Source organism: Lissotriton vulgaris, chromosome 12, assembly GCF_964263255.1.
Source record: "Lissotriton vulgaris chromosome 12, aLisVul1.2, whole genome shotgun sequence".
Taxonomy (NCBI): domain Eukaryota; kingdom Metazoa; phylum Chordata; class Amphibia; order Caudata; family Salamandridae; genus Lissotriton; species Lissotriton vulgaris.
In genome coordinates, this window is record NC_141700.1 from 72190070 (window position 1) to 72310764 (window position 120695).

The following is a 120695-nucleotide window of genomic DNA, read 5'->3' on the forward strand; positions in this document are numbered from 1 at the left end:
GTGACTGTTGAATGCGTGGACTGATGGCTGTTAGTGTGGGTGTATGCCTATTGAAAGCGTGCATTGATAGCTGTTGGTGTGTGTGCCTGGTGAAAGCGTACATGTTCTGTTTGTGTGACGTTTGTCTGCTGAATAATGGTGTTGTGGTTATGAGTGGTGCTGTGTCGTTGTAGAGTGATAGTTTGTTGATGGTGAATGATGCTGTTGTGGTGGTGGAGAGTGATGCTGGTGTGTTGCTGAGTGATGTTAGTGTGGTGCTGATTAATGCATTTGTGATGATGAGTGGTGCTGCGTTGTTGATGAGTGGTGCTGTGTTGGTGTTAACTTATTACCACCACAGCATAACTCAGGCCCACAACAGTAGCACTTCTGACAACAACAGCATCACTGAGCACCACCAATGCAACACGCAGCAACACCACATTATCACTCTGCCCCCCCACAGTACTATTGAGCAACCACACAGCATCACTCTTGTATAGTTATTCTCTTTTTAAAAATGTAACAGCAACAGCTATTGTTCTGTATGTTGTATTGGCACATTGAACATTGTTTGAAAAAAATATACCCACCCAGAACGAAAATGACCATGCTACTGGATATGTTAAAAATATTATATTTATTTTCAGTAAACACAAAACAATAATTATTTATTTTACTTTATAAAAAAATTGTAATTGTGAGGATTGTTACTTAATCACTTAAATCTTCCTCCGACTTTTCTTTAACAATTTTAGTAATTTTGCCATTGCAAAATATAACCTCACATGTTTGAGGCAAATAATGAATTAGTGCTTCACCAATGTCATCCACCTCTTCGTCCAACATAAACCATTGTATAAGTGTTTGATTTTGTACATCCATCGATTGGTAAATATCTGTGTTGGTTATTTTTGTTGTTAAGGTGCTCCAATCTCCGTTTGTGCTTTCCACGCCATATATTTCGACGTCAATATTATCTTGTGGTGGTGTTGTTACCTGTTGTAGTAAATAAAAACATAGTTATTTTTTTTTCCCCAAAAATGTTACAGTGTGTCTCAGAGAGAGTGTTGTACAGAGGCAGTTGTAGAGAGAGGCAGTTGTAGAGAGAGGCAGTTGTAGAGAGAGGCAGTTGGAGAGAGAGGCTGCTGTAGAGAGGCAGTTGTAGAGAGAGGCAGATGTAGAGAGAGGCTGCTGTAGAGAGAGGCTGCTGTAGAGAGAGGCTGCTGTAGAGAGAGGCTGCTGTACAGAGAGGCTGCTGTACAGAGAGGCTGCTGTAGAGAGAGGCAGTTGTAGAGAGTGGCAGTTGTAGAGAGAGGCAGTTGTAGAGAGAGGCAGTTGTAGAGAGAGGCAGTTGTAGAGAGAGGCAGTTGTAGAGAGAGGCAGTTGTAGAGAGAGGCAGTTGTAGAGAGAGGCATTTGTAGAGAGAGGCAGTTGTAGAGAGAGGCAGTTGTAGAGAGAGGCAGTTGTAGAGAGAGGCAGTTGTAGAGAGAGTCAGTTGTAGAGAGAGTCAGTTGTAGAGAGAGGCAGTTGTAGAGAGAGGCAGTTGTAGAGAGAGGCAGTTGTAGAGAGAGCGTGTTGTTGAGAGAGCGTGTTGTAGAGAGAGCGTGTTGTAGAGAGAGCGTGTTGTAGAGAGAGCGTGTTGTAGAGAGAGCGTGTTGTAGAGAGAGGGTGTTGTAGAGAGAGCGTGTTGTAGAGAGAGGGTGTTGTAGAGAGAGGGTGTTGTAGAGAGAGCGTGTTGTAGAGAGAGCGTGTTGTAGAGAGAGCGTGTTGTAGAGAGAGCGTGTTGTAGAGAGAGGGTGTTGTAGAGAGAGGGTGTTGTAGAGAGAGGGTGTTGTAGAGAGAGGGTGTTATAGAGAGAGGGTGTTGATGAGAGAGCGTGTTGTAGAGAGAGTGTGTTGTAGAGATAGGCTCTTTTTAGAGAGAGGCTATTTTAGAGAGAGGCGGGAGAGGCTGTTTTAGAGAGAGAGTGGAGAGAGTGTTGTAGAGAGAGCGTGAGTGTGTGTGTGTGTGTGTGTTGAAGTGATAGAGTAAGGGGTGCGTGAGAGAGCGTGTGTTCCTTACTTTTAATTTGCTGTGCCTTGTCGTGTTCAATATTTTCTGTCCATTAAATTCATGTACTGTGACATGAGTTAACATGACATATTCTCCAATGTTTATTGAGAATAGAGTAGCCTCTCTCCATAATGTGACTTTTATGTCATCAGTGGCATCTTTTAATGTAATAGATTTTATTGCCGTATTTTGTCCATTAATGAGTACAAGTTTACTTTCCTCTTCCTAAAAAGAAATAATAGTGTTAAAAATGTAAAAGCACTGAAGTAATACATAATAATTGTCCAAGCATTGAAGACATAATTATTAAGGGCTATTGCTCTTTTCCAATGTACGGTGTTGTTCCCAACTATGTTAAAAAAACTGGAACTCTGATGTCTCAGTTTGGCGCTCTTCTTTAAACACCTATCAACGTTACTTTTATAAATGCAGTGTAGCTTTAGCTCACCTATTTACACATTGTTAATTGTTCTTATTTGGCTGCTGTACAGATCATTTATGATGGATAGAACCCCTCATAAACATACCACCATATGTAATGTGTTACAGAGACCACACACAGAACTGCAGCCACTCTAAATTAAAGAACATCTAAGCATCAAATAGTACACATACACACAAAGACACACACACTGATAAAGGGAAAATAAATATTGTCAATGGCATAGACAACACCACAGACACAAACGGACAACTCAAGCAGCGAGACCAACAGTATAAATCACCACAACTTACTTCTGAAATGGTCCCACACACTGTCATAAGACTTCTCAAAGATGCCCGCTTTATTTCTTTTATTGGCGAAGCAGATGGTGCAGGAGGCTGCAAAATGTTTTCCGCTTCTTGAATTAGCGCTTGAGTTATAGTCATTGCTGGAAATTTTGTTACTTTTGTTTGCTTAGTAATCAGAATTGTGTTGTTTTTAATTATAAAATTGCGTATAAGTAGTCCACAAGTTTTTTGAGTCTGCTGATATAAACTTTCCTGGTAGCACGTAGCTTTAATTGTTCCAGTTTTGTCTGCCAGAGCCAAATGAAAAAGTACTTTATTTTCTTGTTTTGCGTTTTTGTAATTTGTTTTACTTGAGCACTTGATCACATTAACTCTTATGGGTTTTTCATACGGCTTGTTGTCATTTGTGGTAATGTTAGCGATTTCTTCAATAGTCAACATCTGAAATAGAAATATAGGTTACAACAAATGTTAAATACAAATCCATAGTGCTTTATGATCACTGTAATAGCATTCTAATATACCATAACTTTGAAGTATGTAATTGGTATATATATGATCCAAGATAGATTGGTAGTCTGTTGTGTAAGTATCTATAAGTTGTGTACATTGCAACTTACTCTCAAAGAACCCAATGAGTTTGTTAGTTTGTGAATTGCTTTGATAGACATCCACATTGAAATCTCCCATAATGATGAATTTGTGTGCTGGGTAAAAATTAGTGATTCTGGTAATAATTTCTAAAAGATCTGTAATAAGTTTATGTGGTGGTTTGTAGACTATAATAATAAGGTAATCTGTGTACTGAATCTGTAATGTAAAATGTAAAATGTCTATCCCTTGGTGTGTTTCATAAATAGGTAATATCCTAAGCTCTTTCTTGTAGTAGAGTATCATCCCATGGTTAGTGTTGTATGTATGAAATTTATCAAATATCATGTGATCATATTGTTCTACATTAAAATCATTTGCAGTTGAGTTCCTTGTTGTGTTGATCTCAGTTAAGCAAATAATGTCTGCTTGCATTATGTTACTATCAGCTATCATTGATGTGAAATGCTTCTGAAGTGATCGTATATTGTGTGTTATAATATTGAAATGTGTTTTGTATGTATCTAATTGTGGGATAGTGATTTCAAGTTGCATTTCGGTCCTTAATCTTTCCATTTCCTCATTTACTTTAGGGTGTATTAGAATTTTAGTTTCATCAAAATTCTTCACGTATATGTTCTGTATACATTTAGCTCTGCTTATAGCAACATAATGTAAATGATGAATTTTGCTGTTATTAAAGTGTATATAAAGTGGTTCTATATTGTCCCCTTGTGTGCGATGTATAGTACGTGCTGATGCTTGTCGTAAAGGAAATTGTTTGCGTATAACAGTAATAAATTTCTTAGTGTATTGAAAATGTCTAGCTATAGCATGTATTGGTGTCCATGACTTTTCTATTTGTGAATGATATAAATGCTTATATTCTTGCCTTGCTTTTTGCCCAACACTAATATTGTCAAATGATACCCAGACTAGAAATGGAGTATTGTTAATAATGTCAACAAATTGGACTATACCAGTTGCGCCATTTGTTAAACCATCATTTACATCCACATTGCAAGTTAAATCATAACGGAGCTGTAAAGCAATGTGTAATGTATGTGCAAGTACCATAGTTTTTGTTGGATCCTTAGGCAATTGCTTTAGTATAGTTTTTTTGACATTTTCTGAAACATCTGAACTCACGGTATCGTTAGCTACTGTTATATACACTGGATAAACCTTGCTATGTTTATCCAAAACAATTCTGTTAATTTCATTAACTTCAACATTTGTAGACATAATGTATGGGATTGTTTCTAAGAGACTCTCATCAGGTGGCATTTGTCTTTGCTTAATTATTAGAATATCTTCTTTAGTATGCTTCCCTTCTCTTAATCTGTTTAGTAGTTCTGCAAATTGTAGATCTTCTTTTTGACGCATAATCTTCGTTAATTCAAAGAGTTTAAAATGTTCTTTCCATAAGTTAATACTTAAAGGGCCATACAAATTATTAGAATCCTGAAAAATGTATCTGTCACAAACAGGTTTCAATTGGTAGAAGTCACCAATAGCTATAATAGAAAGTCCTCCAAATGGTTCATTTGACGACTTTATTTCTTGTAGTCTGTTATGTATAAAATTAAACATTTTTTGACCCACCATCGAAATTTCATCTATAATCAGAACTTTAACATGCATCATTTGCATTTGAAGTGAAGTTCTATTTTCATGACTTAGTGGTTTATAATCAAAACTTTGTGAGACTGGAATTTTGAAAGTACTATGCAATGTTTGCCCTTGAATATTATGTGCTGCTTTGCCTGTTGGAGCAGTAAGTAAGACATGTATATTATCAGGATTTTCACCTGCCTTTGTATTATAGTAGCGTAGTAATGTTTGATGTAGTGCAGTTATTAGAAAGCTTTTACCAACACCAGCCCCTCCAGTGCAGAAAGTATAGCATGGAGTACTTTTCGTTTTTAACAAATTCAAGTGATGGTAAACAAAATTGAGTTGTTGAGCAGTTAAGTTGTGCATTATCTGTTGGTATTTATCATCAGGTAGAATGGAGTTAGTTAAGCTTGTTTCTTCAGTTATTGTTCTAATTCCTAAATCTAATGACAAATCATATAGATGTTGATTTTCTTTATTATTCCCTTCATCACATACATTTTCTGTTGGTATTAATTGAGGTGATAGAGATAGGGGATATAATATTTTCATTCCACTCTTCATTCGTAATGTTTCTAACTTCACCGTGATTATGGTTATATATTTTAACTTGTGAATCAACAACCTTTTTTTACTTGTAGATACCTTTCAAAGTAAGTGTCCTTGTTAGCGATAATTTTATGTTCTTCTCTCCATGGATAGTGCAACATTAATAGTTCTCTATAATATTCTTCTGGCTCTTTGTCTTTGTTAAATCTGCAAAAGCGTATAATTTTTCTCCGTTTGCGCTTACTTAAAGCATACTTGCTATTTATATTCTGCATACCTACATCCTCCTCAGTACATTCTATTTCAATTTCTTCCTCATCTGAGCTGTAAAAGTTTCTTTCAGCAAGTAAATCTTCCGAGTCATTTATTTCTCTGGTATATTTTTTTTTGCTGGAGTAATTAAAATTTGAGGCATAATCAGCTAAAGTACACATTTCTAATGTTTTGGGTCTCTTGCAGTACTTAGCAATAATATTTTCACATTGAATGTCAGTCGAATTTTCTGGCAATGAATTAATAGTTTCCATATCGCGCATTAAATAAGTTCTTTTTTCTGGAGGGCTAGTATTAATAAATACAAATGCCCGTGAACTTTTCCGTAATGGTATCTGAAGAATGAGATATGCTGCTTCTTGAGCACTAATTTCTGTGCAATTGAGGAATTTGTTCCCTATGTGTTTAAGTTGTTCTTTGACATTACTATTGTTTTTCACTTCTTTAGCAGCTTGTGCAATAAGTTTGCTAATTCCTCTTTGCGATTTGCTGATACATGAAATAATATAGACTGCACAAGCATAAGCATCTAGTACAAACTGCAAGTCTATGTTTGCTCGCCAAGCTTTTAAAATCGTACTATTGTAGTTATTAATGAAGCATTCATCTGGTGTTCTTTTTAAAAAAATTGTTGGCTTTTCTAAACTAGTTTGTATCGAAGTGATATATTCTTTATTATCCATCTTAATAACACCTAAGAAATCATCAAAAGAAAGTGTGCTAAAAGTTGCATTATTCATAGCTTCATGGATACGTTTTAGATTATCTTTCCATTGCCTATCTGTGCCTTCAAGTGTCAATGGCTCTAATATGAGAGTTTTTGACATAGGATATTTTGGGTATTGATATTTACATGTTCTTTTTTGTTTCCGGCGGCAATTTTTAGTGTGCCCATGCCTTTGTAAATTTATTAAAGGCTGTAAAACAGTGTCATGTGACTTATTACATTGAATATATTGCTCAATAAAAACATTGACATCTTCTAATGGCGACACACCATAGAGGGGTGCATTTTTTACCCATAGTAATGCATGTATATGTGGAGAACCTCTCTGTTGGAATTCTACTCTGTAAAAGTAGTCAACTATTTCCCCAATTGGATTTGTCCCGTTCATCAAAACACAATTAAACAATTTCCTCACTTGATAGTCAAACTGTCTAGCACATGTAATAGGATCTTCTTGTATTAATCGACATTTTGTTTCCCAAGACATGTTATTGAATTCCTCTTCTGTGCATTCATTTAAGTTTTTAACTCTCAATAATATATTTATTAAATGGTGCCATTTTGTTTCAGCAGCAGATAAAGTCAAGAAAAAAGTTGGTATTCCAAGTTGTCTTATCATAGCAAAAAGATCTCTTTTACAACTTTCCCAATAAGGAGGTGAACTGCGTATAGTTTTCAAAACTTTATAACCTTCATTAAACTGGAACAAATTTTCAATATTATATTTTATATCTTTAGCAGTAATATTCTTACCATCTGTATATTTTTTCCGTATCGAAATATTAATTTTCCCTTGAATTTGCTTAATATGTAATTTTTTAAGTTTAAAGAAAACATTAGTCATACTTTTAGCTACTCTTCTATCATGACTTCTTAATTCCCATTGGCAAATAGTACTATAATGTACCGGTATATGTCTTTCCTTATTGTTTGGCCTTCGTTCTCCACAATAAATTGTAGGGAAAGCCAAAAATTCTGAATCTTTATCCTCATATAAACCTCTTGGTGTATTATATTCAGCTGGAGCTAAACTTAAAACATTTACCCTATTAGAGGTAATTGTTTCATTTGTTAACATAGTATCTAAATTTCCAGCTTCCATGTTCTCAGATGTATCTGAAGAATAGCTTGTGTCCGAATTATCATTTACATTGTTGATTTCTGGAGGTATATACTGCCATTCGGGGTTAATTGTCACACCATATTCATTAAACATGACACTATTGGTTGCTAGCCATGTAGCTGCCTTTTTAACGGTGTTTGGGCGAATATTTTCATAATGCGTGTGCGATCTATACATTAGTTTCCTTTTTAATTTTACTGGGATGGTCATGGCATCATTCATTTGCCTTGGTAAAATTGTAACTGTTGTCATTACATCTGCAGGTAAATTAACAACAGCACCTGATAATGATTTTTGAAATCCGCGTGGTAAACTACGAATTTGTAAAAAAGGTATCCTAGGAGAAACTAATCTTTCTTCTAAATCGTATAATTCTAATTCAATTGGTACATTTGGAAATGACATGCCATTTAGGACTGAACATGGTGGTATTTTATCTTTTCTGATGTAAGCATAGCAAGTCATACAAATTAAATTTGTTTTCTTGCTACTAATGTTACACCTTTTAAACATTTCTGTTTCACAAACAGTGCGAGTATTTTTAATTGTTTGTTTATGCCACAACTGGTTGCAAATAGTACAAACATACTCTGGTCCATGCAATATTTCACGATGGAATTTATTAATAATTAAATGGATTTGTTTATTACCTTTGCGTTTTTCTCCCACCGTTAACATTACATTTGGTGGGTTTTTTTCAACACCTTTATTTCCAAGATTGTCAATGGCTCCTTGTGCATCACTTTTTTTTTTTTTTTTCAGACTATGTTCTGAAAGGCTAAAGTAATCGAAGTTGATTTGACAGTGTTTATTTGTCTCCAGAATAGAAGTACTTGTTTGTGGCAAATGAGTTTCCTTACTAGTATTGCTATTAGTCACCTTACTTTGAGTTGCTAAAGCGTCCATAGAAAGTAAACTCGCTTTATTTGCTTTTCTTTTTCGTCCCAGAGGTAAACTTACAGTTGGTCTGTTTTGTTCAAGTACTTTATTTCCAACATTGTCAAGGGTTCCTAGTGCAACAGTAGTATTTTCACTATTTTTTGCACTATGTTCAGAAAGTCTCAAGTTAGCTTTGTTTATTAGAGACTGTTTGTTTGTCCCCATAATAGAAATACTTGTTCCTGCCAAATGAATTTTCTTACTCGTATTTCTAATACTGCAATTACTTACAGTACCTAAAGCCTCCGAAGAAAGCAAACTCCCTTCAAAAATCGAATTGTCAATCACTTGAGTAGTATGTACAAAGATTTTAGTAACTGGAGTTAAATGACTATTTTTCTTGTGCACTCGAAGTGCTCTTTGGAATGTTTGCTTCAAGATTTCTTTTACATCTATTGGTGTTAATTCAAATGGTATGCAATCCTGCGAAGAATTTCTAAATTTTTTGGCTAGATTCATTACATATTCCAAAAGTGCTTCAAAATTTGGAAATTCTAGAGTTACACAGGTTCCATTTGAATGAGGCATGCCTTCATTGTCCCTGCTATGTGAATCAAATACATAGTATGTTTGCCTATTTCTAAAAATAGAAATGACATATACACTCATACAAAGTAGTACCCCACAGTACTTAGAAATCCCTAAAGGCAATGCACTGGTAATATCTGGATAGTTTTCATCAAAACGTTTAAGGACATTACCATAGAAAGGGTTGCGTAGGGTAAGTGAATAAAACCTATTATTGTGCTCTATATATTTTGGCAAATCATCAGGATGCATAAGTGTTTCTTTGTTAAAAGAATGCATTTGTAGATATAAAGCATCTCCAAGGTCCATGATATAATGTAGATCGTTGGAGTTCCATGTATTAACTGGTTTGCATACATTGTGCAAAACAGCAAAAGTACTATTTGGTAAGCATTGCTTCCCTGTAGATGTACTATTAAATCTTGTATTGCCTTGATGGTAACTGGCTTTTAAACATCTATGCATGTTTTTTTTAACTCCCTTTACTTTATTCCTCTAAAGTCTATTCACTGAAGTAAGTCAAATTACTTATGTAATAACTATTTATAGTTGTTTCCAACCAAGAATATTATTTACCTTGATTTGTGGGTGATTGTACCTCAATGGATGAATCTTAAATAAGAGTAATATGAATTGTCAGAATATTATTTACATGAAATGACACGTCAAATCCCAAACAAAAACAGGAAATGCAATAGTAGTTTGGAAAGTTTGTATACTTTTGTGTCAGAGTGTGACAGAGGGCATGATAATAGATTGTGTGTGTGTGTGCCTGCTTTTAGTTTTATGAGCAACTTTGTAGTGTGAAAGTGTGTGATGTGTAGAGTGTATGCTTGTTGCCCTGCATACTGAGTACAGTTTGTGAAGTAGAGAAAGAATGAATGAAGTGAGATACACATTTCTATTTTTGGTATGAAATGAGTGATAGAAAATACGGAGAAGTAGGAAGAAAAATATTTGAAGCATGAAAGTGAGTGAGCCAGTTAAAGTAATGCAAATGCTACTTACCAGTATGCATCTGTTCTTGGCATGTAGGGCTGCTGACATTCATATCTGTGCATAGATCGCCACCTAGTGTTGGGTCCGGATGATTGCACATTGTTGTCCAGGAAGAGACTTCGAAGTATCACGAGATAGGTGGCTCCTCCCCTGGACTACAGTGCGCATTGGCATCGCCTCCATCCCCAGATTGTTTTTAGCCATTGGCAGAGATGGAGTGAAGAATGTGAGTGATGACCATGCTATGAGCATATGTATATATATGAATGAATACTGCAGCTGCTACAGGCGCCGGGGAGGAGGGTGGGCGATATGAATGTCAGCAGCCCTACATGCCAAGAACAGATGCATACTGGTAAGTAGCATTTGCAGTTCGAGGCATGTGGGCTGCTGAAATCATATCTGTGCATAGAATACATAGCAGTCCCTCCATTAACGGCGGCCGCCCGTGCCAGCTGCAGCGGTCTGAAAAAGTGTTTTTAGAACAGCTTGACCAACAGCTGCCTGCTGTTTGGAATGCACGTCTACACAGTAGTGCTTAGTGAAAGTATGTGTGGTAGACCATGTGGCTGCTCTACAGATATCTTCTAAGGGAATGTTACCTAGGAAAGCCATAGAGGCCCCCAACTTCCTGGTGGAGTGGGCCCTCGGTGGGATAGTGAGGGTGCGCTTAGCTTTAGCGTAACAGATCTGAATGCACTTTACTATCCACCTAGCAATCCCTGCTTTTGAGATAGCGTTTCCCTTGTGGTGTGTGGCAAAAGCAACAAAAAGCTGCTTGGTTTTGCGAAAATCTTTTGTCCTGTCTACATAATACATCAAGGCCCTCTTAACATCAAGGGTGTGGAGCATGCGCTCCGCCAGCGTCTCCGGGTTTTGGAAAAACACCGGCAATTCAATTGTCTGGTTTAAGTGGAATTGGGATACCACTTTGGGTAGGAATTTAGGGTTAGTGCGGAGCACCACCCTGTTAGCATGTACCTGGAAGAAAGGTTCTTGGATGGTGAGCGCCTGCAGCTCGCTAACCCTCCGTAGCGATGTGATTGCTACTAAGAACGCAACCTTCCAAGTCAGAAACTGAAGCTCACAAGAGTGCAGTGGCTCAAAGGGAGGACCCATCAGCCTCGTAAGAACCACATTTAGGTTCCATTCTGGAGCTGGTGGGGTCCTTGGTGGAATGACCCTTTTGAGTCCTTCCAGAAAGGCCTTGATAGCAGGGACCTTGAAGAGTGACAGGTGTTGCCTATTCTGGAGGTATGCTGCCATAGCAGACAGGTAAATGCGGATGGAAGAGTATGCCAGATTGCATTGATACAGGTGGAAAAGATAGCAAATGATGTTTTGAATGGAAGCATCTAGAGGGTCAATATTGTGGTTAGCACAGTAGATGACAAACCTCTTCCATTTAGCCGCATAACAAGCTCTGGTAGTGGGCTTCCTTGCCTCCTGAATGATGTTCATGCAATCGGGAGGAAGATTGAGGTAGCCAAACTCTAGGACTTCAGGAGCCAGATCGCCAGGTTGAGCTGTTGCGGATCTGGGTGCTGAATGTCGCCATGGCTCTGCGTCAGAAGGCTGGGAGTGAGATGAAGCCTTTGATGCGGCACCACGGACAGTTCTAGAAACGTGGTGTACCATGGTTGGCGAGCCCACGTTGGAGCAACCAGGATGAGAGTCATCGAGTGCTGCCTGAGCTTGCGTGCCACCAGCGGTATCAGAGGTGCTGGGGGAAAAGCGTACGCAAATCTGCCTGACCAGTTCATCCACATCGCATTGCCCTGTGACTGTGGGTGTGGGAATCTGGCGGCGAAGCTTTGGCATTTTGCGTTCTCCCTTGTTGCGAACAGGTCTATCTCTGGATGACCCCACCTTTGGAAGTACGGTTGGAGTACTGATGGATGTATCTCCCACTCGTGCATCTGATGGCTGTGCCTGCTGAGCAGATCCGCCATTTGATTGTCCTTGCCCGGGAGATGCTCTGCCATGAGGAAGATGTTCCTCTGAATGGCCCACTTCCACATGCTCTGAGCCAGATGAGACAGCTGTGGAGAGTGTGTGCCTCCCTGCTTCTGAATGTAGTACATGGCCGTCATGTTGTCCGTCCGGATCAACACGACTCTGTTGCACAGATGTACTTTGAACGCCTTCAAGGCCATGAAGATTGCCATCAGTTCCAACACATTGATGTGCATCTTCCTTTGCTGTAGTGTCCATAGTCCCTGCACTGTGTACTGGAGTACATGCGCTCCCCATCCCTGGAGAGAGGCGTCCGTCGTCAGGATAATCTGTGGGACAGGCTCTTGGAATGGTCGGCCCTTGCAAAGGTTGTGTGGATTCCACCAATGCAGAGAGTTGTATGCCCGACCGCTCACCAACACTAGGTCTGTCAGTTGCCCATGAGCCTGAGTCCACTGACGTGCAAGGCACTCCTGAAGCGGACGCATATGTAGTCTCGCGTGCGGGACAATGGAGATGCAGGAGGCCATCATGCCTATCAACTGCATGAACACCTTCGCTGGAAGCGAGTGTTGGGGTCTGAATCGTTGGATCAGCGCCTGGATACTGGCGATTCTCACTGAATTTGGCTGCGCGGTGGCTGCCAGAGTGTTGATCGTCGCGCCCAGGTACTGTCGCACGTGGGCGGGCTGGAGATGGGACTTTGAGTAGTTCAGAGAGAATCCCAGATCGTGCAGGAGATGAATGGTGCGTGACACGTGGTCGACGCACTGCTGTTCTGTCCTCGCTTGAATGAGCCAGTCGTCCAGGTAGGGAAAGACGTGGACGTGCTGGCGACGGAGATGCGCTGCCACAGTCGCTAGGCACTTGGTAAACACTCTCGGTGCCGTGGTGACCCCGAACGGCAGAACCTTGAACTGGTAATGCTGGTCTAAGATCGTGAATCTGAGATACTTCCTGTGGGAAGGATGCAGGGGGATATGAAAATAGGCATCTTTCAGATCCAGCGTAGCCAGGAAGTCCCCCTGTTGAAGCAGGGGAAGCACCTGCTGCAACGTGAGCATATGGAAGTGCTCCGAGAGGATGTACCAGTTCAGGGGCCTGAGGTCCAGGATCGGCCTGAGGGACCCGTCCTTCTTGGGAATCAGAAAATACAGGGAGTAAACCCCTGTTCCCCGCTCTTGCAATGGAACGAGCTCTATTGCCCCTTTTTGCAGCATGACAAGAACTTCTTGCTGCAACAAGGTCAAGTGCTCGCCTGACATAGGACGGCTCCTTGGGGGTATGTCCGGTGGAATGGACGTAAGCTCTAGACAGTACCCGTACTGGATAATAGACCTCACCCACCTGTCCGTGGTGATGGATTTCCACGCCGGCAGGAACTGCTGGAGTCTCCCCCCGACCGGTGTTGCATGGTCGGGGGGCAGTGACAAGACGTCACTGTTTGTTGGTGGTGGTGGACCTGGAACTATTGTTTCCACGTCCCCTGCCCTTGACATTATTGCCTCTGTAACCACCTCGACCCTTGTTGTTATACGAGGCTTGGGTGTTACTTTTGTAATATTGGGTTGACTGGGACGCCTGTCCCCTTGAGGTGCCTCTGGAGTTTGAGCGGCGAAAGGAACCACTCCGAAACTGCTGACTTTGTAGAGCCCCCATAGACTTGGCAGTTTCCGTATCTTTTTTCATTTTCTCCAGTGTGGCATCCACCTCAGGGCCAAACAGGTGGTCAGGATTCACTGTTTGATTGAGGATCGTAGTTTGGATGTCGGGTTTGAACCCCGAAATTCTAAGCCAGGCATGGCGTCGAAGCAGCACACTGGTATTGATAGCCCTGGAGGCTGTGTCTGCCACATCCAGTGCACATTTGATGGATGCATTCGTAATGAGTTTACCCTCCTGAATGAGCATCTCCCCCGCCTCCTTGTATTGGTCAGGCAAGTGTTGCAGTATGGCCTCTAATGTGTCATAATGGGCCCTATCATAACGTGCAAGTAATGCTTGGGTGTTAGATATTCTCCAGATATTAGCTGCCTGTGCAGCAATTCGTTTGCCTGAGGCCTCAAAGATCTTGGACTCTTTGTCCGGGGGAGGAGCGTCACCAATAGTTTGAGAGTTCGCCCTCTTCCGAGCGTTGGAAACAACCAAGGAGTCCAATGGCAAGTGTCCCTTGATATATGTAGGATCCGTGGGCGCTGCCTTATATTTCCTGTCGATGCGAGGGTTGACCACACGCGCTCGGGTGGGCTCCTTGAAAACCTCCGTTGCATGTTTCAGCACCCCCTTAAGCATCGGTAGCGTTTTGACAGACTTTTCGGCTACCGAGAAGGTGTCGAACAAGAAGTCCACATCCACGGGGTCCGAGTGCAGCTCGACGTCCTGGTTAGCAGCAGCTCTCTCTATCAGAGCATTGAAGGCCGCCGAGTCCTCAGACGGGGACGTCTTGGCCGCGAAAAGTTGAGTGTCCTGAACCGACTGTGGGTCCTCCGTGTCGCCTCCGGCGGACCACGGTACTTGCTCCTCCTCCGGATCCGAGTACGCCGGATAGTTGTACTCGTCACCTTCCTCGTCCGCATCGGCTGCAGCGGAATGCGTCGGCGAGTGCCCTAGGGTTTGCGGGGACACAGGTTCCACCAAAGCCGGAGAGTCCTCGGAGTCCCTTTTGTTTTTGAGAGGAATCTTAAAGGGTTCCAACGTCGGCTCCGTCGTGATCTTCCGTTTGAGGAGCGACAGCTTTCCGGTGTTGGCGTCGATAATTACCGCACGACGTTCCTCTTCCGCAAGCGGCTGGAGACGCAGCTTCGACACCGCCAAGGCAGCCTTCGGCGTTAACACCTCCCTCGAGGGTCCGCCCTGTTTCGGTGTGAAGGCCTTCGGCGCCGACTTGGGCGGCAGGGTGAAACGGATAGGCGTTTGCTCCCTCGCAGGCTTAGGCGTCGGCTTAGGCGCACTGGTGTCCTGTGCGGGAACCACACTGGCCTTTCGAATCCGCTGCAAGGATTCCGCTACCTTCTTTGTCCAGGCCGGTGAGGGCTGGGCCGGTTCGAGCGACCCCTCATCTTCGAGAGCCTGTGCTCCGGCAGGCACCGTCTTCGGGGCCGACGCCGCCTGCCTAAGCGCGTCGTCGCCCTGACGCTTCTTCGAAGCAGTCTTCGGGTCCGCGACCCCTTTCGGCGCCGACGCAGCCGCGTCGGAGGACTTCGCCTTCGGCGCCGACCCCGAGGGCTTCGGGTCGGCCATTTTGGCGTGGCTCTTCAAGTCGGCCATTTTGGTTTTCTTGGAAGTTGACACCTCCAGAACCTTCTTCACCTGCGCCACTTTCACTTTCGGTTTCGCATCCGAGGATGCGTGACCAGTTGGCTTCACTTTCGTTTTCTTCGACGTAAGTGATGGTTCATAAGTGTCCGTGACCGGGCCCGGAGGCGGGGACGTAGGACTCATAGTTAGATCTTGGGTAAGGCCCGAAGGCGATCCCTCGACCTGGGCCGTATGAAGGGGAACAACCCCTGAGTCAGGTTGGGGATGCTCTTCCTCCGAGCTATCTCCCATCGTGGTAAAAGTTTGTTCGTCGTCCCCTACCTCGTCGGTGACTTCGTCAAAGTTCTCCTCACCCGCGTCGTAGGCCTCTCCCTCGGATGCGGGATTAGAGTCCGAACCTTGCACGTCGTCTTCTCCCTCGACATATTCTTGGAAAATGTCGTCAGGCGGGGGCGCCGTGGCCGATAACCTAGCCTGGAGCCTATTGGCCCGACGAATCTTTAAAGTCTTCTTGCTTCTGAATTTCGAACACGCCATGCAGGTGTCCTCGCGGTGATCCGGCGACAAGCAGGTATTGCACACCGGGTGCACGTCGAGGTGCGAGTATTTAGAGTGACACAACGGGCACTTCTTAAACGGAGTTCGCTCCATAGCAAGAGTGTAGTACAGGCCCGACCGCGCCGAAAGCACGTGGAAGGGCAGCAAGAGATCGGAGCTGAGAGTCAGAAAGAAACCCGTACGCAACTATACCGACGCCCAGCCTAAAGACCTTTTGGTCTCGAGTAGAAGTTGAACAACTATCGGTTCCGACAGAGGGAACCGAAACACATCCGAACCCAATGGCGGAAAAAAACAATCTGGGGATGGAGGCGATGCCCATGCGCACTGTAGTCCAGGGGAGGAGACACCTATCTCGTGATACTTCGAAGACTCTTCCAGGACAACAATGTGCAATCATCCGGACCCAACACTAGGTGGCGATCTATGCACAGATATGAATTCAGCAGCCCACATGCCTCGAACTTGGTATTTTTTTTTGTAATGTATTATTATGAACACATCATTCTGACAAAGGAAAGTTGTGAGGTAGGATAGTAAGCGGCAAAGTGTGTGCGCTTTGGCATGCGAGAGAAATGCTTAATGTGAAAGTCAAATTGCTAACTCAGTTTCCCTATAAAATTGTCACTATGAGCATCCTCCACCCCCCAAAAGTAAAGAGTGACAGTATTTAACGTTGTTAGTCCGAATCCCTGAGTAGCATAATGCATGCTAAAAGTGGGAGTCAACTGTTGTAAGAAAGTAGATGAAAGCATCTGCTATTTTAAATAACAATTAGCATGAGGCTTGTTATAGTTGGAAAATAGCACGAAAAAAACAGTAATGTTAATGTAATAAACGTTCCTGATAAGTAGCAAAGTGTTGTAAGCTTTGTGTGCCAAAGGATGGAGCAGTGGAGTAGCAACGAAATGTTGTGCAGGGAGGGGACAATATGTATAATTAGTGTGAGCTACATATGCAGAGGTAGGAGCTGACTTTGATTGAGATTCTGTGCATTTATGGGACCTGTGCTGTGTTTGAGTAACATATTGTTCGAATTAGTGTCCCCTGTGTGTTACCATAAGGAGGGCTCATCATAGTTGGAACGGTAGGCTGTGCAGGCATGGCCTTATTATTTGTACAAAGCATTGGCACTTTAGTATTGAATTAGCAGGTCAAATAGTTCAAGAGATGTGGCAAAGTGGTGTGAGATGCCCATGCCCGAACAAAATGCGTGAGCAGCAGAGTTGGATCACGAGTGTGCATGCATTTGACTGTGTGTTGATATGTAGTGTAAATTTGTAGTGATGTGTGGCCAATTTGTGTATGTAGTGTTTTTGTTAGTAATGTTCATGCAACTGTGCTTTATAGATGTGGCAAAGTAGTTCGATCTGTGTGTGCCTTAGGAGGGACCAGCGGAATAGGCTCAAGATGTTGTTAAAAAATTTGTTGGAACGAAGGGTGTGCTGGATAATAATAGGTATAGCTGTAGGAATTATAGTATAAAAAGCCGTGTGTTCAAAAGAATTTTTTTAGCTCTAAAAATTCTTAATGTAAATGTTGTGAATTGGTGCAAACTGTATTTTTAACTTAAAAAAAGGATGGAATAGCGTAGTATGAAAGATGGGCTGGGCATGTAATGTACAAATGTGCTTAAAATCCCCGTTTGCCATGTTTGTTGTGTAAATTAGCACGACCCAACGTTAGAATGTCCAAATACCAATTGACAGTTGAAAGTGTATTTTTCCAAGAGAGTCTGTGGGCTGCTTGTGCGTGTTGACGTGCGTAACTAAAAGTCGAAGGTGTGTTTGAAGAACGTGGCGATGAATGAGAGCAAAGCTATGGTGTGCGTGTTTCCGTGCGAAAGACTGTGAGTGTGGGGGTGGGTTTGGGATAGAGAATTTGTGTGTTGCTTGTGTTTTAGTGTTTATTTACGCTACTGAAACACATAAAAATGCAGATAAGTGAATGAGACAGAAGGTAAGGCAGGGTGGATGGCTATGCTTGCAAGATGCACGTCTAAATGTTGTCAACGTGTGCGTGTTTCCGTGCGTGTATGGAAAAGAGAGAGTCTGTAAGCTGTTTGTGCATGTTACCGGGCATGCGTGTAATAAGATAAGGAAGAGGCACTCACGTGTGCGTGTTGGCGTGCGTGTGAATTTTTGTGGGGGGGGGGTGTTGGGAGAGAGAATTTGTGGGTTTGTTGTGTTTTTGGGCGTATTTACGCAAGTGAAACGCAGAAACATGTCGATGAGTGAATGAGACAAAAGGTAAGGCAGGGTGGTTGGGTATGCTTGCAAGATGGACGTGTAAACGTTGTGAAAGTATGCGTGTTTCCGTGGATGAATGGAAAAGAGATAGAGTCTGAGGGCTGTGTGTTACTGTCGTGCGTGTGGACGTGCCTGATTGGGATAGGATAAGCAAGAGCCACGACCAGAAAGATAATTTTGGTGGACTGTTTGTGCATGTTGCCTTGCGTGCTGAATGGAACTGAGAGATGATTAGGTGTAATAGTTCCAGCAATTGAAAGACAGGGTGGTATGCTTAAAAGTAGGAAAAAAGTGCACGTCTGAATATGAAAGGCAGAAAAGTGGAGATGAATTAATGAGACACAAGGCAGGGGGGGTTTGCTTGGAATAAGCACGTCTAAATGTGTTCAAAGTGTGCGTGTTCCTGTGCCTGAATGCAAAAGAGAAAGTCTGTGGTCTGTTTGTGCGTGTTGGCGGTCGTGATTGGGATAGGATAAGAAAGATACACGAACAGAGATGTTTTTTTCGTGTATGTGTCCCAGCTAGTGAAAAACTGGAAATTTATTTGATTGTATGCATTCATGATGCCGGTGTGACTGCACCTGCTGCACGAACGGAAATCGTGCCTCTGAAAGAGTGTGTGCAAGGGAGAGGGGAGAGGCATGGTGAGCTGTGCTTGGTGTTTACTGAGAAGGACCCTGTAGGGCGTTGTAGGTGACAGGGCAAGTCACCACAATAAATATATTGAAAAGAAATGAGCGCCCATTATTTCCTGTTAAAAGAAAGACAAACATGTATCTGAAACGTGCTGGAGGGAGAGGTGGGGATAGGAAGCGACAGTAGCAGGGGGAGTTTGCTTGCAAGATGCACGTTTGAATGTGGTCAACGTGTGCGTGTTTGAGTGCGTGAATGGAAAAGAGAGAAAGTCTGTGGGCTGTTAGTGCGTGTTGGTGTGCGTGATTGGGATATGATAACGAACAGACACGAACATCGTCCAAATGTTTGAAAAATGCCAGTTAATATTAACCCAAAATTTGCATGCTAACCCCCTTTTGAAGATATTGCGAACTTGTGTGAGATAAGTTTCCTAAATGAGTGACCAGCAGAGTAGTAAAAAAAGTGTGTGCAAGCGTGTGTCGCGTAGGTGTTATGTCATGTTGAGCACACAGACAGCTAGAGGGAGTCTATAGTGCCATTGTTAAATACCATTTGTTGACAAAGTGTTTACGGAAGACAGTTAATTCTATGACAACATTAACATCCACATGTACTTACCTAAATTAATATGTTTTTTCCAGATCACAAGTGGTACAGAATGAATTGAAAACAGTCTGTGTTGTATCTGTAAAAGAAAAGTATAATTTACTAACATGTATTACCTCCGTCTTTGATGCTCAGTAGAGTACGATTGATCGATTTTGGGTGAAGTAAATAAAAAAAATGAGTTGATTAACATTATTGTGGATCGGGCAATGCAGTTATAGGAACAACATGATCTCGAGTGACAGAAGGAAATCGGAAAATTCATGTTGAGTGTGCTGTTAAAGGGACCGAAAATAGTGAACGATGACAAAAGATATGTTTAGAAAGTGGAGAGATAGAGGGGAGAATGTGTAGAGGTAGCAAGCTTGAAGCCCGCAGACGTTTTGCTGTGGCACCCTACCCACCTTACAGAGGTGAAAATAAAGACGAAAATAAAAGTTGTGGTGGATGGATGCAAAAGAGTCTAGAGTGTTTTTGTTATTTTACTGCGTATTTGCGCGAGTAAAAGCCTGAAAGGTGCAAATGAATGAATGAATGAGACAGAAGTGAAGACAGGGGGCGATAAGGTAAGGCAGGGTGGGTATGCTTGCAAAATGCACGTCTAAATGTTGTGAACGTGTGCGTTTTTCCGTGGATGAATGGAAATGAGATGTAGTCTAAGGGCTGTTAGTGACTGTCGTGCGTGTGGACGTGATTGATTGGCATAGGATAAGCAAGAGACACGAACATGGTGCAAATGATGTCAAAATGGCATTTTATATGAACCGTTAATTGTAATGAAGGCCACAAACGTTTTGCTGTGGCCCCCTCCCCACCTTACAGAGGTGAAAATAAAGAAGAAAATAAAAGTTGTCGTGCATGGATGTGAACGAGTGTAGAGTGTTAGTTCTTTTACTGCGTATTTGCGCGAGTAAAAGCCTGAAAGGTGCAAATGAATGAATGAGACAGAAGTGAAGATAGGGGGCGATAAGGTAAGGCAGGCTGGGTATGCTTGCAAGATGCACGTCTAAATGTTGTCAACGTGTGCGTTTTTCCGTGGATGAATGGAAAAGAGATGTAGTCTAAGGGCTGTTATTGACTGTCGTGCGTGAGGACGTGATTGATTGGCATAGGATAAGCAAGAGACACGAACATGGTCCAAATGATTTAAAAATGGCAGTTAATATGAACCATTAATTTTACTGCTAAACACATTTGTAAGATATTGCGAAGTGGTGTGAGATACGTGTCCTAAATGAGTGAGCAGCGGAGTAGTAAAAAAAGTGTGTGCAATCGTGTGACGCTTAGGTGGTATGTCATGTTGAGCATACAGACAGCTAGAGGGAGTCTATAGTGGCCTTTAAAAATACCATTATTTCACTAAGCGTTTCCGTAAGACAGATAATTCTATGACAACAGTAACATGCAGATGTACTCACCTAAATTATTGTTTGTTCAAGATCACAAGTGGTACAGAATGATTAGCAAACAGTCTGTGTTGTATCTGTAAAATAAAAAGTATAATTTAGTCACATGTATTACCTCCGTCTTTAATGCTCATTAGAGTACGATTGATCGTTTTTGGGTGAGGTCAATGAAACAAATTTGTTGGTTAATATTATTGTGGATCTGGCAATGTAGTTATAGGAACCATAAGAAGGAGGGTAAGATCGAATAATAAAGTATTCATGAGCTGAAGTGAGCGAAGTAAAGCAGAAAATGAATGTTAAGAGTGTGCTGTTAAAGGGACCGAAAAGAGTGAACGATGAAAATATATCTGTTTAGAAAGTGGAGAGATACAGGGGAGAATGTGTAGAGGTAGAAAGCTTGAAGATGAGAGGAGAAAGAGATAAGGAAATGTAGAGACGAACAAGTAATTGAAACTTGTAAGGAAAAGTCAAGTGTAGTACGAAAAAAAGTACAAATGCACTTACATTCAAAAGTAGTCGCGTAGTGTCTTTGAATCTGTAGTCTTCGTTGCAAATACAGCGTCGTTCCGTCGGTCACTGTTGTCTTTCTGGACACGAAAAAGGCTATGGCTCACAATGAGCCTTTCGTGATCTTAAATAGGCCGAAGTGGAGAAGTTTCCCGGTAAGGTGTTTGGAAGTGGACAAAGGATGAAAGGTACATCCCCTTCCCTTGGCCCCAGGAGATGTCTCCAGAGATAATGTGTGTAACTCCCAAGTGTGAAAATTTGAATGTGTATGTAGATGTAGGTTCGATTGTGGCGCCACTAGCGACTTTCGTGTCTCCTTGACGCACCACTTGTTAATGTACGTGTCTTCCCGCACGCAGCAAGGAAGAAGCATTCAGAAAAAAGTAACGTAAATCCGACTAAAGCTTATATTTATCCATATTTTTTTTAAATAAACAAAGTATAAAGCAATGAAGGGTGTAAAAGGTACGTGGGTATAAAGATAATGTAAAAATATCGCGGCGTTGGAGTCCTAAATGTGACGTTAAGAATTCGAGCTCATTATTTCACAATAAATGGTAGTGAAGTAAAAGAGCACTTGCCACACTAAGATGTCAAAGATATTGTAACTGTCTAATCTATCCATCAGTTGTGTGTGATACAAAAGGATGTATAGTGTTTGTGTGTATGCATGGGCTAAGCATATACTGAGGGCTAGTGTTCTGTGTAGATTGTTAGGAACTGCTCAAAAAGTTGCAGACTGAGGCCTGTGTGCACTGACAGTGAGGGCTGTGTGGACTGAATGATGGTTGTGTGCACTGTGAGTTATGTCTGTGTGCAGATAGTGTCTGCAGTAGGAACGGATAGCGTACTGTATGCAGTGTGTTTGAAGGATGTGTGCATTGTTAGTGAGGCCTGTGTGCAGTGTGAGTGACGCCTGTGTGCAGGTGGATTTAGAGTTGATAAAAGTATCAGAATGAGTTCTGTGTGCACTGACAGTGAGGTCTGTGTGGACTGAGTGATGGTTGTGTGCACTGTACGTTATGTCTGTGTGCAGATATTGTTTGCAGTACGCACTGATAGCGTACTGTATGCAGTGTGTTTGAAGGATGTGTGCATTGTTAGTGAGGCCTGTCTGGAGTGTGAGTGACGCTTGTGTGCAGGTTGATTTACAGTTGTGTGCACTGAGTGAGTGCTGGGTGCACTGTAAGTTGTGTCTGTGTGCAGTAAGTATGTGCAGTACGCACTGATAGCGTACTGTATGCAGTGTGTTTGAAGTCTGTGTAAAGTCTTAGTGAGGGCTGTGTGCAGTTTGAGTGAGGCCTGTGTGCAGTGTGAGTAAGTGCTGTGAGCAGTGACTGAGAGGTGCTTGCACTGAGTAACGCACTTGCTTACAGTTTTCTTTTGATGGAAATGCGTTAGTGATATGTTTAGAATTAGTGTGCCCTGTGTGTTTGCAAAAGGAGTGAGCTGCGGAGTCTGAAAGCTAGTGTGTGCAGGCATGGCCTTATTATATGTACAAAGCATAGGCACTTTAGTTTCGTATTTGCAGGTCAAATCCTTCAAGAGATGTGGCAAAGTGGTATGAGCTCCCTGTGCCTAATGAGTGAGTAGCCGAATAGGATCACGATTGTGTACATGCATGTCACTAATGTGTGTTGATAAGTAGTGTACATTTAGTGTGATGTGTGGGCAAGTTGTGTCTTGTTTGTCAAACATTGTCAATTCCGATGACACAGACTTTTATATATGTGTCGCAGTGTTGTGATCTGTGCGTGCATTAGGAGGGAGCAGCAGAATTGGCTCAATATACTGTGTGGATAAAAGGTAGTGACGAAGGGTGTGCTATTTAAGAGCACGTACAGCTGTAGTTAGTATATAGTATTGAAGATGCATGTTATAAATAATGTGTTTGTCGTCAAATGTGTCACTTATTTAAAGTGTTGTGAGTTCTATGTAAAAAGAAAGGATGGAAGAGCGTAGTAGGAAGGATGGCCTATGGAGTCATGGGACAAATGTGTCAAAAATGCAGTGTAATATTTTCTGAAAATTTTCACTCCAAATAATTATCAAGATGTGGCGAAGTGGTGTGATCTGCCTGTGCAAACTGAGTGAGCAGCAGTGTTGTTTTTCGAGGGTGTGCATTTATGTGACGAATGTGTGTTGTGAATGAGACTGAAGTTAAGACAAGGTGGGATAAGGTAAGTAAGGGTGGATATGCTTGCAAGATGCACGTGTAAATGTTGTGAACGTGTGCGTGTTTCCGTGTATGAATGGGAAAGACATAGAGTCTGAGGGCTGTGTGTTAGTTACTGTGGAGCGTGTGGACGGGCCTGATTGGGATAGAAGAAGCAAGAGGCACGACCAGAAAGTTGATTTTGGTGGACTGTTTGTGCATGTTGCCTTGCGTGCTGAATGGAAGTGAGAGATGATTTGGTGTAATTGTTTCAGCAATTGAAAGTCAGGGTGTTATGCTTAAAAGGAACAAAATAACTGCACGCCTGAATAAGAAATGGAGAAAGGTGTAGATGAATGAATGAGACAAAAGGCAGGGGGGTTTGCTTGCAAGATGCACGTTTAAATGTGGTCAACGTGTACGTATTTCCGTGCGTCAATGGAAAAGAGAGAAAGTCTGTGAGCTAGTTGTTGTGCATGTTTGCGTGCGTGATTGGGATAGGATAACAAAGAGAGACGAACCGAGAGGTTTCTTTTTTCGTGTATGTGTTCCAGCAATTGAAAGACAGGGAAATTATTGGATTTTCTGGATTTATGAGGCCGGTTCCAATGCCCATGCTGCACGAAAGGAAAGCGTGACTGTGAGATGGTCGGTTTGTTGTGGGTGAATGGCCGAAGCAGGCCCTTAGGGATGTTGCTATGCATGTTTTGTGTGTAACTTTGCACTATGAAACGTAAGTATAAAAAAAACAACAATAAGACCATTGTACGTGCATGTCATCGAATGTGTAAAAGAACGTGCCGCTTGACACATTGTTTCTAAAGTTGCTTCCCTTGCTGTATGGTTTGGCGGAAAAAAACCGCGCCTTTCGGTCTCTTTACTTAACATTTGCATTTCCCCGCGGATGGCCGACAACAGATTACAATCTTTACGACTCTGATGAAAGCAATTCAGTCTCCTGGGGTGGTTAGGCCCCAGACGTTTGACTCTGGCCCCCTCCCCACCTTACAGAGGGGAAAAGAAAGAAGAAAAAAAGTTGTTGTGCATGAAAGTGAAAGAGTCTAGACTGTTTGTTCTTTTAGTGCGTATTTGCGCGAGTAAAAGGCCGAAAGGTGCAGATGAATGAATAACACTGAAGTTAAGACAGGGAGGGATAAGCTAAGGCAGGGTGTGTATGCTTGCAAGATGCACGTGTAAATGTTGTGAACGTGTGCATGTTTCCGTGGATTAATGGAAAAGAGATAGAGTGTGATGGCTGTGTGTTACTGTCGTGCGTGTAGACGGGCCTGATTGGGATAGAATAAGCAAGAGCCACGACCCGAAAGCTGATTTTGGTGGACTGTTTGTGCATGTTGCCTTGCGTGCTGAATGCAACAGAGAGATGTTTTGATGTTATTGTTTCAGCAATTGAAAGACAGGGTGTTATGCTTAAAATGAAAAAAAAGTGCACGTCTGAATAGGAAAGGCAGAAAGGTGTAGATGAATGAATGAGACAGAAGGAAGGGGGTGTTTGTTTGCAAGAAGCACGTGTAAATGTGGTCAACGTGTACGTGTTTCTGTGCGTGAATGGAAAAGAGAAAGTCTGTTGTCTGTTTGTGCATGTTGGCGGCCGTGATTGGGATAGGATAACAAAGAGACACGAACAGAGATGTTTTTTTCGTGTATGTGTCCCAGCCATTGAGATAGTGTAAAATAATTTGATAGTATGGATTGCTGAGTCCGGTGTCACTGCACCTGCTGCACGAACGGAAAGCGTGTCTCTGAAAGAGTGTGTGCAAGGGAGAGGGGAGAGGCATGGTGAGTTGTGCTTGGTGTTTACTCAGAAGGAACCTGTAGGGCGTTGTAGGTGACAGGCCAAGTCACCACAAGATCTATATTCAAAAGAAATGCGCGTCCAACATTATTTACTGTGAAAATAAAGACAAAGATGTGTCAGAAATGTGCTGGAGGTAGAGGTTTTGTTCGGAAGAGACAGTAGCAGGGGGATTTTGTTTACAAGATCCACGTGTAAATGTCGATGCTACAGACTTTTATATATGTGTCGGCGTGTTGTGATCTGTGCGTGCATTAGGAGGGAGCAGCAGAATTGGATCAATATACTGTGTAGATAAAAGGTAGTGACGAAGGGTGTGCTATTTAAGAACACATACAGCTGTAGTTAGTATATAGTATTGAAGACGTGTGTCGTTCTTTTGAGTGAGTGCTGGGTGCACTGTAAGTTCTGTCTGTGTGCAGTAAGTGTGTGCAGTACGCACTGATAGCGTACTGTATGCAGTGTGTTTTCTGAAGTCTGTGTAAAGTCTTAGTGAGGGCTGTGTGCACTTTGAGTGAGGCCTGTGTGCAGTGTGAGTAAGTGCTGTGATCAGTGACTGAGAGGTGCTTGCACTGAGTAACGCACTTGCTTACAGTTTTCTTTTGATGGAAATGCGTTAGTGATATGTTTAGAATTAGTGTGCCCTGTGTGTTTGCAAAAGGAGTGAGCTGCGTAGTCTGAAAGCTAGTGTGTGCAGGCATGACCTTATTATATGTACAAAGCATAGGCACTTTCGTTTCGTATTTGCAGGTCAAATCCTTCAAGAGATGTGGCAAAGTGGTATGAGCTCCCTGTGCCTAATGAGTGAGTAGGCCAATAGGATGACGATTGTGTAGATGCATGTCACTAATGTGTGTTGATAAGTAGTGTACATTTAGTGTGATGTGTGGCCAAGTTGTGTATTGTTTGTCAAACATTGTCAATTCCGATGACACAGACTTTTATATATGTGTCGCAGTGTTGTGATCTGTGCGTGCATTAGGAGGGAGCAGCAGAATTGGCTCAATATACTGTGTGGATAAAAGGTAGTGACGAAGGGTGTGCTATTTAAGAGCACGTACAGCTGTAGTTGGTATATAGTATTGAAGATGCATGTTATAAATAATTTGTTTGTCGTCAAGTGCCTCACTTACTTAAAGTGTTGTGAGTTCTATGTAAAACGAAAGGATGGAATAGCGTAGTAGGAAGGATGGCCTATGGAGTCATGGGACAAATGTGTCTAAAATGCCATGTAATATTTTTTGTTAATTTTCACGCAAAATATTTTTCAAGATGTGGCGAAGTGGTGTGATCTGCCTGTGCAAACTGAGTGAGCAGCAGTGTTGTTTTTCGAGGGTGTGCATTTATGTGACGAATGTGTGTTGTGAATGAGACTGAAGTTAAGACAGGGTGGAATAAGGTAAGGAAAGGTGGGTATGCTTGCAAGATGCACGTGTAAATGTTGTGAACGTGAAACTTTGCACTATGAAACGTAAGTATAAAAACGAAAATAATGAACAACAATAAGACCATTGTACGTGCATGTCATCGACAGTGTAAAAGAACGTGCCGCTTGTTTCTAAAGTTGCTTCCCTTGCTTTATGGTTTGGAGGAAAAAAAAGGCGCCTTTCGGTCTCTTTAGTTAACATTTGCATTTCCCCGCGGATGGCCGACAACAGATTACAATCTTTACGACTCTGATGAAAGCAATTCAGTCTCCTGGGGTGGTTAGGCCCCAAACGTTTGACTCTGGCCCCCTCCCCACCTTACAGAGGGGAAAAGAAAGGTCGTGCACGAAAGTGAAAGAGTCTAGCCTGTTTGTTCTTTTAGTGCGTATTTGCGCGAGTAAAAGGCCGAAAGGTGCAGATGAATGAATAAAACTGAAGTTAAGACAGTGGGGGATAAGCTAAGGCAGGGTGGGTATGCTTGCAAGATGCACGTGTAAATGTTGTGAACGGGTGCATGTTTCCGTGGATGAATAGAAAAGAGATAGAGTGTGAGGGCTGTGTGTTACTGTCGTGCGTGTGGACGGGCCTGATTAAGATAGAATAAGCAAGAGCCACGACCAGAAAGCTGATTTTGGGGGACTGTTTGTGCATGTTGCCTTGCGTGCTGAATGGAACAGAGAGATGTTTTGGTGTTATTGTTTCAGCAATTGAAAGACAGGGTGTTATGCTTAAAATGAAAATAAAAAACAGGGTGTTATGCTTAAAATGAAAATAAAGTACACGTCTGAATAAGAAAGGCAGAAACGTGTAGATGAATGAATGACACACAAGGAAGGGGGTGTTTGTTTGCAAGAAGCACGTGTAAATGTGGTCAACGTGTACGTGTTTCTGTGCGTGAATGGAAAAGAGAAAGTCTGTTGTCTGTTTGTGCATGTTGGCGGCCGTGATAACAAAGAGACACGAACAGAGATGTTTTTCGTGTATGTGTCCCATCCATTGAAATCGTGGAAATTAATTTGATAGTATGGATTGCTGAGGCCGGTGTCACTGCACCTGCTGCACGAACGGAAAGCGTGTCTCTGAAAGAGTTTGGGCAAGGGACAGAGGAGAGCAGTGACGAAGGGTGTGCTATTTAAGAACACATACAGCTGTAGTTAGTATATAGTATTGAAGACGCATGTTATAAATATTTATTTATTGTCGGAAAATAGGTCACTTAAAACTTTGAAAGTGTTGTGAGTTCTATGTAAAAAGAAAGGATGGAAGAGCGTAGTAGGAAGGATAGGCTATGGAGTCTTTGGACAAATGTAAATTATTTGATTTTATGTATTTTCTGCGTCCGGTTCCACTGCACGTGCTGCACGAACGGAAAGCGTGTCTATGAAACAGTGTGTGCAAGGGAGATTGAAGACGCATGGGGAGAGGGTACACCGAGCAAGAGGAAGGGAAGGCAAAGAAAGGAAGGTGGGTGAAGAAAGGTGGAGAAAAGAGCGCTGGGACGTGGAAAGGCAAGGAGGGGGGTATGGCAGAGATGTAAACAAACTACATGCGCGGCCGCCATTTTATTTTCCTGGGAGGTGCTGGTGTGGCAGGAGTGCTGATACGGCAAGGCTGTGTTGGCAGGGAGAAAGAGAGGAGGTGCTGATGTGGGAGGGGGAAGTCGCGGAGAGAGAGGGGAGGTGCTGTTGTGGGAGGGGGGAGTTGCCGGTGTGGGAGACACAAGGAAGGGGGTGTTTGTTTGCAAGAAGCACGTGTAAATGTGGTCAACGTGTATGTGTTTCTGTGCGTGAATGGAAAAGAGAAAGTCTGTTGTCTGTTTGTGCATGTTGGCGGCCGTGATAACAAAGAGACACGAACAGAGATGTTTTTCGTGTATGTGTCCCATCCATTGAAATCGTGGAAATTAATTTGATAGTATGGATTGCTGAGGCCGGTGTCACTGCACCTGCTGCACGAACGGGAAGCGTGTCTCTGAAAGAGTTTGGGCAAGGGACAGGGGAGAGCAGTGTCAGAGATGTAAACAAACTACATGCGCGGCCGCCATTTTATTTTCCTGGGAGGTGCTGGTGTGGCAGGAGTGCTGATACGGCAAGGCTGTGTTGGCGGGGAGAAAGAGAGGAGGTGCTGATGTGGGAGGGGGAAGTCGCGGAGAGAGAGGGGAGGTGCTGTTGTGGGAGGGGGGAGTTGCCGGTGTGGGAGGAGTGCTGCTAGGGCAAGGCTGTGTTTGCGGAGAGAGAGAGAGGGGAGGTGCTGGTGTGGGAGGGGGAAGTTGCTGGTGTGGGAGGAGTGCTGCTAGGGCAAGGCTGTGTTTGCGGGGGAGAGAGAGGGGAGGTGCTGGTGTGGGAGGGGGAAGTTGCTGGTGTGGGAGGAGTGCTGCTAGGGCAAGGCTGTGTTTGCGGGGAGAGAGAGGGGAGGTGCTGGTGTGGGAGGGGAGAGTTGCTGGTGTGGGAGGAGTGCTGCTAGGGGAGGAGAAGCCCTGGACGTGAATGCTCGTGCATGTTTGATCACGTGATTCACATGAACTGCAAGAAAACCGCGGCTGAAAGCCCTTTGGTTTGAAGAGAAAATAGCCGACTTGAATTCTCCCCATTTCCCATTCCTGCGGAATGGTAAAGGCGAGACCTAAAAAACACAAATTCCATAAAACCAGGAGCCCTAATCATATTGCATCTTAATGTTTGGAGTTTGCTTTGTAGGACTGTAACAGTTTAAAGGAACATTACTGCTGCTATGAATGTATTGGGCCTGTATTGGGTTGCTATAGTTTAAGACCAGGAATGCTCACCCAAAGGTGAGCCGTCAGAGTAGCCCAAATTACACCTTTGTCTTAGTTGATACATGGTCAGATTATGCCTAGGTTGCAATCCTTAAAGTGTTGCTGCGTTTTTCAGATAAAAATACTTTCCATTTCTGGAAGGGCATTACCCGGTCCTTAAGAAGTCCTGGTCTAAAATCCCCTACACTCTTTTAATTTTTTTTAAATTCTTTCTCTGTTTGGTTTACGACTATCTACAAACAGTTTGCACAGGTCTAAACAACAGTTGAGTGTTTTCTTGTATATGTTTTTAAGTTTGTAGTTCAAATGAGAGCTTTTTATATTCTTCCCAATTATCTCTGCAACACCCACCAAGGAATCCTAATTGTTATGTGGTTGTGATCTGTAGGTAACATTCAGAGCTTTGCAGCAGGAAGATTAACCATTTAACTGTGTTATGACAATTCAAACCTGCGCCCAACAGATTACACACACATCTCTGTAATAAGTGCATTAAATCCACATGAAATAGGCTGGTTTACCAGTACAAAACTCAGAGACTGTGAGTACTCATACATCCATACAAGTACATCAAACTCCTAATCTATTTTCAATGTGGTTTAATTTGGAATAATGAAGTAAGCCAGAATCATTATAAGATTGAAGTAGAGGGTGTTACGTGCAACAGCACAGCAAGCTACCAAAAAACGAGTACCCAAGTCTAACACATAGTTTATCCAAATTCCCACTCTTCATCATAGCTCATTAACATTGAGGTGATTGACTGCATTACAGATCTCTTTATTAGTTCACAAACCACCAAACTAAGCCCCTCACCAGGGAGGGAGGGGATAAATATATCTTCCTCTCCTTGAGTCAGGTCCTGCATTTGTTCTGTTCTCGCCACCAGCCTGGCAGACTTTTCGCTTCCAGAATTTTGGCAAGCGTGTTTAATTTTGTTTGGAAATAATATAGGTTGCTCTGAGCAGCATGTACGACCCACATCGAGAAACACCGGTGGATGCTAATACTGCTGTTGTGTGGCCTCACTAAAATGATTGAAATGAGGGAGAGAAGGCTTTCTTGGTATATTATATGAGCAACTATTATAACCAGAGATGTTTGCTTACATACATAGACATGGGACACTGCATTAGAAGGTTCACTGGTAGGCTCTGACTTCATTTGACCTCATCCGAGCTCCATTTTATTGGCTTTGTAGGTTTAACCTTGGGTCACAGCCAATTCCATTCTATATAACTTTCACAGGGATGCTTAGCTGACTGGCACGGCAGCTCACTCTAACAATCATGGAAAATCTGGCAGTGGGTATAGTGATTTGGTTGCTGCTACAGAAACAGAAGCTCAAGAGGAAAACACAGAGGGCCTGATTCACAAAGGGCCTCTGCACTTCGATATGAGAATTCTCATGGTGGAGATTCCGTCCCGAGTGCGGAGGCTTCCCCACGACTGCGTGCCCGCCGCCAAGAGTGCCGAGGACCTTTGTGAATCAGGCCCCAAAACTCTTGTCCTTGTGCTAATCCTAAACTGGTATTTTCCCAAGCATCTTCTACTCTACAGCTTCAGACTCCTGTTTCTCCTGGATCTGTAGCAGATATGGCTCCCAGGTTCCAGCTCATGCAGAGTGTCACTGTGAATGTTATACAGCCATACTTCCATTTCATAAAAGTCTAACCACCTTTTTAGGTCCAGCCTGGGCAGCGTATGCACTGCTCTGCAAGACATGCTGTATCCAGTCTAGCGGCTTACAGCAAGCCCAGCGCTTCGGGTTGCTTGGCCTGCCTTTGATCTGGTTCGTCAGTAGAGTCCATCTGTTCTGCCTTTGTGTACTTGGTTCCCTCCCACAGGACATCACCGATTGTTTCTTTTGGTTGGCCATTTGTTTTATTGTAGCAGCGCAGCCTCCGTGGCCATCTCTGGCCATCTGTTTTACTTTAGCAATGCTGCCTCCGCGAGCCGCGCTTCAGGTTCCATAGGTGTCAGTATTTCACTTTATTTATCCAAAGACGCATTCATGAAAACTGATGCTTGACGCAAACAAAAATCTCCTGAGAATAGTGTCTAGAACAGAACCAGCTGGGCTTGTGGAGCGCGAGCGCGGTGCTGTGCATACATTAAATCCATGGGCTGGGGTCGATTGGTCATTGCAAGGCTATAGATAGAAAGCTTGCCAACATTATGTGCTTCTACTCTAGGACTTCAAAACCAAGGAATGGCAAGGAGTAATTAACATTCATTATATTTATGTATTATAATTCAGACAGTGACAACAATTGTAAATTTGCAGAAAGAAAGTGAGCTCCCACCAAAGAGTCATCTTAACACTTAATGTAGAAAAAAATTGAGATAATCGCTTTAATGTAGTAACTTCAGTTGTCGCAGGCATGTTTCTCCCTACTATATAAACCATTGATTTGCTGGCATCTAGAGTTCTATCTAGCTAAAACACCGGAAAATAAACCAAGGGTTTTCAGATCCGGTCATATCGCGCTTTCTGTGGTACAGTCAGCAACTATTTTCCGTAGCTTTAACAGAAGTTTAACTTGCTCCAGTTCTCTGAAGACATGTTTTCCTTATTTTAATTTCTTTTATTTTTATAAATGAACATTGGTTAAAATACACTGGTAAGCATCTTTACAGCATATGTCCTGCCTTAAGGTGTACACTTTAAAAAGTTGCCACTGATCGGCTTGCCACTTTCAAGTTTTGGCACCAATGTTCGATCAGCACTCCTCCTTCGTTGGACGAACTGCTTATGATATGTGTACACTGCAGAATTTACTGTTCCAAAGATGGAGCAGTGAAGCACTCTGTTTATGACTACCTCGAATTCTACTTGTAAAGGGCACAGTGGGACTCACGCTTGAGGCATTTTGCTTTTATGTGAAATGTAAAAGTGCTTAATTTGTAAAAAAAAAAAAAAAAATCCTACATGGCTAAATACTTATAGCTATACGTATTTCTGCTTCTCTAGTCTCATCAGTAATTCCTCATTCTAAGTCCTTTAGACAGTGCTGCAGCTGCTTCTCCGGTCCCAGTGGTGTTTCCTCATTTTAAGTTCTCTAGGCAGTGCTGCAGCTATTTCTCTGTTCGTACATCCACTACACTCCAAACCAAAACACATGGATAAAAGACATTGTCATTTACAACTCAAATATCTCTAACCCTAACAAATGCGAGACCTATTGCATTGCAAATGCTTGTTCTAATATTTCAGTTGGGGCAAAAGGGGACTTAAGCATTGCCCAAAACACTAGTCTATTGGTTTTTACAAACCATAATCGTGCCATATGTAGACTGAGTAACTCCACCTCACACCTTCTTGAGGGAACCCAGTCATATGGGTAGATTTTAGAGGGGTATTACACAAAGATATCTTTGTTGATGTATCTTGGGCCGCCCCTTACACACCTTCATGATGTATTACTGGTTGAGAGAGTGATGGGTTCTACAGAACTGCTCAGCTCCGTTACTACTTAGTGCTAAAATGTGTTATTCAGACTTATTTATTGCCTTCTGAATGAACAAAGATGTGAAACAATCAATACGTTACAGTGTCAGTCACCTCCGGATCATTTGCTTGTCCAACTCTATATGAGAGGACAAGAAAGAGGAACGATGAGCTAATATTCCTAATACCTACAAGTAACATTAATTCCAGGAAGACATTTCGCCCCTTCTCCACCATCTGTCATTTTTTAAAAACATATTTTATTGGGGTTTCAAATAATACTTTTGATATCCATCATATTACATTTATAAATCATTTTCAACAATTAGTTACATTGTATTGATCCTTTTTGCAACTGATATAGGGCTATGGAGATTTTACAAGGTAATGGAACTAATGCACAAGTTACTTCTTGTGTAACGATATATGTAAGAGACATTAGTAAGTGATAGATTCCTTAACTTAGAAGATCCCCAGGCGTCAGACTGGATCTGGAAAGTTTTTTGTCAGCATTATCCCTGCGCGTCGGTAGGTGGCGTCGTGCAGCTCCGCGTTCGTCGCTGGCATTGTAAGCGCCAAGATGATGTCACGGAGACTACTTAGGCGCCACCCATGCGTGCTGACGTCAGTTCTGTACACAAGTTTCTGTGCAGGAACGCAGAGCCATGCAAGAGACTGCCCACTGGTGCCATGAAACTAGGGCTCTGAAAGGGATGACCTTAACGCTAGAAATCAGTTCGCAGAACGGGGAGGATGGGTGGGGTGGTAAGGAATCTATCACTAACTAATGTCTCTTACAGATATATTGTTATACAAGTAGTAACTTGTGCATCTGAAAGGGACACGTTAGTTATCTGAGAATAGATACCCCAGCAAAACCAACCCCGGTGGTGGGTCTGCAAGGGAACGCTGTGTCCCAAGGAAGTAGTGGCTGCCGTTGCCCTGGTGGAATGGGCACGCAGCCCCAAAGGAGGTTCCTTTTTAGCCAACGAGTAACATGCTTTGATGCACAGACAGGGGTGTAACAAACGCCCCCGCAGACCCCGCAGTGCGGGGGGGCCTCACTCTCTACAGTTAATGAAGGGGGCCCCCAGGGGGCCCGCCCCCCTCAGCTCTTCTGAGGGCTGTGAGAGAGGCCTGCGCTGAAGCAAGCCTCTCTCCCTCTGTTTCTGAAGCAGGTGCAGCCTGCTCCGTTCCCCTCACCCCCTCCCTCTGACTAAAGAGAAACACAGTATCAACATTGTTTCTCTTCAGTCAGAGCCGGAGGCAGGCCCGACAAGGACGGGCCCCAGAGACAGCAGTCCACTGCTCCTCTGAGGCAGCACAGAGCCCGGCCCCCCACTCTCTCCTCTCGATAAGCAAAGCCCACCCCACAAGAGAAGAGACAGGGACACGGAGGGGGTGGGGGCCCCACCCCACAAGAGAAGAGAAGAGACAAGGACAAGGATTGGGTGGGGGCCCGGCCCACCCCACAATAGAAGAGAAGAGACAGGGACAAGATGGGGTGGGTGCCCCATCCCACAAGAGAAGAGACAGGGACAGGCCCCCACCGAGAAGAGACAGGGACAAGGATTGGGTGGGGGCCCCACCCCACAAGAGAAGAGAAGAGACAGGGACAAGGATGGGGTGGGGGCCCCATCCCACAAGAGAAGAGACAGAGACAGGCCCCCACCGAGAAGAGACAGGGACAAGGATTGGGTGGGGGACCCACCCCACAAGAGAAGAGAAGAGACAGGGACAAGGATCGGGTGGGTGCCCCATCCCACAAGAGAAGAGACAGGGACAGGCCCCACCCGAGAAGAGACAGGGACAAGGATTGGGTGGGGGCCCCATCCCACAAGAGAAGAGAAGAGACAGGGACAAGGATGGGTGGGGGCCCCATCCCACAAGAGAAGAGACAGGGACAGGCCCCACCCGAGAAGAGACAGGGACAGGGATGGGCTAGGGGCCCCATCGCACAAGAGAAGAGAAGAGACAGGGACAAGGATGGGGTGGGGTGGGGGCCCCAGAGACAGCACTCTCCACTTCCCCTCTGAGGCAGCTCAGAGCCCGGCCCCAACGCTCTCCCCTCCATAAGCAAAGCCCACCCCACAAGAGAAGAGAAGAGACAGGGACAAGGATGGGGTGGGGGCCTCAGAGAGCAAGAGCAGGAGACAGCACAGAGCAGTGCTCGGGACCCTGACAAGGGTGGGAGTGGGGGCCCCCAGAGAGAGCATTCTCCGTGGCAAAGCTCACATGAGAAGGGACGAGGCAGCAAAATGGTGCCCTCAGGTAAGCCCTCTTGTTAGAACACACCATGGGCATCCGCAGGAGGGGAGGAGGGGGGCCGAGAAGGGTGCAAGGTAGAGGGGGAAAAGGGTGCAAGGCAGAGGGGGAGGGGGATGCAAGGTAGAGAAGGGTGCAAGGCGGAGGGGAGAAGGGTATAAGGCAGAGGGGAGAAGGGTGCAAGGCAGAGGGGAGAAGGGTGCAAGGTGGAGGGGAGAAGGGTGCAAGGTAGAGGGGTGAAGTGTGCAAGGCAGAGAAGAGAAGGGTGCAAGGCAAAGAGGAGAAGGGTGCAAGGAAGAGAGGAGAAGGGTGCAAGGTAGAGAAGGGTGCAAGGCGGAGGGGGAGAAGGGTGCAGGGTAGAGGGGAGAAGGGTGCAAGGCAGAGAAGAGAAGGGTGCAAGGCGGAGGGGAGAAGGGTGCAAGGTGGAGGGGAGAAGGGTGCAAGGCAGAGGGGAGAAGGGTGCAAGGCAGAGAGGAGAAGGGTGCAAGGAAGAGAGGAGAAGGGTGCAAGATAGAGAAGGGTGCAAGGCGGAGGGGGAGAAGGGTGCAAGGTGGAGGGGGAGAAGGGTGCAAGGCAGAGGGGAGAAGGGTGCAAGGCAGAGGGGAGAAGGGTGCAAGGCAGAGGGGAGAAGGGTGCAAGGCAGAGGGGAGAAGGGTGCAAGGCAGAGAGGAGAAGGGTGCAAGGAAGAGATGAGAAGGGTGCAAGGTAGAGAAGGGTGCAAGGCGGAGGGGGAGAAGAGTGCATGGCAGAGGGGAGAAGGGTGCAAGGCAGAGGGGAGAAGGGTGCAAGGAAGAGAGGAGAAGGGTGCAAGGTAGAGAAGGGTGCAAGGCAGAGGGTGAGACGGGTGCAAGGCAGAGGGGAGACGGGTGCAAGGCAGAGGGGAGAAGGGTGCAAGGCAGAGGGGAGAAGGGTGCAAGGCAAAGGGGAGAAGGGTGCAAGGCAAAGGGGAGAAGGGTGCAAGGCAAAGGGGAGAAGGGTGCAAGACAGAGGGGAGAAGGGTGCAAGGCAGAGAGGAGAAGGGTGCAAGGCGGAGGGGGAGAAGGGTGCAAGGCAGAGAGGAAAAGGATGCAAGGTAGAGAAGGGTGCAAGGCGGAGGGGGAGAAGGGTGCAAGGTGGAGGGGGAGAAGGGTGCAAGGCAGAGGGAGAATGGTTCAAGGTAGAAAAGGGTTCAAGGTGGAGGTGGACTAGGGTACAAGGGGAGGGGGAGAAGGATACAAGGGGGAGGGGGAAAAGGTGCAAGAGGGAGGGCAAGAAGGGTGCAAGGCAGAGGAGAGAAGGGTGCAAGGGGGATGGTGATGAAGTTAAAAATGTGCCCCCCCTGGAAACATTTCTGCGGACACCCATGGAATGCACACTATTTTGTGAGGGAGAGTGGGAGAGAGTGGAGAGAGAGAGAGTGGAGAGAAACAGTGGAGAGAAACAGTGGAGAGAGAGTAGACAGTGGAGAGAGAGTGGAGATAGACAGTGGAGAGAAAGAGAGTGGAGAGAGAATGGAGAGAGCATGGAGAGACACTGGAGAGAGTGGAGAAAGAGAATGGAGAGAGAGAGAGAGTGGAGAGAGAGAGAGAGAGAGTGGAGAGAGAGAGAGAGAGTGGAGAGAGAGAGTGGAGAGAGAGAGAGTGGAGAGAAAGATAGAGTGGAGAGAGAGTGGAGAGAGAGTGGAGAGAGAGACAGTGGAGAGAGACAGTGGAGAGAGACAGTGGAGGGAGCGAGTGGAGGGAGCGAGTGGAGGGAGCGAGTGGAGGGAGCGAGTGGAGAGAGCGAGTGGAGAGAGCGAGTGGAGAGAGAGAGAGAGGGGAGAGAGAGAGTGGAGAGAGATAGAGTGGAGAGTGGAGAGAGATAGAGTGGAGAGTGGAGAGAGAGAGAGAGAGTGGAGAGAGAGAGAGAGTGGAGAGAGAGAGAGAGAGAGAGTGGAGAGAGAGAGTGTGGAGAGAGAGAGAGAGAGTGTGGAGAGAGAGAGTGTGGAGAGAGAGAGAGAGAGAGAGAGAGAGAGAGAGAGTGGAGAGAGAGACAGAGAGTGGAGAGAGAGTGGAGAGAGAGTGGAGAGTAGAGAGAGACAGTGGAGAGAGAGAGACAGTGGAGAGAGAGACAGTGGAGGGAGACAGCAGAGAGAGAGTGGGTGGAGAGAGAGTGAGTGGAGAGAGAGTGAGTGGAGAGAGAGTGAGTGGAGAGAGAGTGAGTGGAGAGAGAGTGAGTGGAGAGAGTGAGTGGAGAGAGTGAGTCGAGAGAGTGAGTGGAGAGAGTGAGTGGAGAGTGAGTGGAGAGTGAGTGGAGAGAGAGAGTGGAGAGAGAGAGTGGAGAGAGAGTGGAGAGAGAGTGGAGAGAAAGTAGAGAGAGAGAAGGGGGAGAGGGTGGAGAGAGAGGGAGTAGAGGGAGACAGTGGAAGGAGACAGTGGAGGGAGACAGTGGAGGGAGACAGTGGAGGGAGACAGTGGAGAGAGAGATAGTGAGAGAGTGGAGAGAGAAAGTGGAGAGAGAGACAGAGGAGAGACCGTGGAGAGAGAGACAGTAGAGATAGAGTGGACAGAGTTGAGAGAGAGAATGGAGAGAGAGTAGAGACTGACTGACTGAAAAACTGACTAAGAGAGAGAGTGACTGACTGACAGAGAGAGACTGATTGAGAGTGAGACTGACTGACTGACAGAGACTGACTAAGGTAGAGAGAAACTGACTGAGAAAGAGAGACTGAGAGAGAGAGGCAGAGACTGGCTGACAGAGAGATAGACTGATTGACTGTCAGAGAGACTGACGGAGAGAGACTGACTTGGAGAGAGATTGACTGAGAGAGAGACTGACTGAGAGAGAGACTGACTGGGGTAAAGAGAGAATGACTGACTGAGAGAGACTGACTGACTGGGAGAGAGAGAGACTGACTGGGAGATAGAGAGACTGGCTGACAGAGAGAGATTGACTGACAGAGAGGGAGACTGACTGACAAAGACTGACAGAGAGAGAAAGAGACTGAGAGACTGACAGAGAAAGAGAGACTGACTAACAGAGAGAGAGAGACTGACTGACAGAGAGAGAGAGAGACTGACTGACAGAGAGAGAGACTGACTAAGAGAGAGAAACTGACAGACTGAGAGAGACTGATTGAGAGAGACTGACTGACAGAGAGAGACTGACTGACAGAGAGAGAGACTGAGACTGACAGAGAGAGAGAGACTGACTGACAGAGAGAGAGACTGACTAAGAGAGACTGACAGAGAGAGAGACTGACTAAGAGAGACTGACTGAGAGAGACTGACTGAGAGAGACTGACTAAGAGAGACTGACAGAGAGAGACTGACTGACAGACAGATAGAGAGCGAGAGACTGACTGACTGACTGAGAGAGACTGACTGAGAGAGACTGAATGACAGAGAGTGATAGACTGACTGACAGAGAGAGAGACTGACTGACAGAGAGGGACTGACTGACAGACTGACAGAGAGAGACAGAGAGAGAGAGAGAGAGAGAGAGAGACTGACTGACTGAGAGTGACTGACTAAGAGAGACTGAATGACAGAGAGAGATAGACTGACTGACTGAAAGAGAGATACTGACTGACAGAGAGAGAGAGACTGTGATGGAATTGGGGTCAAAGTGTGTATGAAGCTATGCAATGCCTCTTAAGATTGCTATTGTCTAATAAAAATAAAAATGTATTATCAAAATGTGCTCTTTGTAGTTATATCTGCTTTTGAAATACTGCATTGTCGCTTTGTCCAATGTTTTAAAACGGAAACGGGAAGGAGCAGTGAATGCACTTTTGTCAAAACTAAACGATGAGTGGGCCCGATGTTGTATATCATGACAGGAGTCTGCATCAGGAAACCCACCTAAAATTGGGCAAACTTCCCCGGCCTACTGATGGCAGGGACCCTGTAATGAATGGACCACCACCTATGATAGCCTGCTGGCAGACTAAGCCCAACCTTTAACTCCACCATCCAGTGTTACTATTAACGGCTGCATTGGTGACAGTGGTGTAACAATAGCCCCGCATCCCCTGCAGTATGGCGGGTCACTGGCCTGAGAGCTCTAGACAGGCATGGAGGATGGGAGGGGGGCCCCCTCCATGTAGTTTGCAGGGGGGCCCCCTCATGTTTCGTTACGCCACTGTGCACAGAACGACCCACAGAGAGATGGTTCTTTTGTGCACGGCGCCCACGTAGCCAACAAAGAGCTGGTCATCCACCCGGAACTGTTGTGTGCACTTCAGATAGAACGAGAGCGCACGTTTTTGGTCCAGGCGGTGGAGCCTCTCTTCCTCCTTAGAAGGATGCGGAGGCGGAAAAAAGGTGGGCAAAGTGAAGGTCTGCCCGATGTGGAAATGCGTGACAACCTTGGGCAGGAAAGGACAACGGGTCCTTAAAACCACCTTGTCCAGATGAACAGAAAAGAAAGGAGGTTTAGAAGAAAGAGCCTGGAGCTCACTCACTCTTCTGGCAGAGGTGATAGCTATCAGGAAAGCTGTCTTGAGAGTGAGAAGACGTAAGAGACAGTTATGAAGGGGCTCAAAGGGAGCGCACATCAGATAGGTCAGGACAAGATTTAAGTCCCATTGAGGCCTTCTGAAAGGAACGGGAGGAAACGTGTGTGTAAGGCTTTTGAGGAAGCGATTAACAACTGGGGACTTAAAAAGAGAAGGCTGATCTGGAAGCTGTAGAAAAGCGGAGATGGCCGAAAAATAACCTTTGATAGTGCCCAGAGCAGAGCCCTGCTAGGCCGGCCAAAGAGAGAAGGAACAGAACAACCTCGGAAAGAGGGGCAGAAAGGGGATTCACAGCCTTTGCTGTGCACCATGCCACAAATTTGTTCCACGTTTTAGTGGAGGGACGCCTGGCTGCCAGAATGACATCACAGACTTTGGGAGGAAGATCGAAAGCTGTGAACTATCACCGCTCAATCTCCACGAATGGAGGTGGAAGCTGGACAGGTTCAGATGGAGGACCGTCCCCTGCTGCTGCGACAGAAGATCCTCCCGAAGAGGCAGTTAAATTGGGGGATCGATCGCCATGCTGAGTAGCTCGGGATACCAGTATCTTCGTGCCCAATCCGGAGCCACAAGGATGACTTGGGCCCGGTTGCGCAGAATCTTCTTTAGCACTCTGGGCAGAAGTGGTATAGGCGGAAAGGCGTACAACAGACCGCAGCTCCACTCGCAACTAAAAGCGTCGCAGAGCGAGTGGCGCCGTGGATATTCTAACACGCAGAGCTGATGGCATTGCGCGTTCTCTTCGGTGGCGAATAGTTCTAACCCAGGCTCTCCCCACTGCAGAAAGAGACCTTGCGCCACGTCAGAGTTCAGACGCCATTCATGATCCATCAAGCACAGGCGGCTGAGTTTGTCCGCCCTGTCGTTCAGAGAACCTTCCAGGTGTTGAACCACCAAGGTAATGCTTTGATGTTCCAGCCATGTCCAGAGGCGCAGAGCCTCCTGACATAAGGTCCACGACCCCACCACGCCCTGTTAGTTGCAATACCACATGGCAGTGGTATTGTCCATGAACACCTGCACCACACTTCCCCGGACAGATAGAAGGAATGCCTTCAGTGCAAGTCGGATCGCCCGAAGCTCTAAAAGATTGATATGGAGCCGGGACACTGCTGGAGACCAGAGGCCTCTGATCTCCGCCTCTCCCAAGTGACCGCCCCATCCCAGGAGGGATGCATCCGTCACCACTGTGTGCTCCGGTTGGGTAAGGGAGAGGGATCTGCCATTGACCCAATCGCGATTTGTGAGCCACCACTGCAATTGCCGTGCAGTGCCCTCCGAGATCTGGACGTGATAGGACGGGTTGCCCTGATGCTGCACCCACTGAAACTTCAGGTCCCACTGCAGAGCCTGCATATGCCATCTGGCATGTTGCACTAGCAGGATGCAGGAGGCTATCAGGCCCAGGAGCCGGAGGGTCATCCTTACTGAAACCCGGGATAGAGGCTGAAAGATTGGAATAATAGCCTGAATATCCTGGACTCGTTGCTCGGGAGGATAAACCCGAAACCGCGTCGAATCCAGAACCGCTTCGATGAAGGGGATCTTCTGAGAGGGACTCAGGTGTGACTTCGGCACATTGATGGAGAACCCCAGCAAATGCAGGAGGTCGGACGTAGTCTGGAGGTGGGAGACGACTGCCTGGGGCGAGCCCGCCTTCAACAACCAGTCATCGAGATAGGGGAAGACTGAAACCCCTGATCTGCGCAGATGAGCTGCGACCACCGCCATCACTTGAGTGAACACCCTAGGGGCACTGGTAAGGCCGAAGGGGAGCACGGCAAACTGAAAATACTCCTGGCCTACCGTGTACAGCAGGTAGCGCCAGTGGACCGGCAGGACGGGGATATGAAAATATGCGTCCTGCAAGTCCAACGCTACCATCCAGTCTCCAGGGTCGAGGGCAGCCAAGACCTGAGCCAGAGTCAACATCTTGAACTTCTCCTTCAGGAGGAAGCGATTGACGTTCCTGAGGTCCAAGATGGGGTGCAGGCTCCCTTTCTCCTTCTTAGGGACCAGAAAGTAGTGGGAATAATAACAACGTCCTACTTCTGGCCCAGGAACGCACTCAATGGCCCCCTTGGCCTAGAGGTAAGCATGGGCGAATTTTGCGAATCTCGCGTTCGCGAATTTTGCGGATTTGCGAACTCGCAATCCGCAAAATTCGCGAATTCCCGCGAATTTGCGGATTTTTTTTTTTTGTGTTCGCCCGTGTTTCTGCCAGTTCGCGAGGGTGTTTACAATTTCGCAATTTGCGAACTTACCTGTCGGGTCGCAAGTTTTGCGAACTTGTTGTTTCTACGTGTCCAGCCTGTTTGGGACACTCTTCTTCATCACTGCCACTCTCTGTCACCACTGCCACTCTCTGACTACTCATGCCACCCTCTGGCCCACCCATGCCACCCTCTGTTTCATCACCACACCCTCTGGTTGTCCAGTGTACATTATTTTCGGCAAAGCAAAGCACACCTTCCCTGCCTCAAGTGACCTGAATTAATTTGGGGCTGATTAATGTGTCACAGAATATTTTTTTAGCTGGCACCTGCTTCCTTAGTGCGCCCGGATTAGTGATCTTTTGCACTTGCTAAGTGCTTTCATTGTTGCAAAATTAGTTACAACACCTGCCCTGCCCCAACTGACAATAATGAATTAGGGGCTGATTAATGGATTTTAACTTCCAGCCTGGCTCCTGCTTGTCTCCCTTAGCTGTAATTCAGGACCTTTGTGGCATATGTGTAACTATTCTGAGGTTCAGAGCAGGGTCACATAATAGTTGCAACTGGCAACTGAACTCTGGAGGGGCCCCTCAGGAAGCACTACAGGAAATGGCTACTAATGATGAGCCTGAACTTTTGAACCTGGTAAGTAGTTTCAGTTTTGCTAAGATCGTATTTCTGCAATTTAGCACTTATTCGCGGGGCGCAAAGTTGTACTGGGAAGCCGCGAACTCACGCGAACAGTGCGAGCAGTGCGAGCAAAATCCGCTGCTCGCGGATTTGCGGATTTTGCGGGAGATTCGCGAATCTCGCGGATTGCGAATTTCCCGAAAATCCGCAAAATCCGCGAGCGAAACGGATTTTCCGCCCATGCTTACCTAGAGGTCAATGACTTCCTGTTGGAGAAGCGCAAAGTGATCCCTCAACATGCGGTGGAGCTGAGGTGGCATGGCTGGCCGGGCAGACTTGACGGGGAGGGAGTAGCCCCTTTGGACAATTTGCAGCACCCACCTGTCCAAAGTGATAGAACGCCAGTGGGAGAGGTGATGTTGAATTCTGCCACCCACCGGCGTGGGGTGCACCCCAGAGCTCGGACTAGGAAGGCTTTGAGGCGGATGCTGCGGGAGTGGAGGTGGACTGACCCGCACGCTGGCACCCTGTACCGCCATGTAGGCCACCACGCTCGCGTCCGCTCTGAGGTTGGTTCTGCGGAGGCTTCTGACTGAACGAACGTGTAGGGGTGCCCCTTCCACGGCCACAAAAGGAACGAAAGGCAGATATGGCCGGGCGCGTGGTAGAGAAACCCAAGGACTTGGCCGTAGCCCAAGAGTCCTTAAAACGCTCCAGCGCACAGTCTGCCTTATCCCCAAATAGGCGAGTACCATCAAAAGGCATGTCCATGAGGGAACTCTGAACATCCCCTGAAAACCCCGTGGACCGCAGCCAGGTGTGGCGATGTAGGGCCACTTTCGTAGAGATCACCCTACCCAAAGAGTCTGCGGTGTCCAGCCCACACCGGATGGCGAATTTTGCGGCGTATTTCCCTTCTGCAACTGCTTGGGAAAGTAAAGCCCAAACCTCCTCCGCACACTGGAGCAGTATCTGCGCTGCTGTGTCCCACTCAGCGTGCGAGTAGCGGCCCAAGAGGCATATGGTTTTGACTGACCGCAGCCCCAAGCTGGCAGAGGAAAACAATTTCTTGCCAAACTGCTCCAGCTTCTTGATTACTTATCTGGCGGGACGGTAGGGAATGCGCTTTGGGAAGTGGAGGCCTGGATGGCCAGGCTCTCCAGAGTTGGAGGGTTTGTTAAAAAGGCAGGGTCACCCGATGCTGGGCGATGATGCCTGGCCACGTTCTTATCCACAAGAACCCCTGTGGCTGGTCTAGACCAGGTGCCCATCAAAACATCCGTTAAGGCCTCATTGAACGGAAGCAGAGGCTCCATAGAACTTGCCGCCGGCTGAAGAACTTCAGTGAGGAGGTTGGTTTTGAGAGTGACAGTAGGCAGATCAAGGTCAAGGGCCTCAGCTGCTCGACGGAGCACCACTCCTCCATGACAGCAGCAGGAGACAGAAAACCGGGCTCAGAGGGATGTCAAGGCCACCTGCATCCTCCAATTCCTTCGCCCACTCCTGTTCAGACTCGCACTGCCATGCAAGAGGGTCCTCAGACCCTTCCCAGTTGTCCCCCTCCTCCACCGTCCGAGGCACAGGCTTCTGCGGTGGGGGAGTGACAGGGGATTTCAAATGGCCCAATGGCACCGGAAACGGCGCCGGTCAGCGCCAAGTCCCAATTAGGGTCCCAATCCAAAATTGTCCGGAAACCCGGGCAAGGGCAGAAGTGGGACAAACGGGACCCATTGCGGCGCCGGGAACGGAGCCGCGGGAGACGCTGTGGCTGGAGCCGCCGGCGGAGGACCCTGCGCGGCCGGAGCCACGGGTGGAGGAGCCACCGGCGGCGGAGCCAGCGGCAAGCAAGGGCCCTCAACTGGGACCGCATGGCCCGAAGGCGCGCCTGCGGGATCCCGAGGCCTGAAAAGGCAGTCCATGGCGGCAAGAAATTCTTGCACCTGGGCCGGAGTTGCCGACGGATCCGGATAAGGTGGGTAGGCCACGGGACTCTCAGGCTCCAATGGAGCTGTGGTAGAAGTACCCCTGGCCCCCTCGTCCGCGGGACACGGATAGAGCAAACGCTTCTTCGACATTTTCTTATGACGTCTCTTACCCGATTCCGAGTGGGAAGACTTCAACCCCAAGGAGCGTTGATGATGGCTCCGCAGTCGGTCCCTCGAGCGACCCCTGGACCTCGAACGGCACGGAGACGACTGCCGGGCCTCCAGCAGCTTTCGGGACAACTCCTGCAAAGCATTCGGAGCAATGGCCAGACAGTCGGAACGTGATCGGGAGTCATGGTTGCGCTCCAGACAGTAGAGACGGATGCCATGGGGGTCGGCCATTGACATCGTACGGTGAAAGGCCCCGCAGGATTTAAACCCAGGCATCCCTACGCGGCACCAGGAGTCAAAGACTCAAAAGAAGTAGAGACAAAAGTCTCAAAAAGTTAGTCAAAAAGTGACTAGGGTACGTGCTCTAACCAGATCTGCGCTTGCTGGCACGGAAAAAGTCTCTGTGACGTAATCTCTGTGCTTACGAGGCCAGCGACGGACACTGAGCCGTACGACGCCACCTACTGACTCGCTGGGGTACTGCTGATGAAAAACATTCCGGATCCAGTTTGACGCCTGGGGATAGTCTAAGGTAAGGAAGCTATCACTAACGTGTCTCTTTCAGATACACATCCCCTTATCTACCAGAACGCCGACCTCTCCTCTTCCCTCCCCCCCAGCAGATCTCCAGCAGTCGTCCTGTATCAATAAGAGTAGTGAGCCTTAAGATTGAATACAAGCCTCGTGTTTTGCTCTCCCGCTCCCTCCCACTCAGCAGTTCCCCCTCCGCCATCTTCTAATCAGAATCCCCCTCTCTAAATCCCCGTTTCCTCCTCCCTCCCTGCACACGACTCGGGCGTACCTCGTGGGGGTACTCCTATCAGAGTTGTCTCCCCCAATGCTAATTCAGGGTCCTTCAGGCTATTGACCAGGGCTTCCCAGGCCCAAGCTCGCTCCAATTTCCCAATCCTTGTTTTGGCATTTGAAGGAGTACCCTCCCCTCACAGGCCACACATTTCTCTAGCTCAGCCCTCCAAGTGAGACTTTTTGCCCCCCCCAGGGATTCTCAAATGTCATGTAATCTCCCGCTTTGCCAGAGCCTGTTCTTGAAATCCACTAGTGGCCCAGTTCTTAGCATTGTGTGAGAACAGCCCCAATAAACAGTGAGCAGGAGTGGGTGGGATTGGGCGGTCTACAACCCTCAAATGGTGGTTGCTACTGCTTCCCAAAAGGTCTGTAGCCCAGGGCATGTCCATAGCATATGTAGTCGCTCCGCACCCACCTCTCCTCCAACTCCTGTCTTGTGCCATCCTTTGCCTAAATGGATGTTACTTCTTGGGTGGCGGTACAGGATAACATGTACAGAAGGTGTGGTGCTTACCCCCTTTCTTGCTGTGAGGGATTCAGTTTGCTGGTGTGTGAAATTATAAAGATTGGGTTATGAGGTAGATTAGCTCACTGTTAAACGACTTGCTGAGGAGAGAGGACTCATTGGAATGAATATTACCAGGAAGGAACCACAGCAGTGCTATCACTCAAAATACATGAGGGGCCCACCATTTTCTCTTTTGATCTTCAGCGCACACTTGTGCACCAAGATGGATGCGAGACATTGTGCTGCTGACTCAATATCTTGTGTCACCACTGGATGTGGGTTTAAGGCTTTCCCACCTCCCCAAATTGTGAGATCTGATCCAGGCTATCACTTATTCTTAATGTCCAAAAGTTGTCTTATGTGCCAAATCACATTTTTATTCACTTATTATTGTATTATTTATTATTCATATATGTGTGTGTGTGTGAGAGAGAGAGATTCTTACAATATATTCATTATATACATTATATATTATATAATCTATCTATACTACTATTATAAAGAGAGAGCTGAAACATTTGAGGCAGGTAAGCTCAAGATGTACAGCACCAATCACAACACCCAATACAGCATTGTAAAGGGGAGTTGCAGCAGATGGACATAGGCTATACAGTAGCCCAACATGTACTTTGTAAGGGAAAAAAACATTGTGGGGCAAAGTAGTCCGTAGGAGTGGCACCAGCTCAGAGGTGGGCGTGTGAAAAGCCATTATACAGCGTGCGAATAGCGTTGTGGGCGTGTGCGGTCTGATACTCACGCCTGCAGCATCGGCATCAGGATAGCGTTCTATCATATTGGGGCGTCGGCGGGAACGGACACTGACGCGGTGTGTGGCGTGTAAGTGCCCCGTGTGTTTGGGTGCGTCTAGCGTCGGCGGGAGCGGACACTGACATGGTGTGTGCCGTGTAAGTGCCCGGACAACGTCGGGAAGGGCTGCTAGTACGTATATATTAGTGTAATACGTTTATTTGTTTTAGAGTATAATATGTTATTATTTATCCATACTAATATAATAAAGAGAGAGCCCAAACCTTTGAGGCGGGTAATCTCCGGAACCACAGCACCAATCACAACACCCTATACAGCGTTGGAAAGGGCAGTTGTAGCAGAAGGACATAGGATATGCAGACGCCCACCATATACATTTAAAAGGTAAAAGAACGGTGCCATCCAAGTAGTCCCTTGTGGGCGTGTCTGCGTTGTGCTGTGGGCGTGTGCTGGGGGCGTGATAAACGCTGGGGGCGTGTGGTACGTTCCGCCCTTCATGCCATGTCTCATATCGTGTGCTAATCCCACCTTGCTCCCTTTAAATACCCCTGCACCCCATAATCATAACCCACCCTTACTCCTTAAAATACCCCAACACCCTTAAACACTAACCCATCTTAACCCTATAAATATACCCTGTACCCCAAAACCCTAAACTATCCCTAAACCCTAAAAATACCCACGTACCCCAAAACCCAAACCCAAACCTAGCCCTGGACCCTATAAATACCCTGCACCTCAAAACCCAAACCTACCCCTGAACCCTAAAAATACCCCTGTACCCCAAACCTAGCCCTGAACCCTAAAAATACCACTGTACCCCAAAACCCAAACCTAGCTCTGACCCCTAAAATACCCCTGTACCCCAAAACCTATCCCTGAACCCTAAAAATACCCCTGAACCCCAAAACCCAAACCTAGCCCTGAACCCTAAAAATACCCCTGTACCCCAAACCTATCCCTGAACTCTTAAAATACCCCTGTACCCCAAAACCCAAACCTACCCCTGAACTCTAAAAATACCCCTATACCCCAAAACCCAAACCTAGCCCTGAACCCTAAAAATACCCCTGTACCCCAAAACCAATACCTATCCCTAAACCCTAAAACTACCCCTGTATCCCATAACCCAAAACTATATCTGATCCCTTAAAATACCCAAACACCCTAAAACATATACCTCAGTACCCCAAAACATATACCCCTATACCCATACTTACCTTATCCAAACATTAAAAAAAACATGCTTTTACCATTCATGCATTTACAACAAATTTCGTTTTAAATGTATGTGTGGTAAAAGCATATAAAATGTAATGCCATACGTTATAATGGCATTGCGGAGTCATGGTACTTTCGTAATGAAAGTATGCGGAGTGATGGTATGCGGAAAGAAAGTTGCGGAATAATGGTTTACCCTCCCCCGGTAAGTACATTGGTGGCACGGCAGCCCACATCTCCAGCAACATACTCATATTTTTTCACCACCCATTTGAAAAATGCACAGGTCTCTCTCATTGATGGCCAGCACCGACATACTCTTTTAGACACCCCTCCCGCCACAAGTTCTAGAATTGCAAACTTTAGAGCTGGGGAGCTACGTTCGAATCTCGGCATCAGCTCAACATCCTGTGATTCCAGGGAAATCGCTTTGTCTCCCCGTGCCTACCACAAAGGAATGTGTTCTTCTGTAATGTAAATTGTGCTCATGCCATGTTGTCTAGTTCGCGCTCTATAATATTGCAAGGAAAAATAAAGTAGGGAAACTCGAGTTCACACACTACTGAACGGGCACTCTTAAGTGCATCAACAATGCACTGTTAATCGGAGCGTTTCACAGGCCTGTCACAGATAAGAAATGCTATCAAAACGAAATCCTACAAAACAATATACTACTGACCGGCAGCAATTCATACCCGGACAACGTCGGGACGGGCTGCTAGTTTATTATAATATATTATTTGAAACTGATAACCAATAGACGTTTTAGATGTTACATAAACATGAAATCACCTCACATTTACATTGCACTGAAATGAGTCCTGGGCACGTTTGAATTTCTTGCATTGTTCTGGCCTCTTTTGCAACTGTTGGGACTCAACGTCCAGGCCCTGATTCTAGGACACCCCTAGGTGGCGGTAGAGACCATGTAATAAATCCGAGCTGCCCTGTGCGCCAGCCAATAATAACAACTCTTACATATTGGTTTAAGCAGGAAAACACATCTACTGTAATGCGCAGTAGGAGGCATTAGTTCCTCCAATCCACGCTCTGCTGCTTCGCCTAAAAGTATTTAACTAGAATCAACCCACAAGCTAAAGCCGTGGGATGGGGGGGTTGTTACTGAAACGCTGCCTCGAGGCATAATTACAAATTCAGTTATATTGTATTATTATTGCAATTATATAGTGCCTAGTAACCCCGACGAAAAGCTTTATGGGGTAGCATGCTACTCTGCACCCAAAAGTTTGGGATTAATTCATATGTTATTAATTATTGTTGTCCATTTCTTGGTTATTGGGTTAGTTTTGTGCTCTTACGAACCTGAAGCTTTCCCTCTAGTTCCTGGAAGTGGAGTAAATTAATAGGTTTTGGGTGTAGTTTATTGCGTCAGTTCATAAAAGTGGAATAAAATGGGGTGAGCAAATAGGGTGGAGGAGGTTAGATATTGTGAGGTTGAAAGGAGAGGTTAAACCAGAGAAATTGCAATTAATGGAAGCGGGTGAGTAGCCAGGCTGGAAAGGGTTAGACATTGCAGGAATGGTTACTCAGAAGGAGAGTTCATGAGTGTCAGAGAGGTACAGGTAGTTTTGCTGAAGTATAGGTGAGAACCAGCAGGCGGCTACGTGATGGAGTAGGGTACACCTGGAGGCAATAAGGCAGGCAGAGGGTGGAGTGTAAAGAGAGTATCGTTCACGTAGAAAGCTAGGAGAGAGAACGACCCCTAGCTATAAATCGGGCAAATTTTCATTCAGGGTTTAAAAAAAACCAAAAACAGCTAGGATACAATCTGGTGAGGTATAGAGAGTAGAAAAGAAAGATTGTAGGGTGAATGCCTGTGGGCAGGTGATGTAAGTTGTTGCGTCTTTGGTTTTCCCATTTGGCTGTTGATGTGTCTGGATAGCTGACTCATTAGTTTTGTCTGGTGAGATTATGAGAAGTGGACAATCCCTAGGGTTTGGATCAATTATGCTGCTATGTGTTTGTCTGAGACAGATCACGTTATGTTGCACAGGTTTTTTTAGAGCACGTAATTAGGCAATTACTGAATGTCATGGCTTGCGACAGTGTGTCTTGTTTTTAAATTGAGCAAACACACAGCAGTGATTAAAAATTGATGGTTGTGCCAGTGATTGTTTAGCTCGTTTTTATTTTGTAAAAGCAAAAAGAGTGGGAATTTTTTGCTTTGTTAGTAGGGGGTCAGGACTGGTGGGCACATGAATGCTTTTCGTGGTGCGTGTTTTAGCTTTTCACACTTTTAATTCATTTGTGCACGTTTTTTTCACACTATTTCTTTATGGTTGTGGAGGCTGCCAATGATGAAAATCGGAGCACACTGATGAGAACCTATCAGTAGCTCCCAAAATGGTGTTTCCGTGAGGTGCCTCCACTACCCTCACACATTTTTTGTTTATCATAATGTGCAAAAATCGATGAGTACTGAATACTGGGGTCAGACACATGAGAATTTTTAAATTAGGGATAGGAGCACCCAGTGTGTACAGCATTGAATAACTTGGCCTCATCTAATTCTAGCCATGTACATTTTGCATGCCTCTGATTCTGACCATGTGCGTTTTAGCCACATCTGACCACAGCTGCTTTGGACACCTCTGATATTTGGCAAAGTACATGTTTCATGTACTCTATAATTTGAATGTCATGCTCCTCAAATGGATGGAGTTCTGTGATGAGTTAGGAAACGTGTTCATGGACTTGTTGGTGTCCTTTTGGAGATTGTAGTGAAGATGCTGCGAGTTATCTTTCTCCTTGCTGTCTAGTGCTCTAAGTATTGACTGTTTGTTTTCAACTGAAGATGTTACTTAAATAGACCAGTAAGAAGTCCCTCCTCAACTTAAAGTGTATATGAAAAATAAATATTGTCTACGCCTCTTCAGCACTGTCCCTACAGACTTCTCTGTACATACATCCACCATGCCCAAGAGGGAAACTGTGCTTTCTCTTTGCCTCAGAACAATGTTACTACTTTAGTTGCGATTGTTTGCCCTGATTTTGGATTTGATTTAAACATGTATCTACTAACCCTTTCATTTCTGAAGTTAACCTGATTTAGTTCTTTGTTGAAGCAAGAACCTAAATCCTGATGTTGAGTTCCTGGGTCCAGTAATTCCCTATTGAGATTGTCCCAACTTAAAAAGATTGACAGAGATCAGCCATTTCTTATCTACTGGCCCCAGACGTTTCTTATACCAAGGAGATGTTGTTGTGGATAACCTCGGTTTATTGTCCCAAGTCTCTTTGCAGAGACTTGAAGACTAGTTGAGTTTCTAACATATATCCACTCCGTCCTTGTGCACAATGCTCTGTGACCTCTGGCTGCAAGATCTCTGGCAGCCATGTTAATTGAACATCTATCTCCTTGAATTTAACTGCTATGCATATGTCATATCTCTAGCACCTTCTGTTTTTATTTAGTTTGTGTGTCTTAGACGTAACAGACCTACAGTCCCTGTCTGTATCTAAGATCCTATTCTTAATGGGAGTTCTAGCACTGTTTGTCCTCTGAAGTTCTTGAGTGTTGTTTTACTCTGTCATATTATACCTCCAGTTTGTAACCCGTCCCGCCTCGTAGAGTAAGCCATGACTGCTTGCCCTCGCTACCCCAAGTGAGTCGAGTGCTTAAAAGTAGAAACCTTACTTATCAAAATACAGTGAACCTGGGGCACCAGTGATAAATGACAGTGAGATCGCGATCAGTGCATTGACATAGCTCACCGAAAGTGGGGATTTGTCAATGGATTTAAGATTTAAACCATCATGTCGCTTCAACTAAAGCTCTTCGGGTAAATGTTTGTGTTTTTTCTTTTTATTGGTGGGTATTTACTGACTTTATGAGACAACCATAAACACCCCCTAATGCACGTTTTTAGTGATTATTTGTGATATGTGTTTATATATGCATTCTATTTGTCGTTTTTAAAAACAAAATGACATTGGATGACATTTATGCACACATACATTTACATAATGTATTTAGCAAGTACTGCCTATGGATAAAAATGTATATCTATAAAGTAGGTCAAAATATGTTACAAAAGATTACTTATAACGTAGATATGCCAACAGGTATTTCTCATTCTTTTCAGCCTTTGGCCATCAAGGCTTCACAAAGAAAAATATTAGAACACATCAAGGTTTGGTTAATTCTGGTTTGCGTGCCTCATAAATGGGTACTGGGTCCCATTCAATACTTGCCACACCTTTAATAGATGGCTAGAAGTTTTCACAATAAGTTAAGTCAAACAATCAATGTATCTAGATTATGCTGCTGTCTGCAAACACACCGAAGACATTAGCATCTCCTAGCAAGGTAGCAGCAGGCAGGGCTGCCGATCTCTTGTGAGGGGTGGCATTTATTATATTTTGGCAGAATCCATGCATTCCAGAGGATAAGCAGTTAAGTGCCACCATGTGTTGTCTTTCATCCTCTTTTTTTGGTGTGCTAGAGTTCTTATAGCATCCCGCTATGCATGACAGCCAACTAAATAACCATTGGAGGCATGATGTGTTTCTATGTGATAACCAGTGTTGAAGCACATTTGTTTTGATGTGTGTCCTATATAAATGTACACTAACTCACTAACTTCCCCCTAGACCGGTTGGATATTCTGGCCTTCCTCCAACCCTCTTAAGGATTTAGCCCTTAAAGTGAACCATGATTTGTGTCACTTGTAATGCAATTGACCTCTTGATGAACTCAGTCAGAAACAATTGGATTGCTGCAAGATCCCATTTCTTGGATATACAGCCAATATTTGTTAAGCAAATTTCTGGTTATAAACTGGATGACCCAGAACCTCCTCGTTATATAGTGCCCTGCATCCAACCATTTTGACTAATGAAATGAAGATTTGCCATTTAGGCCTTTGATATCACACATTGTCCTTGACAACGGATTGCGGTCATCATCTACTGAAAATTAAGAAAGGAATCGACCTCCTGGAACTAGTCGCACCCTGTGCCACGATTGATGTACAGACTCAGAAAAACAAATATATGCCTCATCCGAAGCATGTATACGCAGACCATGTCATCCTTGGAAGGAAGCCTGTATCTATTGGTACGTGCAACCGCCAAATAAAGCCACCAAGCCTGGCCCGCTTACCATTCTGTATTGAGAGGTTTTGGACCACCTACTTCCTAACACCACATAGCTGCCAAATTTCCTACCTGCATGTGTGATACTTTGGTGTTTTAAGTGTGTCAATGTGTTACTTGTGTGTAACTCGTGTGACACACTGAGTGACATTTTATTGCATAGTAGCGCAATGCGCAGTTCACCAGCCCTCTTTTTCTTTTACATTCAAAGACCTTTTTGTTGTTGTTTTGTAAATAATAAATATTTCCAAACTGCAAGTACTAGACTGCAAAAGAAAAAAATTATTGCATCAACTACTAACACCTGACCTGGGATAATGAACTGATCAAGGTGAAATCTAGCAAGTCGTCCATTGTTTGGTCGCTGCCTACGTTCTTGTTTGTGCCTTAGACGGTTAGTTCTTTGGAACAGGGGATAATGTGCTGTAATCAAACGCGCAACTTGATGTTATGTACTCCATCCTCACAAGGAGGAGCTCAACTTACCCTGTGAAAAGTGTGAGTATGTCAACCAGTGCTGTTTTGTCTTACTGTATTCTGAGCTTTAGTGTGTTTTATTCTGTTGAAAATGCTTAGCCACAAGTGCGTCTGTTTGGAAAAAAACTCCTGCGCGGGCACCGTAGCAAGGGTTGTCACCAAACAAATATGATGTCAACGTTTTCCATTTCAAAGTAACTAACACCATTCTTGCATGAAGCAAAAACCTTTATAAACAAGAACTAATTTCGCTTTTTCTATAGTACCCTGTAAGTTGAGAATGTTATGCCGCCTAATACCTGCAGAGTTTTGTTCTTTGAGGCTCTGCCTTTAAATATCAGCTGACCTGTAACAAAACTGCACATGAACAACAAGAATGGCCAAAGCCAATGGATGGTAAAGAATGCAAGCACAGGGATACACAAATGCGTTTGTGGTGGTTGTAGTGACAATGGTATTAAGGTGGTAGGGTGGTAATAACTCACACTCTACTCCAGCCATAAGCCTAAAAAAAACACAGCAGTTAAAAAAAGAATTATTTCCTGTATGCAGTACAGGTGTGAGATAAAACATTGAATGTGTGATAACTGTGGCGTTTTTCAGACGTACGTTAGTCCCTCGTGGATTGAAATGCAAGCACTCTATAGGAGGTGGAATGATACACTTAGAAGAGGCTAGCTTGAGATGAGAGAGCAAACCGACTCTGGGAAGAGCCAAAGCCCACAATACGTCTATTCCAAATAGTTTCTCATTTTCTTGAGCAAGCCAAACTGAACAGATTAAGAGTACAGTAACAGAAAGTGCAGTTTAAGAACATTCGTTTGCAGATGTGTTCTTTCCTTGGTCTGGCAGATTCATTCCTTCAGTGCTCTATAAAGATTACTTAAATCTCCCCGAGACCTTTAGCTATAAACATATTGAAAGTATGTGCCTAAATCACTGCTCTGTATGGTTGCCAGGAACAGTACAGATTGTGTTAGTGTCACATGGTCTGTGTGACGCCTGGCAGGCCTGCAACGGAGTTCATGTGTAGGATAAATCTAAATTGTAGCTGTATGTGGGTCCTGAAACTGCCTGATCTCCTTGGACATCTGCATCTAACCACCACATCTTCTTTCAAATTGCTTTTGGTTAGGCATGTTCTTTAAAAGAAGACATTTAATAATAGACTTAACCTCACCACCAATGCAAACTGCAAGTGATATCAAGGCCTGGCTACTAAAAGCTGCAAGGAGGGTGGCTGTCCAGCATTCCCTGCCCTTTCTTCTGTCCACCATGGCAGCTCACCTTACAGGGTACATACATCAGACACACAGGACAATCATGCCCAGTATACATTTACAGTATGTATACGAGTATACATAGACCCAGGGCTCACTGGGACCAGGACTGTCCCCTTTTTCAAGTTCATCCCTGAGGACCAGCAATATAGGTAGATTTACCCGTGTTTTATTTCGTGCTGTTACCATATGTAGGGATGGGTGTGCCCAGCTCGCAGACTGACATCACACCAGGCTTCCAGAATTGATACAGCAACTTCTAAAAAAAAAATCTGTTAAGGAGAGAGAATAAAACGTATAAAATGACCTGTTTAGATCTTTGCTACACAGAGATCGCTTTGTGGAGCTAGGAAGGACTTGTTAGAAGATATAACCTCTGTTATGCTGAAGAGTGATGAATCTACCACTGCAAAGGTAAAGCCTGTCTACAGTTTATTTGAAGTGCAAGGGTTCCATAACATCCCCTGCCATCCCCAGTCAACATGGGGGTTCCCCAAGGGTCCTCCCTAGCTCCCTAGCTCCCATTCTCTTCATTTTTTTCCTTGAACCCTTAGCTAATGTTCTAAAATCCTTGAACATTCGCTTCCACATATATGCAGATGACACCCAACTCTATCTAAAAATCTCCTCCCCGGATGTCATCACTTCACTCAACTCCACCCTACTGACTACCCAAAACTGGTTAACGGAGAACCACCTCCTGTTAAATACATCCAAAACAGAATTCCACCTCATTTTTCCCCCGAAACACACTCCTAAAATAGACCTCTGTATGAACCAACTCACCGCTTTTAACTGCTCCCCCCGCATAATTGAATCTCTAGGAATCACCCTGGACAAGCATCTGAATATGAAGACCCATATTAGCAACGTGTGCAAGGGTGCTAACCACGTGTTGAGAACACTCCGGAATCTCAAACCCTTCCTACCTCAATCTGACTTCAAGCAAGTGGTCTAAGCGCTCGTTCTACGGAAGTTGGACTATGGCAGTGCTACATTATGTGGCCTCCCCAAATTCACTCTGGCCCCCCTAAAGGCTTCACTGAACGCGGCGGCCAGATTGATCACGAACACCAAGCAAAATACCCACTTCTCCCCGGTCATAAAATCTCTAAACTGGCAGCCCTTTGAAGCTAGAATTCAACTGAAGATTGCCTGACTATCCCACAAAGCCCTCCACTTCAAAACCCCCAACTACCTTGCGCAAAAACTAGTACTATCAGGAGGGGCTAGACCGTCTAGGAGTGCTAACTCCCTCCTCTACCTCAGATCTTCCGCAAAAAGAGAACATGATAGCCTTCTCTGGCGCTGCACCAAAAATTTGGAACTCTTCCACCCGAAATTCGTTGAATCTCCTCCAAGGTTGCCTTCAAAGTGGAAGCAAAAAGATTCCTCATGAATAAGTTCTTACCTTAAAACCATGGACCCCAATCGCTCTGTAAATAATACAGCATTGGCTAATAATTCTGTTTGTTACAATTGTATTCGCCCCCTTACATCATTATGTTTCATCACTCCCTTGATGTCATCTCATCATTGACTAGCCCACTCTGCGTTAATCCTGAATTAGATAGGATCTGTCATGTTTGCACCATATGTTTCTATGCATATTGTTTCACCATTTTAGTCTTGTTGTGATCTTTTTCCTTCCTCTCCCTCTAACTGTAAAGCGCTCTGATATCCTTCGGGATCAAGTTTGCGCTATATAAAACTTTATAAATGAAAATGAAATTAGAAAAACGATATGGTTTGGGATATGCTCGTGATGTTTGTCCCGGTTTAGAGCAGGTCCCGAGATTGTGATGATATGTGTTTGTTTGAGACAGATCCACGTTATGTTGCGCAGGTTTTTTTAGAGCACGTAATTTGGAGTGTAGGGGTCTTGGTTGCAGCAGTTACTGTCCAAGCAGATTCTATCAGCATGAATTGTTTTGGAGCCTTTCGTGTAGCCTGCGTTGTGTTCGGTCATTTGTGCATTGTAGGTAGTTATCCACACTCGAGTGTTTGAAGGATTTGCGTGTGAATAGGTCTTCAGACCTTCTGCTAAGCCCACATGTGTGGAAGGCTTGGAGATGTTCAGTATGGTCCCTACGTCTCCAATTGGTCCACACATGCTTGGGTGTAATGCATGTGTGTATGCTGAGGATGGTCTGTGGGGGAGAGTTCCACGGTTGTGGTGGGGCAACAGAGTGAGTCAGTGCTGTGGTGACAGAGACTACCTTTCATCTGATGTGTGTGTGTGTGTATTATAGGTGGGCATGCCAGAGAATTTATGGAAAGAGCTTTGACAGGGGTCATCGTTAGGATTGGCTCACTCCAGCACCAAGGAAACTATAGTTGCGGGCTTAACTACCCTGTTCAGCGCTTTCCCATGCCCAGTTAAAAGAGGTTTAACACGCCATGTGCGCCATATTTGGGTGGCCTGACCCTGCTGGCGCGCCTTCGGGCCCTGCAGGCTCAACAGCCTAGCATTGCGGTCGGTAAACACTGCATGCCCCTTGGGCATTTACTCCCATTCGTTATGGGAGACGGTTGAACATGTGCTGCCACAAGTCCGGGAGGAGCCCAGGGCTGTACTATCCCAAGCTGTTGCAGACGGGAGAGATGCAGCAAAGTTTACCATCCGCTATGGCCTTGACACAACAGACTCACTGGGCAGAGTTATTTCCTCAATAGTGGCCTTTAGGTGCCATGTCAGGCTGAGATCGTCTGGCTTCTCTGGGGATGTCCAAGCTAACCTTATGGAGATGCTCTTTGATGGCCTTTGTCTCTTCGCAGATAGAACGGACGCAATGGCTCTAGAGTCGCAGGCTACTGCCAAGTACTTGGGCCTTTCTGTATCATCCCATGCAGCATCCGCCTTTCGCTCCTTTCGTGGCTACGGAAGGGGCTTCCAGCCGAGCCAGCTCTATCCTTGCCAGAAGACCACACAAGTTCAACAACCACTGCACGTTCATGGGCGCGGCTCCCCCGACCTCGGGTCAGGTCCGGCCACAAACCCCCACCCTCCGCCGCCTCCAAGCCCTCCTAGTTCGACCCTCCCAGAACATGGGTGTCCAGTTAGTGGCAGGATACGCCATCACCTCCACCACTGGTGGGACATTACCTCAGACAGGTAGGGAAAGCTGTGCCTTGTTTCAGAGCGCGCGTTAGTGCTAGCGTGTGACTAGGTGTGCAGCACTATTACTATTTTAAATATTCCGCTTTTGCTATTTTTGTTATATTTTTAGTTCTTAACCCCTGTTTTTAAAACGCATCATCGCGCCCACATACTTGCATTTTAAATTGTGCCCCCACCGCTTGTAGAGCGGTTTACATCGTTTACATCGTCTACTTCACTGTCACTCGAGGCGCCTTGCCGCCATCTTGGGGGTGTTTGGGATTTGGATCGTGCCACTTGCCTGAGCGCTCTAGTGCTCAGTTTGGACACCAGGTGAGCCTGTACTTAAGGCGAGCACCTTGAGTTGCCCGACCTTAGGGAAAGCTGTGCCTTGTTTCAGAGCGCGCGTTAGTGCTAGCGTGTGACTAGGTGTGCAGCGCTATTACTATTTTAAATATTCCGCTTTTGCTATTTTTGTTATATTTTTAGTTCTTAACCCCTGTTTTTAAAACGCATCATCGCGCCCACATACTTGCATTTTAAATTGTGCCCCCACCGCTTGTAGAGCGGTTTACATCGTTTACATCGTCTACTTCACTGTCACTCGAGGCGCCTTGCCGCCATCTTGGGGGTGTTTGGGACTTGGATCGTGCCACTTGCCTGAGCGCTCTAGTGTTCAGTTTGGACACCAGGTGAGCCTGTACTTAAGGCGAGCACCTTGAGTTGCCCGACCTTAGGGAAAACTGTGCCTTGTTTCAGAGCGCGCGTTAGTGCTAGCGTGTGACTAGGTGTGCAGCGCTATTACTATTTTAAATATTCCGCTTTTGCTATTTTTGTTATATTTTTAGTTCTTAACCCCTGTTTTTAAAACGCATCATCGCGCCCACATACTTGCATTTTAAATTGTGCCCCCACCGCTTGTAGAGCGGTTTACATCGTTTACATCGTCTACTTCACTGTCACTCTAGGCGCCTTGCCGCCATCTTGGGGGTGTTTGGGACTTGGATCGTGCCACTTGACTGAGCGCTCTAGTGCTCAGTTTGGACACCAGGTGAGCCTGTACTTAAGGCGAGCACCTTGAGTTGTCCGACCTTAGGGAAAGCTGTGCCTTGTTTCAGAGCGCGCGTTAGTGCTAGCGTGTGACTAGGTGTGCAGCGCTATTACTATTTTAAATATTCTGCTTTTGCTATTTTTGTTATATTTTTAGTTCTTAACCCCTGTTTTTAAAACGCATCCTCGCGCCCACATACTTGCATTTTAAATTGTGCCCCCACCGCTTGTAGAGCGGTTTACATCGTTTACATCGTCTACTTCACTGTCACTCGAGGCGCCTTGCCGCCATCTTGGGGGTGTTTGGGACTTGGATCGTGCCACTTGCCTGAGCGCTCTAGTGCTCAGTTTGGACACCAGGTGAGCCTGTACTTAATGCTCACACCCCCCCGCGCAGCGGTGATGCGCAGCGGGAGCGCCTGACTTGCGCCTGAGTCAAGCCAGAGTCTGCCCGTCTGCGCCCGTCAGCGCTAAGGAGGCGTGAGAGGCGGGAGACTCTGAGCAATTTATCCACTGCCTGTTTGTGTTTCCCCGATCCAGGTATGTCACGTGACTTTTTACTATCATTTCAAAGGCCTCAAGTACATTGTAATTGCTCCATAGTCCCTCAAAGCTGGCATGGCCCTGTCAGCTGTGCCCACTGTCATAAGACTTTAAGCCCGGAACCGTCAATAGAGACACCCACTGACGTTATTTTAGTTCGGGCGGTCTAATTAATGCACGCTCCTTAGCGAAAAATGCCCAGAACATTTATGATCTTATTACTGAATCACAGTTGGACTGTCTCTTGGTCACCGAGACGTGGCTAAAGCCGTGGTGTAATCCCGCCTTAGCTATAGCCCTGCCTCATGACTTCCTCATCCAGCGCTTGGACAGACATGAACAACGGGGAGGGGGTCTCGCAATTATCTACCGAAATACCTTTAAATGTTCTATTGAAGAACTGACGGAAATAAAAGAGGCAGAAGCACTAGCATTCTCCTTGGCAATCCATGATTCCTTTGTCTTCTCTGGGGTTCTTATTTATGGCCCCTGGCCCTCCCAATAAATTCGTGGACTCTGTAGGTGACGTCATGAGTGATCTAACACTCAGGTTCTCTAATTTTTCTGTACTGGGTGATCTCAACCTGCATCTTGAGTCCCCAAATGACCCTGGGGTTAGCTGTTTCCTGGACACAATTGAAGTGTTGGGCCTTACTCTTGTGAACCGGGAACCCACCCACCAGGCAGGACATCTATTAGATTGTATCTGTTCCAATTTTCCCGGCCTGACAGCTAAACCCCCTTGTCCCCAGGTATGGACAGATCATTTTTTAATTCCTTTCAATATAACTGGGATTTCGAAACCCACTATAAACCCCTCAAAGTGTAGTGATAAACTTTACACTAAAACCATTCCGGACTGGAAGTCACTAGCCAGCAGACCTGACATTGTTGAGAAACTTAAGAATAGTATACCAGCCCTAGTCGATTGTACCTCCACAGACAATCAGACCTTCTGTGACTGGATTGCTGGAGCGGGCACGCTGCTAAAATCATCCAGAAAAGAGAATCTCAAACCTAGGAAGGCCAAAAAGAATGCCCCCTGGTTTTCAACAAACCTTAAGCTTGAACTAGGCGAAGTGAAAATACTTGAACGGAGGTGGCGTCGTAACTACGACACCACCGCACGCAACATCTACATAGCAGCGAGACGGAAGTACCATGCTGGAATAAAATCAGCAAAAAAAACACACTATCTACAGGCCATATCCACGGCAGGCCAGGAACAAAAAGCAATCTTTAAGATTGTTAAGGATTTTATGAATCCTTTAGCTCTATCGCAAGAGATTCCTCCATCGCAAGACCTCTGTAATGCGATATCTGATTATTTTGATAACAAAATCCTGGCCATCACAAAGACCTTTCCATCGGGAGCCACTGTAACGATGGATGTTGAAGAGATAGTGAAGACGACATCTTCCCCCTGCTTTGATGATTTCACCCCAGTATCCCTGGAGGAAACTGCCAAAGCGATCTTAGCCAGCAAATCGGGTTCCCCTTTTGATTCCTGTCCCCCCCGGTGCTGCATCTTCTAATAGAGATGGTTAATCCAATGATTAACAAAATCATCAATTCCTCTCTAGCAACGGCAAGTATCCCTAACGATTGGAAATTGGCAGCTGTTAAGCCACTCCAAAAAAAGGCCCTTGCCGATCCTACCACCCTTTCCACCCTACGCCCGATCTCCTTGTTACCCATTCTATTCAAGCTGACTGAAAAGTTTGTCAACAGTCAACTGACTAACTTTTTGGAGAAGAATAACGTTCTCCATCCCAATCAGTCAGGATTTCGGTCAGAACACTCTACCGAATCAGCCCTATTATACACTGCAGAAACCTTAAGGGCAGCAATGGATCAAGGAAAGAAGGCCGTCCTTATCCTACTTGACCTGTCGGCAGCCTTTGATACCGTCTCCCATAACATCCTAGTAGACCGGTTGGCTGCCGCAGGGGTAGGAGGACAGGTGTTGGCCTGGTTCAGGAACTTCCTGACCGAAAGACGCCAAATAACAGTGCTAGGCCCATTTCAATCTGAGGCTAAAAACGTCAGCTTGGGGGTGCTACATGGCTCTAGTTTGAGCCCTGTTCTTTTCAACCTATATATGGCACCACTGATGAATCTGATCGCGTCATTCAGGATCAGTTCTATTTCATACGCTGACGACACCCAACTGATATTGGTGTTGGATAGGGAGCGGCCAGGTGCAGAGGAAGATTTTAAGGACTGCCTTGCAGCAACTTTTAAATGGATGACCGACAACCATTTAAAGTGCAACGCCGGAAAAACCGAAATTCTACCTATAGGGAATCACAATTTCTTTTCCCCTACGGCATGCTGGCCATCGGATGCTGAAGTGCCCCCCAATACAATTGCATCCGCCCGCAATTTGGGCATCAAATTTGACAACCACTTATCCTTTAAACCCCAGGCTGTAGCAGTAGCAGGCATGTGCTTTCAAATTATAAAAGCACTTAGGAAGTTCTTTGATCTTCTCCCACTATCGGCGAGGAAAACAGTCGCAGTGGCTTTAATAAGTTCTAGGCTGGACTATTGTAATGGACTATATGTCGGAGCTAATAAAACCGTTCTCCACAAATTACAGATGGTCCAAAATGCGGCAGCCCGCCTTGTACTGCGTCTGCCCCGTAAGTCGTCAGCCTCAGCAGCCTTAAACACTCTCCATTGGCTGCCAATAGGTAAAAGAATTTTGTTTAAACTTCTTTTAATCACTTTTAGGGCTTTTCACCAACGAGGCCCAACCTATTTACGAAACGGGTTTAAAAGATACCATCCAGCGCGTTGTCTGAGATCTGCAAGCCAGAACTTACTTACTCCACCTCATTTCAAGCTGGCCACAAAGGGTGGCAAATCCCTCTTTGTACTGGGAACTAAAGCCTGGAACAAACTTCCTCTCTCCTTGCGGTCTTTTTCCCAAGAAGCCCCCTTCAGGAAGGCATTAAAAACTTGGATCTTCTCTTTGCCTGATGCCACTTGCAGGACCCTAGTGTAATGTGTGTGCAGAAATCAGGACATCCTTTTCCCTTCCAACTCCTCCATCTGAGTTGTGTGAGCGCCAAGATACTCCTTGGAGTGGAAGTTGCGCGGTAGAAAAGTCCCTTACATTTACATTTACATTTACATTCTACAGATAGTCAGAAGGGGCTAGTCCCTTCCCTTTGAGACTACTCCCTCCATGCCTCCTACATACGATCGACTGACAGAGGAACACCTTACTTTACTTCGAGAGGAAGTCACCACTCTCTTCGCTAAGGGAGCAATAGAGAGGGTTCCGGTGCCAGTAGTAGGCTGTGGTTCCTATTACTGCTACTTTCTGGTACCCAAAAAGGCCTTCCTCCTATCCTCGACCTCAGAGCCCTCAACTACATCCTCAAAAAAGAGAAGTTCAAGATGCTCACTCTTGCTCAGGTTCTGTCTGCCCTGAAGCCGGAAGACTGGATGGTAGCGTCGGACTTGCAGGGTAATTACTTCCATATTTTTGTCCTGCCTGCCCATCATCGCTCCTGCAGTTTATGGCGGGCCACAAACACCTTTTAGCTTGCTGTGTTCCCCTTCAGCCTTACCAGTGTCCCTCAGCGGTTCAACTAGGTGATGGCGGTGGTCGCAGTTTATCTGCAGAGATCAGGGATTCCAGGCGTCCCACACCTTTATGACTCACTGTTGAACGTAGGCTTGTCCCAGGCAGTCGTCCTCCACCTCCAGGCTATGGCGAACCTCCTGCATTCGCTGGGGTTCACAATCAACATGCCAAAGTCACATCTGACTCCTTACCAGACGCTCCCTTTCATCGGAGCTGTTCTGGACACTGCGCAGTTTCTGGCCTAGCCTCCCGAACAGCGAGTCCAGGATATTCATACTACGATACTGACTGACTCGGAGGCTGCTGGTCCTTCTGGCCTCCTGAATCCTGCTAGATAATCATGCCAAATGGCACATGCACGCTCTGCAGTGGGACCTGAAGTTTCAATGGGTGCAGCATTGGGGACATCTCACCAACCTGGTCCAGATTTTGGAGGGAACGGCACAAGATCTGCAGTGGTGGCTGACTAACCGCAAATAGGTCACAGGCAGACCCCTCTCCCTTACCCATACAGATCTCACAGTGGTGATAGATGCGTCACTCCTAGGCTGGAGCGACCATCTGGTGCTTCATGCAATCCAATTGGCACTAAAAGCCTTCTTACTATCTCTCAAGGGAAGGCTGGTTCAGGTGTTCACGGACAACACCACCGCCATGTAGCACTGCAACAAACAAGGCAGGGTGGGATCGTGGACCCCCTGTCAGGAGTCTTTGCATTTCTGGACTTGGCTGGAATAACAGGGCATATCCCTGGTGGCAGTCGCGGCCACTCCAGCCCCTGCATGACTTGGGGGCTGGAGGGGGAGGTTTAATTTAAAAAAATACATAAAAAGTTAACTTACCTTCGCCAGCCGCATCATCTCTGCTCCTCTCCTGAAAGCCAATCACAACCCTGAATGTCAGCAGTGGGCAAGCCACTCTTCGCCTGCCCTAGAGCAGACCCACCCACCCGTCTGCCCCCAATCAAACCCTTCTGCTTTCTCGCAGTGCGAGAAGCAGAAACATAAAACCGCATTTGTAATACCATTTTATGTTTCTGCTTCTCGCACTGCGAGAAAGCAGTGGGGTAACGCTCCTCCGCCCACATGGAGGAGCCGCGCCTGCCTGGTGGTTCAACACTTGGCCGGTTCCCTGAATGCTGGAGCGGACAAACTCTGCCGTCAGTGGTTAGCAGATCATGAGTGGCATCTCCATCTGGAGGTGGTGAAAGGACTCTTTCAGCAGTGGGGAGAGCCTTGGTTAGATCTGTTCGCCTCCGCCGAGAACGCCCAATGTCAGCAATTTTGCGCCTTGGAGTTTCCAAGGCGGCTCTTGCTCAACAACACTTTTCGTCTCAAGTGGAGCTCAGGACTCCATTCCGCCTTTCCGCCCATACTACTCCTGTCCAGAGTGCTCAAGAAGATCAGGAGCGACCGGGCATATGCTAACTTCCATATGTGACCAGGAGGATGCAGGAAGCATGCATACGTAGTGGGCATAAGACAACCAGGAATGGTACTCTAGTTCCTTTCTGAAATATCAGAATCATCACCTAAATATCCCAGGACATCAAGTAGCAAATAGGCAAGTCTCAGTACTGGCACCTCAGTTTTGAATAAGCTGTAGATTTTTTCTTAGGGAGTGTTCATTGGTTCTAACAGAAACAGTGGTCAGGAGCAGACCCTGTGTAAGCCTCCAGTGACTGTTTAACAAGACTACCTAAGTTACACCTATTGAAGCAAGGAACACAGGATGCCGGCTAAACTAAACAAAAAAATACACAAATATGGAAGCAACAAAATAACTGAGGTTTAGAATATAAAAGCAGTTCCTTGTGCCATATATGGAAAGGTATGAGAAACAGATCTCAGGTGGTGTGACAGTTAAATTATGAGAATGAATAAGGTTGCAGTTTATTTTGTGCGGTAGAGAAGATCTATGTTCAGGGCCCATTAGCAAAGTGAAAACGGTTCATGGCCCCTTTGTCCTTCGACTTCATTTGAAGCCAACGGACCATACAGTTTTTGGTTGATTTCTACAATTTGACATGACATGGTACTGAGTGCTTATTCTTAAATGAAATGGCTGCTTTTTTTCAGTATTACTAAAATCAAGACACGTGCCAAACCTGCAGCTATGGGAGACAGGAGTGTGACAGCAATGCAGGCTAGACAATGGCAGTAGCTATACCTGGCAGAGCAAGGACAGAAAATGATGTTGACAGGCAGTCTTTCTTATTCTGCATCTACAGCAGACTCTGTAGAATTCAAATGGGTTCCTTTCCTGCAATGCTGATTGTCAAGTCATCTGACGCCAATGAGGCCTCTGTGCTATAGAATGCATTAAATAAATTAATTTGGTAAACACTGCATTGCAGGACTACCAAATAGGTTTTCAGCCCTGCCACATATCTTTGTATCGGTACCTTTACACCTGTTCACAGGAGATGTGGATATCAGCCTGTTATTCTCTCGGTGTAGTTTTACATCTTTTAGAATGAAAGATTAGAGTATACAGATTCAAAACTTAAAGGGTAAAGATTTTCAAGGAGAACTACCGTTGGTAAAAAAATAACCTTTATTACACCTATCATTTCCGATTTACATGACAAGTCTACTTTCAAAGGACATAGTTGGCCATTTTATGGCCCCAGCCGTAGGATATGCACGTAATGTCCTACATTCTTCTTATTACAAGCATGTACTCTTATACATCTTTATCGTTTGAAGTCTTTGCTAAGGCTCTGAGTCCTTGATGCCCGTGATATGGAAACAATCTTTGTTGCATTATTGTGTGGTAGATCTACTTATTTTCACTGTGCAGACCCGAGTGTTGCAGCTCTGCTAGATGTCAAAGTCTTGCTGGTGTTGGCCGTGTCCACTTTCCTGGTAACTTTGCTACTTGCATCCCATCTTAAAGTTCTGGTTTCCACAGTACAAATCTATTGGAGCCGGTTCCTTAGTATGGAAGGAGAAAAGGAGATGGTAAACATGTGATTCTCATTCAAAATAAACATCTCCACTGTCATCACTCCTCGTATTAATAAGACACTTACCTGTAACATACTTGCTAACATTCTGTGACCAAAAAAGGTAGGATTTTTTATGTTTTCAAAACCACTAATTAGCATTATTATGACATCACTTAAAAATGATCACTCACCCTGTGGCCTGGTGAGCATTGTAAAGCCCATGAACTGGTGAGAAGTCTTACTAGGATATCATTTTGTGACTAGTAGATTATAACAGTACTTTACAGAAAGCACATTAACCCTCTAAACAATTTTATACTGATTTGTTTGTATGGCTAGTGTATTACACAACAACATTCCTACTCGAAGTACTCAGCTATCTTACTATTTAAATCTTAAGATCCAAAGAGGTTGGTGTGAAGGGCACAACTCTCAGTTGGATCTCTTCCTTCTTACATAATAGTGATCCATACGCCTCATTTTCCATCAAAATCATCCATTTAAAAAGCTGTGGCAGCTCAAGGTGCTACCATCTCACCTCTCATTCTAATGTCCGCATTAAATCATAATCAGAAATAATCAACAGTTTTTACTTCACTTTGCTATAATTATGCCGACAATAAAAAAATAATTCTCAAATTGGAAAACCCCAAATGAATTTGAAACTCTCAACTTCTTGGTCATTAAACAGAGGCTGACAAACCTGGCCAGAAGAGCTAGGACCACCATCATAAAAATCCAAGGAGGCACGTTATCCTGTAATCACCATGGACCCCAAACTGCCCATGAATGCTCAAGTGAACATACTATCCAGATCAAACTTTCTTAACATGAAAATATTGCAATACATCTTTCCACACCTAGGACTCCCTCATGGGATTCAAGGAACAATATCTCCCATCCTATCTAAACTAGACTATGATAATATCCTATACTGTCGCTCATGCCTATCAACTATGAGAAGATTACAGAGCATTCACAACTCTGCTTAAAAGGATCAAACCTGTATCTCCTCTGCTGTGAAGGCCCTGGTTACCAGGTGTCAGATCTACTTTTAAGCTGCTTTGTACGACCCACAAGACATTAAATGGTAATGGCCCAGTCTTTATCCGAAAGGACATCACCAAATACATCCAACCCAGAAACCTGCAGTCTAGACCTTGTTCACAATACAAACGTACAAGGAAAACACATATTAGCAACACATCTTCCTCTGTACAAGCAGCCAAACTTGTTACCAGCAAAAATGAGGGCTACTGAGAACCATATGACATTCAGAAGGCTAGTTAACATCTGGCTCCTTCCTACGTGATCATAAGGCTCACCAACTAACTACTTGGGAAATTGCAAGAACAAGATAAGAAAGGCGTAACCTTGTAGCTTAGATAGCCCAGAAGATGCAATTCAAGTTGTAGAAGACCAAATCAATCTCAGAGGAATACATCAACCCAAATACCTAGACTGCCATGGACCCAGTTTTATGGAAAGAACACACAGAGTTCCCTCTATAGAAATGCATGTGTTTGTTTGTGTAGTCATTGCATGGGTCTACTCGTGCCATAAATGTATACTTATGCTTTATGTATATATGTATGTCTTGCTTCTATAAGTGTAGGAACCCCTACCACTTCACAAGGGCTATCTCCGCATTTGCAGGGTTCCAAGAGAATTGCCCATCCCCATATCTGTCTTGATAGTTTTAAGAGCATAGTCGAACAACGCTTCACCGTCAAACGTCATATCCAGGATTTTGCTCTGGATCGCTGATCTGAAAGATGTTACCTTCAGCCACCCTTGTCGTCTAAGTACAGCTGCTCCCGCTAGTTGTCTAAATCCAGTTGAGGAAATGTCAATTGCACAATCAGTTATCTCCACAGAAGCCCCCCTCTCTCTACTGGAGACTTTTAATAGCTTCAGATTTAGTACCTCTGGTAAGAGGTCGAGGTATTAAGCAAAATCAGACAACAGTTGTCTCTCATATCATCCTAAAATTGCAAGAGAGTTGGCCGCTCCTACAGTGGTGGCTATCATGGTGGAAAAGCATTTGCCAATGTCATCTTGCCAATGCCATCCCTATCTGGTGGTGTTGCAATAGGTATTGACTGATTCTTTGAGCATTGCTGGGTCGCTTGCATAATGACGTAATCCGGCTTGGGATGACCAACTAAACATGCTGGTGAATCATCGGGTGTTTTGTACTTTTTATCCAGTCTAGGCAGTACAGCTGACACAGTGGCACCAGAACAAACTTTCAAAATGCCACAATGAGCATCGCTGACTGGATGAGGACCAACTGCCTGAAGCGCAACACGTAAAAGATGGAAGTGCTGATCTTCAAGAAGAACACCTCACTGTGGGATAGCAGCTGGTGGCCCCCAGAACTCAGTCCCACACCTGCACCCCACTGACCACACCCGCAACCTCGGCATCATCCTGGACAGCAAGCTCACCATGAAACGCCAGGTCAATGCATTCTCCGCCGCCTGCTTCCAAACCCTCTGCAAGCTTCGAAAAATCTTTAGGTGCATCCCCATCAACACTAGAAAAACGATTATTCAAGCCCTCGTCACCAGCTGGCTGGACTACAGAAATACACTCTAAGCCAGCACCACCACCAAAGTCTTCAAAAGACTCCAGACTATACAGAATACAGCAGCCAGACTCATCCTCAACCTCCCCGAACGGACACGCATCACCCCCCACCTCAGTAACCTCTACTGGTTTCCCGTCAGTAAGAGATGCTAATTTAAGAAGCTGACTCACGCCTACAAAGCCTTCCACAACGAGGGTCCAGCTTACATCAACCACTGCCTGAACTTCCACCACCCCACCAGACAACTGTACTCCACCTCCCTCGCACACGTTCCCCACATCTGTCAAAGCCGCAGTCGGGGTCGGTGCTTCTCTTACCTTGCCGTTGAGTCCTGGTACAACCTCCCCCCCCCACCTGATAATATCACCTTCAATCGATTTAGGAAAAGGGGGGTGGTGATGGACAGAGTTTCTGAATGATGCAGAATACTCTTACCCAGTCAAGAGATCAGGGCTTGATCCATCACCGTTTTTTAGCTCACTGCACCATCCCAGCTCAGAACCTGGCTACATGCAAATTAGTCTGTTCCTGTCCCAGTGCATGATGGGAACAGGGCAAACCAAACTACCAAGCCAATTCTTATACTGGGAAGGAAACAAGCTTCCGGGGACCGGTTTCTGGCATTTCAGCCGTCGTCGGCCCGGCTTGCTTGAATCCTGATGGTGCAATGAGCAAGGGACTCACGTCTGAGTATACCCTCCCACACTTAGTGTGGACAAAATCGATTTAGGAAAAGGGGGGTGGTGATGGACAGAGTTTCTGAATGATGCAGAATACTCTTACCCAGTCAAGAGATCAGGGCTTGATCCATCACCGTTTTTTAGCTCACTGCACCATCCCAGCTCAGAACCTGGCTACATGCAAATTAGTCTGTTCCTGTCCCAGTGCATGATGGGAACAGGGCAAACCAAACTACCAAGCCAATTCTTATACTGGGAAGGAAACAAGCTTCCGGGGACCGGTTTCTGGCATTTCAGCCGTCGTCGGCCCGGCTTGCTTGAATCCTGATGGTGCAATGAGCAAGGGACTCACGTCCGAGTATACCCTCCCACACTTAGTGTGGACAAAATCGATTTAGGAAAAGGGGGGTGGTGATGGACAGAGTTTCTGAATGATGCAGAATACTCTTACCCAGTCAAGAGATCAGGGCTTGATCCATCACCGTTTTTTAGCTCACTGCACCATCCCAGCTCAGAACCTGGCTACATGCAAATTAGTCTGTTCCTGTCCCAGTGCATGATGGGAACAGGGCAAACCAAACTACCAAGCCAATTCTTATACTGGGAAGGAAACAAGCTTCCGGGGACCGGTTTCTGGCATTTCAGCCGTCGTCGGCCCGGCTTGCTTGAATCCTGATGGTGCAATGAGCAAGGGACTCACGTCTGAGTATACCCTCCCACACTTAGTGTGGACAAAATCGATTTAGGAAAAGGGGGGTGGTGATGGACAGAGTTTCTGAATGATGCAGAATACTCTTACCCAGTCAAGAGATCAGGGCTTGATCCATCACCGTTTTTTAGCTCACTGCACCATCCCAGCTCAGAACCTGGCTACATGCAAATTAGTCTGTTCCTTTCCCAGTGCATGATGGGAACAGGGCAAACCAAACTACCAAGCCAATTCTTATACTGGGAAGGAAACAAGCTTCCGGGGACCGGTTTCTGGCATTTCAGCCGTCGTCGGACCGGCTTGCTTGAATCCTGATGGTGCAATGAGCAAGGGACTCACGTCTGAGTATACCCTCCCACACTTAGTGTGGACAAAATCGATTTAGGAAAAGGGGGGTGGTGATGGACAGAGTTTCTGAATGATGCAGAATACTCTTACCCAGTCAAGAGATCAGGGCTTGATCCATCACCGTTTTTTAGCTCACTGCACCATCCCAGCTCAGAACCTGGCTACATGCAAATTAGTCTATTCCTGTCCCAGTGCATGATGGGAACAGGGCAAACCAAACTACCAAGCCAATTCTTATACTGGGAAGGAAACAAGCTTCCGGGGACCGGTTTCTGGCATTTCAGCCGTCGTCGGCCCGGCTTGCTTGAATCCTGATGGTGCAATGAGCAAGGGACTCACGTCTGAGTATACCCTCCCACACTTAGTGTGGACAAAATCGATTTAGGAAAAGGGGGGTGGTGATGGACAGAGTTTCTGAATGATGCAGAATACTCTTACCCAGTCAAGAGATCAGGGCTTGATCCATCACCGTTTTTTAGCTCACTGCACCATCCCAGCTGAGAACCTGGCTACATGCAAATTAGTCTGTTCCTGTCCCAGTGCATGATGGGAACAGGGCAAACCAAACTACCAAGCCAATTCTTATACTGGGAAGGAAACAAGCTTCCGGGGACCGGTTTCTGGCATTTCAGCCGTCGTCGGCCCGGCTTGCTTGAATCCTGATGGTGCAATGAGCAAGGGACTCACGTCTGAGTATACCCTCCCACACTCAGACATGAGGGTATACTCAGACGTGAGTCCCTAGCTCATTGCACCATCAGGATTCAAGCAAGCCGGGCCGATGACGGCTGAAATGCCAGAAACCGGTCCCCGGTATCTTGTCTCCTTCCCAGTATAAGAATTGGCTTGGTAGTTTGGTTTGCCCTGTTCCCATCATGCACTGGGACAGGAACAGACTAATTTGCATATAGCCAGGTTCTGAGCTGGGATGGTGCAGTGAGCTAAAAAACGGTGATGGATCAAGCCCTGATCTCTTGACTGGGTAGGAGTATTCTGCATCATTCAGAAACTCTGTCCATCACCTTTTCCAAAATTAATATCACCTTCAATCACAGACTTCACAAAGGGACTCAATACATGGCTCTTCAAATAGAGACCTGCAAGACCTCAGTACCTGCCTACCCCCAGAGGCCATTAACCGCGCTATATAAATTAGGCTTGATTGATTGATTTCTCATTGTCTTGATGGATAAGTTACTTACCTGTAATCCTAGTTCTCTTCCAGGGGTATCCTCATCAAAGTCATAAGCACTGAATATTCCCACCCATGTGCGGGACCCCGGAAACAATATAAAAAATATATATGTAAAAAACACATATATCTCATACCAAATAAATGTAAATACATATATCATTTTTCTCACACAAAAGAAGCTCTAAAACCAAGGCTAGACAATGTAAACACTTGTATATGTACAGCAATTAGAAAAGGAAACAAAAAATACATTAGGTCAAATAGTCCTTGAACTTTGTGTTGTATTGAGTAAAAACACTCATAAGTCTTGTAAATTGCTCATAAAAGACATTGTCAGCCATAAGCTGCATTGAAAAGTGAATAACACAGAAACTGAAAGCATTTTCAGTTAAAAACTGGCACAGTGCCTTTAAGGCAGCCATGACCCCAGGCTTCCCATCATGCCTCAGGGGTGACAGTTAGGTCAGTTGTTCTTTGCATAACCCTGAAGTCAGGGCTAAACCACAAGTCTGAAACGTGCATCTCTCAATTACCTGAGGAGGCAGGTAGGTGTGATTATGACTTTGATGAGGATACCCCTGGATGAGAACTAGGATTACAGGTAAGTAACGTATCCTTCTCTTCCAGGGGATCCTCATAAATAGTCATAAGCACTGAATAGAATAGCAAGCCCATCAACCACCTGCAGGTAAATGAGAAGTACATGACCCAACTTAAAAAGACCGATCATAACAGCCCAAATTAGCTGTTAAACAGATTCCTCAAGGAGGCCTGGCCTACTTGGGTATCCGTTCTCGTGTCAGAATCAAGACAGTAATGTCTGGTAAATGTATGGACGGACCTCCAGGTCGCCGCCTTACAAATCTCAGACATGGGCACATTATTGAGGAAAGCCGCAGTCGCAGCTCTTCCTCTGGTGGAATGCGCTCTGGGAGAAACCCCCAGGGGCTTCTGCGCCAGCTGGTAAGCAAGTTTAATACATGAAACGATCCATCTTGAGATAGAACGCTTTGAGGCAGCATGACCTGTTCTGATCGATCCAAAGTTAACAAAGAGATGATCAGAGTGACAAATAATCTTAGACCTATCTAGATAGAACTTTAAAACTCTTTTCAGGTCTAAAGAATGCAGAGCCCTCTAAGCTGGTGTAGAGGGATTGGGAAAGAAAGTGGGCAGAGAAATGGTCTGATTTACATGAAAATCTGACACCACTTTAGGCAGAAAAGATGGATGCGTCCGTAGTACCACTCTATTCAAATGGAACACCGTATAGGGTTCAGAGGAACAGAGAGCTTGAATCTCGCTCACTCTGCGAGCTGACGTGATTGCTACCAAAAAAGCTGCTTTCCACGAAAGACGTTGTAAAGTAGCTTTATGAATGGGTTCAAAAGGTGGACCCATTAACTTCGATAGCACCAGGTTCAACTCTAATGGAGGAGAAGGAGGACGCACTGGAGGGTACACTTTTTTCAACCCTTGTAGGAAGTCTTTGACAGATGGTAAAAAAGATGTTTGGGAAGGTGACCGCCTATAAGCTGTTATAGCAGCTAAGTGCACTTTGATGGAATTAAACTTTAAACCTGCTTTAGCCAGATATAACAAATAAGGAAGAACTGCTTCTTCCTGACATTGAACATGATTATGATCATTCTGTATACACCACATATAGAATCGCTTCCACTTGCATGCATAAGAATGCCTTGTGGAGGGCCGCCTTGCCTCTTTTAGGATGAACATGCAGTCCTCTGGCAGCCCTAGATGTCCGTACTGTATGACCTCAGGAGCCATGCTGCCAAGTTCAGTGACGGAAGGTTGGGGTGGTGAATCCTCCCGTTCATCTTGGACAACAGGTCCGGCCTGCATGGTAGCCTCTTGTGCGGAGTCACTGACAGGTGAAGCAGGTCCATGTACCACCATTGCCTCGGCCAGTTCGGGGTGATGAGGATCATTGTTGTGCACAAGTGTGTTAACTTGCTCACCACTTTCGGGATCAGCGGAAGGGGTGGAAAAGCGTACACAAATTCCCCTGATCAGTCGATCAAAAGAGCATTCCCTCTCGTCCCTGGCCGGTAGAACCTGGAGGCGAAGTCTTGGCATTTTGTGTTTTGGTCGTCCACGAACAGGTCTATGGTGGGACGACCCCAGGATTGGAAAATTTCCTCTACCACTGCGTCGTGTAGTACCCAATCCTCCTTGTCGTCGAAATGACGGCTTAGAGCATCTGCGCTCACATTCTGCTCTCCTGGTAGGTGGACTGCTGTGATGGCAGCTTGCTAGCCAGAAGCCAATGCCAGATTCGTTGTGCTTCCAGCGACAGAGTTTGTGAGCGTGTTCCCCCCTGCTTGTTCAAATAGTACATTGTGGTGGTGTTGTCCGTCTGCACTAGAACTGAAGCTTCGTGAATCTTGGGAAGGAACGCCTTGAGCGCTAGGTGGACTGCTCTCAACTCTAGCATGTTGATGTGGTAGGTACTTTCCTTTTGCGACCACAGACCTTGCACCTGTAGTTGACCCATGTGCGCTCCCCAACCTAAAAGGAATGGAATGGAATGGAATGAGGATTTATAAAGCGCGATGGCTACCCGAAGGCGCCCCAGCGCTGTAGACAGACTGAGGGGTTGTGCTATAGGGATGGGAGTGCGGGAGGCAGAGGAGCAGGTTAAGTGTGGGATTTATTAAAGAGCCAAGTTTTTAAGAGTTTTCGAAAGGTAAGCAGGTTGGGTTCTGACCTAATTGCAAGGGGAAGAGAGTTCCAGATCCTGGCCAGGTTGTAGGCAAGCGAGCGGCCTCCACATCTGGCTCTTCTGATGCGTGGTACGGAGGTTAGGTAGGAGGTCGCGGATATGAGGGCCCGGGAAGGACGGTAGGCTTCCACCAAGCGGTGATTTATGGCGGGGCCTGTTCCCCAGTAGGAGCAGTGCGCGACGCACATGCTCTTGAATTCTATTCTGGCTTTCACAGGGAGCCAGTGAAGGTCCTTCAATCTGGCTATGACTGGGGATCGGCGAGGAAGGTTCAAGAGGATTCTTGCCACGCAGTTTTGGATGACTTGTAGTTTGGACAGTGTGGAGCGCCTAGATATAGGGCATTACCGCAGTCGAGGCGCGACAGGATTAGTCCTTGGACCATGATCTGTCTAGAGTGAAACGGGAGAAGGGGAAGAATCTTGCGGAGCAATCTCATCAGTCCAAAGCAGATAGCGGCTAGTTTGGTGACTTGGTAGTTGAAGGTGAGATTGTGATCGAGCCAGATCCCAAGGCTCTTAATTTGATCCTTAGGTTGTGGGGGGCTACCTAGACAGAGGGGCCAGATGGTGTCGATGGATTTCGAGATGTTATTTCCAAGGAGCATTACCTCTGTTTTGTCCCCGTTAAGTTTTAGATGGGAGGCCGACATCCAGGACGCAACAGCTTTCAAGCAATTGTGTAAGCTGTGGTTAGGGTTGAGAGGAGGGTCCAGAGCTACCACCAGCTGAGTGTCGTCCGCGTAGGTGACAATTTTCACCCCAAAAGGGCGGACGACATCAGCTAGGGGGCTAAGGTAAACATTAAAAAGGGTAGGACTCAGGGAGGAGCCCTGAGGCACTCCACAATTAAGAGGTTTACTAGAGGAGGTAAACTCCTTTTCGAATACCTGGAAGGATCTGTCTGTAAGGAATGATTCCATCCAGGTGAGTGCTATGCCTGACACTCCAATCATACTAAGGCGATGAAGTAAGATGCTGTGATTTACGGTGTCGAAGGCGGCACTCAGGTCAAGTAGGACGATGGCCGTAGAACCGCCACCGTCCAAGATCCTTCTTGCCTCCTCCGTCACTGCAATAAGGGCAGTCTCAGTTCCGTGACGGGGCCTAAAACCAGTCTGGGTGGGGTCCAGTGTGTTATTGGATTCTAGAAAGTCTGTCAGGACTGAGTTGACATGTTTTTCCAGAATTTTACTGAGCCAAGGTAGAAGGGATATAAGTCGGTAGTTAGAGGGGTTGGATTGGTCGAGGGTAGGTTTCTTTAATAGCGCTTTGACCATGGCTCTCTTCCATAAGGGTGGGACAATGCCAGTGTCAAGGGAGGAATTGAGCAGGTCTTGAATGGTGGGTGATATCTGGCTGGTTATTTGGGTGAGAGCCCTAGGAGGAGCTGGGTCAGTCGGGGATCCAGATTTGACCATTTTCATGAACTTTTCCAGATTGGTTTTGTCCAGAGCTGGAAAGTTGTTGAGAACACTGAATGGGGCTACCATAGGGTCAGTGTTGGTGGGGTCTCTGGGCGTGGTAGCTGTGTGAGGGAAGGAGGAGTTGATCAATTCAATTTTGTGATGGAAAAATTCCGCTATTTCCTCGCAATGGATCTGGGTGTTATTGTGGACTTTAGGAGTCTCAGGGAGTTGCAGGAGGGATTTGGCTAAACGGTAAATCTCCTTGGGTTTGGACGCAGCATTGTCAATTTTTTGTTCATAGAATGTGGCCTGAGCTCGTTGGATATCTGCTTTATAATTTTTATTAGCTGCTCTGTAACTGACTTTGTCTGCTGGGCAGTAGTCAAGGCGCCATTTTCTTTCCAATTGCTTGCAGGCGCGTTTGGCCTTCCGTAGGTCGTCTGTGTACCATGGGGCTGTTGGGTTGCCCTGCTTGGGACGGAGACTTTTCATAGGGAGTACCAGGTTTAAAGAGTTGGTGATCCACCTGTTGTAGTTATCGTTCCCCTGGATAGGATTCAATGCGTAAGAGGATTTTGTACCTTGTAAGGTAGTTTGCCATTCGGATAGAGGGATTTTTTGCCAATTCCGTGGCAGCAAAGTCGTCGGGGGCTTTAGAGGAGGGAGATGGGGGGGGTCCAGGTGAAAGGAATAAGAAAATGGTCAGACCATGGTAGTGGGGAGGGGTTTTCAGTAAGAAGATTGGAACAGTTACTGAAAATGGGGTCTAAGAGATGCCCTTTTTGATGTGTGGGCCCAAGGACAAGTTGATGTAAATCCAGGGCTTGTAAGCTCGATATAAGTTCTCTGGCAGAGGGGTCAGTCAGATTATCCAGATCGGTGTTGATATCACCCAGGATTGTATAGTTAGCAGAGCTGAGTGCCAAATTTGCAACAGCCGGTGCAAGATATGCAAGGAAAGGTCTATGGGGTCCTGGCGGGCGGTATATGAGTATACCAGGGAAGCATCCGTGATCAGCGTCTGCACAGGAGGAGGTTGATGGAACAGAACTCCCACCTGCATATTTTGTCTTTTGGTCCACCATGGAATGGAAGCTCGAGCTGCGTCTGAGAGAATGATGTGATCGTCGCAGCGAGCCGATTGCTGGTCCCACTTGTCCTCCAGATCCCGCTGAAGAGGACGCATTCGAAGTCTGGCATTCGGGACCTGGAAGATGCAGGATGCCATCGACCCTAGCAGGGAGGCAATCCGGCGCACTTTCTGAGCCTTGTTGCGAAGCACCAGCTGACATTTCTGGGTTATCGAAAACTGTCTCTCCTCTGAAGGAAACACTTTTCCTACTTCGGAGTGTAGCAGAGCTCCTAGGAAGTGACTCTTCTGGGTGGGTTGAGAGACTGATTTTCCGAAGTTGACATGTAGCCCTAGTCGCTGGCAGAGCTCTATGCAAGTCTGGAACTGACTTCTTACGCTGTCTGGGGAGGGACCTTCCAACAGCCAATCGTCCAGGTATGGGTATACGAAGACCCCTTTGCGGCGTAGAGCAGCTGCTACCACTGCAACACACTTCGTGAACACTCGGGGAGCCGACTTCAACCCAAACGGCAGGACTTTGAACTGATAGTGGGAGGTCCCCACCCAGAACCGAAGAAATCTTCGCTGACTGGTGTGTATTGGAACATGAAAGTAGGCATCTTGGAGGTCCAGCGAACACATCCAATCTCCCCCCCTGAGATGTGGATATATTTGGTGAAGCGCCAACATGCGAAATGTTTCCTTTTTGACGCACAGATTGAGAGATTGCAAGTCCAGAATGGGTCTGAATTCTTCCTTTTGCCCCTTTTTTCTGACCAGAAAACATCGGGAGTACACTCCTTTTCCCCTTTGAGACACTGGTACTCTCTCGATGGCTGACTTCTCGAGAAGAGTGGCCACTTCTTTTTGCAGAAGATGTAACTGATGATTCGATGTTGCCATCAGGGGAACAGGTGGAGACTGTTGACTGAAACAAAGACAGTATCCATTCTGAAGTGTAGATAACACCCATCTGTCGTTTGTGATGTTGTGCCACTCTTCCAAAGACCCGCAAGGCTTCCCCCCACTGGAGTGGTCCACGGCGCTGAGGGAAGGAAAGACTCATTGCTTTGACTGAGCTTTGCCAGTATTGTTGCCCTGGCGTTGATTCCCTCCTCCTCTGGAATTACGCTTTATTCTATACTGGGACTTTTGTTGACCCTGCTGGTTTTGACTCTTCTGCCAGTTAGGGGTTTGGACCCGCTGCTTTGAAGAGCCCTTGTTGTAAGAGCGGTATTTCTTTTTGAATTCTTTTTTCTTTTCGAGCCCTACCGCTTTGAGAGTGTCCAGCTCTGTTTTCATGCGCTGCATCTCTTCGTCCGTGCTCGCCCCAAACAATGAAGTCCCTGAAAAGGGCAAGTTCAGAATACGCGCTTGGGCTCCTGGTTTCAAAGCCGTTAGGAGCAACCAGGATGATCTCCTTGCCGATATTCCATGAGCATATCCATGTGCCGCCAGGGTAGCCCCATCCGCTGCGGCACCTATTATTTGGTTGGAGACTTGACTGCCCTCCAGAAGGATCTCCTCAAAGTCTTTACGGTCTTCTTGAGGGAGCTTGTCCACAAAACGCTATAGAGAATCCCACAGGGACCTATCGTAACGCCCCAAAGGGCCTATGCTTAGAAACCTTAAGAAAAGACGCTGAAGTACTACAGACTCGTCTCCCCCACGAATCTTGCTGTCCTTGTCCGGCGGTACAGTAGCGGAAGAAGAAACCGCACTGGACTTGTTCGCTGCTGCAATGATTACTGAGTCCGGGGGCGGATCAGCTCCGAGAAACAGAGGGTCCTCCTCTGGAGATTTGCATTTCTTCAGGATCCTCGCTGGAGCCGCTTTGACCGTTGCTGGAGTGAGGAATACCCCCATCACCGGATCTATAATGCCAGGCACTAACGGCAAAAGGGGTTTAGGTGCCGACCTGTGATGCCGCGTTTCAAAAATCACTGAGGTCTTGAACTGCGGAGTTGTTAAGGGAACTCGCAGTTTTAGAGCTCCTCTACCCAGTATGTCCTGAAAGGTGACGATATCATCGATCGGAGATACCCTTGATGGCGGGGAATTCGTCAAAGTGGGCGAGTAGTCTCTATGGGAACGTGTAGGAGAAGAAGAGGTAGTAGGTGATCTTTGTTCTCTCCTCCTGCTCCTAGATCTTGATCTACGCCTGGAGGTTCGAACCCTGGAGCGTGATCTTTCCCTACGGCGAACCGGGGAGCGTGATCTTCCCTTGGATCTCACCGGAGAACGGGACCGTTCTCTAGGCCTAGAGATAGACTGCTGCAATTGAGACGCCGTCTCTTTGCTGCAGCGGTGCATACCATCGTGGAAACAGTCTGACGGTAGGAGCCTGCTGTGCGACGTCCCTCACTGGAGAGTGTGCAGGTGTTGCATCCTTTCGCTCCTGTGGAGTAGGTGAAAGAGAATGCCTTGATCCTTTGCCGCCCGACGTGTAAATGATCACATCAGGGCCGGAAGATGACCTTGATGAGGAAGACAGGCTCACAGGAGAAGCAGTGCGACTGTGAGAACCACGATGCTCTGGAGTTCTCTTCCTCTTGGCAGCGTGACTGGTAGGAGAGCCCTGGTCCCCTTCCGCAGCTGAAGCTGTTCTGGAGGACCTCTGAGATGTAGGCCCATGACTCAAAGACAGAACCGGCCGGCTCGACGTCTCGGTGTGTTGCGCCACTACTGGCTGATGAATCTGAAGAGACTGCACTAGAGTCCCATGTCTCGACGTTGAACGCCGGTGAGGCGACGTCGACGGAGGCCTTCTCGACGCCGAGCGCCTGTGCGACGATGAACGCCGATGTCCTGTCGATGATGTTGAATGCCTCGACGTCTAGCGTCAGTGGCTAGACGCCGACGGAGGATGCTTCGACGTCGACGATGGGACAGCGACGGAGGGTGCCTCGATGTCGATCGCCGATGGCCTGGCGACGACGGAGGATGCCTCGACGTCGAGCGTCGATGATGTGACGCCGACGGAGGGTGACTCGACGTCGAGCGCCGATGACTAGGCGTCGACGGAGGCTTCGACGTCGAAGACTAGACCTGAGGCTTCGACCGAGGCCTCGACGTAGATCTTCTACGCTCCAACGTCGACCTCTCCCTCGACGCTGCATGTCGCCCGGTTGACGGCAGTGGAGTTACCTTGACTCTCGACGCTGAAGTCTTCACCGTCAAGGGGAGTTGACTCGTCCTCGGCGGAACCTTCTACGCCAATCCCGACGCCGAAGGAGAGCAAACAGGGAAATCTCTCGACGTCGACCGCGCCCTCAGCTTTTTCTGTCTCTTTGGAGACCTACCTCTCTCAGAAAGTCCATAAATTCTGATTTTTTCTCTGTCCTTGAGAGTTCTACTTGACAAGGACTTGCAGTGATCACAGCTTTCTGGAGAATGAGAGTCAGGAAGACAGAGGATACACACAGGATGTGTATCAGTCTTAGCTTTCTTCTTCCCAACGGAAGGGCAGGGAGCAAAAAGCGAAGGCATTTTTGACCAAAAATTAACCTTTTTTGAGCCCAAAAAAGGTATCACTAGCTCTCTAAGGCTAAAAGCCGTTGAGTGAACATAAAAATTGAAGGAAAACACCAAATAATTTTGACAGAAAGTCAGAAAAAGGTGGGAGCTGTTTAACCAGGGTCCTGACTGAAAGAGCCGGAAAGAACAACTGACCTAACCGTCACCCCTGAGGCATGATGGGAAGCCTGGGGTCATGGCTGCCTTAAAGGCACGGTGCCAGTTTTTAACTGAAAATGCTTTCAGTTTCTGTGTTATTCACTTTTCAATGCAGCTTATGGCTGACAATGTCTTTTATGAGCAATTTACAAGATTTATGAGTGTTTTTACTCATTAAAACACAAAGTTCAAGGACTATTTGACCTAATGTGTTTTTTGTTTCTTTTTCAAATTGCTGTACATATACAAGTATTTACATTGTCTAGCCTTGGTTTTGGGGCTGCATTGGTGTGAGAAAAATTATATATGTATTTACATATATTTGGTACGAGATATATGTGTTTTTTACATATATATTTTTATATTGTTTCCGGGGTCCCGCACATGGGCGGGAATATTCAGTGCTTATGACTATTGATGAGGATCCCCTGGAAGAGAAACCTTCCTCCCAAATGAATTCTATAATAGGGATGGCCCTTATAGATTTTTCCACGTGCTCCTTAAAATCATAGAGGAAGCAATCGAACTGCTTGGTGGTAAGCGGAAGCTGGAATCTTTATGATGTGCTCTCCATGAGGTTGAGGAAACCTCCAATGTCATCTGTTTGGTGAGGGGACGGCGTTGGGATAAACAAGTCATCCCACTCGTTGGGTATTGAAGCTGAATCCCTGATTTCTCCTTCATCTCTATCCTCACCCGAGGAAGGTGAATCATCCAGTGTCCATTCTAGTGTAGATGGACGAGGTCACTGTTATTGTTAAATTACGCAGTGAAGTGACCGGTGTCCGAATGCGTGGAGACTGGATGGGTGTCACTAGTTGTTGCAGAGGAGCAGATGTTGCCAAATCTGGGAAACATTTGCAATTGTCCTGGAGTATATGCTGAAGATTGTTTACAAATTCTAATGGCATTTGTACTGTCTGCTCCTGCTGCTGACCATAGCAAGCGCCGATGGGTCACCTGCATAAAATTGGTCCCCACAGTATTGGTCTTCATCATCTTCCTGGTACTTTAAATGGAGTTCAAAGGGACTATGTGCTACACCAAAGGGGGCGTCATCCTCTGAATCGTCCTCATCTAGTAAATGTGCTGCAGGGTAAGGCAAAACTTTACTAGGCAAGGAACGAATAGGAAGAATTGTTGAGACAGGTCTCAGCGGTATTAGCCTTCGCCGATGGTGCTACTGTTGCCAATGTCATTAAGATCTGTAATGGAGGTGTCTTTGACGAGGGAACTCTCATCAGCATGGTCGCCAATGCGGATTTTGTTGGCGTTCCTGCCATCAGCGGTGTCTTAGTCAATGGGGCCTCTGACAGTGTTGCTTTCATGGGCGGTGTCTTCGTTGACTGGGCTTCCATCTTCGTTGGCGGTGTCGTCAACGGTGTCTTAGAGGTTGTCACTGGTGCCTGTGTCTTGGATATTTTTTGTACCTTGTTAGTTGACGGCGACGTTGTCAAAACTTACCCTGATGTTGTTATCGCCATTTACGCCAATGGCGACGATGTAAGTATCATTGGTGACACCGCAGACGTGAATGTCAACATCATGGTAGAGGTAGTCAACTATGCCTTCGTCTTTTATTACTGACTTCTATGTAGGTCTTTGATTACTGCTTTCTATGGTACCATGGGACTCCCACTTCGACAACAGGGAATGATTCAAGCATATGAAGGTATAAAATATCCAATGCCGGTGAAAGAAGACCTACAAGAGACTAGAATTATACTTTCGATTTCATACGCTTTATAGGGATCCTCACAAATAATCTATGCTAGATATGTAAAAGATTTATCTCCAGATGATATTCTAAAACTTTGCTCATTGTTATCAGCATTGGGATACAAAATCAATAGCACTATTAATAGACCATCCTTTTAGTAAAATCTCCCTACAATATCTGAAACCTTTGCAGCTCTGCCTTCGGCCAATTAAAGCCCTATGCTGTGGCAAATTATTATGTCAGTTGGCTACTTGCAACCCCTCTAATAATATTAATGATGATAGCACAGGCTTGCAAAGAGCACTACAGCCCAGAGGAGTCATGGCGCTTTAAGGACTCAACAACTGAAAGACAATCACTCAAACAGCATTAGTAGAGGAAAAATTATGAGTTTTAATTCACTTGTATTAGAGAAAATGATTAGATTCAAGGCGCAAAGACAGTTCCAACCTCTTGAAGCAAGAAAAAAATGGTCTACCACTGATCGATTTTATGGAATGTTTGGAGTATGACCAATGGAGAAAGTAAGGGGCATGAAAGAAGAGTGAAGAGTACAAGAGGCACACCAGGAGTGAAATAAGAATGCAGGTAAGTATGGCCCTTCACATAGATGTCCCTGTGGTAGTAATAGAGAGCCTTAAAAATACAGTGCTTCTCAACAAGTAGCCATTGAAGTTGATGTAAGCCACTGGAGATGAGCTAAACAAGGAAAAGAGAAAAAAGGCTGTATGTTAATTAAGCGCACTTACCAGTATACCAGTATGTTTCAGCGCGAGGTGTTTGAGTTCTTAGTGTGAATAGTGGAAACCTAATGCAAGAGAACCAATGTTCTGGGCCCTAAACCGGACTTGAAGCAAACAGGCGTGCATTTGGCAAGTCTTCAGCCAGCCACTGGGGCATTCTCCCAACTGGGATCCATCTGTGAGTGGCTATATATAAGCAGGTTTGGGGTAGCACATCAGAGATTTTTCAGCCACTACACTGCTGACCGATCTAAACTCAAAAATGGCAGCCAGTACATTGGTCGGGGTAGGGATCCAACAAGCCCATCACTTACACCCACCAAAGAGGTACAACACCCAAGAAATCTCAGGAGAAGAAGGAGGCTAAAACCAAAACAGGTTAAATATACAAATACTTCACTACTTTTTCAGTAGTGCCTGTTTGCCTCACAGTTGACAGGCCCAATATGGCATGTGTCAGGGCATTTTCAAGATGACCAAAGTCTTCAAACAAACTAAACTTGGACTCTGGAGGCTGGGGGTGTACTATGGTAATCCTAGTGTCTACTACCCACATCTAACACTAAAATCCAGTTTGAAGCAGGCACAGTACCACAACAAACCCAGAGGCAAATGTCTGATTGCACAAAAGTATGGTCCTTCAGCAACCAGACAGGGGATCCACACGTCTTGGCATCCTTTTCCCCCCCTTTCAAGCGCACCCCAATTGTTATATGTGGCTTAACAGAATGTCAAGCAGCCCCCACTCTGAATATTCTGTTGAGCTCAGAAGGATAATTTCTACCCGTACAGGTCAGCCTATTGTTTACTCTTGGAAGGCATTTCACACCTACTTAAGGCTTATCACTGTCTGGACTACTGCTGGAGAGCCAATCCGAATTAGCCTACAGGATGTTCAGGCAGGGAAAAGGTAACTTTCTAAAAGTCACTGTCCGTAATTTCCATTAGAATTCTGACTTTCATTGAATTTGATTGTTAATGTCCATAAAAAATAACTGTTTAATAATGTTTCCAACTGGTTCTGAGTTAGTAGTATTAGTATTTTAATCTGCTCTCTGTTTTTCTACATTGGGCAGCTAGGCCTGCCATAATGAAAATAGTTTTTGGGCCTTGTTACTGTGAGGACATAGTAATATTAATTTTCTGCATGTCCCACTTTTAAATACCATGCACTCTACCTTGTAGGCTACAATGCTTAGGATTGACTTATTAATATTTACAATGGAAGTTTTACGGAATTGACCAAATTGCGCGCTTTAGAGCTGGCTTTGATGCAAACTACGAATTCCAATCAAGAATACGAACAGAAACTGCCTGACCTTGCTGTTCAAAAAATTAAAATATACGAATGTTTTGCTGAGAAATTAGCCGCCCAAATAGCGATCTACTGTGCTGATATGTGCTGATATGTATGAGGTTGGGGAAAATTCAGGACGATTATTAGCTAAACGGTAAAGACAGAAAGCATTGGCTAGGAAAGTAGATGCTATACAGGATGCCAATGGCTTAATACATATCGAGCCCGAAAAAATCATGGAAACATTTAGAGAATTTTATAGTAATCTTTATTTAAATGAGGATTCCCCCCACAATGTAGATGAGTTAGCTGAGTTTTTGAGTGACCAAGAATTCCCTAAACTTACAGTCATCCAGAGGGAAGCTCTAGAGGAGGACTATACAGTACAGGAATTTGAATTGGCGATTTCATTCTTAGCGGTCGGGAAAGCGGTAGGCCCTGACGGGATTCCTTTGGAATTTTTTCGAACTTTTTTCTCAATCCTGAAGGAACACTTGTTGGAAGTCTGTGTTATTGCACAAAGAGGTAAACTTCCGGCTTCCTGGCAGAAGTCAATAATAACGATGTTTTTAAAGAAAGATAAACCTTCTCTGCTGCCATCTTCATACAGGCCAATATCTTTAATCAACGCTGACAGTAAGCTTTATTCCAAAATTTTAGCCACTCTACTTTCTTCTATGATTTCCTCTCTAGTATCAAACTTACAACATGGTTTCATCCCTGGTCGCGATACGACAGATCACGTGCGGCGAATCATTGCCTTAATGGATTGGGCAGAGGTGACTAAAACACCTATAGGCGTGACCCTGTTGGATGCCGAGAAGGCATTCGAAAGGGTTGCCTGGCCTTACCTCTGGGAGTTGCTACGCTTGAGGGGGTTTGGGCCACGAATTCTCCAGGCAATTAGGACCCTCTATTTGGCCACAAAGGCATCTATCCGCCTAGCTGGAAAAGAATCGGACCTCTTTCCGATCTTACGCGGCACTAGGCAAGGATGTCCCACGTCTCCTTTATTATTTGCGTTGTATATAGACTTTTTTTTGGTTAAATTAACTGAATGTATACATATCAAACCAGTTAGTATAGGTGAGGTTGAATACAGAGCCCTAGCCTATGCAGATGATATTGTCGTTATAACCACTGATCTGCAGCTTGCATTATCAACCGTAGAAGCTTTGGCGAAGCAATTTGGTCACTTCTCTGGGTATAAATTAAACATAAATAAGACTCAGATTTTGTATGTGGGGGGTGACTCTCCGAGAGATGTAACGGTGGTAACAGAGGCAACATATCTAGGGATTAAATTTACCTCACCATTTAGTAAAATCCCTGAGATTACCATTAATCCAGTCTTAGATAAAGTTAATTATGAGAAATATTCTTGCACTGTGGAACCATATCTTTCCCATCCAAATCTGTGATTCTTTGCACTCTTCCTTAGAATGGAATTGTGTTCCCATTTCTGGGAAAGAGCCAGCATTAAGGACTACAGCTAGACTAGTTTTATGTAATTTGCTGAATTCTTAACCATAGTTTATGCTACAGCTCTGAGAAAACATACCTGTATTATTTGGCCACCTAAGTAAAGAGAAAAAGAAAATACAAGAGAAAAATAGTGAGCACTATAGCACATGTATATATATATAATGCACAAAGATTCTTTTGTATATAAAACATTTGTCTTCACATTCAGGGATAATTCACTAAGCAACCTCTAGCTTTGAAGCAGTGTAAAAGGCTAGTTAACTTCATAATTCTTGCATTGCACAAAATAGCTGACTCACACATTCATGGAAGCCCAATCTTTATCATTTCAGTTTTCCTACGGACCATCACCCTTTACATTCTGTGTCACAATTGTATTTTGTTTGGATATTTAAGTTCTACAACACACTGTTAAAGTAGCATTTATAAATAATCCACTACATTAGTTTTGTTTGCTTCTCTATGGCAATAAGATTCCAGCTCATTACCTTAAAGACCTCACATTTTCACATTTTCTGTCTTTACAGAATTGTCTACATACTATGAGGCTCTCACCACGCCATGATGATTTTCTTTACTTCTTTATTTGTGATTATGGGTCCCACTCAAAAGTCTTTCCCATCAGCTATTGCAGAATGTTTGAGGTCAACTGGGGGCAATATGGCTCAAGCCAAGTGGAGAAGGGCCGACTCGTCCCCATTCTTGTAGCGCTGGTTGCACTAGTTTAGTCAGAGGTCAAGATTGTTAGATAACTTTGGCTGAACTGTGTGCGAGGAAAAATGGAGAGTGGCAACAGTGTAAAATGCCTACTTGTCTGAGTAAATCATTCAGATGTTTGCAATTACTTTTCTACTCACTTTGAGTTATCATGTTACTCACATCACATCTCAGTTTCCTCCACATCTAAAGCTCATCTTTTTAAGCATGTTAAGGTATGTGCTAGTGGTCTGCCAGCTCTCTGTATAGTCTGCTTAGGGGAGTTTAGCTATAGACAATTAATGTATGTTCCCTCCTTTATGAGGGGTGAGGCAGGAGTTCTTCAGTAAGTAGTTCTGCACCTCAGGACTCTAACAACTTTCTTGGCTAATTTGTTTTGCAATCACTAGACAGTTGCTTCGGTATTCTCAAAAGAATGTCAGTTACATTAAGATATCTTGACTAAAACAGAGAGTATAACTTGGGGATAAACATTGCAATCAAGCCTTGAAAAGGGGTGGAAACCATTATTTACGTGTAGTTGAACATTTGGTGTGTGGTATGCTCTTTCCCATGGGTTGTTTTTACAGGTTTATTCAATTTATCAAATATGGCAGTGATGACTTGTCATAAGTGTCATTACTGTCAGGGTATATTAAGTAAAATTCACTAAAAAATAACACGTGTGTTTAAAGTGGCACTTCCTTTTGATGGCATTATTCAGAACTTTGGAATCTTTAACGCTGAAACGTGGATTGTGGTTCAGTGACAGTTCACACATTTCAATCTTTTGTTGTCCTCCTATTTGAAGGTTAAAGCCTTTGCAGGTGATCCTTACTAATCTTTATCTAAAATCAACTACACTGACTCTTCTAAAATTACCTGGTGCTTTTAATTGAGTTGAGGTGAGCCGATACTATTTACATAGTGGGCTATATGTAGCATGTCGCTTTGTATTGTATTGTAATTGCATTTATATAGCGCTTACTACCCCTGACGAGGCGTCAAAGTGCCTTTTCGGCAAGTAGCACGCTACTCCCGGACCCATGGAGGATTAGTGTTGAATTAGTATAGAGAAACATGCAAGTACATTTTAAGTGGTGGATAGGTTAGTCAGTAATTTGATTAGGAATGCTAGCAGAAGGATAGAGGAGGACAAAGGTTTGTATTTATATAGCGCTTGTTGACGCACGCTATTCAGGAAGCCTACAAAGGATTAGTGATGAATTAATATGCTGAAATATGAAGTAATTTCAGTGGTGTATATTAGTCAGTTACTTGGAGTGCAAATGGTAGAGGAGGGATAAAAGGGGAAGAAAGATTTGCATTCATATAGCACTTGTTACCCCTGATGGATGTTGAAGCGCTTCTTTGGCGAGTAGCACGCCACTCCGGAACCCATAAAGGATTACTGTTGAAAATTAGTAAAGTAAAAAAAATATGAAGTAATTTGAGTAGTGGATATGTTATTCAGTTATTTGGGTAGTATATTAGTATAGTTTAATATGGAATTTGAGAAGTGAACATGTTAGTCTGTTAATTTTGATTGAAAAGGATAATGGAGGGATAAAATAGTGAAGGATTTGTTTTAGGTCTTAGCAGTAGGAGGAGGCTTTTGGATGAGTAAAAAGGAGTTTTGGAGGGGAGGACACAGAGGGAAGAGTTTAGAAAGGTTTGTTTTAGGGGATCGGTATAGTAAAAGAGGTGTCAGATGATGCAAGGAGGGGTAGAGTAGGAGAGAGTCTAGAAATGGTTATTTTGGCAATCATAGTAGTGGTATGGGGTTTGGGATAAATGAGAGAGTGGATCTAGAAGATATATTGATAGATGTATAGGATGAGAGATAGGGTAGTGCATTGGAAGGAGTAGTAGAAGAAGTTTGAGATGAGTCAGAAGGTTGGGCTAGAAGATATATTGAGCGAAGTATAGGCTGAGAAATAGGGTAGTGCATTGGAAATGCCAAATTAGAAGAAAGTGATAAATATATAGATCCATAATTACATTGAAAGTGTATAGATACATTAAGGAGGTAAGTATATGTAGATTAAAGATATTGATAGAGGCACAGGATGAGAAATAGGGTAGTGCATTGGATATATTTTTTCAGGAGAAAAGTAACAGACACACAGATCCAAGTACATGGAAGGTACATAGATGCACAATAGAAGTATGTACATGTAGACCAAAGATGATTTTTATTTATTTATTTATTATTATTTTTTCTCTCAACATAATTATTTTACATGTTTAAACAAAGTAATACACAAAGATAGGTACATATCTATAGCGAAAAAAATGCTTGTATACAGAGGGATATGCTGTAAATTTTTGTTTGTGTATGGTGCTTATGTGGGGAAGAGCCAAATCTTGAGTAGTTTTCTGAAGATAAGGTGGTTGTTGGTGGACCTTTTGTTGGGGGGTAAAGAGTTCCATAGTTTGGCTGCTTGAACAGAGAAGGATGTGCCACCCATGTTTTTTTTCTTGTATGGTGGTATTTAGAGCGGAGGTTCCTTTGTTGAATGTGTTTGGTGATTTTATTCCTGATGAAGAGTGGTCCCATTTCAAGTATTACTTTGTGGGTGATATAAAGCAGCTTGAACGTGGATCTTCTGGCAACCGGTAACCAATGCAGGGTCTTTCAAGGCAGGGGAGATGTGGTCTCGCGGTTTGATATGCAAGAGTAGTTTGGCAGCCAAGTTCTGAATCAGTTGTAGTCTTTTCATGGTCGTTAAAGGTGATCCGTGGTAGAGGCTATTGGAGTAATCAAGTTTGGACAGAACAAGGGAGATGGTAGCTTGGACCTTGTGTGGAAATCGCAAATGAGGGAAAATTAGTTGCAGCGTTTCTATAGTAGCAAAGCTTGATCTTGCTAGTTTAACCACTTGGGCAGTCATCGACAGCTTGGAGTCCATGGTCATTCTGAGGTTTCTTACTTCCTTCGATACTTTAGGCAGTGATCCCAGTTCATCAGGCCATGCGGCAAGCGGGTTGTAATGTTTTCAATCGCCACACATGAGTATTTTAGTTTTTGAAGCATTCAATTTGAGATGGCTCCAGGTCATCCACTGATCCACGGCTCTGAGACAGCTGAAAATTGGTGATTTTCCAATGTCTTTGGGGCATTCCAGTTGAAGGAGTATTTGCTTGTCATCTGCATAGTCATAGCATGTGAGGTGACACTTATTGATCAGTACTGGTAATGACTTCATGTAGATGTTGAAAAGCGAGATGGTAGAACCTTGAGGGACCCCTGCTGTTGTGGAGTACGGTTTGGACGAGAAAGGTGGGGTATGGATGACATTAGTTCTGTTTTGAAGGTAGGACGCGATCCAGTCTAGAGTAGTTCCTATGTTCATATGACGACCAGTGATGAGAAAGGGGCCCAGTCTGGTGATTACGTGCCAGTTGCCCCGAGGGTGGTGTTTCCTGGAGGTGTCATTCTGTTCTTCACACATTTTTTTGCAGATATCTGTCTGCTTTCAATCCTGTGTGGTGGATTTTCTGTATTGATTAAGGTTTCAGACAGCTTGTTGTTGTTCTATGTAACTGTCAAGAGTTGTTGGCAAATATGTCTTCTTTTTAACTTTCTAAAGAATACTGGACGTATTGCAGTAAATACCCCCAAAGAAAGAACGGTGGATAGGGGAGTGTAACAGAGATCATGAACATGTGACTGGTCTGTTACAAAACATACTGACATTATTTACGCCCAAAGGACAGGGTTTATTGATTGTTGATGGTTTTGAGTCGTATCAGGATGTCAAAAGCTTCCTGTAGCCACTCATATAGATTTTGAACAGAATTTATGGTTTCCAGATTTTTACGGGATGTTATTTGTGTTTCCAAGTTTTCCAAATTGAGTATGTTCCACGGCCGATAGGTGGATGGATGTAAGGTAGTTTTGGGTGAGTCGCTTAGCGTTGTTTTATGTTGGAAGGCAAGCAAGTGGTGGTCTGACCATGTGACTGGAGTTATATTTTAAAAGGGAACTAGTTCAGTATTAGCAAAAATGACATCTAGGATATGTCCAGCGGTGTGTGTCGGATTGTGGACAATCTGATGCAGGTTCAATGCGTCTAGGCCTGTGATTATAGTTTTTGGATGAGTCATATTGGGTTTATCAAACCAAATGTTAAGGTCACCCAGAACGCATAGGTTGGAGTGTATTGTTATCAGGTTTGAAACTGTGTCTAGAAGTGTGTCTGGGAATGTTGCCTTGCTAGGTGGAGGTCTGTAAAGGAGCAGGAAAGTTACAGGAGGAAGACGGTGTAGGATTGCATCTTGTTAGAAGAGCCCCACAATTCACCATGGAGATGTTGTCAATTTTAGTGATATGTATTGTTTGCCTGAATACAACAGCTAGACCACCTCCTTTTTTGGTTATACAATTTTGGGTGATTATTTGATAGCCTAGTGGAATGGCTTCATGCAGGACTGGAGCCATATATTCTCCCAACCATGATTTGGTTATGAATAGTATGTCTGGTTTTGCATTGGTGAGAAGGTCGTAGATGTGATGTTTGTTTTTAGAGAGGGATCGAGCATTTATTAGTAGACAGTTTAGTGATTGGCCTTTGGTGACAGTTGGACTTAGGGGGCCCCGGTAGAGGGGGTCCGGGCGGGGCAGAGCGCAGAGGCCAGTGAAGAGGGGGGGGCCAGGGTGTTTGGAAGTGGAACAGAGACAGAGGCCGCCAAATCTCTGCCAGGGGCCGCCACGCAAATATGTATCCATCCTCAGAGGATGATTATATTAAGGATATATATTGGCGTGGTGGCCCCTGGGGGTTGGTGGCCCTGTGCAGATGCACAGCTTGCACATGCCTAAGGCCGCCCCTGGGGATGGTGATGTGTTTATGAGTAGAGTGTGTTTTGTGTGTAGGAGGGAATGAAGTGGAGGTGAGAGTGTTTATCTTAGACTGGTTTGTTGTTGCAAGAGTTACAAAGAGTGGTGGTGTGCAGTGTGTGTGTTGTGCGTTTGTGTTATTATGGTAGAAGGGAGAGGAGGGTGTTTGTTGGACAACTGATGGAAGGATGATTATATGTTTGTTAGAGATAAAAGGTGGTCTGTTAGGTGTAATTACAGCAGGGAGAGTGTGTCTGAATGGGCTGTAGTTATGTATGGTGCTGATTGGCGTTGTGTTAGTGATGAGTGTATTGGTTAGTGGTATAGGATAGAGTTGTGTACTGTTTGTAGGTGATGGTGGATATGTGTGGTAGTTGGGATAGTAGGGTGTGTAGATGTGGTTTGGTTGGGTTTGTAGTGCATGCTGGTACATTAATCTGTGCATAGTGTTGTGCGTGGTGTACATTTGGTGTGAGTGTGTTGCTCTGTTTGTGGATGTGGCTGCTGTGGGCTGGGTATTGGTAAATGAGAAAAAGGGCAGCATTTCTGGCCCTAGTCCCGACCAGTCTCAAAAAGGCAACTGCCCTTTTCCTCTTTGCCCTTAACAGGCTCAAACAGGCAACTGCCCTTGTCCTCTCTGCCCTTAACAGGCTCAAACAGGCAACTGACCTTGTCCTCTCTGCCGTTAGTCTCGTTGCCCGTGCTGACACACCCTAAGCCTGGCTTTTCATAACCCTAGTAATCAGGACACCCCTTCAGCCAATGAGAACCCTAGCCCTAACACTATCCAATCACAACACTAGCCCTAAACTCTAGAACCAATAGGAGACCAGGACCTTACAGCCAATCTTAGCCCTAGTCCAAGCACCCAATCAGTTCAAAAACCCTGATCTCTACCTCCAATGAAGGCCCTAGCCCTATCAGTAGTCCCAAACCAAGTCCATGCAACCAATGGCACAGGTAGCCCTAGTTCCTACTTCCAATAAAAAGCCTAACCCTACTCTAAGTCCTACACCTAGTCCAGCAACCAATCACACCAGAAGCCCTAATCGCTACTTCCAATTAAAGGTCTAACCCTAGCCCTAGTCCCACCCTACTCCCAACAACCAATAACATAGGAAGCCCTAGTCCCTACTTCCAATAGAAATCCTTAATCTAGGACTAGTCCCAACCCTACAATGATTGAATCACAGACCCACAAACCAATCAGAACCCTCAAATACCCAACCAATGAGGACAGTAACCCTAATCCAATAGAAACACCAGATACAACCACCAGTCAGTGTAGACATGTACCAACCACTAGAAGACCATATAAGGTCCCAGCGACCTCAGACAAGGTTTGCTGGCCAGGGAGTTGGAAGCTGCTTCTCCTGTTCAGAATCTCCTAGGAAACAGACAGGCTCAATCCACACTTTGGACTGCAGCAGGTAAGGCCCTCACTTACTTGAAATCTAACAATACTGTTTGAATAAAACTTAACTCCCTCTGCTGGCCAAAAAACGAAGTGCACAGGCCCTATTAAACACAGTTTAAACAGCTCACAGAAGCACCCTCTGATGTAGAAAATCCCTGTTGCTGGGGGGGGGGGGGGGGGGGGGGGGGTGGGGGGGGGGGGGAGAGGAGGCAGGGGGGCTAGCTTCACTGGCTTGTGAACACAAAATGGTGGCTGAGAGTGCACTGTTTTAACATACAGGTCTTAGCACAGAGCAAAGGAGAAATTTGGAGGGAAAACAGAATTGTCACCAAGGAATGAGCGGGACCAACTACAGAGGTTGGACTACAACTCCCACAATTCAACACGCTAAATGGAGGCAATCATGGGCAGGGAAAACCACAAGTTTAAAACACAACACAGGTGATAAAATATGCAATTACAGGCAGGCTAAAACTACAATTTTTAACTGTAACAACCACAGGCAAAGACAGTAAACACAAAAAGTGAAAATCGTTTTTTAAACAACTTTTTGTCTTGGGAAGAGACAGCACTATTCTGTCTCCTTACCACTTCCTGGACTCTGCTCACTGCAATCTGGGGCACAGGTAGGCTGCATAATCATGGAATAACTTTAGCATATGAATGGCTAACTACATTACGCGAGTAATGAGATCTATGTTTGTACCATAGAATATTGTATCAAACATTTCAACATTGATGAGATATACTTACTTGTGAAAATTCCGCCTATCACTGCAAAGCAAAAGAAAGACGGTCAATATGTTTTCTGTTGAGCTGTGCAATAATTCAGAGGAAAGATAAGGAGAAATACAGCAAGGATAAAAAAGGTTAATTGAGCCAGATTGTGACGCAGCATCAGGGATGATGATAATTAGGAAGAGCAGTGGACAGAAGAATTAAAAAAGATGAGCTAAGGGTGCTTATTACAAAGTTAGAGAGACAGAATCGAAAGAGATGGTAGGAAGACTGAGTTAGGAAGAGAGAATAAGTGGATGGGGGAACTCGGATCTAGGAATATCTAAACTAGGATTTCTCCTCAGTGGCGGTCAAACTGCCTTTGCAATGGTCTGCTGTAGCACATTTTGAATGGCTTCAGAGGTGGAACAGTAGTTTGGAGGTATACTCCACTATATGGCATGTAATGTAACGCTTGACAATAATACTGCATCCACAACATCAACTTAACCCTACTTTACATGATAAGTGTAGGAGGTAGATATACAGTGAAGGAAAAAACTTACCTGTAACTACTGTTTCCCAGTGATGCCATCTTTCATAGATTTACAATGCATGGTTATAACCTGCACTCCTAACTGTGTACACTTGTGCACAATAAACAATTTTATACAAATATGTATGACAAATATTATCAACGGTGCTACCTTGTAATCCTGACCAGCTCCTGTAAGGTATTAAATAATCTCCTTAAATGTGTACAGATCCTGTCACATATCAACAAGGTGCACTATACTTGTGCACCGATGGTGCTTCAAATTAAATAAACCTACTCAATTTTTCTTCAGAGATAAGAATTGTACAAACTAGTTTTCTGTGTTGATTCATAACAGTTCAATAAACATGGAGATAATCCATAAACTGATGTCACATAAATAAATCGCCAAAACTACCATAGATGATCAATGTTCATATGATATCAAATTTATTATACAATATGATCAAAACTCAAATTCCACGATTCTTGTACAGTGTTGCTGTTCCCAATGCATTTCGGGAGACCCTTCGTCAGGGGAACACTATCCGGTCCAATGCTTAGACAGAATACTGCGGAATGAGTTAAAAAAACGCTAACTTCACCATCTTCAATGATGAGACTTTAAGTGCGTGAAACACTTTGGCTAGAAACGCCAACCGACCGAATACATCTCCAATATACGCCGACGTAAGAATTAGAGGCATTGAAGTGATATCGTTCAGAAGCTATACACTATATCACAAGAGTTAATGACTCGTGTACAAATAGATTTGAACGACAGCGCTGGGCGCCGATAATGAGTGTGCTCTCCGTTTTGCCGTAATAATGAACACAACAGAGTCTGCCTGAATAGACATAAATGATCGTGCCAGGCCTCGTTAGAGAATATTCTCTTTGCTTTGTCGCAATATAAGAATATAATGGACATTACTTATAATAGACTTGAACAACAGCGCCAGGCGCTGATAGTGTGCTCACTGTTTCACCGCAATAATGTACATAACGGAGTCTGCCTTAATAGACGTAAATGATAGTGCTACCTAGGCCTTGTTAGAGAATGTGCTCTTTACTTCATCGCCATATAAAAATATAACGGATATTATTTATAAAAGCTACACTTTTAAGTTGTGGGCTGATATACACATGACGGCCTGCACTTATAGATGGTATTGAATGAAGTACTCGACTATTTCTGTGCTTTCTTGTTTGTTTGCAAGACAGTTTTTTCCTCTTCAACTTCGTCCGTTCTGACCTTTTCTCTCAGTATTCACGCACTCTACCCCCTTTTTAGGTCTCGCCTAGCAACGCCTTGGCGAGACCTATTGTTGTCGGTTTTGTGTCCGAAGGGAGACAGGAGATGTGCACTCCCAGACAGCAGATTGTGCACGCGCACGTCGTCTCGCCGCGTCTTTTCCTCCTTGTTTCAGCTGTGACTGTGCGAAATCGGCAAGGCGCTCTGTGTCTTTCCCGGTAGCATGTCACTGTGATAAATGACCTCTTTAAGGCACCAGCTGCCTCCTGGGTCTCTTCCTCGAGCTGATACAAGCTTGCGTCCTATGACGATTGTATCCAATGGAAATAATGCATTAACAATTGTCTGCTGTACGACGTTTAAGCGGTTTTCATTCCATTTAAATACCTAACTCGCAAATCTAGAAAAGAACTCCAGCAGGTTTCAAAAATGCTTGTTCACAGGGGAAATCAATGTAAAGTATGTCGCCGGGCCATCCAAATATGCACTATACCTGCCACCACTTAAAACTACAAAAAAGGAGTGTGTGATCATGATGTAGGCTTCAATTGTTACAAATGAAAATAGGAAACACAAGATCCAGTGACAACCATGTGTTTTATTTAAAAATAGAGCGACTGAGAAAAAAGTCGATCTTCTGCCTCCCTGTCTTCGAGCAGGGCACCTTCTGTTGCCCTGTCATAGAGCCCATTGCACGCAGCTGTAGGCTGGCCAGGATATGAACCAGATCACCCCCACACAATTTGTTAGTTAGCTGCAGCGTGGAGCCTTGCTGAATGTTTGAAGGCTTTTCGGGATGCTTTGGTGTGGGTTCATCAAGCCTCTCGTCAAAGGGCACATAACTCACATAACTTAAATAATGTTTAATTCCTGAGTGTGAACTGCACTTTACGAAGAAGGCATATTTTACATAGTTTGTGTTTCTCTGCACAGAGATTTCAAATTTGCTCACCCTTGCTTCTTAAAGTAAAACAATGCTGTTTAATATTACACAGTGTTTTTTATAGCAAGGAAGGTAAGAAATGCGTTACTTACCTGTAACTGCAGTTATCCAGTATTAGTGTCTTTCATAGATTCACATGCCTGAATCATTCCCCGTCGTCGAGACGGGAGCCTCCGGTATATAAAAAAGTAATGTCCTAAGACATACACATAAAGGAATAGGCCTAAGGGTCTCACCTTAGTGTCCTATCCAGGTCCTTATGCAGGAAGGACCAAACAGAGTAGGCCCAAGGGTCCCACCTTGGTAGCCTATCTGTGTCCTTTTGTAAAAAGGACCAAAGTAAAGAGAAACAACCAATCAGCTACTACCTTCTTCCAGAACCTTCCTGTCAGGAGCCTCAGTCTCTCAGATTTTCGTACGCACCAAGCTAGTTAGGCGTAAACTTGTTAGAGAGATAGGTGAGTCTTTCCAGGGGAGGCGGGAGGGTGCATGTGAATCTATGAAAGACACTAATACTGGATAACTGCAGTTACAGGTAAGTAACGCATTTCTTATCCAGTATTTGGGTGTCTTTCATAGATTCACATGCCTGAATCAGAGTAGCAAGCAATACAATATGCACATTCTGTGATGGTACAGCATATATAAGTCTGAAGATAATACATATCTGCGACTGTAAATCAACAACATACAATGTCATGTAGTATCTAGGAATAAAGAGATGTGCATACCAGTAAAGGATGGTGGGATGTAAGAAGGCTCACCTTACTGGAATAGATGGCGAAGCACTGCTCTGCCCACTGCTGCATCTTTCGTCAGCTCAGTATCCAAGCAGTAGTGCCTGGTGAAGGTATGCTGGGACTTCCAGGTCGCCGCTCTACAGATGTCCAGGAGTGGCACTCCAGCAAATAGTGCCGCAGACGTGGACATGGCTCTCGTGGAATGGGCTTTGACTCGCGAGTCTAAAGGCCTCCCAGCCTTGTCATGGCAGAAAGTTATCGCTGAAGAGATCCACCTTGATATACTTTGTTTCGTCAGGGGCATGCCCTTTCTTGGTCTGCTAAATGCAACAAAGAGTTGGGATGATTTTCTGAAGTGTCTTGTTCTGTCGATGTAGAATTTGAGACATCTCTTCAGATCTAATGAATGCAGGGTTCTTTCAGCCGTAGTAGTTGGGTTTGGAAAGAACGATTTTAGTACCACTGGCTCATTAAGGTGGAAGTCCGAGGGGACTTTAGGTATGAATCGTGGGTTAGTTCGCAGGATGACTCTGTCCTCTCCGAATTGTAGAAAAGGGTCTTGGATGGAGAGAGCCTGCAATTCACCGACCCTTCTGGCAGAGGTTAGAGCCAGGAGGAGGACCGTCTTCCATGAAAGGAATTTGATATCCGTTTTGTGGATAGGCTCGAAGGGGTGCTTCATCAGTTGGTGAAGGACCACGTTGAGGTGCCACGATGGAGGGATAGGTCTTGGCCTTGGAAAGGACCTGAATAGGCCTTTCAGGAATTGTTTGATAAGCCTGTCCGCCCACAGGGAAGGACCCTTAGAAGTTCTTGTGAACCTGGATATTGCTGCTAGATGTACCTTGATGGACGCATGACTGCGCCAGATGCAGTAGATATGGTAGCAGTTGCTGTGGGGTGACATGGAAAGGGTGTAGGCCTTCAGTCGCACACCAAACACAGAAGCGCTTCCATTTGAGAGAATAGGTCTTTTTAGTGCTGTCAGCTCTAGCGTTAGCGAGGACATCTCTACACTCCTGCGGAATGTTCAGGTGGCTGACTTCGAGGTATTCAGGAGCCAGGCTGATAACTTCAGAGGGCTCAGGTTCGGGTGGAGAACCTGTCCTTGGGACATTGTGAGCAGGGCCGGATGTCTGTGTAGGCGAAGAAGTGGATGGATAGACAGGCGATGAAGTTCCGTGTACCAATGCTGCCTCGGCCAGGATGGGGCGATGAGGATCAGGGTGCAGGGCTCCGCCTTCATCTTCCTGAGGACCCTGGGTATCAGTGGAAATGGTGGAAAGGCGTAAGCAAACACGTTCCGCCAAGCTATGGAAAATGCATTCCCGAGGGTTCCTGGTTGGGGAAGCCTGCTTGCGAAGCTTGGGCATTTGGCGTTCTCCCTGGTGGCAAAGAGGTCTATCTGCGGGGTTCCCCACTCCGCAAAGATGTAGTTCAGCGCCTCCATATCCAGCTCCCATTCGTGGGATAGAGACTGTTACCTGCTTAGAGCGTCCGCTAGGACGTTGTCTTTGCCCGGAACGTATTCGGCTTTGAGTGTTATTCCATGCTCTAGGAGCCAATTCCAGACTCTCTGAGATTCTTGAGAGAGTGAAAGCGAACGCGTCCCTCCCTGTTTGTTCAGGTAGTGCATCGTCGTGGTGTTGTCTGTCCGGACGAGCACTGGGGAGTTTCGGATGCGTGGGAGAGCTAGAAAGACTGCCCTTAGCTCCAGAATGTTGATATGGAGTTTGGATTCCTGCGGCGTCCATTTGCCGTTGATCTGGAGTTCTTGCAGGACCGCCCCCCAGCCCTCTAGGGATGCGTCCGTTGTGACCACATGTGGTTCCGCCGGAAGCAGGAATGGCAGTCCCTGCGACAGGTGTTTGGGCGACCTCCACCATTGTAGATGATTGACTATAGTTCGTGTGACTTGTATGCAGTCTTCGAAAGATCCCGCAGCTTGTGTCCACTGTCTCGTCAGCCCTTCCTGGAGGGGGCGCATTTTGAGACGGCAGTGTGGAATGAGCAGAATGCATGAAGACATCATGCCGAGGAGAGACTTGAAGGTACGGACAGTCAGAGTCTTTTTGGAAGCCACCAACGTGGCTAAGGAGATGAGTTTTGTCTTTCTCTCCTGCGAGGGGAAGGCTCTCGCGCGTTCCGTGTCCAGGGTCGCTCCAATGAAAGTGATGACTTTGCTTGGTTTCAGTGATGACTTCTCTCTGTTGAGGGTCAGGCCGAGTTGGCGGAAAAGATGCAGACAGGCGCTGGAAGACGCGGCTGCGGCTGTCGCCGACGGCGCCTTTACCAGCCAGTCGTCCAGGTATGGGAAAACCTGGTGTCCCTGTTGACGAAGGAAGGCTGCCACAGGAGAGAGGCATTTTGTAAATATCCGTGGGGCAGATTTGAGGCCTAACGGGAGAACACAGAATTGGTACTGGGTTCCTGCTACTGCGAACCTGAGGTACTTCCTGTGTCCCTTGAGGATAGGGATGTGATAGTAGGCGTCCTGCAGATCTAGTGACGTCATGTAGTCGCCTTCTTCCAGGAGTCCCAGGATCTCTTGTAGTGTGACCATACGGAACGACTGTTTCTTTAGGAACACATTGAGCGCTCTCAGGTCGAGGATCGGTCTCCATTTCTTGCCTTTTTTGTGAATTAGGAAGAAATGGGAGTAGAATCCTTCTCCCTTTTGGGCGTGTGGAACTTTCTCTATTGCTCCCTTTTGAAGCATGGAAGTTATTTCCTGAAGAAGCAGCCGTAGGTGTCTGTGGGGCTGCTTGGCTGGTGGTGTTGTTGGGGGGTTCGAAAGAAATTCCAGTGAGTGACCGAATTGGATAAGTTGTAAAACCCACCGGTCCGTCGTTATTTGTCGCCAGTTCTGTAGGAAGAAGGAGAGTTTTCCTCCAAGTCTCAAAGAATGCAATGGTGGATGGGCTGGCCAATGGGAAGAGTCATTGGCGATTGCCAGCAGGTCTCTTTTGGTTTTTTCCCCTGTAGGACGATTTGTTGTAGGAAGTTTGACGTCCCGTCTGGTTTTGACGCTGTTGTAACTGCGTCTTGCCCTGGGAGTACGGGTAGGAGGACCTATTTTGGTAGGAACCTCTGTACGTAGATTGTCCTCTTCCTCTGTTGCCACGAAAGGACTGATTTCTAAATTGTAGAGTTCCCAGAGCTCTGGCCGTATCGGTGTCCTTTTTGATTGTGGTGAGGGCGTCATCGATCTTTTCGCCGAATAGATGTTCGCCATCATAAGGCATATCAATGATTTTAGTTTGAACTTCCTGACGGAAGGAGGTGGCCTTAAGCCAACCCTGACGTCTTAGAACAGCGGCGCCCGCCAGCTGTCTGAAGCCAGTCATGGCTACGTCAATGGCACAGTCAATCAATTCAGAAGCCGATGTTTGGCCCTCTAGGAGTAGTGAGTGTGCCTCCTCTTTCAAATCCTCTGGTAGGTTAGCGAGGTAGGGCGCGATGTCCGCCCAGAGTTGACGGTTGTAGCGGCCCAGGAGTGCAATCGAATTTGCGATCTTCACCGTCGTTGCAGATGTGGTGGAAAAGCGTTTTCCAATGGCATCTAGCTTCCTGCCTTCCTTATCGGGTGGCGTTGATAAGGGAGACGCAGGGTTGCGCGAATTCTTCTGCGCTGCTTGAGTAACCACGGAGTCTGCCTTGGGGTGACCCGTGAGACATGCTGGTGCCGAAGATGTAGCTTTGTATTTTTTATCCAGCCTGGGCACTACCACCTGCAGAGAAGCTGGCGTCTGCATGAGTTGTTTGCCCTGTTTCCATAGGTAGTCAATAATCGGGTTCGATCTTGTCGTCTTTTTCGTAGGTTCCTTAAAATCATAGAGGAAACATTCAGTCTCCTGTGTTTCCATAGACATGTGAAACCTTTTGGCTGCCCTCTCAATGAGGTTATGGAAGCCACCAATGTCCGCGGGTGGAGACTCCGAAGACTGTGGCTCTGGAGAGGCCGGAGAGTGAGCGACGTAGTCCTGGTCTGCGTCAGGGTCTGAGTCATCATCGCGGACTTCCCCCTCTTCATGGTCTCTCTCCTCATCGTCGGACGAGATGGTGTCTTGTGCTGGATCCTGATTTCTAGGAAGTACCAGCGGAGGGGGCTTATGTCGAGGTACAGGAGCAGGTACCTGTGGAGCTGGAGGTGCAACAGTAGTGTTTTTTTCTGGAAACCGCTCTTTATAGTCTTTGATGAGGAATTGTAGGTCCGAATCGATGGACGCTGGCAGGCACACCATTGGTGTCACTTGTGTGTGTACCTGAGTATGGGCAGTTTGTTCCACATATTCCTCTACTTCTTGTTCCTCATCTGTACTCTGGCACTTAAGCACCAGTTCCGAAGGGCTAGTGGCCTGAGTAAACAGTTCCTCATCTAGTTCTTGGTCTTGTAAGAAACAGGATGGGGTTAGTTGTTGCACCTTACTAGGTGATGTCATGTCCGGTGTGATTGGCTTTTTAGTTATTTTGATCGTGACATGAGACGTCTGGGCATCCATGGCATGCGAGAGCAGTTCAGACTCTTTCCAGGTAATAGTAGTCGTCGACGCCTGTGTCGGCGGTGCCACCATAGAGATCTCCGTCGTCGGCGGAAATTTACTCTTCGTCGACGGTATGTCCGTCGACGATGCTCTCGTCGACGTTGTCCTCGTCGACGATAACTTTTCCGTCGTCGACGGCTTTGTCGCCGTCGACGGGGGAGACTTCGTCGACGTTGTGGCTTTCGTCGACGGTGCCGTCGTCGATGTCTTCGGCGTCGAACGCGTCGTCGACGACATAGTCCTAGTCGTCGAAGGAACGGTAGATGGCACAGGTCTACTCGTCGACGATGAAGGTGTCGACGAGGAAGATGCCGACGAGGACGTCATCGTCGACACTGTTGTCGTCGACGTAGAGACGGTTTTCAGCGCTGAGGAGACCATCGACGTTGTTGTCGTCGCCGGAATCAGCGGCTGCTTCCTGGGGACAGGAAGGTCCTTGTCAGACACAGGTGGCCTGCCCTCTGAAGACTTTCTGGCCTTCTTAGGAGGGGTGTCTGAGGGGCCAGGGGAGGAAACCCTAGGCCTCTTCAAGGAGAACTGCGAGGCGCCAGACATGCTCTCACCTTCTGAAACCAGGTCGCTCTCAGGTTTGTTCTTAAGCCTGTTCAGCCATATCAGAAGACGTCCTTCCCGGTCCTTCTGGGTTTTATGGGAGAATGTCCTACATATTTTGCAGTCCTTGGCCTGGTGTTGGGGGTAGAGGCAGTATAAACAGGTCTCATGTTTATCCTCCACATGCAGCCTTTTCTTACCACATGAGGTACAGGCTCGAAATAATCCTTTTTTCTGGCTATCAGCCATAGCAAAGAAGTTGTGAAAATATCGAGTTTTGATGAAAAAATAAGTTTCCTGAGGAGAACTCAGGTGGAGACTCCCTAGCACAACGTGCAGTAGAAAATCTGAGAGACTGAGGCTCCTGACAGGAAGGTTCTGGAAGGAGGTAGTAGCTGATTGGTTGTTTCTCTTTACTTTGGTCCTTTTTACAAAAGGACACAGATAGGCTACCAAGGTCGGACCCTTGGGCCTACTCTGTTTGGTCCTTCCTGCATAAGGACGTGGATAGGATACTAAGGTGAGACCCTTAGGCCTATTCCTTTATGTGTATGTCTTAGGACATTACTTTTTTATATACCGGAGGCTCCCGTCTCAACGACGGGGAATGATTCAGGCATGTGAATCTATGAAAGACACCCAAATACTGGATAAAAATAATGTTGCCCTCAAATGAGCTCTCCCTTCTTTGCACAGACATATCGGGAAGGATGGTCGATTCTGGTTCATACTTTTGGATAAGGGCTGCTGTCCATCCTATAAGCTCTGTTAAACACCACTGCAAGGAGTATTCCTCTCTCTGAGTGATGATAATCATGTTCTCCCCACTCCACACCAGCCACTTGAGCCACAATTCAAGGACTCTCCAGAAGAGGTCCTCATAAAAGACGAGGAAAAATCAGGATGCCACAGATGCTAACATTGATTGCACAAATCTGAAACATAAACGGATTCTTGTGGAACAGTGTACACTTATGTAGAAAAGTGCAGAAATTCTCCCTAAAGAATCTTTCCCAGCATTTTTGTTGTATTCTACTCCTAAAAAATTAATTGTCCCGCTAGAACAACAGAACAAGTATTTGCAATGCAATAGGTTGTGCCTTTGCGATAATTTAAGCTATTGGCATTGTAAATGACAATACCTTTTATTTATCTGTTTTGATAATTAACACATAAATAAAAGGCATTGTCATTTACAATGCCAATAGCTCAAACTCGCGTAAATGCGAGACCTATTGCATTGGAAATTCTGTTTTTCATTTTTAGGTCTCGCATAGCGAGGGCCTTTTGGAATCAATACGATTCCGATGTGCACGTGGTGGGACAGAAGATGTGCACGCGCAGAATGGAGGCTTAACTGGCGGCGTGACACTAGGCACTTTTTGGGGGGACTTTTTTCGGGAGAAAGCACAGCGTTTCTTGTTCTGTTTTACTTTGGTTTGTTTATCTTGCTTGTTTTAGTGGGCACTAAGAAAACAGAGTCTGGCGCTTTATGGAATGTTTTTGAGCGAGTTTCGTTTTTCTTTATTTAACCTTTTTAACACTTTGTTGCTGCATTGGTGTACTGAAACTAAAAAAGCACGTTGATGGCATTTGAAATATGTATTTTTCGTTTTTCTTTAATAAAACTTAGTAGCTGCATTGGTACATTGAAACTATACATGCACGCTGAAGGCATTTACACTTTATTGCATTCAAACAAAGCCCATATGTTGTGTGGAAGAACGATAGCGAGCTTTAGAGCTATGCTTTCAGTTCTTAACCAGAGCAAATTCAGTTCTCCTCAGTAACCCCTCCCTCCTTGTTGCGCCCTCTTCACTGCCTAGACAACAAGGTGTCAGTGCTTACCAAACAGCTTTAATGCTGGCAGCCTATCTCTTTTCACAGAATGCGACAATTACAATATAAATACACAGCAACAAAATCACAAGCACACTCTCCATAATATGCCGCATAAGAAGGAAAACACGAAGCAAATGTGCATTTTTTCAAGCGCACATAATTCTATACCAAACGCAAAGTTACAGAAAAAGATACAGATACTGTCCTGTTAACAGCACGTCAAACAAGTGCTGCATCTTGGATACATTACTTATCAGGTGTATGTTTTAAAGACTACTTCTCTGTTTAGATGTGGGGGATGCTCCGAAAGCAAAGCGGGTATTTAATAACGTAACCACATGCAAACTCTACACCATACAAATGCATAAATAATCACTATGCCATCTTAATTTTAGTAATTAGAAAATAGTTAAGGTGCATTAAAACAGTCTGCCCTTACCCTCACTATTTCACACAAACTGCATGCACACCATTTTGTCACCCTAACCTGCCACATGTTTTTTTTAAAAACAATTCAGACAATGTGTGCATATAAGATACTCATGTTTTTTCAAACCTATTGAATTATGACTTCATTAGCCTTTTACATCGTATATCTTTACATATTTTAGGGCTATTACTTTGCTAGGGGAGGGAGGTGAACGTATATGCCAGAAAAGAACATAAGTTACTTACCTGTAAATTGTGGTTCTCCAGTATTGGTGTCTTTCATAGATTCACATGCTGTCGAAGTGGGAGTCCCACGGTACATAAAATAGCAGTAATATATGCATATATAAGTAAAATTACCATAATTATATAAATATATATACATGTATAAAATACAGTAAAGTATCCAGAAAAAAACTAAACTCAAAAGTACCATAGAACAGAATAGGCCCATAGAAAGCCTAAGGGAGAAACTCAACTTAGTAACATGTAAATGTAAATGTAAATGTACAGGAATTTATATAGCGCAAATCACCGAGCGGTTTCTAAGCGCTTGCTTAGGGAACCCATCCTGGTATTCCCCTGTGAGATAACCCCGGCAGGGTATTCGCAAGGTGAAAGCCAGGCATCCCGCCACGAGGGGCCGTTGTGGAGACTAAGCAAGCTATTGCCCAGAATCTCAGAGTGTGAACCCGTGAATCGAGTAGGCACCGGAGCGAGAATTGTCGAGTCCATGGACATTTTAGGACTCAAGACCCCGCCGAGCCGGGAATTGAACCCTGGTCCCGGGCTGACCTCTGCTTCCAGGTCTGCCTCCTCTAACCAATGAGCCACACTTCTCCACATATCAGTGTCATTATGTTTTGGTCCACATTCCAGCCAATCAGGCTGTAGCTCCGTCTAGAACCTTCTCCTCGGAAGCCCAAGTCCTCAGATTTTCATAGCACAAAGTAACCAAAAGTGCCTGCGGAGAAGAGAGCTTCTGAGGGGAGGATGGGAAGGTCGCATGTGAATCTATTGAAGACACCAATACTGGAGAACCACAGTTACAGGTAAGTAACTTATGTTCTTCTCCAGTATTAGGTGTGTCTTTCATAGATTCACATGCTTGAATAAGAGTAGAAAGCAGTAAATCATCATTTAAGTCATAAAGGTAACATTAATTTCAAGCATATAAGAACATATCATAAACATGTAATCTATCAATATTAAAGAGAAAAAACCTTTATGACTGGAGAAAATATCTGCAGCACCGCTTGTCCTACTGCTGCATCTGTGGCATCTGTTGACTGCAGACAGTAGTGCTTCGTAAACGTATGGCTGCTCGACCACGTAGCAGCTCTGCAAATGTGCCGCAGAGGTACCCCCCCAAAGAGGGCAGTAGAAGCTGACACAGCTCTAGTTGAATTAGCACGTACTGGAGCTGGAAGAGGTGTGCCAGCCCGTTGATGACAAAAAGTAATGGCAGAAGAAATCCACCTAGTAATAGTTTGTTTGGTAACAGGTTGTCCTTTGCAGATCCATGAATAGTTGATCAGATTTCCTGAAGGATGCAGTGCGCTGAATGTAAAACTTGAAACAACGCTTCAAATCCAGGGAATGTAATGAACGGAGCAGGAGTTTGTGGATCAGGAAAGAAAGTCTTTAAAATGACCGGTTCATTGAGATGGAAATTACTGGGGGCTTTCGAAATAAATTTAGGATTAGTACGTAGCGTAACAGCCTCTTTTGAGAACTGGAGAAAAGGAGGCTGAATTGTGAATGCCTGAATGTCACTGACACGCCTAGATGAGGTCAAGGCGAGCATTAGGGCAATTTTCCACGTGAGGAATTTTAAGCTTGCTAAATGGATGGGTTCGAAAGGAGGTAGGAGGAGCTGGGACAAAACCAGGTTTAGGCGCCAAGCAGGCGGAGGACGACGAATGGGTGGAAACATACGGAAGAGGCCTTTGAAAAACTGTTGGATGATTCTAGATGAATACAGCGAGGTGGAACCATCATGACGGAAGCGGGAGAGAGCTGCCAAAAATACCTTCAGAGTGGAGTGGGAAAGTCCTGACTTTGCAAGGGATAGGAAGAAAGGCAGGATCTGTTCTGGTTTGGCGGTCATCGGATCCAAGGCTTTGGTGTGGCACCAGACACAGAAAAGCTTCCACTTCAACTGATAGGTTTTAATGCTGGAAGGAGCACGGGCGTGCGCTAACACCTCTCTGCAGTCAGCGTCGATGGTCAGACGCGCAAATTCATGGTGTAAAGGTTCCAGGCATGGAGCTGGAGGTATGCTGGATTCAGATGGCAAATTGGCCCCCGCTGCATCGTGAGGAGGTGAGGCAGAGGATGAAGCGATATTGGCTCGTTCTTGGAGAACAAGAGCAGGTCCGAGAACCATGGGCGCCGCGGCCACTTGGGTGCGATCAGGATGATATGGCAGGGTTGAAGCCTCATCCTGTGCAACAAGCGCCGAATCAGAGGAAGCGGAGGGAAAGCGTAGCTGAATTCGTTCAACCAGCTGATCGAAAAAGCATTTCCACTTGACTCTCTGTGGGGATGAAGACTTGCAAAGCGTTGGCATTTTCTGTTGGTGATAGTCGCAAAGAGATCCATCTGCGGCTGGCCCCACTGGCGGAAAATGAACTCGAGAGTTGGTTGATTGAGTTCCCACTCGTGGTTGTCCGAGAGAGACCTGCTGAGCGAATCCGCCAGAACATTGGAAACACCCGGCACATGGATGGCTGTAAGATGAATTTGATGACGAATCGCCCATTTCCATATCTCCTGTGCCTGTTTGGAAAGCAAAAGGGACCTTGTGCCGCCCTGCTTGTTCAGGTATTGCATGCTGGTGGTGTTGTCTGTCCTCACCAGCACAGATTGACCTTGAACAATCCATTGAAAAGACTTCAGGGCAAGGAAGATCGCCAGAAGCTCTAGGCGGTTTATATGCCAAGTGCGTTGGATTGCAGTCCACTTCCCTTGTACTGACAGTCCTTCGAGATGCGCTCCCAGCCCTCCAGGGACGCATCGGTTGTAAGCGTCCGAGTCGGAGCAGCGTCTTGAAAAGACCGACCGTTGGAAATGTTCGGAGGGTGAGCCCACCACTCCAGAGCCTCCTGAATGCGGGGCGTGAGAAGGATCCTGTCGTTGAATGATCCTGAAATCTGTTCCCACTGCTTGTCTAACTCCTTTTGGACGACCCTCATATGTAGCCTGCAGTGGGGAATCAACTGTATAGCGGAGGAAGCCATGCCTAGGAATGATTTCAACATCCGGACTGAAACGTACAGTTTTGACTGCAGGGATCGTACCATCTTGAGCATGCGGTCTTGTCTTTCCTGGGAAACAAAAACTTTTACCAGCTGAGAATCTAGTTAGGCTCCTAGAAAATCTCGCCGCTGAGACGGGCGAAAGTGTGACTTCTCGCAATTGATGGAAAGGCCCAAGTCCCGAAAAAGGGAGATGCAAGACTGAGTATGCTGGATTGCCAGTTGGAGGTTCGGAGCCTTTATGAGACAATCGTCCAGGTATGGATAAAACTGTATGCCTTGTAGGCGCAGAAAAGCAGCTACCGGGGCCATGATCTTGGTAAAGACCCTTGGTGCTGAACGGAGGACGAACGGCAGGACTCTGAATTGGAAGTGTAGGTGTCCGACTGTAAAACGAAGATATTTTCTGTGCCTGGGGTGGATCGGCACATGAAAATATGTGTCCTGGAGGTCGATCGTGGAGAAGAACTCTCCGGGATTGAGGTAATGTAGAATCTGGAGCAGGGTCAACATTTGAAAAGTTTTGGACGTGATGAATTTGTTTAGAGCTCGTAGATCCAAAATTGGGCGCCATTCCCCCGATTTTTTTCTTGACTAGAAAAAAGCGGGAGTAAAACCCTTTGCCCTGCTGACCTTGTGGTACTACCTCGATAGCACCTTTTCTGATCATTAATTTGACTTGAGTCAAAAGGTCTTTGAAATGGGGAGGAGGCGGGCCAGTAGGAAGGTGATTTGGAGGAAATGTTGTGAATTCCAAGGTGTGTCCTTTTGAAATCAGATCTAGGACCCACTGATCGGAAGTAATGTTGGACCAATTCAAGATCTAATTTGAGATTCGACCTCCAATTCTTACAGTCGGTGGAAAATTGACGCTGGGACTGTCACTGTTTCTTTGCATTTGAACCACCTCTGTAGGTAGTTTTTCTTTGGTATGGTCTGGAGGAGGTCTGACGACTCTGGGATTGGTAAGTTTGTCTTTGCCGGTTGTCATTGTAGGAGCGATATTGGTTTGATCCACGAAAAGCGGAAAAGTTGCCACCTCTACCACGTGCTCCTCGAAAAGGCCTTTTTTATATTGGAGGGACCCCAACGCCTTGGCCGTATCCGTGTGCTTTTTGATTGATTCGAGGACCTCGTCCACATGTTTTCCGAAAAGCGTTTCACCATCATAAGGTAGATCGAGGACTTTAGCTTGGACTTCAGGGCGAAATGCTGTTGATTTTAACCAGCCTCGACACCTTAAAACAGCAGCTCCCGCCAACTGTCTAAACCCCGTAGAGGAGATATCAATGGCGCAGTCAATGATCTCTGAGGAGATTTTTTCACCCTCCTGAATGATGGCTTGTGACTCTGCGCGAATAGCATCCGGAAGTTGTGGAAGCAATGCTGCAATCTCGGACCACATTTGGCGGTCATACCGCCCAAGAATAGCCAAGGAATTAGCTGCCCTTACAGTGGTGGCTGTCATGGTAGTAAACTTTTTCCCTATGGAATCCAGCTTCGGCCTTCCTGATCTGGAGGAGAAGTAAGGGGTGTGGAAGGATTGCAAGACCTCTTTTGAGCCGCCTGAGTAATGACGGAGTCCGCCTTTGGTTGAGACACCAAACATGTTGGAGAATCTGCTGGTGCTTTATATTTTTTATCGAGTCTTGGCAGGACAGCTGGGATCGAATTTGGTCGCTCCATTGATTTGAGACCTTCATCACAAATGTGGTCAATTATTGGAATAGTGTGAGCTTAGAAGAGAAGAGAAACTACAAAAAGATAGACGGAGGGTCCCAGGGAATATTTAGCGACCACACAGTTACAGCCCCCTTACAAAGTCTATGAATACAAAACAGAGTAACTGTGGGTCGGGAAATGTGACAAGTGAAATGTGTCTAGATGAGTCAGTGTGTGCTAAAAAGTTGTTAGAAAAGCACACAACCAGATATCGCACTGTATGGGAAGAAATCAATCAGTTACTCGTCCTTTGCCGCCCTTTCATCCTTTGAACCACTTCCCAAAGTGGAGAGTCTAAGTTGTTGCCAACATAATCAGGGAAAGGCTGATGTTGTCCAATTGGGCGCTACAGGAAGTGCTGTATAGTAACTGAGGAGCAGTGCAGAAATGAGTTGTGAAAAACCAAAAAAGGAAAGAATGTGCTCTAAGATAAAATTGAATAATGAACGCAAAAACACTTTATTCTGGTGCCGTTCATTTCCTATACTAAAAACAATTCAGTGTGAAATTGCCAGTGATTAACCCTAATAGTCACTGGCCCAATGTGGTGGTCGACATGTTTCTGCGGTAGTTTAAAGATCACTAAGTATCTCCCGCTTCTTCAGGACCTATAACATTTGCTACTGCTCAAAGGTGCGATATAAAAAGGATTTCTGATACAGATCTCACCTGTTCAAACCTGGTGGTCCTCTATAGGGTAGGAGGAACGTGCCACTCCTCGCCTGGCCACAGCTCAGGAGGACAGTGCACCGCTCTGCCCGTCAGTACACTCAGCAGCCGTCTGGCTGTCTGGGGAAGTGTGAGCTTGCCTTTGAGGTAGGTCTTTAAAATCGTAGAGAAAACAGTCAGTCTGTTGGACGTCCAAAGTGAGATGAAACCTTTTAGCAGCGCGGACCATCAAGTTGTGGAAGCTGCCAATGTCCACAGGAGGCGAAGCTAATGGCGACGTTGGTGGAGTTGAAGGTGTGTGAGCCCTGTAATCATCCCACTCTTGAAGGGCATTGTCGTTATCATCATTTGGATCCGTATTTTGAGGGTCAGGATCGTCATTGTCCGTATCAGGCTGGGCATGCACCGGTGACCGTGACGGAACTGGTGCAGAGGCTTGTGGTTGCGGAGGAGGTTGCGGGACTGGAGAAACAGGCCGAGATGGAGGAAATCCGCGGTTATAATCGTCCAGCATGTGTTGCAGATTCCTTACCAAAGACAGTGGTATCTGTGTCGTTTGGTCTGACATAGGTGCTTCCGACCTATCTACTGGAAAAAGTTCTGTCCCATCTTCGACGTACTCTTCCTCCTCCTCATCATAATCCTGGCACTTGATGTGCAGCTCGGATGGACTAGTCGCTTGTCCAAAGGCATTATCGTGCTCTGAATCATCATTGGAGTCCTCCTCCGCAGACTGAAATAATTTGTCAGGAAGAGTAGAACCACTCTTAATAGGACTCAATTGAATTAGAGGTATTCGTTTGAGCGTAGAAGCAGTGACCACTGTGAAGGTGGTAGCTGTGGCCTAAGAATGGTGCAGCTTCGAGGAGCCCGTCGACGTGGCGATGGAGAGTCAACAGCCGGTTGAGGCGTCTGCACTGCGTCCACAGGCAAGGAATCCGTTGACGGATGTGACTTAGGCTTCGTCGACGAAGATTTTTTTGCCGTTGACGAGGGAAAGGACTTGCTCGTCGACGAAGATGGTACCGTCGACGAAGGGTGGACCGTCAAAGAGGTGGTAGCCATCGACTGAGCCGTCGTCGACGGAGTAGCCGTCGACGAGGCAGGTCCTGTCGACGGGCAGCCACCCTTCGACGATGCTGTAGTCTTGGTCGACGACGAGGAGTGCGTCGACGAAAGGCGCGTCAACTGATGTTTCTTCGTCGACGAGGTGGATTTAGCAGCCGTCGACGAGATCTTTAAAACAGAGGTAATGGGCCTCACCTCATGTGATGTCGTCGACGAGGTGGACGTCGTCGACGTAGTTCTCGAATACATAGAGCAAGTAGTCGTCGACGTGGAGACAGCATCCACGGATTTCGTCGTTGTTGATGTCGTCGACGGACGCGTCGGCGAGCCCGTCGACGAGCCAATGCCCGTTTTAGAGGAAGAAGGCATGGCTTTGGACAATGGCGCCACAGAACCAGGTCTCGTAGGCGCAATTGGAGGTAAATCCTGTGGGGAGGCAACCTTAGAGATATCAACAAGTCTCTTTTTCTTTAGAAAAGGAGAAGGCATCTCAGACTCCGACCCACGTTTTTGAGAGGTCTTTGACTGAAAAGAAGAGACACTCTCATCCTCCGAGACCGCAGTGTCCGTTGTCTTCAACTTCTGAAGCCACAGAAGGAGACGGGCCTCTCTGTCCCTTAAAGTTTTAGGTGGAAAAGTACGACAGTACTTACAGGTCTTCACTTCATGGTCTGGGTAGAGACAGTAAATACATTTACTGTGTGGATCCTCATGAAAGAGACGCAGTTTTCCACAGGATGGACAAGATCTGAACAAAGATTTCCTTGAAGAAGACATTTTGAGAAGAAAAAACAGCTAAGTAAGTAGAAAACTGAGCAGAGCTCAGGGAGACTCCCTTCACACGACGTGCGGTAGAAAATCTGGGGACTTGGGCTTCTGAGGAGAAGGTTCAAGAGGGAGCTACAGCCTGATTGGCTGGAATGTGGACCAAAACATAATGACACTGATATGTTACTAAGTTGAGTTGCTCCCTTAGGCTTTCTATGGGCCTATTCTGTTCTATGGTACTTTTGAGTTTTTTTCAGGATACTTTACTGTAGTTTATATATCTATATATATTTATATAATTATGGTAATTTTACTTATATAGGCATATATTACTGCTATTTTATATACCGTGGGACTCCCATTTCCACGACGGGGAATATTCAAGCATGTGAATCTATGAAAGACACCCCTAATACTGGGGAATATTTGTAACCTTATTACCCACGCAATCAAAGTAGCTGCTGTCTGGGAATTCCGTGCATGCCATGTAAAACAAGAGACCTACATACTCCCCAAGGCTTCCCAAACACGTAAAGCAGATGCCAGCAGAGGGTGTTTAATCAGTCAGCCATCTTGTTATGTCTCCTATGGCATTTGCGATACCATGCCATTTTTGGGGGATTTCTGATTTTTCACATTATGGCAGGTTGTGGGTGCTTGTGACATTTCTGAAAGAAGGACTTCTCTAAGTACAGTGCACAGTGGTGCCTGAGACTTGTCTGACTGCAGTACGCTGGTTGTACATGTGAGATCTCAGAGTGAAGTGTGTGGTGGCACCTGCAACACCTCTGACTGAAGTGCACTGGTGGTACATGAGAAATCTCAAACTGAAGTGCACTGGTGAGTGGTGAATGTGTCAATAACTGTTTCCTGAGACAAGCTTGTATTCCTGAATCAGACTACATAATTCAGTGTGCAGCAATTGTATAGCTCTTCAGTCCCTGGTTGCACAGCAGCCAGGATAATGTGATGCATAGTTAAACACTTATAAGGTCTCAAAGGCGAGACCTAATGGTTATGCTAATGCTTGTTTTCTTTTGTTGCTTTATTCATAGCTCGCACTGGTGATACAGACCACTCCAAATTCAAATATTAGGTGTGCGCAGCTATTACAGGTTGCACAGGTATGTAAAGAATGTGCCTAATCACCAACAGAGTTGGCTTAAATGATGAAATAAAAAACGTGTTTCTTAATAAAATAAAGCTACTTGATGACATTTTTTAATCGCACTTCAGAGGACAATTTTTTCTGAGGGCCAGTACTAACGCACATGTGAGGCACTTTATAAGCATCTAGTATTGATATCTAGACAAAGTATTGTCCCTGAGCAGCCAAAACCTAATTATATAGATCAGTTAAGTCATCAGTCCCAATAAGTATCATCAAAATTTCCTTTATTTTCTTGCTTCCTTGTTTCTTTTATCACAAGTTCAGGAATTTTGAAGCACTTGTTCTCAGTACAAATCCTGTGTCAAAAACATCATAAGAATGTAGCCAAGGCAGCCGACACGTGTTTCGTCTCGGGAAGATTCACCCAACGACTTCATCAGGGTATTAACATGTTCTTTAAGAAATATCGTCACCACATTCCAGGTAAAACCTGTGTGTGGTCCCCATAAAATGGGTCTAATAAATAGAGAATATGTATTCCATTAGCGACAATCCAACTTCTACAGATAATAGCATTGGATATCTTAATAGGAGGACTAGAAATCTCTGGTCCAGAAGTATAGGGTCATATAAGGTCAGAAACAGGAGAGTACTCCGCCGTCGTCAGTACTATCAGTATTAAGTAAAGGTTTAGTATTGATATCTATCGAGTTATTTAACACCTTGGCTGCTGTGACTTTTCCCCTCCTGTGCTGACATTTTATGAATCCTCATTGTTCATGACGAGCTCAGCTCGTCATAAGCACAGCTCAACCGGGCCTCATGACGAGCTGAGCTCGTCATGAGCATCGAAGGGGTTAATATGGGCGTGGTCTATGTTTAGACCCCTTTTTTCGTGATACTTGCATAGATGAAATGGACATTTTGGAATTTGCTTGTTATGAGAGTCTCATGCCCCCTTCCAGCTTCTTGTTATTTCTTCTCTTCTGCTCTGCTTATAGCTCGCGCCGAGGATACTGACTATCTTGAACTTAAACATTAGATGTGTGGAGTAAATGCAGGTCGCACAGGTATGTAAATTATTAGTCATACCCTGCTATGGTGCTGAGTAAAATGATGAAGTAAGAAACGTGTCTCTTGTAATAACTAAGTCAATGACAATCCTGATAGCTTATCAGATAAAACCTTTCTGATGGCATGCAGAGAGTGCACCTTAATAGCACACAGCATTGGTGTCTATTTGGTTATCTAATGTGGGCTTGGCCTTTGTTTAGCATTTTACCTGTGACATTGGCTTAAACAAAATGGTGTTATTGAAATCTGTCTTCTACACAAGGGTCATGCCATCTTTCCTCTCTAGTTCTCTATTGCTATACGGGACTTAAAGGAGTTTATGTGATGGCTGATATGACATTTTTGTTGTTTTTGCCGCTATTGATTTATTTAATACAATCCGTACCGGGAGTAGCCAAGGAAGATGGTAAGTGAAACTCAATTACCTGAACTGAAAAATGGAATTGTTGTTAAAGTGCGATAACGTATTTGACTAGAACAAGAAAATGCTGTGGTATTCTCTATCTACTCAGCACTACTATATCTGTGAAATTTGAACAATGCTGTTTATTGCTTAGATCACTATTCACAATTCTATGTCTAGTCTTTTTAATCAAGTTTCCCTGTGTGTATTTGGTTTTTGATAAAGTTGCACATGTACAAAATGATGGAAGTTTAGCTTTAATTATCGCTAAACAAATTAGCCGATTAGTATGAGATCTCCTTTCTAATAATATATGTACTGAAAGGAACAGCCATTGTAAACAATCATGATTTTTTAATCTTCATTCATTATTATCTGCTATTATTTATTGTTAATTAATGGATTGTACACACATGTTTTTCTAAATGATGTCATGACTTGCCAGAATAAATGGATTAATGCAAGTCATATTTGTATATATTGTAGCCCTGAAGAAGCCCGGATACGGGCGAAACGCTTTGGCTGTACAGAAGTTCCCTCTTTTAAATGGAAACTGAATAAAGGATCAAATATTTCAAGACACAACATATCTCAATTAATCTTTTTGTGCTTAGCAATTTTGCTTGGAATCTATTGTATTTTGTGATCATCTGTTATATGGTATGCTGATAAATATCAGTTTTGTGGTACCCACGAATGACTATTAAAATGTTTCTGTTTTTTTCATATTGTCAGATCAGGTACAACCTGTCTGATGCATAATTCCATGAAAATTAATGGCAGGTCCCTGGCTGTTTTTTCCAGCTTTATTTCATTCTTTTAATGAAGTAGTCCAGTCTACCACCTCTCCACCACTCAGTATGATTTCTTATTATCGAGTCTCATCTTCACCTGCCCCATGCACTTACTGGTACCCTCATGCATGTCCTTCTATTCTCCTGTTTGAATACCACTATCACTTACCTGCAGCTCTTCATACTACTCCCTTCTTCGTCCCTCTGGTAAGTAATACACATAAAATAGAGACTAACATGACCTTTTCCCTTTTTTTAAACCCAAAACCCTCATTTGTGCTTTTCTTTTTAAAAGTTAATTATTCTTAATCTGCCGCATATAATTTGCAATTTAAGACACTTTTACCTGTTTATTTCTCCCCATTACTGGAGATTCCAGAGTTTATATGTGATAATTGATATACTATTTATTTTTAATTCTAGTTTCTCTTCGATGGAACCTCCACTTGACCTTTCCTCAAGATACCCTTGAGATTAATTATACTATAAGCCATTTTTTACTTATACCTGGGTGAAAGAGACCAGAAAACTAGATAGTTCTTTGACTTTGAGAAGCCAATAACATCTAAGACCACAAGATACAGAAACCGTACTGGATGAGGAGAAAACACTCAGATCACTTTGTAAAGTAATGACATTCTTTAGGCAAGAGTGTGGGAAAAGATGTGTTGTGTTAGTGTCTAGGGCTTTATTGTTAAAGAAATCATAAACTGTGAACTAACTTACATGTTCAAGGAAAGCTGTTTCCTGAAAATGAAACAAAAGAAAAATCAACACGCTTTGCAAGTGATCACAAAGTAAATCAAGAATGCTTTAAATACTCAAATGAATTGCAATATTGTATTCTGTCATGCTGTAAATTTCACAGTGGAACTGTGGAAGGGGTAGTAATAAGAACAATAGTTACTTACCTGTAATCTGTGGTTCTCCAGTATTGGTGTCTTTCATAGATTCACATGCCTGAATCATTCCCCGTCGTCGGAGTGGGAGTCCCACGGTACATAAAAAAGCAATAAATGCTATAAATATACAGTAATACCAATAGAAATGAACCAGGAAGTAAAACAGCCAATGGTACAGTAGGCAAAATAAAACTTCCCCTCTATGACTATCATAGTCATTTTGTATAGTCCAAACTACAGCCAATCAGGCGCCAGCACCCACCAGAATGCTCTCCCCAGAGGCTCAGGCTCTCAGATTTTCTCGCAAGGAGTGAAGGTAAACCATAATAGCCTAGAAAAGCCTCTGAGGGGAGGTGGGCGGGTTGCATGTGAATCTATGAAAGACACCAATACTGGAGAACCACAGATTACAGGTAAGTAACTATTGTTCTTCTCCAGTATTAGGGGTGTCTTTCATAGATTCACATGCCTGAATCAGAGTAGCTAGCAGTACATATATATTTGCTGAACAGACGCTCTTAACACTCTGCTTGTCAGTTAGTCATGTAAATAATAATGCAAAGTGAATAAACACATATCATAAAAAGCATAACATAATGCAATCAAGAAAATATGTGAACACATAACCTAAGAATCGTCTGACAGCATAAAACAAGGAGGTGGGAAACAGAGGCTCACCTTAATGAAACAGGTTCCGTAGAACAGCTCGACCCACAGAAGTATCAGCCTCGCTGATGGACTCTAGACAGTAATGTCTGGTAAAGGTATGGCGACTCGCCCAGGTTGCCGCCTTGCAGATCTGCTGAAGTGGGACTCCAGCGAATAAGGCCGTAGAGGAGGAGACTGCTCTTGTAGAGTGCGCTCTGGGCGCAGATGATAAAGGTCTCCCAGCCTGTGTATGGCAAAAGGCAATGGCAGCAGATATCCATCTTGCAATAGTCTGTTTTGATACTGCCTGCCCCTTACGAATCGCACCGTAGGTAATAAACAACTGGTCAGAGGTGCGTACAGCAGAAGTTCTTTGTAGATAGAATTTAAGACATCTTCTAATGTCAAGCGAATGTAAAGCTCTTTCCGCAGGAGTTTGCGGATCTGGAAAAAATGATTTAAGAACAACAGGTTCGTTCAGATGAAAATCCGAAGGTACCTTAGGAATGTATTTGGGATTCGTGCGAAGTATAACAGAATCGCTAGTGAATTGGAGGAAAGGATGATGAATAGTGAAAGCTTGGATATCACTAACTCTCTTGGCGGATGTTAAGGCTAAAAGCAGTGATACCTTCCATGAAAGATACTTCAAGTCAGCTCGATGGATGGGTTCAAATGGGTGACGCATGAGTTGACCCAGGACCACATTCAGATGCCACAAAGGAGGTGGACGACGTACTGGAGGGAACATTCTAAAGAGGCCCTTGAAGAACTGTTGGATAATTCTTGATGAATACAGAGAATTGGACCCATCCTGTCGATATCTGGATATTGCAGCCAGAAAAACTTTCAAAGTAGCATGGGACAGACCTGTTCGTGCCAACTGCAAGAAAAAAGGAAGAATTTCCTCAGGCTTTGCCAAAAAAGGGTGAACACCTGCTGAACGGCACCAGATACAGAAGCGTTTCCATTTGAGACTGTAAGTCTTAATGGTTGCGGGTGCTCTAGCTTTGGCCAACACCTCTTTACAATCTGCTGGGATGTTCAAGTGTGCGAACTCATGGTGTTCAGGAGCCAAGCCGCTAATCTCAGCGATGCTGGGTCCGGATGGAAGACTTGACCTTCCTGAACACTGAGCAAGTTCGGGATTGGATGTAACTGAATTGGTTTGCTCTCTGATAGTAGGAGGAGCTCCGTAAACCAATACTGGCGCGGCCATCTGGGCGCGATCAGGATCAGTCGGCAAGGTTCCTTCCTCATCTTCCGCAGAACCCTGGGGACCAACGGAATCGGTGGGAAAGCGTACGCAAACCTCAGGGACCAATCGAGGGAGAATGCGTTCCCCAGAGAATTCTTGTGGGGGTGCCAGCTGGCGAAGCTCAGGCACTTGCTGTTGGTACTTGTCGCAAATAGGTCCATGTCTGGCCAACCCCACCGATGAAAGATGTGGTTCACCGTGTCTTGGTGAAGCTCCCATTCGTGGTTGGTAATTGTGGTCCTGCTGAGTGCATCCGCAAGGACGTTTTCCGTTCCCGGAACATGCACCGCCTGCAACTGTACATTGTGGTGAAGAGCCCATGTCCATAATTCCTGCGCCTCTTGAGATAGGAGAAGAGATCGAGTTCCTCCCTGTTTGTTGACGTAGTGCATACTTGTTGTGTTGTCTGTTCTTATCAACACACTTGTGTTCTGAATGATGGCACAAAACGCCTTGAGGGCAAGAAAAATGGCTCTCAGTTCCAGACGATTGATGTGCCACCGTCTCTGTTGCACAGTCCATTTGCCACTGATCGTGAGGCCCTGCAGATGAGCCCCCCAGCCCTCGAGGGATGCATCTGTAGTGATGGTGAGACTTGGTGATTCTTGAAGGAATGAATGGCCTTGACTGAGATGACACCTCTGTGTCCACCACAGAAGAGACTCCTTCATGAGCGGTGTGATTTGAATGAGGTCCTTGAAAGTGCCTGAAACCTGTTGCCACTGCAGGGCTAGTTCCTCCTGGAGCGGCCTCATTTGAAACCGGCAATTTGGAAGTAATGGTATACAAGCCGATGCCATCCCCAGAAAAGATTTGTATAGTCGGACAGAAACTGACTTTCTTTGCCTGAGATTTTGCGCTAACCGACTTATTTTCATTTTTCTCTCCTTGGAGACGAAGGCTTTGCATTTGTGAGTGTCCAAAATTGCTCCTAAGAATGCTATTCTTTGAGACGATTGCATTTGGGATTTGGAGAAATTTATTGTCAGGCCTAGAGACTGAAACAGGTGGAGACACTGGTGAAGGTGACGTTGAACGGTGCCATGAGAATTGGCCTTTATAAGGCAATCGTCCAGATATGGGAAAATTTGTATTCCCTCCAGCCGGAGGTGCGCAGCTACTGGAGCTAAAACCTTCGTAAAAACTCTTGGAGCTGACCGTAGTCCAAAAGGAAGGACCTTGAATTGGTAGTCCCTGCCAGCCACCCTGAAGCGAAGGAATTTCCTGTGGCGAGGTAGGATGGGGATGTGGAAATATGCATCTTGGAGATCTAGGGTGACCATGCAATCTCCTGGTGATAAAAGATGCAAAATTTCTTGAAGAGAGAGCATCCGGAACGTTAATTTCCTTAGGTATTTGTTTAATGCTCGAAGATCGAGGATCGGGCGCCACTCCCCGTTCTTCTTTCTGATCAGGAAGAACCTGGAGTAAAATCCCAATCCTTTCATCCTCTGAGGAACGCTCTCGATAGCTCCTTTTTGTATCATCAGCTTGATTTGGGTAAGCAGCTCCTTCAGGTGAGCTGGAGGCGGGCCCTTTGGCGGTACATTTGGGGGAAATTGTTCGAATTCTAGGGCATGGCCCCTGGTGACAATATCCAGGACCCATTTGTCCGTTGTTATCAACTGCCAATTGGAGTAAAATTTGGAGATTCTTCCGCCAAGTCTTTTGATGTGGTGAAAAGACGGTGGTGGCTGGTGAAAAATATCATTGTCGCTTGTCCTTGCCGCGGTATGTAGCTCTACCCCTGTTTGGGGTGTATTGAGATCTTTTCTGTCCATAAGACTGGTAGCGCTGATTTTGGTAGCGCTGATTACCCTGACGGTATGAGGATTGTTGATGTTGTTGCTGGTATCCACCTCTATTGAAGGACGTTCCTCGTCCTCTCGCTCCTTGAAAGGGCGGCTTGTGAAATTGTAGAGTGCCTAAAGATTTGGCCGTTTCGGTATCCTTCTTGCTAGTCTGTAAGGCTTCCTCTACCTTGGGGCCGAATAAATATTCGCCATCAAATGGCATGTCTAAAACACGGTTTTGTACTTCCTGTCTAAAGGCAGTGGAACGTAACCACCCCTGTCTACGGAGAACCGCAGCCCCTGCTAATTGGCGAAAACCTGTAGATGCCACATCAATAGCTGAATCAATTATCTCTTCAGAGGTCCTTTGACCTTCATTGAGAATCTGGAGTGCCTCTGCCTTGGATGGTTCAGGTAGTAGATTGATAAATGGTGAGATGTCAGACCACATTTGACGGTCGTAACGACCTAAGATGGCTAATGCGTTGGCAGCACGGACAGTTGTTGCAGCCATGGTAGAAACTCGTTTTCCTATTGAGTCTAGGCGTCTGCCATCTCTATCCGGCGGCGCCGCAACTGCAGAGGACGGATTTCTGGCTCTTTTCTGAGCCGCCTGGACAATTACCGAGTCAAGTTTTGCTTGTCCAATGAGACAGGCAGGCGTCTTGTCTGGAGCTTTATATTTCTTATCAATTCTTGGTAAGACTGGAGGAACGGAAGCCGGCGTTGACATCACCTTAACACCTTCCTTCCAGATGAAATCCACAATGGGTATTGACCTAATTTGCCGTCTGGGCTGATCTTTAAAATCGTAAAGGAAACATTCTTGTTGAGTATGCTCCATCTTCATATGAAAACGTGCGGTTGCACGCTCCATCAGCAAGTGAAAACTTGCTACATCAACAGGAGGGGAGGCCGACGCAGTCTGAGGAGATGTAGAAGGAGATTGGACCTGATAGTCCTCCCACTCCGATAAATCATCCACTTCTCCTTCTTCCCGTTGGTCGTCATCTTCCGAGGATTG

General features: G+C 45.4%; 2 protein-coding genes across 2 annotated transcripts; both read right to left on the reverse strand.

Moving 5' to 3' along the window:
- Positions 1–693: 693 nt before the first annotated feature.
- Positions 694–2973, reverse strand: LOC147673336 (uncharacterized). Its single transcript, XM_086946578.1, has 3 exons — positions 2770–2973; positions 2044–2259; positions 694–978 (listed from the first exon to the last, which is right to left on the reverse strand). Exons 1-3 carry the CDS (start codon positions 2902–2904, stop codon positions 694–696), a joined length of 636 nt encoding a protein of 211 aa, XP_086802704.1. The 5' UTR covers positions 2905–2973.
- A 220-nt stretch (positions 2974–3193) lies between these two features.
- LOC147673337 (uncharacterized) lies at positions 3194–102179 on the reverse strand. Its single transcript, XM_086946579.1, has 5 exons — positions 100356–102179; positions 82811–82862; positions 81404–81532; positions 80071–80154; positions 3194–3207 (listed from the first exon to the last, which is right to left on the reverse strand). Exons 1-5 carry the CDS (start codon positions 102177–102179, stop codon positions 3194–3196), a joined length of 2103 nt encoding a protein of 700 aa, XP_086802705.1.
- Between the last annotated feature and the right edge of the window lie 18516 nt (positions 102180–120695).

Bases quoted from the DNA above. Each gene is read 5' to 3' on its own strand.
- LOC147673336 (XM_086946578.1), bottom strand. From the start codon at position 2,904: ATGACTATAACTCAAGCGCTAATTCAAGAAGCGGAAAACATTTTGCAG. The intron at 2,260-2,769 runs GTAAGTTGTGGT...ATTTCTTTTTAG, and splicing joins TGTGTGGGACCATTTCAGAA to GAAGAGGAAAGTAAACTTGT. The intron at 979-2,043 runs GTAAGGAACACA...TTACTACAACAG, and splicing joins CAAGGCACAGCAAATTAAAA to GTAACAACACCACCACAAGA.
- LOC147673337 (XM_086946579.1), bottom strand. From the start codon at position 102,179: ATGGCTGATAGCCAGAAAAAAGGATTATTTCGAGCCTGTACCTCATGT. The intron at 81,533-82,810 runs GTATTTTTAAGG...CTTACCCTGCAG, and splicing joins GCTACTTGTTGAGAAGCACT to CACATTTACTAGATGAGGAC. The intron at 80,155-81,403 runs GTGACCCATCGG...CTCATTCTCCAG, and splicing joins TGGGGACCAATTTTATGCAG to AAAGCTGTGATCACTGCAAG.